The following is a 144,179-nucleotide window of genomic DNA, read 5'->3' on the forward strand; positions in this document are numbered from 1 at the left end:
AGGCGTCCATAACCTGCACGCTCCAAAATGAGGGGGAGTCTTAGCATGTTACACGTCTTCAAATCAATTTGCAAAGATTGACCGCACCTTCTTTTTCTATTTCTTTGTATCTATCCTCTAATACAGCTTTGTACATTGTAACACTTTTAGTAGGTTCTCTATAGCTTTGTATATATGTAATCTTCAGAATATACTCAATACACACATCAATGCAATTGCATCTTCTCATCATCAATTCTCTTGGTATTATCTTCTTATCACAATCCACGGAAAAGATAACCCATTAACAGATCTTTAAGAAATCAAAATCAGCCCATGATGCAGACTACACAAGAGGGATAACCCATTAATGGATCATTCAAGTAATCTAGTGATAGAAAAACAATTCCCAGCTAACCCTTCTACAGTAGGACGAAAACTGAACTGGGTAACTATAAATATCTCAAATTGGTCCCCAATTCAATAAATCGTGAGGAGCCTTGGCTCTACAAAATTTAAATAGAAAACAAATAAATCATGGAGCATAAAAGCCCATCTTCCCCAATTTTGTCTATTGCTGTTTTTTGATTATCTTACAAACTTTGAAACATTCAGTTTTCCGTTTTCCCCCAAAAAATTTCCCAGTTCTCTGAAGATTCCTTCTCTAGTACTTCAAACCCATTTCATTGTTGAGGATTGAAATTCAAAATATTTAATTTCGCTTGCGTTCGGGTATGTTAAAAGCTAAGAATCAATTGGATTATCAGGAATTTATTCTAATTCTCGTTCGGATTTTTTATTCGATTGTTTCATGATTGAGGAGAACCTTTGTTTATGGTCTTTCATGTTTTTGTTTGTGGGGCTTTTCTCTTTTACTGTTGTTGTGTTAGCTTTTTCTATGAGAGTTCCAGTAATAAAATTTCCAGTAACGATCTCTTTGAGATTGCACAAGGTGGTGTTTTTGGGATAGATCTAAGGTTTTTTTGATTTTCAGTTTCAAACCCTAAATGATTTGGGGAAGATGAGGGCAATTTGATCACTTTATTTTTAATTTTGGTTGGTTTTTATCATAAGGGCATTTTGGTCATTAGAGTACCTTAAACTAACCTCTAACATCTCAGACTAACGGATTGGACCAAAGTGCTACACTGTTTTGAAAATAGGGGGAATTTGCAATTAGAAAATTGTAGGGGACATTGAATAAATGGGCATTTTTAGGGGGGGTATTTGTAAAAAACTTGGAAGTTGGAACATTCTTTTAATTTCCTCTTGTCTTATTTCAAAAAGGTTTTTAAGGTAGGAGTATAAATGGGTTTTCAAATAATTTGAAAATGAAATAATTATGTCATTATCAAAAGGTGTCATTGTCCTGAATATTTTTTGAGCATACATGTGAAATGACACTATTACCGGCATTGAAAAAATATTATGTATCATATAAAAAGACAAATAAATAAATAAATAAGATTACAAATTATTTGACGCATTGAGTGTTATCAATAAGAAAACCCCATTAAGTAATATTTTTGTTTCTTTATAAGTATTTTAGACGAAGGCAGGACTTGATTCCTAATCATAGACCTTTTTGACAGAACTTGCTGGCACCTTCTTAAATATTTTGCTTTCTTCTTCACCTTGATAGAAATGAGGACAACAAATCAAAGGAAAATAGAAGAATCACTAGAGGAGCCAAAGTGATGTATCTATTTGATTGCACATATCTCTTGTAGGTTATGACAAAATCAATTGAAATTTTCTATGAATTAATTGATTTTGTCAAAACCTACAAGAAGTAGGATTCCTACAACCATGTGTGGAAATCGTTTTCTGTATGCTAGCTATTTGTTGCTCCACATTTTGGCTATAGTTGGTAGATGGGGGACATGTCAAGTTTGGTAGCCAATCTCAATCTTATGGCCCACTATATATGAACTATCCTCATATTTTTTCAAAAGCGAAGGACTCTCTTTAATAGAATATATCATTCTATTGTTCAAACAATGTCAAACATGTTTCTTTTTGAGATTATACATTACCCAAGTTGAATAAATGCACACAAATTTGCCATCCATTTCAGGTTTCCTATTGGAATTTGCTTTACTTTTCTCCTCTGGTTATCGCTGGAGTGTTGGAACGAAGGAAGAAGAAGGAGAACTTTGGAAGTTCTCTTTAAATTTACTCACTTGTTATTTGGGGGTATTATTGGAATATCACATACATAAGGGTATATCGTCTTTTGAACTGCTATTTTAACATCGTTAGCCACTTAGGGTACGGTTGGTAGATTCTTTCAAAATAGGGGAGGGCATTATCATTATTCAAACCTTGGGGGAGGGGCTTGACATTATGGATACTTAGAGGGGAGGAGGATGATATTTATCCTATTTAAAAACATGAGGGTAGAAGGAGATGTAAAAGATTACAAGCAGGGGAGTATCAGAAAAGAAGTTTAAGGTAGGGTAGTTTTAGTAAATATAGGCTAAGTGTAGGGTAATGATATTAATTGCCCTGCATATCAATGAAACAAGTTTAATTCCCCAAAGTATTGCTTGCATTCTCGTTCTCGCGAGGAATTCAATCCCCCCAAAAGAGAAGAGGGATATTGATTTTGATTATTTCACTATATATGGACAACAAGTTCGTAGTTCGCAACATTGGATTGAAAGAACCACCCAAGGACGTCGTCTCATCAGTTGGAAGGATCTTGTGGATGCAAAGTTTTGCATCCGGTTTGGCCCAAATGCCCTCGTCAGTCCAACACACCACTCACATCACTTCCCTTCAAACAACTGACACAACCGAGATGGAGGTGAACGATAGGCGTGCCAAAGACTTACTAGAGCAGGAATATATTCAAATAGAAGGCATTCAGCTCTTAAGGATTAAATGTGGCGATGATGGGTTAATATGCATAAAGAGAGAAATCCAAAATAGGATCATAATTCTTCTTTAGCATTATGTGTATAATTCTTGTTGTTGACTCACTCTCTCTTTTTCTCTTCTTGAATTTATTTTGATTTGAAAATGTTGTTCCAATTGTCCACCGCCATCACCTTTTGGTCTTAGTTGATGGAGTTGGTGGCCGTCCTCTTGACTTGTGAGAAGCTAGGACCTGCTGATGTGGCTAATACACCCCCTCAAGCTTAGGATTCGACAAGTCGGATCTTGAGCTTGTTACTGAGAAACTGAAAACGCTTGGACGACAGACTCTTTTTGAATATATCAACTAGTTGATTAGTTGTGCTAATAAATTGGACGGAGATCTCACGTCGAGCAACCTTTTCACGAACGAAATGGTAGTCAATCTCGTTGTGCTTTGTTCTCGCATGGAACACTGGGTTTGCGGAGAGGTAAGTGGAACCAATATTGTCACACCACAAGGGCAGTTGATGGATAGGTATGTCAAGCTCTTTAAATAGAGCTGTTAGCCAGTTTAATTCGGTTGCAGTGTCTGCAATAGCCTTGTATTCGGCTTCTGTAGAGGACCGTGCAACATTTCATTGCTTTTGTGTTGACCAAGAAATAGGGTTAGAACCTATGAAGATGGCATAGCCCCCAGTGGATTGACGATCAAGGGAGTCACCGGCCCAGTCAGCATCAGAATATGCCTGTAATTGTAATGTGGATTTGTTGTCAATGAGAAGGCCATAAGACTTGGTGTGCTTGAGATACCTCAATATGCGCTTAACAAGCAACCAATGTTCATCAGTAGGGGTGTGCATGAACTGGTAGGCATGATTGACCGCAAAGGCAATGTTAGGCCGTGTGAGGGTCACATATTGCAAAGCCCCTACTGTAGAGTGGTATAGGGTGGCATCATGGAAGGGAGCAGCCCTTGGGTCAGTGCTCATCGAGGTGGTGGCAATAGGAGTAAGCATTGTTTTGCAATCAGTCGTTCTTGACTTTTGAAGAGGATCATTAATGTACCATTGTTGAGATAGCAAAAGAGCCTTAGGATAAGCCATCGTCTTAATACCCAAGAAGTAATGGAGAGGACCATGATCCTTGATGGAGAACTCACGAGAGAGGTGTTCAAGGAGTGTTGATATATGAGATGAGCTGCTACTGGTCACTAATATGTTGTCAATATAAACCAAAACATAGGTTGTGATGGACCCCTGATGAAGAACAAAGAGGGACGGGTCAATCTGAGACACATTAAAGCCATACTGGATAAGAAATTGAGAGATCCTGTAAAACCATGCCCGGGGGGCTACAAAACAACATGAACATAATGGCTTGTGGCGTTGACTACACAATTTATGTTTCGCCATTGAACTATAAATCATACCTTTTATTAGGCAGAGCCATCCAGATCATTTCTTAGCACTTCTCCCTAGGTCATCTTCGATCTACCCTTTGTTCCTCAAATTCTTCTAATCTGCACCATACCACTCCTTACCATCTCAACATATCACCCATCTGAGCCACTCCTATATTACTTTTAAGTGTGCTTGTGGCACACTACAACCAGACAGATGAATTGGAAACTGACCTCAAGGCTGCAACCTACATTTTTATTCTGTTCTACTTTGTTTACAAGGGGGTTGAAAAGCACTCTAACCATTCAAGGAGAAGTTGTAATTAACTAATGCTAACTGTCACTAGAGTTCAATACAAGAAGAAACATCCTGATCTCTTTGGAGATTGGAATCCTCCATGGCTGTCAATGGTCGAATATTATCCAGCTCCGTATTTGGAATCGACCTTTGTTAAATAGTATAGCTAAATCGACCGTGGTGTATGCTCTTCACCGATGATATCATTTTGGTGGATGAAACAAAAACAGGGATTAACGCTAAGTTAGAGTTGTGGAGATCGACCTTGGAAACAAGAGGCTTTAAGATTAGTAGATCAAAGATGGAATATCTGATGTGTAACTTTAGTCACACTATGATGGATGATGATGTGGTGAAAATTAAGGAGCGAGAGATATCACCAAGTGACTATTTCAGATATCTGGGGTCTATCACGCACAAAGAAGGCGGCATAGATGATGATGTCTCATAAAGAATTAAAGTTGGATGGATGAAGTGGAAAAGTGTGACAGGAGTTCTATGTGACCGACACATTACTTTAAAGCTTAAAGGAAAGTTCTACAGGACTGTGGTCTGATCGGCTATGATGTATAGGGCGGAATATTGGGCCGTTAAGAAGTGTCATATGACGAAGCTATGTGTTGCAGAGATGAGGATGTTAAGATGGATGTGCGGCAAAACTACGAAGGATAAAGTGAGGAACGAACGTATTAGAGTGGATGTGGGAGTTGCCCCGATCAGCAACAAGCTCCGAGAGTGTCGTCTGAGGTGGTTTGGCCATGTACAAGGAGGCCTGGGGATGCCCCAGTAAGGAGAAGTGATCTGATGCCGATTGAAGGAGCTAAAAGAGCTAGGGGCAGGCCTAAAATGACCATAGGTGAGGTTGTGAAGAATGACATGCATAGTCTGGGTCTTGTACCAAGTATGACCTCAGATAGAGCCTATTGGATGGCAAGGTTCCACATTATCGACACCATGTAGCTGAGATTTTCCTGAATTCCAGGGCTATCCTCTTTCCTCTTACTTTCATCTTTCATTTTTCATTACTTACTTTTCTTATCCAATTTCTTTTAAGTTTCTCTTTCCTTTATTTTTGAACGGATCCATGTAGCCGACCCCATTTAGTTGGGATAAGGCTATGTTGTTGTTGTTGTTGTCTTTCTTATTTCTGATGTGTAACTTTTTCTTCTTCTTTCTTGGTATCGTAGGTGCTGTTCTCCTGGTTCTTGTGTTGTTATATGGTATCAGAGTCAGTCTGATCAGTTCTTACCATCCTTTTCTCAGATTTGAAAGTCCGTTAGGGCTTCTCCTTGTGGTTTACAGCAACCAATGCTAATGTATATTCTATGAAACCCTATTTGGGAAAAACATGAAAAACTAGGGTTTCTTGCATGGAGTGTTGTTGGTTTATAGATTTAATGGGTTCATCTTGCGTGGATTATGCTAAAACATGCATCCACATTACATACATCACATTACATGGTCTACATGGAGCATACTCTCCTGCAGCATTGATTTTTTGGATTTTTTTTAAAATCAAAATCTACCTAACAGCAGCCCCTGTTATAGGGTTTCTTCAGCAGAATCGATATTGCTGATATAGGGGAATCTATCCATCAGAGTCCCATCATACTCTAGGTAGTTTAAGGGACCTCCATTAGGGACTTTCGACCTGGTTTTGGTGGCCATCAGAATGAAAATCTCCTCAAATATGGGGTTGTGATTTCAGATTCTGGTTATTTGATTCCTATTACACATACCTGCTATATCTGACCAGAATTGGAGCCCCATTAAAAGGCTTGACTTTGACTTCATCTACTATTGTATTGCTGCTGGTTATTCATATTTATATACCAAAAAATTATGTTCCTTTTTGTTAGATTTCGTGGGTGTGAGGGTCTATGGTTCCCACGCAAATAGTTAAGGGTGTTATGGGGAGGTGTTATGAGTTGTTTTTGTTTCCTTTTTCTTTTCTGATTCTGAGGTTTGCTTTCCTACTTGTTATAGTCACTATTCTTTTCTATGCAATTCTTTTATTATAGAAATAGTGTATGAGAGGCTCGATGATATCGATTACAGATTTCCTCTCTTTTCTTTTCTTCGTTCTCGATTTCTCTTCCTCTCTGCTGCTCGGTTTTTCTCTTCAATTTAGTTACACTTTTATTGGTGGAACAATAAACATAGATGAGGAAGAAGTAATGAAAATTTCAAAAACCTAGATTCGAGGGAGTTTATGACACTAGATGAAGGATGTATATTCCTACCAGGGATAAAGTAAAGGTTGTGCTTCCATCTTGATTCGTTGATTCCACCTATTGAAGCTCCCTGCCACCTCTACAATATTTCCACCCATCACCATGAAAGATACATGAACCTGGTTAAATCAAGTAACATAACTCCATTTAGTACAATGTTTACTTCCAACACACACACACATAGCCCTGTCAACAGGTTGAATTATGATCCAAATCTAATAAGATTAAAGTGGATCCAGATACAAATAGATCTGATTATCATACAATTCAACTAACTCAGATCTAATTACATAAATTCTGGTATACTACAATCTATATATAACAAGAATAAAGTACAGCTAAAGATTACTAGTTTGAACTTTGAAGTGAATATTCATTGTCTTATGGAATTCAGATCAGCTGTGACATACGTCACAGGGCCATCCTATTGCTAACTAATAAAGAAGCAACTACGTACTTGAACTGATTCTGTTATTCCACCACCACCAAAAAAAAAATTACTCCCCTAAGTTTCTTCCTGCTTCTACCCCTCCCCTTTCTTTCCTCTCACTTTTCCCTCAGCCAGAGATGGACAAGGACAATACTGAATACTGACACCAAGGCCTTGTCCACTACACATACCGAAAATACAAACGTTGTCAATAGGGTTTGCTCACAAATCGACATACCCCAAACTGCTGCTGCACCAGTAGCAGGATCATCTCCCTCTCTTCCATTGACCAGCAAGGTCCCACTGGCACCTTTATTTACTTTTGGTTTATTTCTTAGATCTGGAAACAGGGACTGACAATTAGTGATAAGTGCTTTGAATTTTGAAAGCTTACAAAATTAAAGGGGAGATAAGGTTTTGTTGGGTTTTCCTTTCTCTTCTGCCTTCTTTGCTTTGCTTCCTTTTGTGTTCTGGAATGAGTTTGCATGTCCGTTAATCTTTACCCCTTTGATAGGATTATCAGGCAAATTATGAAGCATCGACTACTCATTTGAATCTTCTGACTTATTATCCCTATAGTAGATTACTTGGTTAGGGTGCAGTATTAACCCGTCAGACAAGACTTTCTGATCCAAGTGAACCTAATAATTACCTCTTACCCCAGAATAATCCTCACCAATGCTGTGCTTTCAGATTGGAGGGATTGAGAGCAAGGGGGAGAAGCAGGAAGAACATTTGAGAGATTTTTTTTTTTTTTTTGGGTTCTTATTTACCAATCCAGGTACAAATCAGTTCATAGCTTTTTCATTTTATTCATTGGAAACAGGTTATCCAAACTTATTCTTCCTCCTTGATTGGCATTTCCTATATTTATAATCCAAACCTACGATTGCAATGCATATACATAAATCAATTCCTACGTACCTCCATTCTCTTGCGCTACTCCTCTCCCCCCCCCCCTCTTCCAAAAAAAAAAAAATACTCCAACAATGATGAAAGTCAATTGAAGTCTTTAAAAGCATTTTAACCCCTTCTTATTACCAAAGAAAAAATTTTGTGTGTTGATTGATTATGTATGGAAGTGGTTTCTGTTTTCTTTTTTCTTCAGATATCTTTTTCATTTCTCAGATTTATAACTTCTTTTCCTTCGAATATTCTAATTTTTCAGTTGGACATCTGCTTTTCTTTTTCCCCCTTGGTGACTCTTTACCAAAAGCGGAAATATGATAGCAAGAGATCCAATCGACAGAGCTAAAGGGATATAGTATTTGAAGTGAATAGAGATTCAAATTCCAATTCCTAAATACAGAATCTGTCATTTTTTCAATCAGATTTGGATATCTTTAAATCCATTTACACCCACTCCCATGAGAAAAATGACAGAGAGAGAGAGAGAGGTACAGACATAGGAGGGGGCAAGAAAAGAAAATACACAATAATAGGAAAGAGGAGATAAGTTGATTCTTTGCAATTTTGCATAAAAGATTTCTGATGACAGAAGCAAGTAAAATACCTTTTTCATACCCAACTGAATATTAGCAGCTTCTAACTCTGAAACAAATTTTTTATCTTTGCTGATCTCTGTTTTTACCTTGGTCTGCAAAATGGACAAGGCACTCTGAAAACCAAGAGGCTAAAAAGATAAATGAAAAGTTAGCTTCGAATTGTTTTCAACATGCTATTAGATGAAATAACAACATAATGGACTATTATAACATGTTTACAGTTTTTTGTGTGTGTGTGTGTGTGGTTGGGGGGGGGGATGAATCAATATGTTTAAGTATTATGGCATCAGAACTTCACTTTCTATAGTCATATAGTTTTGTCCTCAAGGAATGAGTGCAAAAGCTTGAAACAAAACATTGAATTTACATCAGCACCATATTTGGTAATGATGCATCGCTGATTGCGGAGCTAAAATCTAATCTACATCAGCATTTTCAGATGAAAGACTGGGGTTTCCTGAGCTATTTCCTTGGTAGTGAAATAACACGAAGCAAGAAAGGGATTAGTCTATCACAATGCGAATATGTGTTAGGCTTCTTGTCTGAGACTGGTATTGCTTGCATCTAAACCAACTGATACTCCTATGGATCCACATCAAAAGTTTGGGATAAGTGATGGTGAAGATTTTGATGATAAGCACCGGTGCAAGAGATTAGTGGGAAAACTTATTTATTTAGCTGTTACTAGACTTGATATTTCCTTTGTTGTGGGTGTTATTAGCCAATTTTTGCAATCACCAAAGAAGGTTCACTAAGAGGCAGACCTTTGCGTAGTCTTGGTCCGCCATAGTTGTCTAGACATCGCCTAGGCGTCTAGGCACCTTGGTCGTCTGGTTGGTGTCGCCTAGCTTTTGGACCCTCTCCACTGCCTTAGGTCGCCTAGACGTCATGACAACTATGTGGTCCACAGTGGAAGGCTCCAAGCTCTATAGCAATTTTTATGTAGGTAGAATGACCCAACTTGTCGAATCTTAAGGTACCTAAAGGGGGCTCCAGGGAAGGGGCTCATTTATCATCCTTGTCAGAATGTTGATTTGGTAAGGTTTTCTGATGCTGACTAGATTGGTGCTAATGGTGGTAGGAAGTTTACCACAGGTTATTGCACGTTTATTGGTGGCAATCTTGTCACATGGTGAAGCAAGAAGTAAACAATTGTGGCTAGATCCAGTGTTGAGGCTGAGTATAGAGCTATGACTCATACTATAACTGAGCTGGTATGGTTGAAGTCGCTACTTCAAGAGTTGGGTTTTCCATTACTCAACCTATGAAGATATTTTATGATAATCAAGTTGCTATCTACATTGCTAGCAACCCGATGTTTCATGAAAGAACCAAGCACATTGAAGTTAATTGTCATTTTGTGTGGAGTGCTATTATGCAAAAACTTACTGTTACTTGATTCATCTCTTCTGCCGATTAGCTTGGTGATATGTTTACCAAGCCTTTATTTGGTCCGGCTTTTCGGAAGGGCTGTTTAACAAGCTGGACATGGGTGACTTATGATTTAACTTGAGGGGGAGGGTTAATTTATGTAACCTATGTATCGTGGGGGTACATATTTTTGTATATACGTAAATAACACGATAAGGAGAATGTCGCCATCGTGTTATGTCTTCGCCAGTAAGTTTACTCAGTTAGTTGCTTTTATCTTTTGTTTCCTAGTTAGAACTGTACTTCAGCTAGGACTAGGGAAGTTTCTAGTTGTGTAATTGTTTTCTATTACAATACGATTATAGGGACTGCCAAAGATAATTGACTCTGCTCTATCTTTGGCAGTCTTGTGTTTCTCTTTCTTGCACCATCTTCTCTTCTTCTTCCTTTTGTTTTCTAGTCTTCAAGCTCTCATATTGACTGGTTATTGATCTATGTTCTGTTACAGTTATCACTTATCAGACTCAACCTAGGTCTTGAACCAATTTGACTGGTTAGAAGGTGAATGGGCTTGATTAAAACCTGGATATTTTGAGTGATCCTGAATTCAAGTTCACACCATGAAAGCTACATTTTTCTTATATATAAAAAAGGGTGGATCTGAAACTTGGCATTGATTCATGACCAACTAATGGTTCAAGTGTTCAACTAGTTCAATGTCCATGCCAGTCCAATTCCAATTACAAGCAGTGTCTTGTTCCCCATGGTGCCGAAGCTTAATGCCGAGAACATCTAAATTAAACAAGTGCACATCAAATTGGTTGAAACACTGATTGAAATAAGACACAGAAGAGCCTAAAAGTGTGTTAATGATGGTTAGCCATGTTTTTCTAGAAAGCTCAACAAATTTCATATCTTCCAATTAATAAAATGTACACTTCAGAAAATTAGTGAGAGAAACAGGAGTAAACAGTGGAGATGAAGACCAGTCCACATTACCTTGAAGGAGAAAAATCATTTGAATATAAACTACAAGGAATGTTATAGAAAGAAAGAACCAGAATAAGAATTGCTAAGATACCTGTTCCTCCTTCTCAAGCACTTCTTTCAATTGAGCCAACAACAACTGCTTTCGATTCTAAGCAAATTTAGATCATCAAACAAAAAGTTTAGCTCACTAAAAGATACCTGTGAATAGACAGAACCAAAAGAAGGTAGACTAGGAAATGTACTAAAACTTTGTGCGAGCAATACCTTCAAGCCATTGTTTTTAATGTCATTGTCCCTTTCACATGCCTAGAGTATCAAATAAAAAAAAACAACTGATTAATTTCAAAATCAGCAGCCATCTACTTTATGCACAATCTATTTTTAGTATAATGATGACCTCAACATCAAAGTCTGTGTCTTTCAGTCCTTCAGTTGCCAAAGGATTACTCCTACAAATAATTTCAAGCAATAAAAGAAATCAATTTAAAAAACAAATGGTGAATTCAAAATAAGTTATTTAAAGGAAGTAAAATGGGTGCAACCCCAACATGCTGTGATAGAAAGATACCACAAAGGTAATATTTTAGGTACCTGAGCTTAATCATAATAAAGAAGGAGAAATAGAGGATGGTGTTGTACAAATAATTAAAATAGGATGGATGAACTGGAGAGGTGCATTCAGAGTGTTATGTGATCGACAAATTTATTTAAAACTAAAAGAAAAATTTAATAGACAGCATCATACGACCGGCAATGATGTATGAAGCAGAATGTTGGGCACTAAAGAAACAACATTTAAATAAACTTAGTGTAACTGCGATGAGGATGTTGATGAATGAGTGGTAAAACTAGAAATGATACAATAAGGAAAAACAAATTAGAGCTAATAATCAAATGGTTTCAACTTTCAAGAAAGACAAGGAATTTTCAATCAGAAATTAGAACTAATAATCAAATAATCATTCATGCTCTTATTTCAAAGCAAATACCAACTGCGAATAGCATGGCAGGAATACAATAAAGAAAACTGCAACCATATCAATTATAATTTTTGGAAAATTTACGAAACACCCCTTAAAAATGGACCGATTTCCATTCAATTTTTGTTTTTCAATTCACAACTGTTTACATGTGGTAATTTGTAACGCCAATTTTGGGAGATGATAATAAAGACAACCTAAAAACCCTATATATTTCCATGTTTCCTCATTCTCACTTGGTTTCCACCACTCATCATATTTTTCATGCCTATGTGATATAAAAAACCATCCCATCTTCAACCATCATTCTTTTTCTTTCATATTCCTTGGTTTCCCATTTTTTCTCTACTCTCATATATAAACAGACTATTTCTTCCATTTGTAAGTAGAGTTTTGTTAATCCATTTTAACATCACCAGTCATTTTCAAGTATGATGCAACAATTGTTTCTTATTTAATTAATCATTAGTTTATTAAAATTGATGTGTGGATTAGTATCAAGTGAGAGGTACCGATCTGTATTAGGTTTTTTAGATTCCTATTCGGTTTAGAATAGTCGGTTTTGTGGTGCAAATCAAAATCAAACTGGGAAGAGAACCTATGAAATCAAAATCGAATCTTTTTTTTACGATGCAGTTCGGTTCAAACATAAATGGTTGGTTCCGTTTTTAGTATTCTATTTCGGTTCCATTTTGACACGTTTAACTGCTATAATTTTTTGTTGTGATAAAATTCACAATGGATTTTTTATGGGAAAAACCGTCAGTAAGGATAGAACGATTATTTTTTTTTGTATTTAGTTGTGTAAATAGCACCAATAAATTTAAGTTCTCTTGTAATCACTCCCAACATTTCAACATTTTTCCTCACTTGTAGTTTTGACATATTACCTACACATAGACAAACAAGTTAGTGAGAATAATAAAGGGACTTGGGCTCTGATACCATGTTAATTTCCATCCATAAATTTTAAATTAGTATAAGAAGTGACCAACAAGTAAACGAATGAACTAAAATCTCACTCCCTAACTAAGAATGTGCGGAAGCAATTTTTTTGATACCACGAGGGTTCAAAACAAAACCTTATGAAATTAGGTGGAGAGAGTTTCACAAGTATATAACGACACCACTGACCATTTTATAGGGTCCAACCTAAAACCTTAAGGCATTAGGTGGAGAAAGTTCCTTAAGTATATAATGGTTTTAACTTTCAAGAAAGACAAGGAATTTCCTATCAGAACTATTAGTTCAAACTTGCTCCACTAAAACGCTGACCCGTGTAGGTCTATTTCTGTTGTGGAAGAAGCACCCTGTTTGGATTTTGAGATACTTCCATTCGAAACTGATGTGACATTACTTTCAGTATCCATTTTAGTTGAATTTTTCTCGATTGGAGCAGTTGATTGAACTCTCAAGATATTATTATCCATATAAGAATCAGTAAGCAGCTTCATATGTTCAATTTCAAAAGCACCAAAATGATATTTCAGCTGTCAATCAAAAAACATATCAAGCCTAACGAACTAATAACACATAAAGAGAAAGGAAGGCACAGCAGAGACCATAAAAAAATTACAAGATTGTAAGTTGGGATTGAACTCCAGACATCTTGTTCCCAGCACAAGGTTGAAAGCTAGGATTGAACCCAAGATATTCATGTTTTCTGTCCAAGCCTATTGCACATGTAGAAAATAATAGTAGGGATAACGATCTATCGCTGCATTTCAGTTCCAGATCCGCCTGATACACTCCAACCATCACCCAAATGCAATCAGGTGTGGTCCAATCTAGATATATATTTCTTGATGTGGATTATGATAATGAGAAAGGAATTTGGATCCAAAACATTAACCACTGACCATCTCTTTCACTATTATATACAAACCGCTAGAAATTAGAAAGATAAGCAGCAAAAAGAACCATAAAACACCATCCTAGAAAACAATGTTGTGGATTACAAACAAGTCAAATATCCAAAAACATTCACAACTTCAGAAAATTGGTTCTGACAAATACAACAAATGATTTTTTTTTCCCTGATAGTCAACGACTTGAAAAGTAACTTACGACAATTGGTTGAAGAATAATTAATCAAATTGATCAGGCCATGTGTAAGAATTGGTGGATAGATGGTGGCTTTCTTGTACAAGACATATTATATTTAACAATATATAACTCCCCTCAAATATTATCAATCAAAAGCCATAAAATATGTGTTGGCAACCATGGAACCAACTAGTTGTCTGAATGTATTGGGTATCTCAGATAAATTGTTTATAAAATATTGATTACATGAGGGCTGATTGTATCCCTAATTGAAATTAAAAAATGTATCTGAAATATAGAAAAATGGTGATGACTACCAAAATGAATGCAATATTATGCATTTACAAGCTTACTTTATATTGTATTCTTCTCTTCATTCTGGACAAAGTTTGCTGTCTTTTCAAGTGGCACACCATTTACATCTTCATCCAGACCTTCCAAAAGTGGCACACCTTCAACCAGCTCATTCACTTTTTCACACAGACATAGTAAAAGTATATATGAGTATCAGAGAATTCAGGATCATGGTAAAATCAGTTTCAATATAGTAATACTTATAACCACAAAAAGTCCATACCTGTTGATTCAATTTCATGTAGAACAGTATCATTCTGATTTTCAGATGAATTAATCTCCATATTGGATTCTAGAAGTACTTTAATTAGCTTATACCCTCTCCGTCTGACAATGATTGCAAGGTCTTGCTTACAAAAATTTTACAAAACGAATCTTGAGAGAAATATAACTCAGAAAAAGAAAAGAGTTTTTAATGGTAAATGACAATGACTTGGCTTTCAAGAACTATACACAAATCAATGCACTGTTGGATTCCGGTTGTCATGAAATTGCTTTCAGCTATATACCATAGTACAAAGATTTATTTATTTTTTGGGATAAGTAACATGTTAGTGATATTTATAAAGATAAAAGTAAAATGTATTAGTAAACTCTTTAACTAGAGCATGATATTCTTCTAAGATAAGTTAGTTCAGTGGTGGGATGGGTATGTTGTCTCTCCTAATACAAAATTCATCTTATCTGCTTCATTTTTTATGGACAAAATGAATTATTCCATGTTTAAATGTAGACGCGGCAATTATTATGATCCAAATTGTTAATATTGGTCCTATAGGATCGTGGACCCGTATTGAACCTTCTCTTGCTCTTTGGCGATATATGTGTTAATCTCTTTTGACTGATTACTCACTCACACAAATCACATAAAACAAGGAACCAAACCATTTTATTTTATTTACTGGGACATTGCCATAAGTTAACAAGTAAGTGTACGAATGAAATAAATAGCGATCAGCCTAACTGAGTTTAATTTACACAATCCTTACTGAAACTAGTTAGTTTGGATCAGGCTAGTTCAGATTAGGTTGGGATTACAATATCATATGAAAAAGAAACTATGACACTCAAACCGCTTTGCATTCAACCCAATTTAACGATTTCTATTCAATTTTTATTTTTCAATTCACAACTGGTTACATGTGGTAATTTGTAACGCCAGTTTTGGGAGATGATAATGAAGACAACCTAAGCTTTTCAAACCCTATATATTCCCATGTTTCCTCATTCTCACTTGGTCTCCACCACTCATCATATTTTTCATGCCTATGTGATATAAAAAATCATCCCATCCTTAACCATCATTCTTTTCCTTTCATGTTCCTTGATTTTTCATTTTTTCTCTACTCTCATATGATAAACAAACTATTTCTTTCATTTGTAAGTAGAGTTTTGTTAATCCATTTTATCATCATCCGTCATTTTCAAGTATGATGCAACAATTATTTCTTATTTAATTAATCATTAGTTTATTAAAATTGATGTGTGGATTAGTATCAAGTGAGAGGTATTGGTCTGTATTAGGTTTTTTCGATTCTTATTTGGTTTAGAATAGTTGATTTTGTGGTGCAAATCAAAACCAAATTGGGAAGAGAACCTATGAATTAAAATCAAATTTTTTTTTTACGATGCAGTTCGGTTCAAACGTAAATGGTTGGTTCCGTTTTTAGTATTCTATTTTGGTTTCATTTTGACACGTTTAACTGCTATAATTTTTTGTTGTGGTATTCACAATGGATTTTTTATGGGAAAAATCGTCAGTAAGGATAGAGTGATTATTTTGTTTTGCACTTAGTTTTGTAAATACCACCAATAAATTTAAGTTCTCTTGTAATCACTCCCAACATTTCAACATTTTCCCTCACTTCTAGTTTTGACATATTACCTACACATGGACAGACAACTTAGTGAGGATAATAAAGGGACTTGAGCTCTGATATCATGTTAATTTTCATCCATAAATTTTAAATTAGTATAAGAAGTGACCAATAGGTAAACGAATGAACTAAAATCTCACTCCCTAACTAAGAATGTGCGGAAGTAATTTTTTTGATACCACGAGGATTCAAAACAAAATCTTATGAAATTAGGTGGAGAGAGTTCCACAAGTATATAACGACACCAATAACCATTTTGTAGGGTCCAACCTAAAACCTTAAGGCATTAGGTGGAGAAAGTTCCTTAAGTATCTAATGGTTTTAACTTTCAAGAAAAACAAGGAATTTCCTATCAGAACTATTAGTTCAAACTTGCTCCGCTAAAACACTGACCCGTGTAAGTCTGTTTCTGTTGTGGGAGAAGCACCCTGTTTGGATTTCAAGATACTTCCATTCAATACTGATGTGACATTACTTCCAGTATCCATTTTAGTTGAATTTTCCTCGATTGGAACAGTTGATTGAACTCCCAAGATGTTATTATCCATATGAGAATCAATAAGCAGCTCCATATCTTCAATTTCAAAAGCATCAAAATGATATTTCAGTTGTCAGTCCAAAAACATATCAAGCCAAACGAACTAATAACACATAAAGAGAAAGGAAGGCACAGCAGAGACCATAAAAAAATTATAAGGTTATAAGTTGGGATTGAACCCCAGACATCTTGTTCCCAGCATAAGGTTGAAAGCTGAGATTGAACCCAAGATATTCATGTTTTCTGTCCAAGCCTATTGCACATGTAGAAAATAATAGTAGGGATAACGATCTATCGCTGCATTTCAGTTCCAAATCCGCCTGATACACTCCAACCATCACCCAAATGCAATCAGGTGTGGTCCAATCTAGATATATATTTCTTGATGTGGATTATGATAATGAGAAAGGAATTCGGACCCAAAACATTAACCACTGACCATCTCTTTCACTATTATATAAAAACCGCTAGAAATTAGAAAGATAAGCAGCAAAAAGAACCATAAAACACCATCCTAGAAAACAATGTTGTGGATTACAAACTAGTTAAATATCCGAAAACATTCACAACTTCAGAAAACTAGTTCTGACAAATACAACAAATGATTTTTTTTCCTGATAGTCAACGACTTGAAAAGTAACTTACGACAATTGGTTGAAGAATAATTAATCAAATTGATCAGGCCATGTGTAAGAATTGGTGGATAGATAGTGGCTTTCTTGTACAAGACACATTATATTTAACAATATATAACTCCCCTCAAATATTATCAATCAAAAGTCATAAAATATGTGTTGACAACCATGGAACCAACTAGTTGTCTGAATATATTGGGTATCTCAGATAAATTGTTTATAAAATATTGATTACATGAGGGCTGATTGTTTCCCTGATTGAAACTAAAAATTGTATCCGAAATACAGAAAAATGGTGATGACTACCAAAATGAATGCAATATTAAGTATTTACAAGCTTACTTTCTATTGTATTCTTCTCTTCATTCTGGACAAAGTTTGCTGCCTTTTCAAGTGGCACACCATTTACATCTTCATCCAGACCTTCCAAAAGTGGCACACCTTCAGCCAGCTCATTCACTTTTTCACACAGACCTAGTAAAAGTATATATGGGTATCAGAGAATTCAGGATCATGGTAAAATCAGTTTCAATATAGTAATACTTATAACCACAAAAAGTCCATACATGTTGATTCAATTTCATGTAGAACAGTATCATTCCGATTTTCAGATGAACTAATCTCCATATTGGATTCTAGAAGTTCTTTAATTAGCTTATACCCTCTCCGTCTGACAATGTTTGCAAGGTCTTGCCTACAAAAATTGTACAAAACGAATCTTGAGAGAAATGCAACTCAGAAAAAGAAAAGAGTTTTTAATGGTAAATGGCAATGACTTGATTTTCAAGAACTATACACAAATCAATACACTGTTGGATTCTGGTTGTCATGAAATTGCTTTCAGCTACATACCATAGTACAAAGATTTATTTATTTTTTGGGATAAGTAACATGTTAGTGATATTTATAAAGATAAAAGTAAAATGTATTAGTAAACTCTCTAACTAGAGCATGATATTCTTCTAAGATAAGTCAGTTCAGTAGTGGGATGGATATGTTGTCTCTCCTAGTACAAGATTCATCTTATCTGCTTCATTTTTTATTGACAAAATGAATTATTCCATGTTTAAATGTAGACGGGACAATTATTGTGATCCAAATTGTTAATAGTGGTCCTATAGGATCGTGGACCCCTATTGAACCTTCTCTTGCTATTTGGCGATATATGTGTTAATCTCTTTTGACTGATTATTCACTCACACAAATCACATAAAACAATGAACCAAACCATTTTATTTTATTTACTGGGACATTGTCACAAGTTAACAAGTAAGGTGTAGGAATGAAATAAACAACGATCAACCTAATTGAGTTTAATTTACAGAATCCTTACTGAAATTGGTTAGTTTGGATCAGGCTAGTTCAGATTAGGGTAGGATTACAATATCATATGAAAAAAGCAACTATGGCACTCAAGCCATTTCTTCCAACACAAAGTTGTGTTCCCAAAAACTAAACATATTTTATTGTTTTTGTTTGGAATAGAAAAGGAACGAAATCTGAAGCTTTTTTATTTAAAAGAGATAGAATTACAAATTCGTTATCGTGTTTCATAACACTACTAAAATTAGAAATCCTTAAATGTGTTTCGATTTTAACCTTCCATGCTACGAAAGCTCATTAACGGACGGCACGTGACCTTCGGGAAGTCCAAAGATGGAAATAAACTCCCGAATGTTGTTGCAGAGTTCTGCATTGCTCTTTACCTTCTTTCTTGCCCTGCATCAACAACAAAATTGCAGAAAGCAAACAACAATAAGAACAAAGAAGAAGAAGATTGAAAAGAAAACGAGGAGTGAGAATCAAAACACAAAAACCTTGGTTTCTTTGCAGAAGAAGACAGGCTTCGACGAGTTTGCAGTTGAAGAACTGATTCATGTAGCTGGAGCGAAAGAGGACGATGAAAAGCAGAAAAGCTTGCCAAGTGACAAAGAGAAGCATTGAGTGAGGATTTACAGCATTGAAGGTTTTGAAAACTTCCAGCCAACAAGAATAACTTGAATTATACCTCGAAGAAGCACGTCGACGAGTTTGCAGTTGCAGAAATTTATGCACCTGGAGCGACAGAGGACGAACAACATATTGCTTACGAGTTGCAGATTTGCAGATTTCAGTCTTCGCACTTGGAATTTCATGTAGATGACGAAAATTGGGACAAATGAAAGCAGAGAAGAGACTTGCAAATAACCGAAAAATCTCCATTAGAGTTGCAGACAATTTTGGCTGTTGGACTTCGCTCGGACAAAATATTTTTTTGTAATAAAGCTGCGCGCGTTGTGTTCTTTATAAAGAACTGAGTTTAAGTTCTTTCAGCCAAAAAAAAAAAAAAATGGTTATTTCTAAATGGCCAAACTTATAGTTGCCCCCCTGAATTTTTACTAATTCCACGTACACCCCTACTTTCCAAACTAAGTACCACTATAGTCCCTGCCGTTAGACAGAGACCTTATAACATAACGGATCCCAGTTTTTTAACTTCGATGGACCATTCTGCCCCTGGATAGGATAAAATGACCAAAATGACCTTACCCGAAAAAGAAAAAAAAAAAAAAAAAACCTGCAACTCATCTTCCCCAAATCGTTTAAGGTTTGGGGAAGAAGAGTTTTTGAATCAGAAACAAGGTGGCAGAGGTGTCTTTTCACATGGGGAGGAGATAGAAAGACTCATGGGAGTGCTAGCGTAGGCCACACTCCCGGACAGAGATCATTTTCCCAAAAATATAATCTTCAGTCTATTAAAGATTATTGGGGAAAGTTTTTATACACGGCTGTGTAATCTGTGTATGTCAGAGGGTGGGAGTTTCAAGGCATTAATTAATGGGTGGGGGTTTATGACTTTTCCAACTCTTTGTGAGAGGGGACACAACCGTGCATGCTTACACGGCCGTGTATGAAAACTTCCCTCAAGATTATTTATCAAGTTTTTTTTTTTAGGTAAAAAATATTTTTTAAGAATGATTAGTTTTGGACTTATTTCATTTTTTCATAATGCATATAGGGACACAAAATTGGCAATATAAATGGCCAGAGTCAATCAAGGCTGAGCTGGGTTAGGTTGAGCCTGAAAGGTTGGGCTGGGGCTGGGCCTGGGCTGAGTTAAGAGACCTTAAGGTTGGATTGGGATTTTTAAAAACCCAGCCCATCCTAACCCATTTACACCCCCTATGTATCGACCTATTGAAACTCAATTTAAGGTACTAATGACATTGCGTGTTTAGCATCCAAAAGGGGTGGGATTTTTCATTTCATTAGATGAAATAAAAGTTTATCATTATGGAGTGTGTTGTGAACAAGAAAGTTTTCCTTCACCCATGGTGAAAGAGGTTTTCATTCTACGATACCCATCATTATCACGTGATGGGTGTCAAAAAATAAGGGGAAGAAGGTATTTCAGACATTCAACTAAGTATGGGGAGTAATAATGACCCTAGGATTTTGGGTGAAGCTTTCACCATGGGTGTGGGAAAACTTTCTCTTATACTTATAATATAGCATATATTTTGGTATTTTCATTCATTGTATGGATACAATGTAATGCCCAAGATGAGGTCTGAGCCGTGGTGTGTGTTGTGTATATCCGCCATTCCACGGTCCTAAAAATTGCTTAACCTTTTGGGATTGGTGTGTGGTTTGTGATTACACTTTCATCAAAAAAAAAAAAAAAGGATGAGGTCCGAGCCATTAGATCTTAGGATAGGGCTTGGGTTGGGCAAGCCATTAGTACAAGTTCTTTTATAATAAAACCAACTCTTAGAATTGAGTCCGGATCAGCTAAATTGAGTCCGGATCAGATACCCCTGGAATTTTTTTCCCATGCGGTTCCCTAACCGGTGCGGTTCCCTAGTGCCTCTCACAAGAGGAAGGTGGACCCCACCCGGGCAGAGTGTTCGGTCAGGTGCCCCGGGTGGATCCCACCCCCCTCTTGTGAGAGGAACTAGGGAACCGTACCGGTCAAGAAACCGTAGGTGATAACGATTCCCTACCCTTGGGGTAGCATACTAGCATATAACACTCCACCTTATCTCTTCTTGTGACATTTGTCCACTAACAAACGGAAGGAAACGGAGCAAGTGAAGCATGGTTAGTAATTTTTTCAGAATTTTTTTTTAATATTTCCCACTAACATGAGTCGTGTCCAATACGTTACACATCTCACCTCATTTCCTGCACACACATTCTCTCTTTCTCTCCTCTTCCCCTCTCCTCTCCAGCTCTTCGAGATTAAACTAAGCATTCTTCTATCTGCAGAACGGAGACTTGCAACCAGTCTCTCTTTTCTTCCCCTCTCCCGAAATGGGACCAAACAACTTTCTTTTCTTCGGTTCTTCAATTTACAGAACCATTGCTGCAACTAGTTTCATGGTTTCTCCCTGACGGAGAGATACAGATGGAGAGAGGATGAGCCATCATCACCAATCAGTTGTCGCACATGATGGTGGTACAACCGAGTTGCCATGGTGGTGAGAATCGACAGTCGAGTTGAACTTTTGGTTACTAATGTGATTAGGCAAACACATGAGACTTCGTTTATGATATAATACAGTAATATAAATCTATAGTTCAAGAACTTCATTTTAAGAGGATCTTGTACAAATCAAAGGCCAAATTCTTCTTCTCCGGGTTTTGGATTCCAAATTCAATAATATTCTTCTTATTATCTTATTCGAATGATACTAATTACCCCACTTACCATTGCAAGAAATTTATGATTCTTATGATGGACAATTGGGCACAATCCAAATTCCAACCTAACTTGAAATCTTTGAGGTTGGATTGATGACTCAAGTTTCCCATCCCGAGCAGAAGCTAATACCAGTATATGGCTTTGTTGTATTAATGAATGAGAAGGGGTCTATTAATATTGTTTTTGGATTACTATGTATTAGCACTGCTGTGGCACCCAATAAAACTCATTGAATCGTTTATGGAGTTCCTAGTTTTAATATGGGACATGATTGAAAGAAATTTCTTACATCCTCCAATGTTTCTACCCAGAAATTGTGTTGGCATAGGCATTAGAGAGGGACTTCTTCAGATACCAGAGGGTAATGGACCATGGTCACACTATTCCATACTAAAGAGCCCTTCTTATTTAAAGTTGATCTGCTCAGGAGAGAAGAGTTGGGGAAATACCTAGTTTTCAAAACCTTAGCCCACAATTCATATGGCCGAGTGAGAAGCCTCCATAATATGCTAGCCTAGGAAGAATAGTAGTATTATGAACAACGCTCTTCCTTAAATCCCAGCCCTCTGCTAAACTTTGGTTGACACAAACACCCCAAGAAGTTAAAGACCTACTGGATCTACGTCCATCCGATAACCCCTTCCAAAATCTAGCATTTATAGAATTCAATTGATTGCAAAACATCATTGGGCATCTTTTGTTGTGTTGGCTTAGCTGTTGATAAAAACAACTATTTTTATCATCCAAGAATGTGAAATTGACCTAGAAAGCATTCCAAGAATGCATACCAAATGGAGCTTCAAGAATGCATACCAACCACAGACTAGTACTGGTTTGACCTGTATGTGATCAAACTCGAGGTGGGACAACTGGATAGGAGCCAGTAGAAGATCTGGAACTTGTATTCTGAGGTCAACAAATAATCTCACTATGTAGATGGAGTTAAAAGAGGGGAAAGACTAAAGAGTGGATGTATTAAAAGGCAATTTGGTCAATGGAATTTGAAACATTGAATAACTAAACACCTGAACCAAATGACAGAGGTATCAAACTTCATTCATGGGAAATTACACCACCAAAATAACATTAACAACTAAGAAGTAAACACATCTAAGATCACAAGTGCAACAGGAGCCCTGCAACTGCTAAAAAAAGAGTGGGTCATCATCTGCTCTCATGGTTGGTGGCTACAGATCTGGCTCTGAAGCAGTTCCAAAATCCAGACCCCAATGTTGATATATATGGTAAACCCTAGAGGATGCTATGCAATGTTATTGGCAATGTATTTAAACAAGACTAGGACTCGAGGACATTTGGATCGGAGGTCATCAGTCACCCTCAACCATCCAACTACCCAATCTGACGGTCCCAATCTGGAAATTTAGGCATAAACCCAGGATAGGTGGTCCAAAAAGTCTAAACACCCAATCAATGGTCTTGGGAAACACTGTTATTGGCAACAATGCAGCCCAACATACAATTTAAAATGAAGCAAATTCCAAATGCCTCCCATGTACCTCGCTTGAGAAAAAAAAAATACAGTTCCATCTTTAGCTAAGGATTGAAGCAATAACATATCCATAAACAAGTTGAGCCTAAACTCTTGAATTGAAACCCTAAGAAGATTACAATACTTCACGAATACAATTCCTCAGTACATTCTGTTTATCAAAATTCTAAATATTGCCATTATCAATGAGAAAACCAGACTTAAATGATCAGCCTGGTTTTGTAGGTTAAATGCTGTTATGGTATAGGTATCCTTCATCTTCAATCAGTCTCTATAAATAAAAGCAGATGCTCTTACTGGCCAGAGAGGAAATTACACGATTATCTAATCATAGAGTCCTTCTTCATGCCATATATCAACTAAAAAATCTACCATCTCCTGCATAAATCAACAAACAAATGATTAAGTACAGGACCACTATGCTCAAAATACAACGAAAAAAACAAGGTGCTTAATAACTTACAGACAATGGGATTGGCTGGGGAAAAGGCTCATTAGTCGAGAGTAGTTCGTCATAAGTAGTTGACCAGCTACAAGACAGTTACTTTGCTCGAATCAGCACAGGGGATGCAACAGAAACAAAAGAGGTATATAGAGTTTGAAAACTAGATTTATAAATGAAACAAATCAGGATCTAAAACCAGTGCCTGCAAAGTAGAAGAGAGAGAGAACGATGGGAGAAGAAAATAAGAGAATTGTTGAACCACGAGAGATTCAAATTATATAACTATCCTGGCTATCAACCTTTATTTATAATAGCAAACCAAATAGACTCTAGTAGGAGTATAAATTGGACAAGACTAAGACTTAATTACAAAGGAATAAGGAAACTAAAAGAGAAAGAGACATCAACATATCTATACTCTAAAACTCAACATAACTCACGATAGGGACACTCCCCCTATTGTGAGTAACCTTTAAAACAAGTATAGATATTAACCGCAGGACCAGTCTTGTACATATATAGCAGTCGTAGATGCTAGTGAAAGCTTCATGTTCGTAACAATACAACCTCAAGCACACCAATCATCATCAACAATGGTAGAGCAAAATCTTCATGTCGAATAAATGTAGCCAACAACAAACAAAATATGCGGTAGAGAACACCAACCGCAGCCAAAATATCATAGCAGCAACAACATCATAAGCAAGTTGCAAAGAAGGCTAGTATGTAGTAATCTTCACAAAGAAGACAGATAAAAGTTCAAATATCGATACACTTATGAGCCCCAAATAGAGATCACAAAGAAAATTGCAGTATAGATGGCTACAAACCAGTTAAAAGTACAATATAGGTTACTGGGAACCAAGTAACAACATAAGGTTACTGGGAACCAAGTAACAATATAAGGTTGCTAGGAACCAAGTAACAATATAAGGTTGCTGGGAACCAAGTAGCAGCATCAGGTTACTATGAACCAGACACGAAGGTTGTTGTGAACCAAACAACATAAAGTTGTTGCTGAATACCACAAATAACTATTTTCATAGCTAAAATTGTTGATGAGGAAACGAGTAGATGGCACGAAGAAAATAATAATAATCTTTAGTTGATGACTTGAGTAGATAATAACAATAATCTTTAATTTAGAGCAATAAAGAATAAAGAATAATTCACCATCATATGGCAGCAATAACCAGCATAACATAAATCCCACAATCAAGAGCAGCCGCTTTAATAATAAATAAGAAAAAAGAGCTTCTTCTTCAACCTCACTTTTAAAACAGCAACAGCGGAAGACCCTAACTCGGTTCAGGTGAGAGAAGTCTCTCATTGGAACTCGATTTGATCTGAAATTGCAAGCGAATGTTACTGACTTTAACTCCTATCTATTCCAACCAACAAACACCCATAATAGCAAGTGATTGCATGGTGCTTAGTAGCTGAAATCGGACCTAGCAGAGGTCAAGGAATCGGAGCTGATGTTTTCTGCAAATCTCACAACAAAGAAGGATTGCGTGGGATAATTTATAGGGTTTGAACCGCCTAGATATAGGCTTACTTCGACCCAAATCTTAGGCTGATTGGGCTTTTACCACCAGGGAGTACTAATGATTCATTCCCAACCCTGAGATGCTGTGAATCACATGGACAAGACATGCAGAGCAGGAAAATAGTTGCAGAAATTTATTCAGCAAGAGTGGTTCAAGTATGAAGGAACTCCAACGAACCTTCCCTCTTCTCAGACTTACAGATTTTTTTTCTTCTTCATCTTCTTCATTGCTCTAATACCATGAAACAAATCAGGATCTGAAACCAGTACCTGTAAAGTAGAGAGAGAGAGAGAGAGAGAGCAATGGAAGAAGAAGGGAAGAGAATTGTTGAACTACGATAGATTCAACTTGTATATCTAACGTGGTTATCATCTTTTATTTATAATAGCAAACCAGACAAGACTCCTAGTAGGAGTATACATTGGACAAGGCTAAGACTGCTTAAGAGTAATTACAAAGGAATAAGGAAACTAAAAGAGACATAAATATACCTAAACCCTACAACTCAACACAAATCACAATAGGGATACTCCCCTTATCATAAGTAGGGGTGTCAATAAAGCCCGGCTGGCCCGAACCCGCCCGAACCCGCCCCGAACCGGCCCGGCCCGACCCGATTTTTTGACCCCGAGGGCGGGTTTGGGTTTAGTTATAGTCGACCTGCAGAGGTCGGGTCGGGTCGGTTTAGATCCTCCAGCCCACCGGCCCGACCCGACCTGTATTAATTATAGGTATATAATATTACATATATATATATATATATATTATATACTTAATATAAGTATTTTCTTGACAAAAAAAAAAAAAACGAAGAGAATTGTACATAGATAACTACTAGCTTTGTCATCATCATGAAGTGGAACCCAAAAAGAGTAGATCATCTACTATTTTGATCAGACCATAAAAAGAGTCACTAACATGATTGTTATTTAGTTGTAGCCCCTATAAGCTTCAGGCCTATTAAGGGGACATCGTACAATGAGAGAGAGTTTATACACACGCCATTTTTTCAACATATTTATTAGCGTCCCATAGGTTGAGATCCTATGTTACAAAAACATGTTCTAATGAGACACGTGGACGGTGCCATAAATCAGAAACGACCCGCCCGGCGTGTCGGTCGGGTTGAGAGTTCTTGACACTAGGTCGGGTCGGTCGGGTCGAGTTAAGGCCTCTAGGTGGGTCGGTTTAGGCAGTTCCCAACCCGACCCATTGACACCCTAATCATAAGTAACATTTAACTGAAAGACATAAATATACCTAACCCCTACAACTCAATATAACTTACGATAGAGACACTCCCCCTAATGTGAGTAACCTTTAACAATAAATAACTACGTTTTGCAGTAAAAGTGCATGGTAACTCTGGCATGTCTTCGTTGGTTCCTACGAAAAATTATTAGCCAAAATGTTTCAAAAACTACTCTTGAACAGGTTTTTAAAAAAATATTTCATTTACAAAGACAACTACTTCAGCTGAATCAGTAAAAAAGTTCAGCACAGAGCTTGAGCAAGACCTACCATTTCTTTGGAATCACCTATTGCCAGGCAGAGAGCAATATCACAATCGATCGTGGATCACCCAAAATAATGAGAAGGGCTATCTAATCCATGCTAGGCGTGCTTCATTTCAAGTGTGCATGTGTGTATACAAGCATTTAAGTATCGGTATCTGTTATCGTATCGGAGGGGTGATATTAAGAGACGCAAGATACACATAGAAATGTCAAGATATGCATGAATGTGCTTATGATATATATAAAATACAATTTTGAAGTATAATAAATTAGGAGCCTGAAAAATACCTAAATAGCTTTTGGGAATAAGACAAAAAGCAATTAAAAGGTGTCAAGTTCTAAATACACCTATAGAGGTTCATTTAGATGGTCCCTCTTCATGTATTGGTATGTCTTTCTTTTCTTTTTTGGGGGGCAAAGGTTCATGAGCCACCATGGTATCCTACAACAACCCATTACAAAGAATAATTAATTATTTTTTTAAGAAAAGAGAATAAATAAATAACAAATTCTCTGTCAAGAGCGTAGAAAACCCCGACAATTAAAGATACTATTCCCTTTTTGTTTTTCCTTGTGTTGGCTGAACTACTGGGGTGAAGAGTTTAAGGGGCTGGTGGTCCAAGCACAATTTTGTACTGGATGTTGTATGACCTAATATATATGGAGGAATATGACCTATATTTTGCACAAAAAGTGCATAATTTTGGCATGATAATATTAGTTTCTATGAAAAATTGTTAGCCAAAATGTTTCAGAAACTACTGTCAGACAGGTTCCTAAAAAATTCATTTACAAAGAGAACTAATTCAACACTTCAACTGAATCAGTAAAAAAGGTCAGTACAAAGCTTGAGCAAAACCTACCATTTCTTTGGAATAACCACTCACCTAATGCCAGGCTGAGATCAATATCAAAATGATCGTGGATCACCCAAAAAGTGAGAAGGGCTATCTAATCCATGCTAGGCGTGCTTCATTTTATGTATACCTTGTTTACTACCATTTCACCTAAAAATTCAAACTACTAGGGAAGGGCAACGTCAATGCATACATCAACAATCCCCCAACACATGTGTGCCGTAGTACTTTGCACGTGAGGAGAAGAAACATTGGGAAAACTCTTCCAATGCACTTCCGAGGAGTCGAATACTCGACCTCCCTGCTCTGATACCATGTTCGCTATCGTTTCACCCAAAAGCTCAAAGTGTTAGGGAAGGGCAGTGTCACTGTATACATCAACATATGTGTGTGAAAGTCTCCCACTACCGCAAGGTCTGGGAGGGGCAAATGTATGCAACATTATCCCTAGCTTCGTAGGAAAGGTTGTTTCCAAGTTTTGAATATATAAAAAATCTTGTTATAACCAAGGTTGGTGAAAAAGTTGTAACCTTACTTTTTTGCCCTTTTAGTATAAAACATTTTTTCAATGAGGATAAATCCAATCATTTCACATGCCTACTCGAAAAGTGTGTAGCTTTTAATAATGAAATAATGACAAGTCACTTTCAAATTATTTTGAAAAAACCTTTTTTACCCCTATGTTAATTTTTGGGAATGTGACAATGTAAAGAATTTAGTAATCTGCTCACCAGTGACACAGACTGAGGATATAATGATGGAACCAGAGAAGAAGGATGATAAACCAGTTCAGCAGTAGAACAGGGCGGCCAGTATATCTACCGCTGGATAATTACTCACAGTAGGAACAACCCTCCTATTGTGAGAACACCCAATTACCCATACCATAAACTACACCAATAGGTCCAATAGGCGTCCACAACCCTATAGGACAACACCTAAACAGGGAATAAGACAAGGGACAATCAAAAGAAGATTACAACTTCTCACTTCACCATTTTGGTGACAACAAGATGAACCCTATATGTATATATTTATAGAGAGAATAGACACTCGTAGCTTAATCCTCTTTCGTAGGAGAAGTAATGGGATGGACCTAAAAGGCAGGAACTAGTGAAGGTCTAAGAAAAGTTGGTATTAACATTGAGGTGAAAAATGTAGAACTGAATAATCTGGGGAGTCAAAAAGAAGAAAGATTGGTATTAGTATTGAGGTCATGAGGTGAGAATCTGCTGAACTGAATAGAGTAAAATTGAAGATCTATGAAGGATTCTTTATGGACTGGTTGGGACAGATGGGTGGAGTGGGTGGGCTACTGAGTATATTACTTGGAGAAGACATGTTCCTTGATTCAAGAAACCCATCTATTAGGGCTCTAGAGGTGGCAGTGTGATGATTGGGCAGAGTTGAGTAACGTTTTGACAGATCATACCACTGGAGGCAGAGATCAGTGAATTCCTTTGCTAATGATTCAGCTAAAGGTGGAATGTTGAGAAGCATATGTAGGATAGAGCCTAAAATGCGGTGATGCTTTATGTAAGGGATCTCAAGCCTGTATCATTATTCATTAGTTGTATGCCAGTATCAGGTTTTGTTAGTTCTCATCATTTTCAATAAATTTTTGTTCTATTTTAAAAAAGTTTTGATGGATTGAAAGATCTCAAAGAGTTCGATGGTGGCTCAAAAAATAAAATAAGTGGATGAGAAGAAAAAGAAGGGATTCTAGGACCTTCTTTGCCATGCATCACCATTGCTGTGAGTAGGTATCTCTTACATAGCTGCCAAGGAGTCACCTACTCGGCCCCCTAGCAACCTAGGTCGCCTAGGCGGGCACTTTGGTCACATTATTGGTGTTGCCTTGCATCCAGGCCCCCTCCAATGCCTCGGGTCCCTAGACACTGACAACTCTGATCTTCTAGGTGTTCCACCAGTAAGAAGTGTTCAGTTACAGCCTTGGCTATTCCCATATCCCTTTGCTGAAAAAGGTATTCCACTGTTCCACCTTTAGTTTAGTGTGTATCAAACTGATTTTGAGGACGCATTAATCACTTAGAAGAGAGGTACAAAGAGAAGAATAAGAAGAAAAAACATAAGAAAACAAATTAGCTCGAGAAGGGAAAACAGAGCATTGCTCAGGTGGCCTAGTTCTATCCAACTAGGACTGTTAACACTCCAATCAGCATAGAACGTGTCATTTTTTATCCCAGCAGCTATCCAAGTTCAAATCAAAGTTAACCAGCCAATCAAGAGGAGTTTTATCCAGTTCAAATTCATCCATAGTACCACACCACCATCACGGCGCCACCCACACCTGCAACTTTTGATTTCTTCTTTCAATCTGAGTTGCAGCTGTCCAGATTCAAACTACTAGTGTCGCTTTGGCCTATATGATGAATTGATGATCCAAATCAAAAGCAAGCTCAGCATAGCAGGATTGCGACTTCAGTTCCCCCACTTTCCAGCTTCAGAATTTTGGTTTTGCTTTAATTTAGCTACTTTCATACTTAAATTAGGATTATTCGGCCAGTATTAGAGTTGGTAATTAGAGTACTAGATTGTCCTTAACAACTAGTTTGAATTCTAGTAGGACTTCCTAGTTTTTGAGTTCTATACGAGTGACACGGTAATTCTATTAGGAATTAACTAGTTTTTGAGCTCTATATAAGAGTACTGTGGATTCTAGAACACCTAAAGGCTAGGGTTAACAAACCAACAGAAAATTCCAGAATAACAGGATAAAAGCAACAAACCAGAATTATGAGAAGTTAAATATAAGATGGTCAGCAAGTCTGATCTAGTCACATCTTAACCAAATTGGGATGAAATTCAATGGTCAGACTTCAAATTATGGAGGCTTCCTGCTATGATTAGGAAAGTGAAATTCCAGACTGAGAAAAGAAATCGATGGGCAGAAATAGAATTTAATTAGTGATCTAAAATAATGAATAAGCAGTGAACAGTACTCAGATCTATAATTAAAAGTTTTAGTCTTAGAATCTCAGGTTTAAAGAGGTTGAATAGCAAAATGTTTTCTTGAAATTCGATTTTGGAGACGATAAGAGAAAAGGGTCGGAGTACTGATCGGATGGAGATAGAAAATATCTGTTTCGTATTTTGGGAGAGAGGAGAGAGAAAGTATATGGGGAGAAGAGAGCCCAGCCACACAAGGCGATTTCCAAACTAATCCATTCATTCCAATTCAATCGTTAGCGGGGTTCCAAGCTTAAAAAAAACATAGAAATAGACTACAACCTAATGTTGACTTCCTGACAAGTAACAAGACTAAAAGCCTTTAAAAAGTAAGAAAAGACTATCAAAATCTAAAAATCTACTAGTGGACCCCATACAATCTTATCCATCACGTAATCCCGTGTACCTTTTTAAATCCCAACTTTTGGGCTTATAAAAGAAGCCCATAACAATATAAAACACAAAAATAACAAGCCCAAGGCCCATAGAATCCAACCAAAGGTTAAATTAAAGTATTTTAATTTTTGGATTAATAAAAGAAGCCCATAACAATATAAAACACAAAAATAACAAGCCCAATGCCCATAGAACCCAACCAAAGGTTAAATTAAAGTATTTTAATTTTTAGGCTTATAAAAGAAGCCCATAATAATATAAAACACAAAAATAACAAGCCCAAGGCCCGTAGAACCCAACCAAAGGTTAAATTAAAGTATTTTGAGGTTCAATTGACCCGATTGGACACCCTTAACTGCATCAATTCCCCCGGTATTGAAAAAAAGTCGCCCTCGTGTTTTATAGAAGGGGAGAATCAAACACCACTCGATTTGCATCCACGATCGTCGACTTTGATGGTATGATTATCCAATGCACCGCACGACAATATTAAAAAATGATCGGCTTCCTCACATTCAAGATCTGTGGAAGAAGAAGGAAATCAAAAGTCTCGATCTCTATGAATTGTGTTTCCTCAATTGGAATCATCTCTTGATGTTCATCAGGTTCTTCTGCTGTTCGATCTTCTTCCACTTGTGATTCGTTTTCTGAAGCTTTCTTCATGCTCAATACATTATCGCATAGATGTTTTAGTATTATCAGCAAAATTTCAAATACCAATAGGAGATTCAACAATCCATCTTAAAATTTCTTCATACGTCTCTCCATGCGAAGTTGAAGAGCAAGAAAATCATAATCGATCATCGTCGGGAATAAAGAATTTCAGATCTGACACCAAATAATGTGGATTCTAGAACACCTAAAGGCTAAGGTTAAGAAACCAACAGAAAAATTCCAGAATAACAGGGTAAAAGGAGAAAACCTGAATTATAAAGTTAAACATCAGATGGTCGGCAAGTCTGATCTAGTCAAATTTCAGGTCGAGTGGTCTATTTGTCAGGGTGGACATCTTAACCAAATTGGAAATCCCAGACTGAGAATAGAAATCGATGGGCAGAAGTTGGATCTTCAAATAGAATTTAATTAAGGATCTAAAGTAATGAATAAAGCAGTGAACAGTACTCAGATCTAAAATTAAAAGATGGGAAGAGTGTTTTATCCAGAAGCATGGTCCTTGTGACAGCACGGGGCCAATGGTATTCACACACAGAAGCATCAACAGAGGCGGGATTTCCACCTGACAATGGGTGCGGGGCGGCCATTTTGCCTCATCCTGTGTCTGGGCGTAGGAAGCACGCTCCAAGAACAGAGTTCTTTTTCCCTTAAAAGATTTAGTCTTAGAATCTCAAGCTTTGAGAAATTGAATAGCTCAAGGATTCTTGAAATTCGATCTGGGTTTTGATATCAAAACTGATTTAAATCCTTAAGAGCCAAAACAGTAGATTGATGGCAGTAATGGCAGGGAGTTAATGACAAATCAATGCTGTAGCTGAATAATAAAGAATCAATTCTGTAATTGATCATGCAATAAGTACAAATTGAAGTTAAGAAATTATAGCAAACAGAATTAATAGGAAAGAGAGAAACAGACATGCGCAGGATTAAAAAAGAATACTATACTGACCTGAGTAATTGAGAAGAGAAGATAAGAAAAAGGATAATGAGAACAGATCGCATGGAGAGAGAAGAGATATGTTTCGTATTTTGGGAGAGAAGAGAGAGAAATAAAAACGTGGTAGAAAACCAGGAGCCCTTCAGATGAGAGACTCCCTTTAGAAGACTTAATTCGAAGTGAGAATTCAAGCAAAGGATTCTAATTCAATGCCCCACCGAATGCAGTCCATAGCAGCTGCATCGATCAACAACTGACATAGATTTAAATCACTGAAAGTATAGCTAACGGTACCTACAGGTTCAGACCTCCCAATAATGGAGGACTTGGGAATTGAAAAAAGGCACTTCCATCCCAAATCTGAAGAAGATGAAACAATATGACACAAGGGAGATCAAGTTGAAGAAATTAGTACTCGCGGTGGGACAAAACTCAGACTTGAGTTTTGATTTGAAGAGCTCCTATGTTCCAAGGTCATGGAATAGGGTTTTGCAAACAAGATCACACAGGGGAGTGCAGTAATAATTCTTCTGGCATTACGACCTTATCACAACGATGTTGTTCATAGATCAAATTATTTCATGGATTGGAATTCACTTGACTGTCAACGGCTTCATTGTGTGTGCTCGAGATTGAAAGGAAAAAGGGAGAGAGCGATCTACACCGGCCTTTTTGGGCTGCTGTTAACGCTAGGACAGAAAGGGGTAGGAATTTTACACCGGCCACGCAGGCTCTCATAGAACTCAACTATTCAATTCATTCTCAAAATTTGTTTTTCCAATGTTGAGTATATATAAATAGGAAAAAAAAATAAGAAAGAAATAAAGACTCCTATTCAAACTCTAAAAGCTAAAATGGGATGGAACTCTACCACTATGTAACATACCCAAAATAAAAGAATGCAAGAAATAAAATAAATAAATAAACTACTAATATCCTACAAGACCTAAGAGCCAAATTGGAGCCGGTTCTCGGTCTGGGTTCCCAAACATACATATTCGAGTGCTTATGCATTATGCTTAGTTTTGCACTGAGGATGCATTTTATTTACCTTTCATGCCAATTCAACTTTATGGGTTCAATTGGTAAGGATGGATTCTATAGTTAAATCTAGGTAGCATTAGGAGCAGAAGACAAAGGAGGACGGTAGGTGCATCAGGTTGGCAGCCGACATTGTTAGAACTTCAGCCAAAAACTTTTGCATGGATCCTAGAATTTTATATTTGCACCCTTACGCTAAGGCATCCTTGCAAGTGACACACTGCACTATAAACTGGGTGTAATGGATAGTGAGCAAAGATTAGCTAGGGCATCCCCTATAAGTGGCACACTGTTTTAACGCTCAATTAGGGTGAACTAGGATTCTTGCACAATGGACAAGTGCTCGTAAAAAAGCTAGTCCAAAAGCATAAGATTAGATTAACATCTCGGAAAATAGGAACTTTAAAAGGAAAGAGCATAGAATTGAGAGATATAATGAGAAGAAGAAGATTTGTATAGCTTGTCTACAAAAGAGTAGATGGAAGGGTAAAAAAGCTAAGGAATTAGATGACTATAAACCTTGGTATAGGGGACAAATATAACAGAAGTAGGTGGGAATAGTAGTAGATAAGGATTAAAAAATGATGTTATAGATGTTAAAAGAATTGGCAATAGGATAATATCCATCAAACTTGTGTCAGGAAAAGAGATAATTGTAATAAATCCAAAAACCTGAAAACCAGTACTTGCGAATTTGCGATAGTGGAAGGGAGAAGATGAAGGGAACAAAGAGAAAGAACTTGTGGGAAAATCCTAGAAGCCACAATAGAATTCAGAATCTTAGCCTATTGTGGCCTAGGTCCTTAGCTTTATCATCAAGTGTCTTATTGACAATCTAATTACAATTAGAGTCAAACAAGTAAAAAAAAAAATGACAATGACCAACACTCCTTAACATAGACTAACATAAACAAATTCCAAGACTAAAGACTAACTCCCACAAATTAATAAAGGGTACACCCCCCCCTCACGATACACTTTAACATTCCCCTTCAATTGCAACACTAACATGCACATCAACCATCAGCCGACAGCCATGGAACTGAACTCTGTCGAAACTAACCGAAATCTTCAAGTTGTCTCGGTTTTAGGCCTGGCCAAAACGAAACCCATGGTCGAAACCTCGAAACGAGAACCGACATGTCTTAGTTTCAGGCCTTGAAAACAAGATTTAGAACCTTTCCATCAGCACAACAGTGGAGAAAAATCTCAGTGTAATATAAATCTAGACAACAAGCAGCAAAATAAGCAATAGAGAACACCAACCATAAGCCAAAAAACAGTCGTAGCAGCAACAACTTCTTCATAAGCCCTTCTCAAGGAAGGCAAGTAGAAATCTTCACAAAGAAGACGGATAAAGTGCAGCATAGGTTGTTGTGAACCACTGCTAAAAGTGCAGTATAGATTACTGCGAACCACTGATAAAAGTACAGTATAGGTTAATCCGGACCACTGACAAAAGTGCAATATAGGTTACTGTGAACCACTAATAAAAGTACAGCATAGGTTGGTGCGAACCACTGATAAAAGTACAACATAGGCTGGTGCGAACCACTGATAAAAGAGCAACATGGGTAGCTGTGAACCACAAGTACAACATAAGGTAGCTACAAACCACACATAACAAATACAGCATAAGGCAACTGCAAACCACAAGTAACATCATAAGGTTGCTGGCCGGGAGCCACAAGCAACAACATAAGGTTGCTAGGAACCACAAGTAACAGTATAAGGCTGTTGCGAACAAGTAACCATCTTTATAAGAACAAATCATTGATGAGGACATGAACAAATAATAATCATCTCCAAACAAGTAGATGACACTATGTTGCTGGCAGATTTTGATAATAGTAATAATCTTCAAATGTCTTAGATAAGAATCTCCAATCTCCCACTCACATGTAGCACTACACGTGGACAAATAATGCAGAGGATGCAATAACAGATAATTCATCATCATATGGCTGCAATAACCAGCATCACAAAAGATTAACAATGAATAAATCCCATAATCCAGAGCAGTCGCAATAACATCAATAAATCAGATTAAAGTAGATAAAGAACTCCAACCGCAAGGTAGATTTCATAATAAAACCAGAAATCCCAGCCACAGGAACCAAATCATACATCAGGGCGGAAACACAGTTGTAGGAAGTAGAACCACTAGCCAAAACCAAAGGGCTGACGCCTCCCAAATTCTGGTCAAATGCTTCTTGCAGACAATAACAATAATCCCAAAATATTGAGTTGCTCCAATGGTTGGTATGCAAACCATAGCCAATATGAACAAGATAATAGCAAATCTGTAAATAATCCATGCAATCCCGGGTTTAAACTCAAATATGGGCATACCCAAGGGAGGAAAAATTCAATTACAATGAAGAAGTGGCAATCTGGTAATTAACCAGAATTGTCAAGGGTGAAGGGTTCACTAGGTAAGTAAAGAAGAGGATATAACAAGATTCAGGGGTAGACGAGCCTTGGCGCAACGGTTAAATTGTTCTATTGTAACCTGTTGGTTGTGGATTCAAAACAACCTCTCCTATGAAGCGGGGGTAAGGCTGCATATATTTTCCCCTCCCAGACCCTGCAGTAGTAGGAGCTCCGTTCACTTGGTCGCTCTTTTTTTTTTTTTAAGATTTACTGTTCGGGACAGACTTGGAAGAGTTTCTAGAATATGAACAGAAGGGAATAAGAGAGGTAGTGAGGGGCATTAAAGGAAATTATAAGAATTAAAAAAAAAAAACATAGAGAGAGACTTGAGAGATTTTAGAAGCTTGCTAAAAATTGAAAAATCAACATTAGAGAGGATTTGCAGATTTCAGGTTTGGCAGTTGGGATTTCATGTAGCTAGAACGAGAGAGGACGAAGAACATTGTATTGCTTATGAGGATTGCAAGCGGAGAAGCTTGCTAAAAATTAAAAAATCGCCATTAGAGAGGATTTACAGATTTCAGGTTTGGCAGTTGAGATTTCTTGTAGATGGAGCGAGAGAGGATGACAAATAGCGTATTGCTTACGAGGAATGCAAGTGAAAAAGCTTGCCAAAAATCACCATTAGAAAAGGTTTGCATATTTCAGGTTTGGCAGCTAGGATTCACTCCGGGACAAAATATGTTTTTGTTATAAACCTACACGCCTCTGAGTTCTTTATAAACTGTAATTTAAGTCATTTCTGCTACTTTTACCACACAAAAAAATATTCTTTTTGCCACATCACCATTTCTTTATGTTATGTTCACCCCATGCCTCTGGCACATCACCAAATTGATGGAACCGTTCGAACTAATCTAAAATTCTAAAACCACAACACTAGAATTGTTTATTGGTCCAATTTGGGTTTTGATTTAGAAAAACTATGATGTTGGTTCAGTTTGTACTGGTCTAATTATATTGATACCACCGATTAAAACTGACCAAATGGATAAAAACCACTAAGTCATTTATAGGCAAGAGATTGTTGCATGGTCACGTGGCCCGCACCAATGTGGGGATCAATGAGAGTATGCACAGGGACATCAATATGAATGGGATATTTTATTTTACAATGGTGGGGCATGAACATGAATGAGATTTTTTAACAACAAAGAAGCTTCCTAAAAATTGAAAAAATCGTCATTAGAGAGGATTTGCAAATTTTAGGTTTGGCAGTTGGGATTTTATGTTGCTAAAGCGAGAGAGGACATAGAACAACGTATTGCTTATGAGGATTCCAAGCGGAGAAGCTTGCTAAAAATTTAAAAATCGCCATTAAAGAGGATTTACAGATTTAAGGTTTGGAAGTTGGGATTTCATGTAGCAGTAGCGAGAGAGGACGACAAACAGCGTATTGCTTACCAGGAATGCAAGCGAAAAAGGTTGCTAAAAATCAAAAAATCGCCATTAGAAAGGGTTTGCAGATTTTAGATTTGACAGCTGGGATTCCCTTCGAAAAAAATATGTTTTTGTTATAAACCTACTCGCCGCTGAGTTCTTTATAAATTGCAATTTAAGTCCTTTCTACTACTTTTACCAAAATAAAGAAAGTTCTTTCCATCACATTGTTATGTTCACCTCATGCCTCTGCCACATCACCAAACTGATGGAACCGCTCGCACTAAGCAAAAATTCTAAAATCACAACGATAAAATTGCTTATTGGTTCGGTTTGAGTTTTGATTTAGAAAAACTTTAATGTTGGTTCAGTTTGTTCTGGTTTAATTATATTGATACCACCGATTAAAATCGACCAAATGGATAAAAATCACTAATTTATTTATGGGCAAGAGATTGTTGCATGGTCACATGGCCTACACCAATGTGGGGATCAATGAGAGTATGCACAGGGGCATCAATATGAATGGGATGTTTTTTTTTTACAACGGTGGGGCATCAACATGAATGAGATTTTTTAGCAAACAAAGAAACTTCCTAAAAATTGAAAAAATCGTCATTAAAGAGGATTTGTAGATTTCAGGTTTGGCAATTGGGATTTAATGTTGCTAAAGCGAGAGAGGACGAAGAACAACGTATTGCTTATGAGGATTGCAAACGGAGAAGCTTGCTAAAAATTGAAAAATCGCCATTAGAGAGGATTTACAGATTTAAGGTTTGGCAGTTGGGATTTCATGTAGTTGGAGCGAGAGAGGACGACAAATAGCGTATTGCTTACCAGGAATTCAAGCGAAAAAGCTTGCTAAAAATCAAAAAATCGCCATTAGAAAGGGTTTGCAGATTTCAGATTTGACAGCTAGGATTCCCTTCGGACAAAATATGTTTTTGTTATAAACCTATGCGCCTCTGAGTTCTTTATAAACTGCAACTTAAGTCATTTCTGCTACTTTTACAAAAAAAAAAGTTCTTTCCGCCACATCACCATGTCTTTATGTTATGTTCACCCCATGCCTCTACCACATCACCAAACTGATGGAACCGCTCAAACTAATCTAAAATTCTAAAACCACAACATTAGAATTGTTTATTGGTCCGATTTAGGTTTTGATTTAGAAAAACTATGTTATTGGTTCAGTTTGTTCTGGTTTAATTATATTGATACTACCGATTAAAATCAATCAAATGGATAAAAACCACTAATTTATTTATGGGCAAGAGATTGTTGCATGGTCACGTGGCCTGCACTAATGTGGGGGTTAATGAGAGCATGCATAGGAGCATCAACATGAATGGGATTTTTTATTTTACAAGGGTGGGGCATCAACATGAATGTAATTTTTTTAGCAAGCAAAGAAACTTGCTAAAAATTGAAAAATTGTCATTAGAGAGGATTTGTAGATTTCAGGTTTGCCAATTAGGATTTCATGTAACTGCAGCGAGAGAAGATGAATAACAGCGTATTGCTTATGAGGATTGTAAGTGGAGAAGTTTGCTAAAAATCAAAAAATCGCCATTAGAGAAGATTTACAGATTTCAGGTTTGGCAGTTGAAAATTCATGTAGCCGCAGCGAGAGAGGATGACAACTAGCGTATTGCATACGAGGAATGCAAGCGGAGAAGCTTGCTAAAAATCAAAAAATTTCCATTAGAAAGGGTTTACAGATTTCAGGTTTGACAGCTGGGATTCCCTTCGAAAAAAATATGTTTTTGTTATAAATCTACGCGCCTTTGAGTTCTTTATAAACTGCAATTTAAGTCTTTTCTGCTATTCTTACCCAAAAAAAGAAAGTTCTTTCCGCTACATTGTTATGTTCACCCCATGCCTCTGTCACATCACCAACCTGATGGAACCGCCCCCACTAAGCGGAAATTCAAAAATCACAACGATAGAATTCCTTATTGGTCAAGTTTGAGTTTTGATTTAGAAAAACTTTAATGTTGGTTCAGTTTGTTCTGGTCTAATTATATTGATACCACCGATTAAAATCAATCAAATGGATAAAAACCACTAATTTATTTATGGGCAAGAGATTGTTGCATGGCCACATGGCCTGCACCAATGTGGGGATCAATGAGAGTATGCACATGGGCATCAATATGAATGAGATGTTTTATTTTACAATGCTGGGGCAGCAACATGAATAAGATTTTTTAACAAGCAAAGAAGCTTCCTAAAAATTGAAAAAATCGTCATTAAAGAGGATTTGCGAATTTCAGATTTAGCAGTTGGGATTTTATGTTGCTAAAGCTAGAGAGGACGAAGAACAATGTATTGCTTATGAGGATTGCAAGCAGAGAAGCTTTGCTAAAAATTGAAAAATCGTCATTAGAGAGGATTTACGGATTTAAGGTTTGGCAATTGGGATTTCATATAGCTGGAGTGAGAGAGGACAACAAATAGCGTATTGCTTACGAGGAATGCAAGCGAAAAAGCTTGCTAAAAATCAAAAAATCGCCATTAGAAAGGGTTTTGCAGATTTCAGATTTGACAGCTGGGATTCCCTTCGAAAAAAATATGTTTTTGTTATAAACCTACGCGCCTCTGAGTTCTTTATAAACTGTAATTTAAGTCATTTCTGCTACTTTTATCAAAAAAAAGAAAGTTCTTTCCGCCACATTGGTATGTTCATCTCATGCCTCTGCCACATCACCAAACCGATGGAACCGCTCGCACTAAGTGAAAATTCTAAAACCACAACGATAGAATTGCTTATTGGTCCGGTTTGAGTTTTGATTTAGAAAAACTTTAATGTTGGTTCAGTTTGTTTTGGTTTAATTATATTGATACCACCGATTAAAATCGACCAAATGGATAAAAAATGACTAATTTATTTATGGGCAAGAGATTGTTGCATGGTCATGTGGCCTGCGTCAATGTGGGGATCAATGAGAGTATGCACAAGGGCATCAATATGAACGGGATGTTTTATTTTACATTGGCGGGGCATCAACAAGAATGAAATTTTTTAGCAAGCAAAGAAGCTTCCTAAAAATTGAAAAAATCGTCATTAGAGAGCATTTATAAATTTCAGGTTTGGAAGTTGGGATTTTATGTTACTAAAGCGAGAGAGGACGAAAAACAACGTATTGCTTCTGTGGATTGCAAGCGGAGAAGCTTGCTAAAAATTGAAAAATCGTCATTAGAGAGGATTTACAGATTTAAGGTTTGGCAGTTGAAATTTCATGTAGCTGGAGCGAGAGAAGACGACAAACAATATATTGCTTACGAAGAATGCAAGTGAAAAAGCTTGCTAAAAATCAAAAAATTGCCATTAGAAAGGGTTTGCATATTTCAGATTTGGCAGCTGGGATTCCCTTCGAAAAAAATATGTTTTTGTTATAAACCTACTTGCCTCTGAGTTTTTTATAAACTGCAATTTAAGTCCTTTCTGCTACTTTTACCAAAAAAAAAAGTTCTTTCCGCCACAGCACCATGTCTTTATGTTATGTTCACCCCCATGCCTCTGTTACATCACCAAACTGATGGAACCGCTAGAACTAATCTGAAATTTTAAAACCACAACAGTAGAATTGCTTATTGGTCTAGCTTGAGTTTTGATTTAAACAAATTTTAATGTTGGTTCAGTTCGTTCTGGTCTACTTATATTGATACCACCGATTAAAATCGACCAAATGGATAAAAATCACTAATTTATTTATGGGCAAGAGATTGTTGCATGGTCACGTGACCTGCACCAATGTGGGGATCAATGAGAGCATGCACAAAAGCCTCAACATGAATGGGATTTTTTATTTTACAAGGGTGGGCATCAACATGAATGGGATTTTTTTAAGAAGCAGAGAAGCTTCCTAAAAATTGAAAAATCATCATTAGAGAGGATTTGCAGATTTCAAGTTTGGCATTTAGGGGTTCATGCAGCTGGAGCGAGAGAGGACGAAGAACAACGTATTGCTTATGAGGATTGCAAATGGAGAAGCTTGCTAAAAATCAAAAAATCACCATTAAAGAGGATTTACAGATTTCAGGTTTGGCAGTTGGGATTTCATGTTGCTGGAACGAGAGAGGATGACGAACATCGTATTGCTTATGAGGAATGCAAGCATTGAAGCTTGCTAAAAATCAAAAAATTGCCATTAGAAAGGATTTGCAAATTTCAGGTTTGGCAGCTGAGATTCCCTTCAGACAAAATAAGTTTTTGATATAAACCAACGTGCCTCTGAGTTCTTTATAAACTGCAATTTAAGTTCTTTCTGCTACCTTTACCAAAAAAAAAAAATGTTCTTTTCGCCACATTGTTATGTTCACCCTATACCTTTGCCACATTACCAAATTAATGGAACCGCTCGAACTAATTAAAAATTCTAAAACCACAACAATAAAATTGCTTATTGGTCCAGTTTGAGTTTTGATTCAGAAAAACTTTAATATTGGTTCAGTTTGTTCTGGTCTAATTATATTGATACCACCGATTAAAATCGATCAAATGAAAAAAAATCACTAATTTATTTATGGGCAAGAGATTGTCGCATGGCCATGTGGCCTGCACCAATGTGGGGATCAATGAGAGTATGCACAGGAGCATCAATATGAATGAGATATTTTTTTTTACAACGGTGGGGCATCAACATGAATGAGATTTTTTAGCAAGCAAAGAAATTTCCTAAAAATTGAAAAAATCGTCATTAGAGAGGATTTGCAGATTTCTTGTTTGACAGTTAGGATTCCCTTCGGAAAAAATATGTTTTTGTTATAAACCTACGTGCCTCTGAATTTTTTATAAACTACAATTTAAGTCATTTCTACTATTTTTACCAAAAAAGAAAGTTCTTTCCGCCACATTGTTATATTCACCCCATGCCTCTGCCACATCACCAAACTGATGGAACCGCTCGCACTAAGTGAAAATTCTAAAACTACAACGATAAAATTGCTTATTGGTCCGATTTGAGTTTTGATTTAGAAAAACTTTAACGTTGGTTCAATTTTTTCTGATTTAATTATATTGATACCACCGATTAAAATCGACTAAATGGATAAAAATCACTAATTTATTTATGGGCAAGAGATTGTTGCATAGTCACATGGCCTGCACCAATGTGGGGATCAATGAGAGTATGTATAGGGGCATCAATATGAATGAGATGTTTTTTTTTACAATGGTGGGGCATCAACATGAATGAGATTTTTTAGCAAGCAAAGAAACTTCCTAAAAATTGAAAAAATCATCATTAGAGAAGATTTGCAGATTTCAGGTTTGGCATTTGGGATTTAATGTTGCTAAAGCGAGAGAGGATGAAGAACAACGTATTGTTTATGAGGATTGCAAGCGGAGAAACTTGCTAAAAATTGAAAAATCGTCATTAGAGATGATTTACAGATTTAAGGTTTGACAGTTGGGATTTCTTGTAGCTGGAGCGAGAGAGGACGACAAACAACGTATTGCTTACGAAGAATGCAAGCGAAAAAGCTTGCTAAAAATAAAAAAAAAATCGTCAATAGAAAGGGTTTGCAGATTTCAAGTTTGTCAACTGGGATTCCATTCGAAAAAAATATGTTTTTGTTATATACCTACGCGCCTCTGAGTTCTTTATAAATTGTAATTTAAGTCCATTCTTCTACTTTTACCACAAAAGAAGAAAAAAAAAAAAGTTCTTTCCGCCACATCACCATGTCTTTATGTTATGTTCATCCCATACCTCTGCCATATCACCAAATTGATGGAATCGCTCGAATTAATCTAAAATTCTAAAGCCACAGCAATAGAATTGCTTATTGATCCGGTTTGGGTTTTGATTTAGAAAAACTTTAATGTTGGTTCAGTTTGTTTTGATCTAATTATATTGATACCACCGATTAAAATCGATCAAATTGATAAAAACCACTAATTTATTTATGGGCAAGAGATTGTTGCATGGTCACGTGGCTTGCACCAATGTGGGGGTCAATGAGAGCATGCACAGGAACATCAACATGAATGAGATTTTTTATTTTACAAGGATGGGGCATCAACATGAATGGAAAAAATTGAAAAATCGTCATTAGAGAAGATTTGTAAATTTCAGGTTTGGCAGTTAAGATTTCATGTGGCTGGAGCAGGAGAGGACGACGAACAATGTATTGCTTACGAGGAATGCAAGCGGAGAAGCTTGCTAAAAATTGAAAAATCTTCATTTGAAAGGATTTGCAGATTTCAGGTTTGGCAGCTGGGATTCCCTCCGGACAAAATATGTTTTTGTTATAAACCTGTGTGGTAAGTCTTTTATGCTACTTTTACAAAAAAGAAAAAATTTCTTTCCACCACATTACCATGTCTTTATGTTATGTTCATCCCATGCCTCTACCACGTCACCAAACTAATGGAACTGTTCGAAGTAACCGAAAATTCTGAAACCACAATGATAGAATTGTTTATTGGTCTGATTTGAGTTTTGATTTAGAAAATCTTTAATATTTGTTCAGTTTGTTTTGGTCTAATTATATTGATACCACCGATTACAATTGATCAAATGGATAAAAACCATTAATTTTTTTATGGGCAAGAGACTGTTGCATGGTCACGTGGCCTATACCAATGTGGGGGTAAATGAGCGCATGCGCAGAGGCATCAACATGAATGGGATTTTTTATTTTACAAGGGTGGGGCGATAATTTCACATGCTCATGTATTTGGACTCAAGAGCCACACAACCAGACAATCATTCTTTTTCAATTTATTTATATATTTAACCATTGGGTTATAATTGATTATAATTACTAAAAATCAAGATATTAATGTGTATGGATAGGGGTGTCAAAAAAGCTTGGCTGCCCAAACCCACCCTAAGCCCGGACATGGCCTGGGCTGAACTGTTCAACCCACAAGGCAAACTTGGGCTGGGATTTTGAAGCCCAATGTTGGGCAAGGCTAGACTGGACTGAGGCTGGTCTGAACAGACCCAACGCTATAAACACTATATCTATCTCAATCTATGTATATAAAAAGGGAAAAGGTTTTGTACAACATCAACTCAAAAACGAAATTGCACACCCCCTCACATATCACTGTTCATGTGATCAAGGGGTGATATGTCATTATACCCCTACCCCTTTTGTTAGATTCCAAAGGGGGTTACATTATTTGCCCAAAACTACACTCAAGCAGTGTAGGAAAAACTCTCCCATATAAAAATATAATCTTCAGTCCATTAAAGATTATTTATCAAGTTTTCTTTTCTTTTTTTTTTTGAGGGCGGGGGGTTGAATTTGAAGTTTGCTTATGACATATGAACTGTTTTTTATTTTGATATTTGTATTTACATCTTATTGATAGATAATGGGTCTACATTTTATTGATTTATATTAGGTTAAAAATATTTTTTAAGAATGATTAGTTTTGAACTTATTTCATTTTTTCATAATGCATATAGGGACAAAAAATGGCAATATAAATGGGCTGCCAGAGTCAATCAAGGCTGGGCTGGGTTAGGTTGAGCCTGAAAGGATGGGCTGGGCCTGGGCCGAGTTAAGAGACCTTAGGGTTGGATTGGGATTTTTAACAACCGGCCCAACCTAACCCATTTACACCCCTATCTATCGACCTCTTGAAGCTCAATTTAAGGTACTAATGAGATTGCGCGTGAGGCATCCAAAAGGGGTGGGGTTTTTCATTTCATTAGATGAAATAAGAGTTTTATCATTATGGAGTGTGTTGTGAACAAGAAAGTTTTCCTTCACCCATGGTGAAAGAGGTTTTCAGTCTACGATACCCATCATTATCATGTGATGGGTGTAAAAAATAAGGGGAAGGTATTTCAGACCTTCAACTACCCTAGGATTTTGGGTGAAGCTTTCACCATGGGTGTGGGAAAACTTTCTCCTATACTTATGAATTCGGATCAGCTACCCACATGGGACGGGTGGGGACAGATTTGAACCCTCCATGGGGTGTGGGTCCCACACCCTAGAGGTGGGTCCCACACCCCCATGGAGGGTTCAGATCTGTCCCCACCCGTCCCCATGTGGGTAGCAGATCGGAACTCCCCTTGGGGTACCATATAACACTCCCCATTATCTCTTCTTGTGACATTTGTCCACAGACAAACGGAAGGAAACGGAGCAAGTGAAGCACAGTTAGTAATTTTTTCAAAATTTTTTTTTCCCTAACATGAGTCGTGTCCAATACGTTACACATCTCACCTCATTTCCTGCACACACACATTCTCTCTTTCTCTCCTCTTCCCCTCTCCTCTCCGGCTCTCCGAGATTAAACCAAGCATTCTTCGATCTGCAGAACGGAGACCTGCAACCAGTCTCTCTTTTCTTCCCCTCTCCCGAAATGTGACCAAACAACTTTCTTTTCTTCGGTTCTTCAATTTATAGAATCATTGCTGCAACCAGTTTCATGGTTTCTCCCTGACAGAGAGAGGACGAGCCATCATCACCAATCAGTTGTCGCACATGATTGTGGTACAACCGAGTTGCCATGGTGGCGGGAATCGACAGTCGAGTTGAACTTTTGGTTACTAATGTGATTAGACAAACACATGAGACTTCGTTTATGATATAATACAATAATATAAATCTATATAGTTCAAGAACTTCATTTTAAGAGGATCTTGTACAAATCAAAGGCCAAATTCTTCTTCTCCGGGTTTTGGATTCCAAATTCAATAATATTCTTCTTATTATCTTATTCGACTAATTCTAGTTACCCCACTTACCATTGCAAGAAATTTATGATTCTTATGATGGCAATTGGGCACAATCCAAATTCCAACCTAACTTGAAATCTTTGAGGTTGGATTGATGACTCAAGTTTCCCATCCCAAGCAGAAGCTAATACCAGTATATGGCTTTGTTGTATTAATGAATGAGAAGGGGTCTATTAATATTGATTTTGGATTACTATGTATTAGCACTGCTGTGGCACCCAACAAAACTCATTGAATCTTTTATGGAGTTCCTAGTTTTAATATGGGACATGGTTGACAGAAATTTCTTACATCCTCCAATGTTTCTACCCAGAAATTGTGTTGGCATAGGCATCAGAGTGGGACTTCTTCAGATACCAGAGGATAATGGACCATGATCACAGCATTCCATACTAACAGTCCTTCTGATTTAAAGTTGATCGGCTCAAGAGAGAAGCGTTGGGGAAATACCTAGTTTTCAAAACCTTAGCCCCACAATTCATGTGGCCGAGTGAGAAGCCTCCATGCTAGCCTAGTAAGAATAGTAGTATTATGAACAACGCTCTTCCTTAAATCCCAGCCCTCTGCTAAACTTTAGTTGACACAAACACCCCAAGAAGTTAAAGACCTGTTGGATCTATGTCCATCCGATAACCCGTTCCAAAATCTAGCATTTATAGAATCCAATTGATTGCAAAACATCATTGGGTATCAAACAACTTCATTCATGGGAAATAAAACTAGGAAGTAAACACATCCAAGATCACAACTGCAACAAGAGCCCTGCAACTGCTCAAAAAAGAGTGCGTCATCATCTGCTCTCATGGTTGGTGGCTACAGATCTGGCTCTGGAGCAGTTCCAAAATCCAAATCCTAATGTTGATGTATGTGGTAAACCCTAGAGGATGATATGCAATGTTATAGGCAATGTATTTAAACATGACTAGGACTCGAGGCCATTTGGATCGGAGGTCATCAGGCACCCTCAACCATCCAATTACCCAATCTGGAAATTTTGGCATAAACCCAAGATAAGTGGTCCAAAAAGTCTTAACACCCAATCAATGGTCCTGGGAAACACTGTTATTGGCAACAATGCAACCCAACATACAATTTAAAATGAAGCCAATTCCAAATGCCTCCCATGTACCTTGCTTGAGAGAAGAAAAATACAGTTCCATCTTAGCTAAGGATTGGAGCAATAACATGTCCATAAACAAGTTGAGCCTAAACGCTTGAATTGAAACCCCAAGAAGATTACAATACTTCACAAATACAATTCCTCAGTACATTCTGTTTATGAAAATTCTAAATATTGTCATTATCAATGAGAAAACCAGACTAAAATGATCAGGCTGGTTTTGTAGGTTAAATGTTGATATGGTATAGGTATCCTTCATCTTCAATCAGTCTCTGTAAATAAAAGCAGATGCTCTTACTGGCCAGAGAGAAAATTACACGATTATCTAATCATAGAGTCCTTCTTCATGCCATATATCAACTAAAAAATCTACCATCTCCTGCATGAATCAACAAACAAATGATTAAGTATAGGAACACAAAGCTCAAAATACAACAAAAAAAAAAACAAGGTGCTTAATAACTTACAAACAATGGGATTGGTTGGGGAAAAGGCTCATTAGTCGAAAGTAGTTCATCATAAGTAGTTGACCAGCTACAAGACAGTTACTTTGCTCTATCAGCACAGGAGATGCAACAGAAACAAAAGAGGTATACAGAGTTTGAAAACCAGAATTCTAAGTGAAACAAATTAGGATCTGAAACCAGTGCTTGCAAAGTAGAAGAGAGAGAGAATGATGGGAGAAGAAGAGAAGAGAATTGTTGAACCACAATTGATTCAAATTGTATAACTATCCGGCTATCATCCTTTATTTATAATAGCAAATCAAATAGTCACTAGTAGGAGTATACATTAAACAAGACTAAGACTAGTTACAAAGGAATAAGGAAACTAAAAGAGAAAGAGACATTAACATATCTAAACTCTAAAACTCAACATAACTCACAATAGGGACACTCCCCCTGTTGTGAGTAACCTTAAAACAAGTATAGATATTAATCGCAGGACCAGTCTTGTACATATATAGCAGTTGTAGACGCCAGTGAAAGCTTCATGTTGGTAACAATACAACCTCAAGCACACCAATCATCATCAACAATAGTAGAGAAAAATCTTTGGGTCGAATAAATGTAGCCAACAACAAACAAAATATGCGGTAGAGAACACCAACCGCAAGCCAAAATATCATAGCAGCAACAACATCATAAGCAATTTTCAAAGAAGACTAGTATGTAGTAATCTTCACAACGAAGACAGATAAAAGTTCAAATAGCGATGCACTTATGAGCCCTAAATACAGATCACAGAGAAAATTGCAGTATAGACGACTACAAACCGGTTAATACTTAAAAGTACAATATAGGTTACTAGGAACCAAGTAACAACATAAGGTTACTGGGAACCAAGTAACAACATAAGGTTGCTGGGAACCAAGTAGCAACATCAGGTTGCAAGGAACCAAGTAAAAACATCGGGTTGTTATAGACCAAGTAGCAGCATCAGGTTACTATGAACCAGACACGAAGGTTGTTGTGAACCAAACAACATAAAGTTGTTACTGATTAAGACAAATAATTATTTTCATAGATAACATTGTTGATGAGGAAACGAGTAGATGGCACGAAGAAAATAATAATAATCTTTAGTTGATGACGTTGATGACTTGAGCAGATAATAATAATAATCTTCAATCTAGAGCAATAAAGAATAAAGAATAATTCACCATCATATGGCAGCAATAACCAGCATAACATAAATCCCACAATCAAGAGCAGCCGCTTTAATAATAAATAAGAAAAAAGAGCTTCTTCTTCAACCACACTTTTAAAACAGCAACAGCGAAAGACCCTAACTCGGTTCAGGTGAGAGAACTCTTTTATTAGAACTCGATTTGATCTGAAATTGCAAGCAAATGTTACTGACTTTAACTCCTATCTATTCCAACCAGCAAACACCCATAATAGCAAGTGATTGAATGGTACTTAGTAGCTGAAATCGGACCTAGCAGAGGTTAAGGAATTGGAGCTGATGTTTTCTGCAACTCTCACAACAAAGAAGGATTATGTGGGATAATTTATAGGGTTTGAATCGCCTAGATATAGGCATACTTTGACCCAAATCTTAGGCTGATTGGGCTTTTACCACCAGGGAGTTCTAATGATTCATTCCCAACCCTGAGGTGCTGGGAATCACATGGACAAGACGTGTAGAGCAGGAAAAAATAGTTGCAGAAATTTATTCAGGAAGAATGATTCAAGTATGAAGGAACTCCAACAAACCTTCCCTCTTCTCAGACTTACAGATTTTTTTTCTTCTTCATCTTCTTCATTGCTCTAATACCATGAAACAAATCAGGATCTGAAACCAGTACTTGCAAAGTAGGAGAGAGAGAGAGAGAGCAATGGAAGAAGAAGAGAAGAGAATTGTTGAACCACGATAGATTCAACTTGTATATCTAGCGTGGTTATCATCTTTTTTTTATAATAGCAAACCAGACAAGACTCCTAGTAGGACTGTAGGAGTATTCATTGGACAAGGCTAAGACTGCCTAAGACTAATTACAAAGTAATAAGGAAACTAAAAGAGACATAAATATACCTAAACCCTACAACTCAACATAAATCACGATAGGGATACTCCCCCTAGCGTAAGTAACATTTAACTGAAAGACATAAATATACCTAAACCTTACAACTCAACATAACTTATGATAGGGACACTCCCCCTATTGTGAGTAACCTTTAACAATAAATAACTATGTTTTGCAGTCAAAGTGCATGGTAACTCTGGCATGTCTTTGTTGGTTCCTACAAAAATTGTTAGCCAAAATGTTTCAGAAACTACTGTCGAACAGGTTTTTTAAAAAATATTTCATTTACAAAGACAACTACTTCAGCTGAATCAGTAAAAAAGTTCAGCACAAAGCTTAAGCAAGACCTACCATTTCTTTGGAATCACCTACTGCCAGGCAAGGAGCAATATCACAATCGATCGTGGATCACCCAAAATAATAAGAAGGGCTATCTAATCCATGCTAGGCATGCTTCATTTCAAGTGTGCGTGTGTGTATACAAGGATTTAAGTATCGGTATCGGTTATCATATCGGAGGGGTGATATTAAGAGACGCATCGTATTGCATTGCAAAGACGCAAGATACACATAGAAATGTCAAGAAATGCATGAATGTGCTTATGATACATATAAAATACAATTTTGAAGTATAATAAATTGGGAGCCTGGAAAATACTTAAATAGCTTTTGGGAATAAGACAAAGGGCAATTAAAAGGTGTCAAGTTCTAAATACACCTATAGAGGTTCATTTAGATGGTCCCTCTTCATGTATTAGTATGTGTCTTTTATTTCTTTTTTGGGGGCAACGGTTCATGAGCCACCATGGTATCCTACAACAACCCATTACAAAGAATAATTAATTATTTTTTTAAGAAAAAAGAATAAATAAATAACAAATTCTCTGTCAAGAGCGTAGAAAACCCTGACAATTAAAGATACTATTCCCTTTTTGTTTTTCCTTGTGTTTGCTTAACTATTAGGGTGAAGAGTTTAAGGGTTGGTGGTCTAAGCACTATTTTATACTGGATGTTGTATGACCTAATAATATATATGGAGGAATATGACCTATACTTTGCAGAAAAAGTGCATAATTTTGGCATGACAACATTGGTTTCTATGAAAAATTGTTAGCCAAAATGTTTCAGAAACTACTTTCAGACAAGTTCCTAAAAAATTCATTTACAAAGAGAACTAATTCAGCACTTCAGCTGAATCAATAAAAAAGGTCAGTACAGAGCTTGAGCAAAACCTACCATTTCTTTGGAATAACCACTCACCTATTGCCAAGCTGAGATCAATATCAAAATGATCGTGGATCACCCAAAAAGTGAGAAGGGCTATCTAATCTATGCTAGGCGTGCTTCATTTTATGTATACGTTGTTTACTACCATTTCACTTAAAAGTTCGAACTGCTAGGGAAGGGCAACGTCAATGCATACATCAAATCCCCCAACACATGTGTGCCATAGTACTTTGCACGTGAGGAGAAGAAATATTGGGAAAACTCTTCTGATGCACTTCCGAGGAGTTGATTACTCGACCACCCTGCTCTGATACCATGTTCGCTAGCGTTTCACCTAAAAGCTCAAAGTGTTAGGGAAGGGTAGTGTCACTGTATACATCAACATATGTGTGTGAAAGTCTCCCGCTACCGCAAGGTCTGGGAGGGGCAAATGTATGCAACATTACCCCTAGCTTCGTAGGAGAGGCTGTTTCCAAGTTTTGAATATATCAAAAATCTTGTTATAATCAAGGCTCGTGAAAAAGTTGTAACCCTACTTTTTTTGTCCTTTTAGTATAAAACATTTTCTCACTGAGGGTAAATCCAATCATTTCACATGCCTACTTGAAAAGTATGTAGCTTTTAATAATGAAAGAATGACAAGTCACTTTCAAATTATTTTGAAAAAACCTTTTTTACCCCTATGTTAATTTTTGGGAATGTAACAATATAAAGAATTCAGTAATCTGCCCACCAGTGACACAGACTGAGGATATAATGATGGAACCAGAGAAGGAGGATGAGAAACCAGTTCAGCAGTAGAACAGGGCCAGTATATCTACCACTGGACAATTACTCACAGTAGGAACAACCCTCCTATTGTGAGAACACCCATTTACCCATACGTAAACTACACCAATAGGTCCAATAGGCGTCCACAACCCTATAGGACAACACCTAAACAGGGAATAAGACAAGGGACAATCAAAAGAAGATTACAACTTCTCACTTCACCATTTTGGTGGCAACAAGATGAACCCTATATATATATATTTATGGAGAGAGAATAGACACTCGTAGCTTAATCCTCTTTCATAGGAGAAGTAATGGGATGGACCTAAAAGGCAGGAACTAGTGAAGGTCTAAGAAAAGTTGGTATTAACATTGAGGTGAAAAATGTAGAACTGAATAATCCGGGAAGTCAAAAAGAAGAAAGATTGGTATTAGTATTGAGGTCATGAGGTGAGAATATGCTGAACTGAATAATCTTGTAATTCGAAAGTTAAGAATAGAGTAAAATTGAAGATCTATGAAGGATTCTTTATGGACTGGTTGGGACAGATGGGTGGAGTGGGTGGGCTACTGAGTGTATTACTTGGAGAAGGTGATGCTTTATGTAAGGGATCTCAAAGCCTGTATCATTATTCATTAGTTGTATGCCATTATCGGGTTTTGTGAGTTCTCGTCATTTTCAATAAATTTTTGTTCTATTTTAAAAAAGTTTTGATGGATTGAAAGATCTCAAAGAGTTCGATGGTGGCTCAAAAAATAAAATAAGTGGCTGAGAAGAAAAAGAAGGGATTCTAGGACCTTCTTTGCCATGCATCACCATTGCTGTGAGCAGGTATCTCTTACATAGCTGCCAAGGCGTCACCTGGGCGGGCACTTTGGTCACCTTATTGGTGTTGACTTGCATCCAGGCCCCCTCCAATGCCTCGGGTCCCTAGACACTGACAACTCTGATCTTCTAGGTGTTCCTTTTGACCAGTAAGAAGTGTTCAGTTACAGCCATGGCTATTCCCATATCCCTTTGCTGGAAAAGGTATTCCACTATTCCACCTTTAGTTTAGTGTATCAAACTGATTTTGACGACGCATTAATCACTTAGAAGAGAGGTACAAAGAGAAGAATAAGAAGAAAAAACATAAGAAAACAAACTAGCTCGAGAAGGGAAAACAGAGCATTGCTCAGGTGGCCTAGTTCTATCCAAGTAGGACTGTTAACACTCCAATCAGCATAGAACGTGTCATTTTTTATCCCAGCAGCTATCCAAGTTCAAATCAAAGTTAACCAGCCAATCAAGAGGAGTTTTATCCAGTTCAAATTCATCCATAGTACCACACCACCATCACGGCGCCACCCACACCTGCAACTTTTGATTTCTTCTTTCAATCTGAGTTGCAGCTGTCCAGATTCAAACTACTAGTGTCGCTTTGGCCATATGATGAATTGATGATCCAAATCAAAAGCAAGCTCAGCATAGCAGGATTGCGACTTCAGTTCCCCCACTTTCCAGCTTCAGAATTTTGGTTTTGCTTTAATTTAGCTACGTTCATACTTAAATTAGGATTATTCGGTCAGTATTAGAGTTGGTAATTAGAGTACTAGATTGTCCTTAACAACTAGTTTGAATTCTAGTAGGACTTCCTAGTTTTTGAGTTCTATACGAGTGACACGGTAATTCTATTAGGACTTAACTAGTTTTTGAGCTCTATATAAGAGTAATGTGGATTCTAGAACACCTAAAGGCTAGGGTTAAGAAACCAACAGAAAATTCCAGAATAACAGGATAAAAGGAACAAACCACAATTATGAGAAGTTAAATATAAGATGGTCAGCAAGTCTGATCTAGTCACATCTTAACCAAATTGGGATGAAATTCAATGGTCAGATTTTAAATTATGGAGGCTTCCTGCTATGATTAGGAAAGTGAAATTCCAGACTGAGAAAAGAAATCGATGGGCAGAAATAGAATTTAATTAGTGATCTAAAGTAATGAATAAGCAGTGAACAGTACTCAGATCTATAATTAAAAGTTTTAGTCTTAGAATCTCAGGTTTAAAGAGGTTGAATAGCAAATGTTTTCTTGAAATTCGATTTTGGGTTTTTAAATCAAAACTTATTTGAGTAATTATTCAAAACAGTAGAGTGATGGCAGTAATAGCAGGAGTTAATGACAAATCAATGCTGAATCTGAATAATGGAGAATCAATTCTGTAATTATCATGCAATAAAGAACAGATTTGAAGTGAAGAAATAATAGCAAACAGAATTAAAAGGAAAGAGAGAAACAAACGTGTGCAGATTCAAAAAAGAAAAAAAACACTAAACTGGCCTGAGTAATTGAGAAGAGAAAATAAAGACGATAAGAAAAAGGGTCTGAGAACTGATCGTATGGAGATAGAAAATATCTGTTTCGTATTTTGGGAGAGAGGAGAGAGAAAGTATATGGGGAGAAGAGAGCCCAGCCACACAAGGCGATTTCCAAACTAATCCATTCATTCCAATTCAATCGTTAGGGGGGTCCCAAGCTTTAAAAAAAAATAGAAATAGACTACAACCTAATGTGGACTTCCTAACAAGTAACATGACTAAAAGCCTTTTAAAAGTAATAAAAGGCTACCAAAATCTAAAAATCTACTAGTGGACCCCATACAATCTTATATATAAAACTCAAAAATAACAATCCCAAGGCCCATAGAACCCAACCAAAGGTTAAATTAAAATATTTTGAGGCTCAATTGGCCCGATTGGACACCCTTAACTGCTTCAATTCCCCCGGTATTTGACAAAACTCGCCCTCGAGTTTTATAGAAGGGGAGAATCAAACACCACTCAATTGGCATCCACAATCGACGACCTTGATGGTATGATTATCCAATGCACCTCATGACAATATTCAAAAATGATCGGCTTCCTCACATTCAAGATCTGTGGAGGTAGAAGGAAATCAAAAGTCTCGATCTCTATGAATTGTGTTTCCTCAATTGGAATCATCTCTTGATGATCATCAGGTTCTTCTGCTGTTCGATCTTCTTCCACTTGTGATTCGTTTTCTGAAGCTTTCTTCTTGCTCAATACATTGTCGCATATATTATCAGCAAGATTTCAAATCCCAATAGGAGATCCAACAATCCATCTTAAAATTTCTTCATACTTCTCTCCATGCGAAGTTGAAGAGCAAGAAAATCATAATCGATCATCGTCGGGAATAAAGAATTTCAGATCTGACACCAAATAATGTGGATTCTAGAACACCTATAGGCTAAGGTTACAAAACCAACAGAAAAATTCCAGAATAACAGGATAAAAGGAGAAAACCTGAATTATGCGAAGTTAAACATCAGATGGTCAGCAAGTCTGATCTAGTCAAATTTCAGGTCGAGTGGTCTATTTGTCAGGGTGAGCATCTTAACCAAATTGAAATGAAATCCAATGGTCAGATTCCAAGTTATGGAGATTTTCTACTATGATTAGGACAGTGAAATCCCAGACTGAGAATAGAAATCGATGGGCAGAAGTTGGATCTTCAAATAGAATTTAATTAAGGATCTAAAGTAATGAATAAAGCAGTGAACAGTACTCAGATCTAAAATTAAAAGATGGGAAGAGTTTTCTGTCCAGGAGCGTGGCCCTTGTGCCAGCACGGGGCCAATGGTATCACACACAGAAGCATCAACAGAGGCGGGATTTCCACCTGACAATGGGTGTGGGGCGGCCATTTTGCCTCATCCTGTGTCTGGGCGTAGGAAGCACGCTCCAGGAACAGAGTTCTTTTTCCCTTAAAAGATTTAGTCTTAGAATCTCAAGCTTTGAGAAATTGAATAGCTCAAGGATTCTTGAAATTCGATCTGGGTTTTGATATCAAAACTGATTTAAATCCTTAAGAGCCAAAACAGTAGATTGATGGCAGTAATGGCAGGGAGTTAATGACAAATCAATGCTGTAGCTGAATAATAAAGAATCAATTCTGTAATTGATCATGCAATAAGTACAACTGAAGTTAAGAAATTATAGCAAACAGAATAAATAGGAAAGAGAGAAACAGACATGTGCAGGATTAAAAAAGAATACCATACTGACCTGAGTAATTGAGAAGAGAAGATAAGAAAAAGGATACGAGAACAGATCGCATGGAGAGAGAAGAGATGTGTTTCGTATTTTGGGAGAGAAGAGAGAGAAATAAAAACGTGAGGGGGGAGAAAAGAGAGCTCAGCCACACAAGGCAATTTCCAAATTAATCCATTTATTCCAATCCAATCGTTACGGGGTTAACAAGCTTTAAATAAATAAAGGAAGGGAAAAAGTTCTCTGTCCGGGAGTGTGGCCTATGCCAGCACTCCCATGAGTCTATCTCTCTCCTCCCCATGTGAAAAGACATCTCTGCCCCCTTGTTTTGAGGAGGAGAGAGATAGACACATGGGAGTGCTGGCGCAGACCACACTCCCGGACAGAGAACTACTTCCCATAAAGGAAATAGACTTCTTCCTAAAAAGGACTTCCTAACAAGTAATAAGACTAAAGACTTTTAAAATTTTCAAAAGAAAGACAACCTAAACCTAAAAATCTACTAATGGACCCCACATAATCTACTTATTCATGTGTACCCTTTTAAATCCCAGCTTTTGGGCTTATGAGGCCCATTACAATAAAAACCTCAAAAAAAAACAAGTCCAAGGCCTATAGAACCCAACCATGGGATAAAATAAAGTATTTTAAGGCCCAATTGCCCCGATTGGACACCCTTAACTGCTTCAAAGAGTGATATGGTACTCGGTTTTAGTTATTCCAGATCCCTGTAATTTGTTATTTCAGCAATAAATTATTTCATCAGCAGCCATTGGCTACTTATAAAAATTCTTTTCTGAGTTTTCAGTTTAAGAAAATTCTGTTTAGTTGCTGCTTCTACATTACAAACAGCCTCCATTATTTATGCATTTGATATTCTCCAATCCTACTTAGGATTGCATATTCCTATGTTTTTTTTTAAAGGTCTTTTTTATTTTTATGGCAATCTCATAAATATTTCAGAGCTTGTAAAGGTGAGTGGCCGAGCTGTAAATAATCAGAATAATAAAGGACCGCTTGGTAGTTAACTAGGTGTTGGGATAAGAAGGGAATTAGGATTTATTGTAAGGCGACAAACTTGGAAGGATTTATAAAATATGGACAATAGAGGATGAAGGAAGATGGGAGGGACATTACCGGAAGTTAGGAGAATACAATAAAATAGAAAAGGAATTGTGGGGGATAGTTGGGGTTTGTCTTTAACCTCCCGCAACAGAACTAGTGGTAGAAAACCAGGAGCCCTTCAGATGAGAGACTCCCTTTAGAAGACATCATTCGAAGTGAGAATTCAAGCAAAGGATTCTAATTCAATGCCCCACCGAATGCAGTCCATAGCAGCTGCATCGATCAACAACTGACATAGATTTAAATCACTGAAAGTATAGCTGGCGGTACCTACAGGTTCAGACCTCGACTCAGATCTCCCAATAATGGAGGACTTGGGAATTGAAACCGGAGGGCTTGAGTCGCCTATACCCAAGGCACTTCCATCCCAAATCTGAAGATGAAACAATATGACACAAGGGAGATCAAGTTGAAGAAATTAGTACTCGCGGTGGGACAAAACTCAGACTTGAGTTTTGATTTCAAGAGCTCCTATGTTCCAAGGTCATGGAATAGGGTTTTGCAAACAAGATCACACAGGGGAGTGCAGTAATAATTCCTCTGGCATTACGACCTTATCACAACGATGTTGTCCATAGATCAAATTATTTCGTGGATTGGAATTCACTTGACTGTCAACGGCTTCATTGTGTGTGCTCGAGATTGAAAGGAAAAAGGGAGAGAGGGATCTACACCGGCCTTTTTGGGCTGCTGTTAACGCTAGGACAGAAAGGGGTAGGAATTTTACCCCGGCCAGAAAAGGATGAGAAGGAATTCTACACCAGCCACGCAGGCTCTCATAGAACTCAACTATTCAATTCATTCTCAAAATTTGTTTTTCCAATGTTGAGTATATATAAATAAGAAAAGAAAAAGAAATAAAGACTCCTATTCAAACTCTAAAAGCTACAATGGGATGAAACTCTACCACTATGTAACATACCCAAAATAAAAGAATGCAAGAAATAAAAAAATAAATAAACTACTAATATCCTACAAGACCTAAGAGCCAAATTGGAGCTGGTTCTCGGTCTGGGTTCCCAAACATACATATTCGAGTGCTCATGCATTATGCTTAGTTTTGCACTGAGGATGCATTTTATTTACCTTTCATGCCAATTCAACTTTATGGGTTCAATTGGTAAGGATGGATTCTAGAGTTAAATCTAGGTAGCATTAGGAGCAGAAGACAAAGGAGAACGGTAGGTGCATCAGGTTGGCAGCCGACATTGTTAGAACTTCAGCCAAAAACTTTTGCATGGATCTTAGAATTTTATATTTGCACCCTTACGCTAAGGCATCCTTGCAAGTGACATACTGCACTATAAACTGGGTGTAATGGATAGTGAGCAAGGATTAGCTAGGGCATCCCCTATAAGTGGCACAATGCTTTAACGCTTAGTTATGGTGAACTAGGATTCTTGCACAATGGACAAGTGCAGGTAAAAAAGCTAGTCCAAAAGCATAAGATTAGATTAACATCTCGGAACATAGGAACTTTAAAAGGAAAGAGCATAGAATTGAGAGATATAATGAGAAGAAGAAGACTTATATAGCTTGTATACAAAAGAGTAGATGGAAGGGTAAAAAAGCTAAGGAATTAGATGACTATAAACCTTGGTATAGGGGACAAATATAACCGAAGTGGGTGGGAATAATAGTAGATAAGGATTAACAAATGATGTTATAGATGTTAAAAGAATTGGCAATAGGACAATATCCATCAAACTTGTGTCAGGAAAAGAGGTAATTGTAACAAATCCAAGAACTTGAAAACCAGTACTTGCGAATTTGCGATAGTGGAAGGGAGAAGAAGAAGAGAACAGAGAGAAAGAACTTGAGGGAAAATCCTAGAAGCCACAATAGAATTCAGAATCTTAGCCTATTGTGGCCTAGGTCCTTAGCTTTATCATCAAGTGTCTTACTGACAGTCTAATTACAATTAGAGTCAAACAAGTAAAAAAAAAATGACAATGACCAACACTCCTTAACATAGACTAACATAAACAAACTCCAAGACTAAAGACTAACTCCCACAAATTAATAAAGGGTACACCCCCCCCCCTCACGATACACTTTAACATTCCCCTTCAATTGCAACACTAACATGCACATCAACCATCAGCAGACAGCCATGGAACTAAACTCTGTCGAAACTAACCGAAATCTTCAAGTTGTCTCGGTTTTAGGCCAGGCCAAAATGAAACCCATGGTCGAAACCTCGAAACGAGATCCGACATGTCTCAGTTTCAGGCCTCGAAAACAAGATTTAGAACCTTTCCATCAGCACAACAGTGGAGAAAAATCTCAGTGTAATATAAATCCAGACAACAAGCAGCAAAATAAGCAATAGAGAACACCAACCATAAGCAAAAAAAAGTCGTAGCAGCAACAACTTCTTCATAAGCCCTTCTCAAGGAAGGCAAGTAGAAATCTTCACAAAGAAGACGGATAAAGTGCAGCATAGGTTGTTACGAACCACTAGTAAAAGTGCAGTATAGATTACTGCGAACCACTGATAAAAGTACAGTATAGGTTAATGCGGACCACTGACAAAAGTGCAATATAGGTTACTGTGAACCACTAATAAAAGTACAGCATAGGTTGGTGCGAACTACTGATAAAAGTACAACATAGGCTGGTGCGAACCACTGATAAAAGAGCAACATAGGTAGCTGTGAACCACAAATACAGCATAAGGTAGCTGCGAACCACACATAACAAATACAGCATAAGGCAACTGCAAACCACAAGTAACATCATAAGGTTGCTGGGAACCACAAGTAGCAGCATAAGGTTGCTAGGAACCACAAGTAACAGTATAAGGCTGTTGCAAACAAGTAACCATCTTTATAAGATCAAATCATTGATGAGGACACGAACAAATAATAATCATCTCCAAACAAGTAGATGACACTATGTTGATGGCAGATTTAGATAATAGTAATAATCTTCAAATATCTTAGATAAGAATCTCCAATCTCCCACTCACGTGTAGCACTACACGTGTACAAATAATGCATAGGATGCAATAACGGATAATTCATCATCATATGGCTGCAATAACCGTCAGATTGGAGAAAGAAAATGAGGTACATTGATGGCCGTAGATATGGTGTCAGAAGAGTCATTAGACTTGTCACTATCACCAAGGCATGAACCAAAGGATGCTCAAAGATTAGAATCTCAAGAGCGTACGTAGAACGCATCCCAAGCTTGTAAAACTTTACAAAAAGTCAAGCTTCATAAAGTAGATGCCACGTTTCGGATTCCTAGAGGTTGGAATCAACTCATATCTTTTCACTTTATCCAACAACCAATAGGATTCCATTATATAGGATCTCCATAAAGGTAACAAAACATTCATTTAATGCTTAGCTTTGTAACTTTCAAACAATTGCACATAACCCCTTCTCAGCTTTATGTCATTTATGAGTAAATCCTTAGCTTCCACTATCCATGTCACTGTAGACCAAACTCTTGATAAATTACAAAACAAGCCCCTGAGACACAAAGTCACCAACCGAGAGCACATTTGAAAACTTGGCCAAAAATTTGACTAAGTATGGGAGACTTTTATGCTATACTTTGCAAAGTGTAGCAAATACTCCAATTTTCATCTCCTATTGTCTACACCAATACCAAGCCACATCACTTCCACCTTATCACTGTCCGACCACTTGGCCGCCACCTCAGCCATGTTGGACACTCTTTGTGGGGTTCACAGTATGTGGGTCTCACCTCAATTTTCTCTCTCCTCTTTCTCTCTCCACTTTCTCTCTCCTCAAAATAAGGAGGAATAGGCACATAAACACATGCCAACACACTACCATCACCTCAATGAGTACTGTCACTTGCTTATTAGCTGTGTCAAATTACCATTTTGCCCCTGAGAGATGTAAGAGGACTAAAATGCCCTTGAACACTTCCAAACACTTCTAAGAAAAACATCTCCGAATTTGTTTGCACTTGGTTGCCAACAATGACAGCACCTTACAACTACTGCGAATGGACCAACAAAGATTAACAATGAATAAATCCCATAATCCAGAGCAGTCGCAATAGCATCAATAGTAGCAATAAATCAGATTAAAGTGGATAAAGAACTCCAACCGCAAGGTAGATTTCATAATAAAACCAGAAATCCCAGCCACAGGAACCAAATCATACATCAGGGCGGAAACACAGTTGTAGGAAGTAGAACCACTAGCCAAAACCAAAGGGCTGACGCCTCCCAAATTCTGGTCAAATGCTTCTTGCAGACAATAACAATAATCCCAAAATATTGAGTTGCTCCAATGGTTGGTATGCAAACCATAGCCAAGATGAACAAGATAATAGCAAATCTGTAAATAATCCATGCAATCCCGGGTTTAAACTCAATTATGCAAGGAAGGAAAAACTCAATTACAATGAAGAAATGGCAATCTGGTAATTAACCAGAATTGTCAAGGGTTCACTAGGTAAGTAAAGTGGAGGATATAACAGGATTCGGGGGTAGACGAGCCTTGGAGCAATGGTTAAGTTGTTCTATTGCAACCTGTTGGTTGTGGGTTCAAAACAGCCTCTCCTATGAAGCGGGGGTAAGGCTGCATATATTTTCCCATCCCAGACCCTGCAATAGCAGGAGCTCCATGCACTGGGTCGCTCTTTTTTTTTTTTAAGATTTACAGTTCAGGACAGACTTGGAAGAGTTTCTAGAATATGAACAGAAGGGAATAAGAGAGGTAGTGAGGGGCATTAAAGGAAATTATAAGAATAAAAAAAAAGAGAGAATTGAGGGGGAGATGATATAGGCTTTGGTGATGGTATTCGAACTCTCCGTTTGGAAATCAATTGACCACAAATTTCAGGGAGTAATTCCTCTCCCTTGGGCCTCTCAAATAAGACCACTAGCAACCGGAAAGATCCAGCAGCCAGAGAAGAATGTCGACCTGAGAGCAAATCCAACGGTAGGTTTCAGACCAGGTCTGATTTTCTTTTGAAATCTCACAACAGGGAAGGCTTTAGGGGAAGGAATTCTAAAATTTTAGTAGCCCAAGATAGGGCTTCCTTCAACCAAAATCTCGAGTCAAACAGAGTTTTATTGAGTGAGTTCGAATCAAATCTTTGGGGCAGTTGGACTCGTCCCAAAACAAAGTAGGGTAGAATGGAGTTTAAGAACTGAAATAGGAAAGAGAGAATGGGAAAAGATGAAATGGAATTTAAGAACTGAAATAGGAAAGAAATAATGGGAAAAGACGAATCAAAGCTGATTAAGGAAGGAAAGCTTACCTGAGATGGGAGCAATCAAAGAAGGAAGAAGAGAGAAAGATCTCGCTGAGAAGGGTTTCAACTAGGGTTTCATAGCCTTTTTACCCTCTTCTTCATAGCTCTGATACCACGTAACAAACCCAAGAACCTGAAAACCAGTACCAGCGATAGAGAAGGGACAAGAAGAAGAGAACACAGAAAAAATACTTGGAGGAAATTCTAGAACCACGATAGAATTCAGAATCATAGCCTATATTATTATCTTACTAACAATCTAATTACAATTAGAGTCCAGGAAGTAAATAAGTAAATAAGTAAATAAGTAAATAACAAAATAACAACCTACACTCCTTAACATAGACTAAATATTAACTCCCACGACTTAACAAAGAGAACACTCCCCCTCACAATACACTTTAACAGTAATCAATATAATTAGTGCTTACGCACCCCAAATCGGATTAGATGAAAATACAAAGAAACAATTTTGGGAACACATGGATAGATTAGTTCAAGAAATTAGTCGAGGAGAAAAGATTATTATATGAGGAGATCTAAATGGACATGTTGGAAGCGATAGTAGAGATTATAAAAGAATTCATGGAGGATATGGTTTTGGAGATAGGAACAAGTAGGGGACTTCAGTTTAGAACTTTTTGGAGCTTACGATTTATCAATAATAAACACATACTTTGAAAAGAGAGAATGTTTAATAATCTTCAAAAGCAGGCAAAATAGTAACCAAAATAGACTTCTTTCTAACTAGAAGGGCTGATATGTTATTATGTAAAAATTATAAGTGTTGAGAAGTGTACCAAGATAGGAGGAGTGTCCCTATTGTGGTTGAGGCCATTATGGTTTCCTTTATTGTTTTATGTCTTTAATTGTTAGGAGTTAGGAGTCAATTTCCTAGTCTAAGTTAGTTACCTATTTCAGATTAGGTTTAGTTTCCTTTTCCTTTTATGATTGTAATGGTTTTATTATAAATAAGATACTTGAGGAAGGAAGCAAACTAAGACATACGGCTCCTTCCCTTGCAGCTACTCTTCTCCTCTTCTTTCTTCTCTCTTTTCTCCTCTCTAAGGTTACTGGTTACAGGTCCTAGGTTTTCTGCATGGTATCAAAGCTGTTGTAACCAATACTTGATTATCTCTGTAATAGCCGTTTTGAGAGTTGTTTAGGTTTTTTGGTTTAAAGAAAGAAACCCTAGTTCATAGAAGACGAAGAACTAGGGTTTCGTAAATTGAGCTACTGATTTGCTACATTCGATTGGTGAAGACAACAGCTACTGGTTGGTTTGTGCTCCATCGATATTTATTTTTGTTCTATTCCGATGCTGCTATAGCAAGTTGCGACCTGAGTCAATAACTCGGCTACTGAATCAATATTTCTGATGTTGCTTATCGTCGTATGTTGGTTCGAATTAGTACTAAGGGTTCTTGGCATGCCACTGCTGCGATTTTTTTATCTTCGATTGCTGAAATCGATGGTGCCTGCATTTTTTCGAATTTTTTTTCCTTCCACCGTCGTTTGTTGGTCCTTTCTGGTTCGAAGAATTGTTCGATGGAGTTGGTGGCTGCTACTGATCTGGATTTCTAGTTGAAGAATCCTGCTGCTGATTTCTGGTTATTGTGGAATCGATTGCTGTTGTTTATCCTTTTATCTGGAGATTGAAGGGCTTGCTTTGGATATTTCTTTTATTGCTGAATGGAGTTGCCGCAACTGAAACTCTAGAATCTTGGCTCCTGTTAATGCTCCTACAGTGAGAATCGAAACCAAATCAGGTCTGGCTCTCAGATTACCACCCTAATTTGTTTCAGCCACACTTTGTCGGCATAATACCTAAAACCAGGGACTGTCCTTGGGTGATCTTGAGAGGCCTACATGTTATGAAGCCTTGCCTGAAATTTAGGATCGAACAGATCAAAGGTGAGGAAATTCTCTTCTTCGAAGTTGAATCTGGTTTTGTTTCTGGTTTCAGATGTGGCTAAAGGTTGAAGGTGACTATGATTCCTTCTCTCACGGTAGCGGTGAGGCCTGAAGATTACGAAATCTTACCCAAGATTTCAGGTTGAAAAAAGCCCTATTTGCTGCGATATTCCCTTTGAACCAGGTCTGGTTCCGTGACTTTCTCCGCCCTTGTTTGTGTCGTGAGGTTGAAGAAGACCTTCTTCCCACGATTTCTCATCATCTTGGTTAGCTTTATTTTGAGTTTCCATTAATACCCCTCCCTACTCCTCTAATCCATCCCTTATCCATATTTTATCATACCTTCCAGTTTACTCTTTTGCCTAGTTGGGTTTATAATTGGATTTCAATTTAATTGCAATTCTGCCATTCCCCTTGTAATAATTCTAATTCCCTTCATATCCCCAACCAATAATCGTTAATTCCCATCATGTCCCATTTCCTCTTTAAAAACCAAATTGACCCCTTGCAAATTCTGGTTTATTACCAGATTACCACTCCTCCCTTAAATTTGGCTTTGCTTATGCATATATATGGAGTTCACTTAAATTACGGTTCTGCCATTACCTCTTGCTATTGCCTATTATTGTATACTTGGATGGGTCCATCCCGAACGAAATTGGGTATTTTGACCCAGTTCCACATCAATTGGAGATTGCATGATGTAATTACAATATTGCCATTGGGTATACATATGTGCCATATTATTGCCATGGTGGGCCCCAGATCACATCAATTTGTTTTTTGGCAAATTGGTACTTACATGAAATTAAGGTTGGAGTTTGTTTTGAGGGGAAGATTGGAAATTATTGAGATGATGGTCATTTACCAAACTGCCATTGCCCTTTTAATTCTGACATTTCTTCAAAATTCTTGAAGTATAGTTTCCCAGGTGGGCCCCGAACACATATGGGATTTGTACTTCTTTGAAGGTTGGACCTTGCAAGGTGGTTGTTGGCTCCACTGAGGGGAGGTTAGAAACTGATATTGGGATTCTTTTATCTACGGCTATTATTTGTAGTTCTCTTGTTTATGGGATTTATTGTGATGCCCGTGCTTTGTGATGTTGATTATTGGCCGTTATTTGTTCACGTGTAATGCTACACTAGAGAGGGAGATTGGAATTGGATATTACTATTTGCATATCTGCTCTGCACAAGTCATCAATTGGAGAGTCTTACCTTTCTTAAGAATATTTCGGTGAAGATTTCTCAAGATTTATTTCAGTGAAGATTTTTACTTTTGAAGGGAAACTCCAAAGCTGCTGCCCTCCATCGTTAAGCATGATATGGTGTTTTTTGAAGATCGACAGTAAAATTCCACTTTGTGCGATTGAATTCATTCTTACTTTGAAGATCGAGTTCTTTCCTTTTATTGAAGATCGAGTCTTCTCTTATTAGAAATCAAGTTCCGCAATTATTGGAGAACATCTGTCATCGTTACCTATCTCCTGTTTTTGGATTGCGGTTGATGTTATCTATAGTCCAGTGCTTGGACTGATATTTCTACTGATTTTATGATGGCTGATTGGAGTTTCCCCTGTACGCACTGAAGTCTATAACTACTACTCAAGACTGGTGTTAAGTTTGATTTTCTTTTCTTTTTAGTCCAAGCTGGAGCCTTTCTTTTGATATCTGTATACTTCAGCTTGAGGGGGAGTGTTGAGAAGTGTACCACGATAGGGGGAGTATCCCTATTGTGGTCGAGTCCATTATAGTTTCCTTTATTGTTTTATGTCTTTAATTGTTAGGAATTAGGAGTTAGGAGTCAATTTCCTAGTCTAAGTTAGTTACCTATTTTAGATTAGGTTTAGTTTCCTTTTCCTTTGATGATTGTAATGGTTTTATTATAAATAACATACTTAAGGGAGGAAGCAAACTAAGACATACGGCTCCTCCCCTTGCTGCTACTCTTCTCCTCTTCTTTCTTCTCTCTTTACTCCTCTCTAAGGTTACTGTTTACAGGTCCTAGGTTTTCTACAATAAGGTTACACCAGGGGAGAGCTTAACCATGCAACATAAATTAATGATTATAGATATGCATTTTTTAAATACTGAATCGTGGAAGAGTGAAATTTTGCCCTAGGATAAGATGGTGGATTTTAAAAGGAGAAAACTTGAAGACATTTATTGATATATTAGTAACACGGAGAATGCGGGACATCGATCAAGACACTAATATGATATCAAACGAAATGGCTACTTATATTAAGAATATAGCAAAAGATATTCTAGGTGATTCTAAAGAAAGAAGCAACATTCATCCAGGGAAACTTTATGAAGTTCAAGCAACCATTAAGGTTAAAAAAATCTAGTTTTCTAAGGAACTAAGGATGAAAAGGGTTTAAAAAAGTATAAAATTGTTAGAAATGAAGCTAAGAAGATAGTAGAGAAAGCACGTACTAAGAAATCCGAAAATCTATATAAAAATTTAGGCACAAAAGAGGGGGATCTATAAATTAGTTAAAATGATAGAAATGAAAGTAAAGATTTCAACCATATTAGAACATTAAAAGTAAAGATGATAATGTATCAATAAGTGATGAGGAGCCAAAAACAATTTCTACAACTTACCAAATGAAAACTATACAAGTAATAATGTTTTAAAAGGTTGTAATAACCATCAAGAAACCAAAAAACTTTAAATATGCAAGGAAAATTAGGATGTCTGAAGTAAAGGATGCTTTAAAGAAGCCGAAAATAGATAAAGCAATCAGTCCAAATGGTATCCCAATAGAGGTGTGGAAAAGCTTAGGAATCTGTGGAATAACTTGGATAACTAAGTTGTTTAATAAGATTATGAGCACAAGAAAAATGTTGGATGAGTAGAGGAGGAGCATTGTGGTTTTGATTTATAAAAATAACGGAGATATTTAAAGTTGTCATAACTATAGAGGAATAAACATATGATCAATACTATGAAACTATTGGAGATAGTAATTGAAACCTGCATGAGACAAGAAACTAATATTTCGGATAAACAATTTGGTTTTACGCCAAGAAGATCAACCAAAAAAGCTATTTACTTGCTTAGGAGACTAATAGAAAGATTTAGAGAATGTAAGAAGGATTTCCATATGGTCTTTATCAACTTAAAAAAAAACATATGATAGAGTCCCTAAAGAGTAAATTTGGAAAGTGTTAGAGAAGAAAAATGTTTCGGGTAAACATGTGGACATAGTTAAAGAGATGTACAATGATTTATTGACTAATGTAAGAACTATGGGGGAATAGGGTAGTGATTTTTTAATTACAACTAGATTACATCAACGATCAGTTCTAAGACTGCATTAGTTTGCAATAATCATATTTGAGCTAATTAGAGACATTCAAGATCAGATCCTGAGACTTGGCACAGAGTGTAGTATTCAGATAACCTAAAATGAAGGATTTGATTTACAAGAAAAAGAAATATTTTCATACAATATAAGCACAATATATTTTTCTCATATAATGCAATGGATACCTAGTGAACTTTTTCATATACTTTAATAGAGATATTACAATGCATCCTTGAAACCTTAAGAATTTCCAGAGATAGAATCACATAGTATATGTAGCATTCTTATTTTTCTTTCTGGAATAACATATCTTATTTGAAGAGAAGAAACATAAGTAAAGTAAAGCCCAAGAAGGACATACCCGTATAACAACAACTACCAGTCAACAAACAAGAATAGAGACACAAAGTTTCAGCAGAGGACTACATAATTGGGTAAAGCAACATATATAGACAAACCCTAGAAAGCCCTCTCTTACAAGCTCATCAGCTATGGTAATAATTCATCTGTTCCTCCACCAAAAAGAACTACCCAGTCTTGGAATATAGACTGACAAGTGGCAAGCCTAATCAGATGTGAGTATCACCATGGGGGTTCTCCTATTCTGGGCATACACTTCATCACCAGTCCATCTACTTATAATCTGGACCACTAAAAGGATGTTGCTTGTTGTAAACCTGCACATAAAGCTTCTAATTCTGCCACTGGCAAGTGGCAAGTCTCCAACACCAATCAGTAGAAAGCAATCCAATACAATGTCACCAAGGTGATTCCTGAATGCTTCTCACATCCTTGTTTGTCCTAAATTGGCTGCTGAGTTCCCATCAAAATTTAACTCAATGGCTTGGAAAGAGGGGAGGATCACTGATGGGATATAGAGGCTGAAGCAGGGGATGAATCTTGACAATACCTAATTTCCTCAAAATAAAGCACAATTGTAATTTCTGGACAATGTCCAATGGCTTCCCACTTAGCCACTCTTAAACATGACTATCTCAACTATAGCGTCCACTATTCTCGCCTCTCAACAGAAGTCCAGTTATTCTTTTCTTCCCAAATGGTTTAGAAGCCTACCAGCACATTGGCTCTCTTCTCTCCATAATAATTTATCAAAAGGAATTAAGGAAATGCCAAGCTTGCAGAAAAGCAAGCACCTGCAGGAAGAGGGCAAGAAACTCCAAAGAGGTTACATAAATACCAGAACTCTCTTGCAAACTCCTAGTGGATGGACAAGTGGTTAACGGACCCACCCCACCTGGCACATAACTTACATGGAGGAAGAAATGCCCTATTTTCATTTCTTTGGAGCATATCAAAGTATTCACCTTTTCGTGGCATATTTTCCAGGATAAAGCTTTGTGAGGGCTCTTATTTTCAAGATTAGATGAAAGGAAATACACCAGCTACCTGAGAAAGTTCTGTATTACGCCCCCTCCCTCTTAGGGAATGGTTTTGTTCATTTCAATTTTATTATCCAATATGAGCCCTTGAGGATCAGCATCATAATCCTCATCCACCAGTATATTTCAGCTCTTGAAAAATCAAGAACACAGAAAATATCTGAGGCTCCGTTTTCAAGAAAACATGATGATCATTTGGTAAGTGACAGTGATTCCCCATTCAAAACCCTTCAACGTGGAGACGATAGTTAATCAACACAAGAAAAAAAACAAAGAAAAACTGAACTGTGTGGGAAGTGCTAGCAATACAAAATTTTTGACAAAATCCTACAATCTTTTGCTGGATCAAGGGCTTGTGGACTACTTTGAAACATCTGCTTCAATCTTTTGCTAGATTTGAGCATGATTTGGTACTACCTAGGGTTGTAATCTGTAACTTGTGAATGAGAAACAGTTATTTTTTGCTAAAGGTGAATGACAAACAGTTGCCAATTTGTAAAATGTACTTATTTAAGTGTCTATGATAACACTTTTTGACATTGGTGTAACATTCAAAGGTTTCACACTTTGTTAATTGTGGAATTCTGATGCAGGTCAGCTTTGGATCTTCTATTGTTGGAAGTTCCTATCCGCCATCTCAGCAATACCCTACATTAATTGGAAGGTTCCTATTATGGAAAGTACGGGATCTGCTATGGAGCTACACTTTCTTAATTGGAACGGGATTTTAATCGAAACCTTGGTTCACATAGTTTCCTAATTAAAGCGGTTCATATTATGGAAGCATTGAAGCATTGAATCTTCTATAGAATTATTTCCTATTGGATGACGACCCATACTTGGTAGATTTGAATCTGAAATTTCCAACAGTGTGTCAAACTTGTCAATCGGGGAATTTCTATTTAAGAGAAGATTGGATACTTATTTTCTGATTGAGAGTATATTGGGCTGATTGAAGAGAAGATTGGATTCTTATTTTCTGATTGAGAGTATATTGGACTGATTGAAGAGAAGATTGGATTCTTATATTCTGATTGAGAGTATATCGGGCTGATTGAAGATTGGATTCTTATTTTTTCTTTTCTTCCTTACATGTACTCAGCTCTAAGCCTATATGTAATCCTCCATGAATGGAGGGAGGTAGTGAAAGGTTGAATAAAATTAAGACATTAGTCTTGGATCTCAAGAAGAGTATCCCCCTTGCAACTGTTAGTGCTTGTTCGATTGATCAACTCCATGACGAATTAAAGCGTTCTCGATTCTCCCGATCCGCAGTTTCCACTAGGCTGCCCCAAATGCTTTACAATTTTATGGTTCTTCATTCTTAATGAATATTTCAATTGTTTTTATTAAATGTTGTGTGCTCTAGGACTAAATTACATACAGAATAGACTATATAAGGGAAAGGATACAGTTGGCTGCAGCGTACACAAGTAACCTATGGTCTGAAGCCAAACTACCAGTTTGGGTGTTTCTGTTTACCAATCTAATGACTCAAAAATGTATATACATATGCTTAAATATGAAATCCCTAAAGTTTCAGGGCAAAATTTTAGCTTCTGACCATCGAAATGGTCATTTTGAAATTTCCACCAAAATGGATCAAATTTAGTGGAACTTCAACCATTTCACAGAATCATTTCTTTTTCAGGCTTGGTAGAAAATCGAAATATGGAACCTTGTAGAAGAGTCCATGCAACATACAACAACTAGCAAAGCAAAACCATTATGAGGCAACCTATGAAGCTTGTCCCTACAATTATAGACAACAAACAGAAGAAAATACCTTATAACTGGATCCTTTGCAACTCTTGGTGACTTTTGAGATTCATCTCCAATCCACTGTCTTCTATTTTCATGCCAAATTATTGCAGCTACATAACAAACAAGCTACTATTAACGGATCAGAAATAGAAATATAACAATAAAATAAAATTATGGAAAAAAAAAGATATGGAAAACATAAACATTACATCAAGATGAAAGCAGATACTTTACACATCCTGAAAATTCATAAAATTCTTTTATGTGCAGGATGATTTTATGATTCCAAAGAATAATTGAGGACATATTCTTGTTCAAAAATTTAATGTTATCCACATTTCAAGAACCTAGGTACCCAATGTGCTCCAAGGTCCATATGACAGATCCAGAAGGGGAGGGGAGGAAATCCCAGATATTTTGCTTTGTTAATATTATCCTCTAATGTCCATTTTTAAGTCACGGAGCAATCTTGGAGCATTAGCTGCTTTATAAACCCCTTATTAATTGGGGGAGGGGGGGGGGGAGCAATCTTGGATTACAAAGAAGGTCCAGTTTAACTCAACAAGGTCATGGAATTAGTTGAATAATGACAAGAATGAACCAAACTATGTGTTAACTTGGTCACATCAAAATGAAAAAGTATCCAACCAAAAAGTTACATGAAAGAAAAACATGACTCCATGAGAGGGAAATACATAATCAAGTTACTATAAAGAATATGCAACATAATCAACTTTAACATGTGTAAGTATAATTCTGGAAATGTTAATCTATTATATCAGATGAAGTATTATTCAATTCATAGTTGTCTAGATGACCTAAGGCATTGGAGGGGACCTGGATGCAAGGCAACCAAGGCGCTTGCCAAAGTGACCTTGACACTTGGACTCCTATGTGACACCTTGACAACTATGATTCAATTATTAAAAACTAAAAGTAATACCATACGAAACTATAATGCCACTATCCAAAAGAAGGGACAATATTATAATGTGCATATCCAACAACTAATATAATTTCCAACAAGTTCCACTTTTATATGGTAAATTGATAAACTGACTCCCTAGTATTCATTTTATACTTTTCAGAATAATCTATAACTCTTGGTTTATGTGTAAGTCAGGATGTTCAAGGCATGCATGAGTTCAGAATCGGCTCAAACAAAGAACCCATCCAAGTCTCCAAAAGTACAAATTTCCAGAACTTGCTAGGTGCCCCCTGAGCTTGATTAACAGGTCCATACATTTGTTGTAGCTTAGGAAAAGCATGGTCTGCCAAACATAGTGTAGGATTTCAGAAATAGCACAGATCAGTGTTGGGTTTCTGAGTTCTTTTTAAGAGAAACAAACCTTGGTTTACAAAAATGGATGTATTAACACCTTCATCCATTGGTTTCTTTTCATCATTGGAAAATGTGTGAACTTCTGAAGACTGCTCTCCATGGGAGTGAGAATTGCTAACATTGTTTGCCATCACCTCCAGACTGGATGATCATTGCCTTTGCCTACAACCCAAGATTTGGTTGTTTATGCTCCTGTATGGTCTCCTTGGAGCTCCCTCAACAGGCGTGGCCACTTGGGATTTGACAAGACCACCAACACAACTGCTCTGCACAGAACAGGCAAAGGATTGAGTTGAGTTTAGCACAGGACCACGTGCAAAAATTAGTTCACATGTGCCGCATGGTTGTCAAGGCGACACCTAGGAGTCGGGGCCTTGGTCGCCTTGTTGCCTAAGCACTTAGGAAGGCCCTCCAACGCCTTGGGCCGCCAAACGCTATGACAACTATGCATGTACGGGCAATATCATTGATGATTATGTGACGAAATCCTTGATACAGTTACCAATATCTGAAGCATGGAAAGACACCTATCCCATGAGATCTAATAAAAGGTATTTGCCAGAACTACCCACTGAAAAACCAAAATAAGACTCTTTATATCAGGGCACATAAGTTAATGTCCATAAGCAATTGTTAACCTTGGACAAGCCCGAACCAACCCAGTACTTCTGCTGAAAACATAAGCCTAGCTCTACGAGCAGGCTGTGCCTGTTGAACTAAATTTCGAACTCAAAAACAGAACATACAGAAAACCATTAGGAATTAATAATCTAGATAAAAAAAATATTATTTAAAACTAGAGATTATATGCATATACTATATCTAATCATTTTTAGAATTATATATTTAATTACATTTGAAATTAGATACATGTTTTATATAATTAGTATCATTATGCAAGTAAATATATACTAGTATGATCATTTCATTTAACTAACAAATTACTAGTCTACACATGGTTTTTCATATATTATACATAAGACTGTGTTATATGACTTTGGGCCAGGCTAAATGTGAAATCCAGGACATGCATAGCCAGTAAAATAAGAAAAGAATTGGAGCCAAGCTAGGGCCATACAGAAAATTTCCAGCGCTGCTCCCAATTACCAAAAAAATACTTGTGAGAGAAGGTTTAGAGTATTGGCAAGTCCAATATAAGAGACATAACGTTGAGATGGATGGATATGCATGCACATGTCAGGAAGTGCCAAAAAAATTACGATTATAAACAAAAATTAAAATCCCTTCTTAAAGCATATTTTATTAGAGATTAACAGCAAATGATGCAGTATACTCTACTAATGTACACAATAAATTATTAATGAATGCATGCATCAAAAGCAGATACAGAATCCAAATCACAAATACTTTCGAACAAAATCCACGCATCTTGATCACCAACTATTTTCTTGATAAAAACAGGAAAATGAGATAATCTGGAAAATTTTAAATTTTACCAAGCCTAAAATTTTGTCGAACAGAAATTACAAATGGTCCTTGGTGCAACGGTAAAGTTGCTCCATTGTGACCAAATGGTCAAAGGTTCAAGTCTTTGGAAACAGCCTATCCGCGAAGTGGGGGTCAGGCTGAGTACATTATGACCCTGCCCAGATCCAGCAGTGGCGGGAGCCTCGTGCACTGGGTACGCCCTTTAGAACTTACAAACAGTGGATCACTTTCTGCTGAAAAAACTGATATAGTACATTTAGGATGTTGAAGATCCAGGCTGTACTGCCAGGAATAAGTGACAAGGAAAGGCTTATGAGTCGTTGAGAATTTGAAACTAGGGTTTATTATTTTTATGTTAGATGTGAGATGAATGGATGTATGGGCTCAGAGGGTTTCAAGAATCAAAAATTAGACTTCAAAAAAGGGCAGGGTGAGAGGACCTAGGTATTAATGGAATTAAAAGGAGATACCAAACAAAAACAGATTGTAGCAAAAGAACATATGATGGATCATATTTCACATAAGACAATGCGAATAATATATAGATTAATCGAAGAAGAAAACAAAAGATTTACAACAAAAGAATAGAGGAGGAAAAGAGGGAATAGAAGGGAAGATAGAGGAGAAGATCTTACATATTGCTACCTAGGGTTCCCAACAGCTGCTACACACTACCAAAAACTCAAACTTTATTTCTACAATTCTAGTTGGCCGCCTTCTCATTACAAACCTTTATATAGACTCCAAGAATTTAATTCCTAATGACTGGAAAATACTCCTTCCTTCCCACAGTAACCGCCCTCTTCGCAAAGGCCTAAAGATTAAGGAGGAGGGCCATTCACCCAAAAAAAAGGAAGGGTTAAAGCATTAAAACCCCTCATTTCTCAATATTGTCCTTCTATTACTTATTTGAACCCTTCTTCAAGTTGGGTGATAAATGAATGTGGTAATCATACAGGAGGCAAAATTGTAATGCTACCTTATTAAGACAGCCAAAATAGGAAGGACGACTACCTTTGCGGGACGGAGGGATTGTAATGCTGTGAGTTTTTACCTTATTATATAAACTCAGGATTTAAAAAGAACCCGACTTCCTAGAAATAGTAAATAAAAATACGACCACAAATAATCCTTAGATAAGACAAAATGACAATATTTACCCTCTAAACAGAAATACTATCATAACTCATCTTTTGGCATATGAAAACATTCCAAACAAACGGTCTGCCATGATAAGATTATCAAGGTGGCTCAAATATTTGCCACGTGGCAGATCACCATATCTGATGGGGCTGAAATCTTGTGGACAGGAAGATCCCAAGTAAAATTTCAGTCCAAACAGAGTTTATCAAGTGGCAAAATAGATATCTGAAAATCAGAACTATATGAGAATTAACAGTAGTGGAGAGTACCATAAGCATGCATGGACATAAACGGGTATGCATGCCAATACATGGAATGATATTTGATTGAATTAGACTCTGAAATTTGACATATGGTTAATTCAAGGCATATGTAGCTGCTATGCAATGGGCAGAATTGCCACATCATCATTACATCATTACATAATAAGATGGTCTTCCTTGATTAGCTTATCAAGGTCAAACTATATATATATATATATATTTATACACGCACACAAATTTATAGACGTCAAGCTAGATCCACATCGAACCTAATAAGGAACCAGTGGATCTAATAGACCCCACCAATGGGCAGAGCATGGAAGTTTACAAGGTTGATAAAGGATTCTTTTTTCATTTTATTTTAAGGCAACATTAGAACATATTAGTAGAAGGAGAAGAAAGAAGAAAGCATGCAGCCAGGCCAAGTCCAAGAACCACAAGAGAGAAGAAAAACAACAGAAATACAGATACTTAACATTCCCCCATGAAATTTCCAAACCATGGTAACCCCAGCCCCCTTCTGACAAAAGCTTATGCCACAAAAGACAAACCATGAAAGAGATTCCCTGTCAGAGTTTGATTCTGAGATTTTTTAAAATCTCCTATCTGAGAACTGAGATCTATAGCATTTTCATAATTTTGCTTTAATATCTTCATTTGGAGTAGAAATCGAGTCCAGGCAGTTTTATTCTTATTTTGGCGGTATTTAACGTTGTCAGTTTCTGTCAAAACTTAGAATCAAATTGTCTTTATTGTGTTTCTTCATTCCAAAATTTGATTCTATAGAGGAGTAAAAAAAGCAGCTTCACTGTGTGGTGCGTCTTCACCAACTGCCTCCCAACGCAGTCCTTCTTCCGTCTTCGTCAAATCCCAGTTTCCCCTTCTTGCAATCTTTGCTGGAATGCAATGGAAGATGCAGCCCATCTCTTCTTTGATTGTCCGCTCTTCTTGGCTATTAGGAAGGGTATCCTTGTCAAATGCTGGCCTCGTAGACGGAGAATTCTCTCATTCTATAGGGAATGGTTGTGGATTGATATGACTTTGGGCTCTTCGATATGCGACATAGTTGGTAAATTGGCTTTTGTGCTGCCATCAATCAGATTTTGATGGAGCATAACATTAGGAAATGGACTTCCAACTCCAGGACTGTTGGCCAGATTTGGGACTCCATCTCTTTTGACATCTAAGTAAAGCTCTTAAATGTAACTTCCCCTTGTATTGATTCCCCAAGAAACAGGCATATTGTTATTTCCTGGGATCTCCCCCCTCCTCCCTCTAGCCGACCTCCTCCTCTGTTTGAGGCTGTGTTAGCTTGTTTTTTTGTTCCTCTCCCCCGCCCCCCTATTTGGGGTCTCTGTTGTTCTTTCTCTTTGGAAATGAATTCTTTTATTTACCCAAAAAAAAAGCAGGCACATAGTAAATTTGGACAGGAAAAGTATGGTGCAGGATATGTTTAGGTATAATTCAATATGGTCATTCAAAATATTGCAGGACATAGAGCTATATAAACTCCGATAAAGAACAAGTATGATCAAGTTGCAGGTTTGTTGTTCACCCCAAACCTCTTTGAGATTTTAAGTTTTCATTATGGGTTTTACCAGGAGCTCTATTGGTATGAGGCAAGTACAATCACCTTCTTCTTGCTCCCTTGATTTTTCTCATTTTTCATAGCTGACTTTATGACCCATAGCCAGAATCTTCAACCATAAACAGACCCTTAAGCAAGGAGTGTCAACAAATACATACCCAATGGCCAGGGGCAGATTAATGATGTCCGAGTAAAAAAACACATCTGTAGCCTATAATAATCCAGATCAAGCCCAAAATCTTTTTCTTTTTCATTTTTTTGGTTGGGGTGGGGGTCGTCTATATAGCAGTGGCATTTGGTGATTTCGGCCTAGCATAAGTTCAGAACTCCTTAGCATGTTCCAAGGGTGAGGGGGTGCATGTGATAAAGACCCCACACCCATCTCACCAGTAAAATTTCAATCCAAACAAGTATGGAACTGCCTTAAAAATGGGTACAAACCATAGTTGTCACGGCGTCACGGCGATCCAAGTCGGTGGAGGGGTGTCACGTCGATATATCGACATGTCGCCCGCCATGGCGTTGCCATGGCGAGCATGTCGATCATGTTTTATTTTTTATTTTCTCTATTTTTAATGTGTTAATAGATGTATACTCAAGCCATGTTTTATTTTTTCTCTATTGTTTCTCAAGTTTTAAGAAGAAAATTCAGAAATCGAAGAAGAAATCGAAGAGGGAAAGAAGAAATCGAAAGAAATCGAAGAGGGAAAGAAGACAGGAAGAAGAAATCGAAGAGGGAAAGAAGACAGGAACAAGAAATCGAAGAAGAAATCGAAAGAAATTGAAGAGGGAAAGAAGAAATCGAAGAGGGAAGAAGAAATCGAAGACAGGAAGAAGAAATCGAAGAGGGAAAGAGAGTCAGGAGGAAGAAATCAAAGAGGGTCGCCATGGCGTAGGTCGCCATGCAGCCCTCTCCAGCGCCAGGACGCCATGACAACTATGGTACAAACTTAACTGAAATTACAAAAATGCTACTACTATCAATAAGAAAGTGGAATTCTTGTAATTTATGAAACTCTAAATGTGCCTTTTAAAGACTTCCCATAGTTGTTTCAATCTGAACTTTAACTGTTGGGAGGGTGTGAGTTCATCTTATCAGCTGGACCTGGCCTGCCACTTGGCTATGAATTTCAATCTCATGATAGGCTAAATATCACCAATGCCTGAGACAATTTTCCTTTCTTTTTTTGGCCCATCTAAGCTCGAATCCCATTTGTATAATGAAAAGGATACATATTTGCAAGTGGATTAAGTAAGATTTAGAAGGTATTACTTTGTTATTGAAGTAACTATAATAAATTCAGTTGAAGCATGGAACTATAGAAAATGTTGCACAATTAGTATTTTTAGAACAATTTCAATGAACCAAATAATAGCTTATCAATAACCAAGTGATCAAGCAAATTTTTGGTGGAGGAAATTTTTGAGATGGAACCTCTTCTAATGTAGTTTCTTGTCTTCTTGCAAATGAGACACCTGGTCCAACTTCTTTGAGGGGCTAATTGCCAGTCCCATCACAATTTTTTCTATTAATAGACCACTCCCTTTATAGATTGTTAACAAAACAACCAGGTGCCTGGGCTCATTTTGAGTATAAAAATGGGATTGGGAACAGTACGACGAGTCACCATGCTTCCTGGGCTTTTCTTGAACCCTTAGGAATAAAATATTGTTTTATAACTTTTTCTGCATCCTTGTGAAATTGTTACTTGTTCTCCTTTTAAGTGAAGGAAAAAAGGAGGAAGGTTTTACCTAGGAGGATTCATTTTCAGAAAATTGTTAGCTTAGATTAGTTGTATTATTGGAATGAGACAACAGTTCGATTGGCTCCTTTTCCTGCTGGGATGGCAAACTTCCTTTTCATGCCTTCTTTTTCCTTATCTTTGTATTAGTGGGAGACTGTTTCAGTGCATCTACTCTTCCTCCTTATTTCTGGGGGGGAAAAAACTCTTTTTTTAAAGGGCCAAATCGAAATGGTAGTTAACTAATCTGTGACAGACTATCTCCAACAAATGCATTTCATTACTCCTTTTTTGACCAAAACACATCAAGTGAAGTATATTCACTCAAATTGTTTGCGGTCTACTCATTTTGTTAAAGTCCACTTACATGATCCATGAACATACTTGATCCAGGAGCATCCACAGGAAAAATTATTGGGTTTTGATTATGGCTGGAATTAAGGCCTAATAGGTAGAATTTAATATCCACAATTTGAGAGTAGGAGATCGAATATGATTAGGAATAATGGAAAACTAGTTCAAGCTTTCTAGTTTAGGTGCCTAGGGTCTATTAAGAGTTCATTTCCAAGTTGTTTTAGGTTTCTTTATAAGTATAAGGGGAAAATGTGGATAAATTTTATTCTTAATTACTTAATTGAGTTAGTTAATGAGTCAGATAGGAGTCCAGTTTCATATTTTAGTAAGTTTTCTATTAAGTTTCCTTTTAGATAACTTAAAGAGTCACTTATTTAGTAGGTTACGAGTCCTAAAGCAAGTCACTTCAGTTGCTAAAAATAGATCTGTAACCATATTAGAAATTAGTATTTAAATGGAATGAAATTTGAGTCATCTAAAGTGCTTTTAAATTGTTTTCTGTGATTAAGGTATCTCTTTGATGTCTTCTCTTCTTTCTACCGAATCTTCTTACTCTTCTCCTCCTCAATCTATTATGTTCTGTTTCTCCAATCTCGTTACTATTCTGATTTAAAATCATCAGATCAGTCCACAGGTATCCTGATTCAGCTGTGTTTTCATCCATTAGAGCATATCTGCATCAGTTCTATTCTCTGTCATGGACTTAAAACTCTTTTACCCTGCTACTGCAACTATTCTGGATTATACCCTAATCTTGGACCAGTATCAATTCCTGTGGTTATCAGACTTATCTTTAGATCAGAGAAATCTGACTTGACACAATAAATGATCTGTTAGCCCATAAAGTCCACTCAAACCATCTTGTTGAGCTAATCTGGTCTACGGTTTTTTTTTTTTTTTAATGGAGCCCAAGTTTCCCTTAAGTGGCCACTACCCGAAGGATTAGTTTGGTCTCTTGATCTTTGCCTGCATCAAATTAGACCCCAATTATTCCCATACCATTTTGGAATATTGTTTCCCCAGCAATAGATTTTACAGTATACAAAAACATTTTGAAATTCTTTCACAAATCTCCTTATAACACCAAAATGCACTTACATTCCACCAGCTTTGAAAATCGAAAACATACAATCTCAGAATAACTGCAATGTCACAAACTCAAAATCCGATCAAATGTCATATAAGTTTTATTATTTTTATCCCCACTATTAAATGTGGTTTTTTTTGTCCAAATAACACAGCCAGCCAGCCTAAAATTAACTTGCCAGGCAAACAAAACCCTTCGAAAACCAGCCTCATTCTATACCACAAGAGTTACATGGCAAAGCCAGAGTTCAAGAATTAGATGCTTCATACCCTCAGTTATTTTGTTCTTAAAGATAGATAGAATTAATGATCTTCCCCCCCCCCCCCAACTCCCCTGCACCTTTAGAGAGATGGAGTCTTGAGCAATATATATACAACTCTTATCAGCATTTGCTCTAGTGCCCATATGTTCTTTCAGTATTTCTCCTCTCTTCTCCTCTTATTGTTATTCATATTTTTGCATGCAATATAAGATCATCACAATGGAATCCACCAAATGAAATCTACAGAGACAATCAAATATGCATAAATTATTTACCAAAAAAAAATTCATAAAAACCGAGAAAGGAATCATTTTTCCATCTAATAATTAAATAACGAAGAGAACTTATCAAAGAAACGTATTTAGAGGAGGAAAAAAAATACTGAGTAACCCGATCAGAGAAAAATGAGATCAAGAATATATCATGATAACTATCAAGGGAAAGCCATTATAAGAAAATTTAGGTCATTAGTTCTCTACCTCTGTTCAAGTATCTCATGAAACTATCGAAGTTGGAGTGCATCAACAGGAATCGCTTCGCAAATCCAAATACGTCGAGCATGAATAGATCAGAAAGAAGAATAATAAGAAGAAGAGAATACAAAAAATTTTCGACTTCGGTTAATCGATGTAACAAGTGTCGATTTCTTTCGTAGTTCTCCGTTTGTCTTTTTTTTTCCTTTCGATTTGATTCAGCTCTTCGTGCACAGTAAACAGTCCCACTGGAGATGGATAAGGCCATAAGGACATGAATATTAAAGATGGTAAATCACGATCAGAGTGCAATTTTAATGACTAAAATACCCTAATCATTGCTAACTTTTTACTTCAAACTCAGAGAAGATTTATAATCCAAAAGGGGTTTTTTTGGGGGCAAAATAGAGTATACCAAATTTCCATTTTCCATTTTTATACTGTAAGTCATCTAAGTCAAGTACCAACTCAGGAAAATATTGATAGCGACCGGATGGCGACCGGATGGAAGTTGCGATGACTTGGTGAGGAAGAAATTAGCAGGAGACCCATGTACCAAAGCTTTTAAACGTGAAACGGAGGGCTGAACTTTACTTAAGATTGTCAAACCGTCGGTTCAATCCGGTTTTAATCGGTTTTTTAATATATTGGGTTAGATCCATGGTTCATAATCTCGGATCAAATTGGCTGATACCAGTTGGATCGGATCAGTATCGGTTGAGGCCGATCCCTTGACATTTTACTGGAACGGTAAATAGATCGGGATTCTCGTTTGGATCGATCGATCTGATTTGAGAACTTCATCAATATTACTATACTAGTAAAGTTGCACGTATTTGTTTTTTTTTCATGTATAAACACCCAACATTTTAGATGTTTTACTTAAATAATAAAATTATTTATATAAACAAACATTGAAGTAATCTATTTTTTATTTTATTTCTTTAAAACTTCTTTTTATTTTATAATATATAAATTTTTAATGGTATCTAAGAAGAATTGAATTTAGTTTTAAAATCGTGAGAAAACTAAGTAATGAAACGAATGGTGCCTTAATTTTTATAAAATAATAATTAATGCAACATTGATGGGAGGTTTATCATGGATAATATTGTAATATTTTTTTTATAATTATCTCTTATTGAATTTATCTGAAAAAACGTGAGAAAACTGAGTAGGGAAACGATTGGTCCCTTAATTTTACAAAAAAATAATTAATGTAACATTGAGGGGGGTTTATTAATAAAGGAAGAATTTAATTTAACTGAAAATTATAATAATTAATAATTAATGAAGAGTATTTTCAAAATTATAACAATTAATTAAGAGGGGGTTTATCGATTGTTCAAGGAATAATGGATTTTTATTTTATAAGATAAGATGGGATTATTTTATACATTGAAAAGTACGCTTTTTTACATTGTTCAGCAAAAAATGGGATTATTTGACTCTCTCTTTATAATTTCTAATTTTTAATTAATAATAATCATCTTTTATTGAATTTATCTGAAACAACGTGAGAAAACTGAGTAGGAAAAAAATTGGCCCATTAATTTTTATAAAAGAATAATTAATGTAACATTGAGGGGGTTTATCAATGGAAGAAGAATTTAATTTAAGTGAAAATTATAATAATTAATAATTAATAAAAAATATTTTTTTTGAACTTATTGATATTTTTGAAGGGCATTTTTTATATGAAAAGATTTACCATGATTTTTGAGTTTCTATATTTATAATATAGTATGATATATAACGATAATATTTAGTTCTGAAGTTTTGATTCCTGTGTCACTGGTTAGTGTCTCAATGGTCACTTCAAGACTAGTCATAAAATGACTTATATTATATTATTTTATACTTAACCAAGTCAACGTCACATTTCAATATTTACCATAATATATTAAATTTATCAATTTTTTTGGTGAACAAAATATTATATTTATCATGTGACGTGTCAACGTCAGTTCAACCCTCAACCCTATGTAGTTTGAAAAAACTACGCCTACTCCTTCTAGGGAGGTGGATGTAGTTTTCTCAGGGAGGTAAACATAAATTTTTGAAAAACTTTCACAGACACCCTCTGTAAGTATACAATATGTCACAGACACCCCTTACTTTTTTGTTTTATTTCAACTTAATCCACTCCGTTAGGTGTGTGCAGTTAAGTGGCTATTAACTCTTTTATAATGACAAAATTACCCTTATTAGAGGGTGAACTCCCCCTAATACCCTTGAGGGTAAAACCCCAAATACAAACACCATTCTCTCTCTCTTCATCGTTTTCGCTAGGCTAAAGGGGGGAGAAGCAAGAACAGGGAAGTTCTCCACCTGCAATCGAAATGGGGTTAAAATGGAACTCTCAACCTTAGAATGCGTATTCAAGAAGACGGATTTGATGTTGACTTCTTCGGTATCTGACAAGGGCTTGAAGTTAGTCCGAAGGGCAGTATCGATCTACAAACTTCTCAGCTTTAGAACACCACAAGGGTTAAGTGTTCATTCTATCTATCAAATTGATGAATATATAAATCCAATTTGAGAAATCTCAAAAGGCGTTGACTTCTCCACAAGCTAAATACCTTCGGCTACAGGTACCAGATGAAGCTTTGTCACTTCTAATAAGCATGGGGTATAAAGAACGTGAAGTGAAAAGAGCATTGAGGAGCAGTATGGAATTGTTGGGAATAAACCCGATGCGCAGTGGAATTTGGATCGGGTCAATATTTGTAGTTCATGATCAAGAGTAGGGATGAAACTATTTTAAAATAAAATCATGGTTACCTTAGAGTCACAAGTGTAACTCCTCCTATAGATAATAGGTCTTCCAACTTGTGCAAATATGGGGATTGAAAAACTTGTTCAATCCTTGCAAGTTGTAGAAGAAGCCAAATCACCAAAGCCTTTGAGTCCCAAATTCAAAATTTTCTCTAACTCAAAACCACACCAAGAGAGAGAGGGAGAGAGAAGAGAAAACGTGGAGGGGGGGGAGGAGTAAGGGTGTCAATTGGGACGGTTCCCGGTACTTGGGACGGGACGGTACCGGTACCAGTACCAAAAGTGTCAATCCCAGTACCGTCCCATTTACTTAACGGGACCAAACCTAGATCCCAGTCCCGATTACTAGCGGGACGGGACGGTACCGGTTCCTAAACGGTTCTAGGCACTGTAGAAAAAGGAAGAAGTTTAATTGTTCCTAACGGAAAAATCTGATTGTGTTTTCCCCTTTGATTTCTCAAACAAAACCTTATTATCACACATGTTACTGTCACATGGTACTACTGAGTGGAAAAAAGAAAAATCTGGTACATGAAGTTGCTTGCAGGAAGAGAGAGTAGCACTGAACCAGGATTTTGAGAGGCGAGACTTCAAGAGCTACGGCTGTCCCGTCCCTAATACTTACACCCTCTGTAAGTATACAATATGTCACAGACACCCCTTACTTTTTTGTTTTATTTCAACTTAATCCACTCCGTTAGGTGTGTGCAGTTAAGTGGCTATTAACTCTTTTATAATGACAAAATTACCCTTATTAGAGGGTGAACTCCCCCTAATACCCTTGAGGGTAAAACCCCAAATACAAACACCATTCTCTCTCTCTTCATCGTTTTCGCTGGGCTAAAGGGGGGAGAAGCAAGAACAGGGAAGTTCTCCACCTGCAATCGAAATGGGGTTAAAATGGAACTCTCAACCTTAGAATGCGTATTCAAGAAGACGGATTTGATGTTGACTTCTTCGGTATCTGACAAGGGCTTGAAGTTAGTCCGAAGGGCAGTATCGGTCTACAAACTTCTCAGCTTTAGAACACCACAAGGGTTAAGTGCTCATTCTATCTATCAAATTGATGAATATATAAATCCAATTTGAGAAATCTCGAAAGGCGTTGACTTCTCCACAAGCTAAATACCTTCGGCTACAGGTACCAGATGAAGCTTTGTCACTTCTAATAAGCATGGGGTATAAAGAACGTGAAGTGAAAAGAGCATTGAGGAGCAGTATGGAATTGTTGGGAATAAACCCGATGCGCAGTGGAATTTGGATCGGGTCAATACTTGTAGTTCATGATCAAGAGTAGGGATGAAACTATTTTAAAATAAAATCATGGTTACCTCATAGTCACAAGTGTAACTCCTCCTATAGATAATAGGTCTTCCAACTTGTGCAAATATGAGGATTGAAAAACTTGTTCAATCCTTGCAAGTTGTAGAAGAAGCCAAATCACCAAAGCCTTTGAGTCCCAAATTCAAAATTTTCTCTAACTCAAAACCACACCAAGAGAGAGGGAGAGAGAAGAGAAAACGTGGAGGGGGGGGAGGAGTAAGGGTGTCAATTGGGACGGTTCCCGGTACTTGGGACGGGATGGTACCGGTACCAGTACCAAAAGTGTCAATCCCAGTACCGCCCCATTTACTTAACGGGACCAAACCTAGATCCCAGTCCCGATTACTAGCGGGACGGGACGGTACCGGTTCCTAAACGGTTCTAGGCACTGTAGAAAAAGGAAAAAGTTTAATTGTTCCTAACGGAAAAATCTGATTGTGTTTTCCCCTTTGATTTCTCAAACAAAACCTTATTATCACACATGTTACTGTCACATGGTACTACTGAGTGGAAAAAAGAAAATTTTGGTACATGAAGTTGCTTGCAGGAAGAGAGAGTAGCACTGAACCAGGATTTTGAGAGGCGAGACTTCAAGAGCTGCGGCTATCCCGTCCCTAATGCATCATAAATATAATTCTTATACCCTATTTTTTCTCCCAAAAAAAAAAGATCTTATATATTTTTTCTTTTTTAAACAATACTAGTATGTCCGGTACCATTCTGATACCTTATTGGTATTTCGGTACTGGTACCGTTGGGAATCCCATCCCAGAATCGTCCCGTCCCATTTATCATTCGGTATCAAAATCAGATACCAGTGCCGTCCCATTTACTAATGGGATGGTTCCCTGTTCCGGTCCCAAATTGACACCCTTAGGGAGGAGCACTGCCAAAAAACGTGGAGAGGCTCCTCCTTCTTCCTTTTTATAATTTGGGAGATCCTTGGATCTCAAGTTACGCCCTTCCATCTTGGCTTTGGCTCAACCTTCCATTTTGGTGTTTTGTGAATCTTCTAATTTTTGCAACTCCAATTTGCTACTAAAGTGAAGACATAGAATCTCAAAAGGGATATAATCTTTCTAACCTATGATTAATGAGATATTCTCATAATATCTCTTGCCATAATATAAAAAGATATTCAACCATAAATATTTTATTCTCTCATATGATGTCATGTGTCCAATAAACTCTTTTATTACACATAAGCTCTTCCACTTTCCTAATATCCCATAATGAATTATAGAGTATGTACTTTAATCCTACTAATCCTAATTCATCATGTACGTTGATCAAGAGAATATGTAATTGTGATCAGACGACCGAAAAACTTTGAAATCAATTCTCAATATATTATATATAATAATTTTTATTGAAAATAAATTTATAAAACATTTCGAATAAACACTGAATCCAGATTTCTGTCCGACCAATCACTGATTTTCTCTATCCTAGATAGTCCCCATAAACGGACAGTGGATTCCATGTTGAGAAACATCTTTGCTTACAATGCAGGATCACAAATCCAGTGTATCGGTTTATAGTCCGATTGAACATCAACCATTGGACCAAAATCTGTAATGCCACACTGCAACAAATGGAATCTCTCAGGTCAAAGGGTGATGAGGCATAAAACACCCCACCTATCAGAGGCTGCCACAGGGCCGACCTGACCTCAGTCCGAGAACCGAATTGGGCCGAACAGGAAATCGGGCCGACCCCATCTCCGATAAGTCACTTGACAGAGCCAGACTCGCGCAAGCTAGCCGGTGGCTGAGGCCGAGCTCTGAGCCGAGCTCATACAGGTTAGCCATAGACTCCTGGCCGAGCTTACTGCCGAGACCAACCTCTCGGGCCGACCTCCCAGGCCGAGGTGACGGCCAAGGCCGACCTACCATGCCGCCCTCCTAAGCCGACCTCCAAGGCTGAGCCCTCCTCCACTGAAGCTGTCATAGCGCCCCACCGGTGATCTCCAGGCCACGTCAGCGCATCCCGAGAATCGCGGGATAAGGATCGAGCCACGATCCCAGCGCAACACGGAATCACACTCTACATAGACTCTTACCTTAATAAGAGCCCGACCCCGAAAATAGCTCTCCACTCCGCTCTATGCGAGAGAACCTTCTGAAAGAAGGACTCCTACCATACTAGGACTCTCCCAACCGCCTCATCTCATCCTCACTCTATAAATACCCAGGTATGAAGCACCATTCCTCATCTGGCTTTTTACTAGCTGTTACGCTGTTGCACTGGTGATCTAACTTGAGCATCAGAGAGTCCTAGGCCGGAGCCACACCGGCTCTCTTGTGCTCATCACTTGGTCCTTGCAGGCTCATCCGTGGGCGAACCAAGCGTCGGAGATTTTCACATGCAACAAAGGGCCATCGAGTGGCGGGTAAGTATATCGCACACACAACCAGTAGCAATACATAAGATATACGTACCAGATTGGCAGATTATCATCTGTACACATTCTTGATGCCACATCCATGCACCGAAATCACCATTTCTCGTGACATGCGATATGGAAACCATATACACAGGATGTCCAGTCCCGTTCCCAGTTCAAACCAATTTTAGGTAAAAGACCTATGGAACATTCTTATAAGCCCAAATAAAATAATAAAATATAAAAATTAAATTCAATAATTTAATCATTCAAGTTTGATGGACACACAATTCCAATAGGAATGACACCTTTAAAGAAAGTTGTGGATCTGCAGATATTGAAGGAATTGGTCCCCATGAGATTTATGAAGAACTTAATTGGCTGCAGAAGCCCTTAATTAATAGAAGAAATGAAAATGACTTCAACAAGGCCCTGGTTGAATTGACAAGTCCATAAACAAAATCTATCATAAAGCACTACATTGAGTCAAAGAAGAATAAAAGACCGAGACAAGTAGTAGATGCTGCTATCGAAGAACTTGTATCTATGGGCGCTTCGAAAGATCAAGAGTGGTTGAAGCTGTGTGGGCTTTTGGCACTAAAGAGTTGGCACTGAATCAGCTAGTGGCGGAACCTACATCAGATCTCACGGTCACAAATAATGATGGTATAGCTTCTACTGCTCCATTAAATAATAACGTGAGTTCATCTACCTTGAACAGCGAGGATGCTGTAGGAAGAAGGGTTTAATTTGAAGGTGGGATTGCCACGCGATGCACGCAGCCAACGTGGTTCGTCGTTGTTGACGACTGGAACATGTAATTGGTGTTGCTCATCACTGCGGTGGTGGTTGATTCTGTCAAACTGGTGGTGGTTCTGTTAAACTGGGTTGGGTTGCAGCAGGTAGGGGGGACGGTGGTGTTGCAGGAAAAAGAAGAAGAAGAAGAGGAAGAAGGGATACATATATGTTACAAATGTTAACACGTTAGGTACCTTGCGTGTCATTTATCCTTTTTTTTATTTAAATAATTAAGAGGGTAAAATGGACATTTCAACTTTGGGTGCTAACTGTGTTTAACGTCAAGGGAAAGATTGATATTTTGACAATGTTTGGGGTGTACGTGATATTTTATATATTTACAGGAGGTGTCTGAAATTTTCCCTATTTTTTATTTTTTAAGTTTTTTTGTTATTTTTTATATATTATTTTGACCGATACTTACCGATACCGGTCCGATCCAATATCACAACATCTATTGATCCTGACCGATACAAGAGCCGATCCATAAAAAATGAGTTTTTAATATTTTTGACCGATCCGAAAAAGTTTTGGCCATGACCGATACTTGGATTTTGAACCAAACTTAGATCGCATCTAAGCCAATTTTTATCGGGGTCTTTTTTTTTTTTTTTTTTTTTAATGTATTAAGACATATGAAAACCGGACCGATAAGGTATTCCATCTTTAGGAACTAAACCAAATCACGTAGATATCAGTTTCGATCCATTATCGATTTTTAAAATGGTTTCTCATTGGTTCATTTGATGACTCAACTGACACAATTTAGAATTGTTCGAAGCTGCAATGGTCTCATCGGATGTTTCCATACGAGGATCTTAATTTCACCTGTCCATGTTTTTTTCTTCTTCTCTACCCAGCCACACCTGACGATATGCATAACGAAGCAAAACCACAGCAGTACGAGGTTAACACCAGATCAAGATGAGACAAAGAACGGGTCTAAAAGAGTAATGGTTAGTCCCATAAATGTTGAATTGTTAATGGAAAGCTTTGTTTTTCTACTAAGATCAAAAACAACCTCGGAATTCTTCAACCTTTAGTATATGGAACCAAAGTATCCTCTGAAGTCATTTGAATCTTTGACAACCACTCTCTCAGGCGCCTAAAAAGGCACATTCCTGTAGCTATGATTGATGTAGCCATTTTCTTTACACAAAAGTTAAAAAGAGATTTGAACTGCAGTCCAAAAATAACTGATGTTGCGCAAAAGAATCTGTTTAAAAAGAAGAATAAACACAAAGTTGGTGCCGTACAGAAGGACCTGAAAAACATAGAGGGTTGCTCTTGGGTTTTATGAAGTCTCTCTCTTGGCTCCACCTGATAAAAATTGTTGCTTTGAGCAATGAAAGCCTAGTTTTTTTTTTCTAGTAGATTTTATTTTTATTTTTTTCTTTTTATAGTGGAGATAGTCGCACGTGATGACACATCACGGCCATATTATTATAAGAATGGCTTCGTTATACTGCTGGAAAATAATATGAGGTGATCACAAACCCCAAGAAAATCAAATTTTCATTGCCTAGCAAGCAAGAAGAAGATGTGCATATTAAGCAACCAAGCAACAACTGGCTAGTTGATCGTAGATTACCCTAGGGGCAAAATGACTTGCTTGTTTGTAAGGTGTTTTCTTTGCAGGAGTGCGCATCTGCACACTTTTGTTTATAGGAAATCACATTAGTAGGAATAGTTGTTGAAACATCTCCAAGTGCTTGAATGAAGGATTTGGATTGTTCTTCCCTGCATAGAAGGACTTGGCTTACTCACCAGGAATGGGGAAATTCCTCAGTCAATCAATTCAAATCAATGACAATACAATCAAATAAAACAAGAGTACTATATGCTCCCTACACGTTCCTTATGTGCCACCTACACGTGCCCCCATAAAACAAACGATCCATGGAGTTCTCTCTATCCTCCCTTTGCTTGAACTAGAATTTTTCGACAAGGTTGTTGCTTTGGCAGCTAAAAAAAGATTCAAGGACACTCCTTAGGCTATTGAACTTCACTTTCAATAGCGTTTACACCTTACAAGTCTATTTTCGACATGTCTCGGTTTTTCATACATAAAAAGATTAAAATATATAAAAATGGGGAGAGAGATGGATATGCTAGCGCCTAGCGGTATACCGTAAGCTAGCACCCTATGTGTCTATCTATCCCTCCCTCCCCCCCCTCAAAGGGAGGAAGAGAGTGATGGACACATAGGGTACTAGCTTACGCTATACCACTAGCATACCCAATATTTTTCAATAAAAATATTAAATTTTATCAATCAGTTTTTTCGAATTTTTTATTTTAGTCCATATGGTCATTCTGTTGAACTTACACGTTGGGTTTGGTCTCATTTCTTACATCCCCTACTTTGGAACGGTCCCTTGAGGAACCAATGATACATGAGAATCAAATGGAAAAAAAAAAAAGGTAAAATACGTACCTCCCTATAATGCACCCAATATTCCTCGTACCCCCTATAATGCTCAATATTCCACGTACCACCCATGCTTTATACCCCAAATGCCAAATAGGTCCAATCTGTTAAATACCACCGTTAGATGCTAAAATTTTGATCATTTTACCTTTTGCTCCATTTTCTTAAATTTGAAAAGACTTAATTACCCTCACTTATTTGTTGTCCTAAACTAATCGAAAATGATCATTTTACCCTTTGTTTTATTTTTATAAATGAAAAGACCTAATTGCCCTCATTTATGTATTACCCTAACCTAATTTGAAAAGACTATTTTACTCCTAAATACTTGTTCCTAAAAACCCCAAAATGCCCTCATCTTCCCCATATCATCATCTTTTTTTACATACCCACCACCACCACTGCCACCCAACTCGACAATCGACAATCGATAATCGCCGCCGCCTATGCCGCCGCTGCCGCCATGAACCGAAGGGAACCCTTTTTGAGTTGTTTTTTTTTTCCATTCCAGTCTCCACTGTCTTTGTCCTGTATATGTGTTTGTTTTGTTGTATGAGTTGGGTTGGGTTTTTTGATCTATGGAATGAAATGGGTTTCTGTCTTCCTTCCTTTTCCTTTTTCTTCTGGGTGACTGCGATTACTCAGACGCTAAGGAACCCAGATTGTACTTCTACTGAACTCGTTTTTCTGTAATCTCTCCCTCACGGATTTGGACGTTTCCCTTTCTCTCTCGTCCCACAGAGATAGTACCTACTCTCATCAGCCTTGCAGGAAGAGTAATTTATTCCATTTCTGTGTTTGCTCTCTCTTTGGGTTCAAGAGAAGAGATCTTCTTCTATCGCAAAGAGAGAAAGATCCTTGAAGATTTTGTTGGATAGTATAGATATCTTGCTTCTTTATTACTTGACCCCCCGCTTTTGTTACTCGTGGGAGGAAGTGAAGGATAAGGACTATGAGGGTAAGGGAAGGTGTTGAGGAATCTGTACTCAGGTAACGCTAACGATCTCGCCGTTGTTTTCTTCTTTCCATAGATTCTTTAAGACTAGAGAATAGAAGGTAGACACGTTGAGGTTAGTGGTTTACTCTCCTTCTCTCTAATTCTGAAACCGCCAAGGCACCTCCCCCAGAAATCCCGTGTCACCAAAATCAAAATCTGGATGCACCATACCTATTTGTTTTGTTGCCTCTGATATATTAGTGTATTAGAAGAGCACAAACAGAGAGAGAAAGAGAAGAAGAAGAAGAAATAAGAAGAAATCAAGAAATAGATAGAGAGATGCAGGAGGAGGGTGGAGGAAGAGGGAGAGTTGAGCAAATGGGTAGTCTACAACAGCAAGATCGGAGGGTGAAGCCATCAACAAGTGAAAATCAACAACAACCACCACCACAGCAGCCACAGAAATGTCCTCGTTGTGAATCTCTGAATACCAAATTTTGTTATTACAACAGGTTGGCATTTGTCTTAGAACCCAAAGCCAATGGTGGGTGGCAGTAGTGGTGGTGGTGGTGGTGGTGGCGATGGCGGTGGCGGTGGCAGTGGTGGTGGTGGGTATGTAAAAGAAGATGATGATTTGAGGCAGATGAGGGCATTTTGGGGTTTTTAGGAACAAGTATTTAGGGGTAAAATAATTTTTTCAAATTAGGTTAGGGTAATACATAAATGAGGGCAATTAGATATTTTCATTTATAAAAATAAAACAAAGGGTAAAATGGTCATTTTCAATTAGTTTAAGACAACAAATAAGTGAGGGTAATTAAGTCTTTTCAGATTTAAGAAAATGGAGCAAAAGGTAAAATGGTCAAAATTTTGGCATCTAACGGTGATATTTAACAGATTGGACCTATCTAGCATTTGGGGTGTAAAGCAGGGGTGGTATGTGGAATATTGAAGGGTGGTACGTGGAATATTGAGCCGCTTAGGGGGATACGAGGACTATTGGGTACATTATAAGGGGTCCGTGTACTTTACCCCAAAAAATAAACACAATTCAGTCTAAAGCCATTTTATGCATTCATTTGGACCATTCGATCCAAATCAAGTGGCTTGACTTTGCATCTATTTTCTATAATTTTGATTAGGTGTGCAACCCTCCATGAGCATGAACAGGGCCTAGGCTAAGACACCCAGCCTGGCCCTGAGTCAAGGCCAGCCCAGGTCATAATTGAGGCCTTGGGTTGAGCCCAGCTTAGCCCAACCTAGTCCGATCCTGTCTTCGTTTTCTTCTTCTCCCTGGCCTAGTCCAGCCCAACCCTTGCATCTCCCATCCGCTTCCCCTTTGTTGGGGCCAATCACGGTCAGTCCGGCCCGACCCTAAGGATGGGTCAGGGTTAGATTTTTCAGGCCCTGACTTAGGACCAGGCCTGGCCTAGGCCCAACTAAGGGGACTCTAAACCCGGTCCAACCGAACCTATTGCATCCCTACTTTTGATCTCTTGGATAGTAGATTATTAATTAATTTATGAATTATAGGTATCAGTTTGCCGTCTATTTTATTTTGGGGTGTGGGGACCAAAAACAACAAACGCATTATTGATGGGAAGCCTAACAGAGATAGGCCTTATCATTCATATCCTTCCAAATTTTGTTTTTCTTTCAAAGAATAAAAGAAAAGGCATTTGTTTTTGGAGGGTGGAGACTCATTTTCCTCTGGTGTTAGGATTATGATTGAGATCCATCTAATCATATTCCAAGCTTCCAAAAGGTGAAAGAGTTATCAGTGACCCAACCAGAATCAGATCAGATCCTCGCATATGGGGCTCACCTATTGATGTAATGGCCTGGGACCAAAATGAAGCAAAGGAGACTATATAAAGTCACTTTTTTTTAGCAATGACGACCCAAAAAACCAGTCCATGTCCAGCTCCAATCAAACATCCACTTTAGGATTGGATCGAATTGGATTGGTCAAATTCATCAAATACGTCAAAAGTTTTAGAGCTGATCGAGTATGTTAAATCCGTGCCCAAAACCCGGTTTGAAACGCGATCGACGACCCGTCAGTTTAAACCTTTTGTGTAGAACCAAGAGTGGAGTGCGCTCGTGTTGTGGGTCATAATACTCAAGCCATCACACGAGATTATCGACCGCAAAAGCAGGGGAAGTTCTCGAGGAAAGATCCACCCGTCGAGAAAGGGGAAAATCGTCACGAAAGCATATTCTTGGAATTCCCTTATGATAGGGATCGCGGGGCCCGCACTGAATCGCCCTTATCCATTTAAGCGATGATTGGGAGTAAGTCACTATCCGAATAATTCATGCCTATGCATGACCATTAATAGCGTAAGCTAGAATGGGCTTGGGCTTAGGAGCTTAGTCTCTTTCTAATTATAACTAGAACTTAGGACATGGGCCATGGGCCATGGGCCCAAGTGGATCCAATGGCCCAATGACTTAAACTAGACCTTGGGCTTATACCTAACCAAACAAGCTCCTAAACAAATGGACCTAAGGACTTGAGATTAACCAAACAAGACCTAATGCCTAGATGGGTTATTAAAGACCCAAAACTACTATTCACCTCACATTTCAATCCTAAATCGTGGAGAGGAGAGGAGAAAAAGAAAGAAGAAGAAAGAGAAAAAGAAAGAAGAAGAAGAAAGAAGAAGAAAGAAGAAGAGGAAGAAGGAAGGAGAAGGGAGAAGTATGGTGGAGCACAAGCTATCATCATCAACCCTTGGTGAGTCTCTCTCTCTCTCTCTCTCTCTCTCTCTCTCTCTCTCCATCTCTCTTTCCCTAATTCTATTACCTAGGGTTTGAATTGGTTGAGCACACCTTGAGTGCTCCATCTACTCAATTAGAAGAGCCATTAATGGCAAATCCTTGATGTTTAACTATGAAGCACCTAACCCTACCTTAAACCCATTCACCCTTCTCCATTTATGAACCCTAAGTTGGGGATTTACCTCCATTTATGGGTTTTACCAACCCTCATGGAAGACCGTAGATGTGTGGGTTTGAGGGGTGTTAAATAACATTGATTAAAGACCCTTTCAAAACCCCAATACCCAAACCCATGAGTTTTCTTTCCATATGTATTTTAATGGAGGAAACCTAATCGATCATGGGGTTTACAAACCCATGTTGGGTGTGTGCTATGGCACCTTGGTTGGAGTTGTTCTCATGGCCAAAGAGACCCCTAAAAAACCCCAAAGAATACCCCATTTTAGCCCAAGACTTTGGGGCGCAAAACCATTCTCGGAATGGCATGAGCAACAAGGCGGCACGTGGACAGGCACATGCAAGTGCCAGTCCACGAGAACTAGATCTCTGCGGTGGGAAGTCCGAGAGGAGGCACATGGACGAGCACATGCAAGTGCGGTCCCCGAGAAAGATCTGCGGTGGGAGGTCCGAGAGGGACAGGCACATGGACAGCACATGCAAGTGCAGTCCACGAGAACCTAGATCTGCGGTGGGAAAGTCCGAGAGGGACAGGCACATGGACGAGGCACATGGACATGCACATGATATAGCCTTCTTGTATGTGCCGGTCCCCTATTTTAGCCTTGTTTGATAACTTATGGGGCCCAACTCTTCTAGCCCTAAGGCACTAATCTTTCCCCACGTTGTACACTCTCTTTAGGTTGGCGGCCGGCTCGGGGCGTATTAGTACGTGGGGCAGTGTACTTGGCATCGAGCGTCGATTTGAAGAGCTCCGTGCGACGATTGCGAGAATCGGGTGAGTGAGTTAAGCAAGCGTCTTAATTTATGGAATGTTTGTGTGTCGTGTCTTGCGAATGCCATTCATGCATGTGTGCTATAATATATAATTATTGGTAAGATATAGGACGATATAAGTGTTTAGATGTTGATAGGACTTTACATTCTTGTCTTGCGATATTATTTATTTTATTGTACTATGGTGCGAATGGTATTGGATTTAGTTATGGGACTCGGGTGCGGTTGGTCTTTGGACCGAGGATTCCATAATATGGACTCACTCATGGCATGTAGATCTAGGGCTTCGGAGCGGGATCCAAGTGCCGGTGGGTCTTGGGCTTGAGATTGCCGTGCTTGAAATTGCATTAGAGTTGTCCATTGCATTAGGTGGAAACGGGATGGTGACCGACCGCGCCTTCGGTATTCACATCTCGTACTTGTATACGTACGTATGGGCTAGAGGGCGAGAGGATAGCCGACCGGCCGTATTTCGGTATCTATGGACTCGACCTCGGCCTATGCACATGCGTACCTCACTCATACAATAGGTGAATCTTGGCTAGGATAAATGTTTACCCATACTATGACCCTTACCGACGGGGGTTAGGTGTCGGTCAAATCCGTGGGTTCCGACCAGTTATTCGGGTATACCCACCGGGAAGTTCGGGCGCCAACCGTATTTTGGGCGAACGCCGGGCGGGATTTGACTCGGGGGTTTGCGTATATCTCTTGGTGGAGACCAGTGCACGAGGCTTCGGTAGCGACTCGGGTTTGTCATCGCCGGTATACCATCCATTTATGGTACCGATGTCGGGGATGCTACCTAGGTGTTGCTATAATACTATACCTGACTTAGTTGTGTGTTAGGTGGATAACAATAAAACTAGACATCATCATTCATTCATGTAGCATGATTGTAAATTGTATGTGATGTACGGTCTACCTTGGTGGTATGGGACACCTTGGTATCCGTCCATCATGTATGGTTTGCAGTCAACCCCATTCATTATTATTATTGTGTATGCTTGTGTGGCTTAGCCACTCATTGGACTCGATTGGAGCTCACTCCTCGAGGAAACATATTTTTTGTTGATGCGGTACATTCGAGCATGACGGCACGGAGTTCAAGACTCTGATGAAGGTCATGAAGAGTGGTGGACTTGAGTATGAGGATCATGGACCGGAGTGCTATCTGTGAGATGTGTTCCACGAGGGAACAGTGATTCTTGGTGGTGGCCATCTTTTGTTACACTTTGATAAACTATTTTCCGATTCAAAGGTGTATTCTTTTATTCCTTTCTTGATAAGTGTATTTATTATACGGTGATAATACATAGATTACGATTAGAACCCATTGATATAAAGGGTAAATTTGAATAGACAATATTTTATATGCTATCACCTAGCTTACGCTTAACTCGATGTTATTAATATTAATCATTTCCTTTTACCTATTATTTGTCGTTGTGAATGAGTTAGTCTTGGAGTCTTGCATCGGTGATTCTGGTGGTTAGAGGCGTATTGAGTACGCTCCGGTTGCATTCCCGTGGTTCGGGGATGGGGTGTGACTTGGTATCGGAGCGCGATGCTCTACCTCATGGACTAACTCGGTGTTCACACGACCCGATTTACTCTAAATTAGGGTTAAATATTAAAAACCTTATCCACAAACGAGAATCGGTAGAACAAGGGAGAATATATAAATTTTCTTGATAGAACATAAACCAGTTTAGATATGAAGAAATGATGAGAAACTACATACTAAACCCTAGGGAAAAAAAAGAAAAAAAGATATATACTAAAGTTTATGAAGGTAAAGTCATGAACAATGATGTAAAATATAATGACAATTGAGATTAACCTAACCATAAAGATTTGTTGTATATATTAGGAAAATTTATACATTATAGGATTCTTTGTTGCATAAGCCCAATGACTTCAAGATACACCAATACCAATAAAAAAATTGGGGCCCTTGGTCTATAAATAAAAAAAATAAAAAATAAATAAATAAATAAAAAAATAAAATAAAAATAAAAAGAAGAAAAGTTGTGGTTAGGCACATTACGAATAACATTTTGAATAGTGAATCATACCATAGCGGTATGGGAGCGGGAAGAAGCTTACACATTGAGATGGATTAGCAAATAGCTAATTTATACAAAAGAAAAGCTCACTGAGCCTTTTCACAAACACCTCAAACTCATCACCTGGGCATTCGTTGCTACGACTGCAAAGCGAGGGCATATGTCCAAGACTTGCTCGTCTGATGGCCGTGTATGTGCCAAACTGCAGGCCATCGGTCCCATGCAACCCAGGAGTGTATTCAACATGCACTGTAGATGAGGCTGAGTCATCATGTGAGTAGCGATGTGAGTACCTTATGTCTATACCTATCACTGTGCACGCATTGTTGATTTTAGAGTTACGACTCAATTTAGTCACCCACGGTCGTTAGTTGTAATTCCAACTTGCGTAAGCTAGTTGCTCGGTGAGAGACTTTCCGCAGGACTTGTTACGTAGGCTAATGATTAGGGAGAAATTATCTTTCATTTTCTCGTGGCCTTAGTGATCCGGGCTTTCTTTGGGAACCACCTAGAAATTTTGAGTATTGGTCCTAAGTACCCTTGGGTAAGCCTATGGCCCCACATGTCTCTCGGGAGAGCCATTTTTTTTTAGGACTTGGTGGTAAATCTCCGGGAATGCTGGATTGGCTTGGTGTATGGGCACTGATACATTGGGGACCTTGTCGATAGGAAACCCAAGATTTGTGTCTAGATTACGAAGGGACGGTGAAAAAAATATATATATATATAGGCACGTAGTTGAATCTCGATATGTCTATACACCCACGAACCGATGGATATCTAGAAAGGATAATTTGGGACGGATGCTAGGAGGTATGGATTATATCATGTAGTTGGAAGAGAATGATAGATCTAGCAATTTAAGTTGATGAGCGAGTATTATATCGGGTGTTAGTGTAGCCAAGTGCGATCAAGAACTAAAAGGCTGGGCGAAGGATTCGACAAAACTTTGCTCAACAATAGATATGAGTGGAGTAATGGGTCCTTGAATGTCCCCTCCGTTATTGGGAGTGAATAGTAGGGATTCCATCAATATTCCAATTCATTCTAAAGCTGAGTTAGGTAGTGGAGGATCGGAAGTGAAAGTCCTCATAGGAACACCGAGGTAAGCAAAGTAGTACAGCCTTGTGTCATTCAACCCAAAATTTTTGGAGTCTGAATCTTGATGAAGTATATGGAAATAGTTGCATCTCTCTATTTCTAGAAGTATAAGCTCAAAGTTTGATTTTCACTGGGTCCTTATATACATTGGACTTTATATTAATTAAATCGAATTGATTTATACCATTGTGTAAGGTGGATACTATTAGAGGACACATCAATACAACTTAGTTTAAGCTAAATAACTAAGCATCCTGGAGCAGAAGTTGAGCACGAGTTTTAACCCCTCTATCCGGCACTATCCAATACCATTTAAGCAAAGCCGGTGTGGTGGCGAGATGCACTTAGTAGGAAATCACAAACCCTTCCTTGCCATTACGATCAATGAGCAGCTTATAGAGGAAGCGAGAAGAATGGGGTTGGAAGTGTTAATTGATGATGCTACTATGTTATTTGTCGCCTGACGGTACAACCCTCATTGGCGAGAAGATTAAGGAAGTCCAACCTACCGATGCGAGTAATCTCATTGATTAAAGGGGCATCTTGTTAATGAGAAGGCGAAGTGCGGTGAAGTATCCTCACCTATGCGAGATACCTAGGTGCGTCTCAATTTCGAGGACGAAATTCTTATAAGGTGGGGAGGATGTTAAATCCGTGCCCAAAACCCGGTTTGAACGCGATCGACCACCCTGCTGGTTTAAACCTTTTGTGTAGAACCAAGAGTGGAGTACGCTCGTGAAGCGTGGGTCATAATACTCAAGCCATCACACGAGATTATCGACCGCAAAACGGGGAAGTCCTCGAGGAAAGATCCACCGTCGAGAAAGGGGGAAAATCGTCCCGAAAGCATATTCTTGGAATTCCCTTATGATAGGGATCGCGGGGCCCGCACCTGAATCGCCCTTATCCATTTAGCGATGATTGGGAGTAAGTCACTATCCGAATAATTCATGCCTATGCATGACCATTAATAAGCATAAGAACTAGAATGGGCTTGGGCTTAGGAGCTTAGTCTCTTTCTAATTATAACTAGAACTTAGGACATGGGCCATGGGCCATGGGCCCAAGTGGATCCAATGGCCCAATGACTTAAACTAGACCTTGGGCTTATACCTAACCAAACAAGCTCCTAAACAAATGGACCTAAGGACTTGAGATTAACCAAACAAGACCTAATGCCTAGATGGGTTATTAAAGACCCAAAACTACTATTCACCTCACATTTCAATCCTAAATCGTGGAGAGGAGAGGAGAAAAAGAAAGAAGAAGAAAGAGAAAAAGAAAGAAAGAAGAAGAAAGAAGAAGAAAGAAGAAGAGGAAGAAGGAAGGAGAAGGGAGAAGTATGGTGGAGCACAAGCTATCATCATCAACCCTTGGTGAGTCTCTCTCTCTCTCTCTCTCTCTCTCTCTCTCTCTCTCTCCATCTCTCTTTCCCTAATTCTATTACCTAGGGTTTGAATTGGTTGAGCACACCTTGAGTGCTCCATCTACTCAATTAGAAGAGCCATTAATGGCAAATCCTTGATGTTTAACTATGAAGCACCTAACCCTACCTTAAACCCATTCACCCTTCTCCATTTATGAACCCTAAGTTGGGGATTTACCTCCATTTATGGGTTTTACCAACCCTCATGGAAGACCGTAGATGTGTGGGTTTGAGGGGTGTTAAATAACATTGATTAAAGACCCTTTCAAAACCCCAATACCCAAACCCATGAGTTTTCTTTCCATATGTATTTTAATGGAGGAAAACCTAATCGATCATGGGGTTTACAAACCCATGTTGGGTGTGTGCTATGGCACCTTGGTTGGAGTTGTTCTCATGGCCAAAGAGACCCCTAAAAACCCCAAAGAATACCCCATTTTAGCCCAAGACTTTGGGGCTGCAAAACCATTCTCGGAATGGCATGAGCAAAAAGCGCACGTGGACAGGCACATGCAAGTGCCGTCCCGAGAAACTAGATCCGGTGGGAAGTCGAGAGGACAGGCACATGGACGAGGCACATGCAAGTGCCAGTCCCCGAGAAAGATCTCTGGTGGGAGGTCCGAGAGGGACAGGCACATGGACGGGCACATGCAAGTGCAGTCCACCGAGAACCTAGATCGCCGGTGGGAAAGTCCGAGAGGGGCAGGCACATGGACAGCACATGATATAGCCTTCTTTGTATGTGCCGGTCCCCTATTTTAGCCTTGTTTGATAACTTATGGGGCCCAACTCTTCTAGCCCTAAGGCACTAATCTCTCCCCACGTTGTACACTCTCTTTAGGTTGGCTGACCCGGCTCGGGCGTATTAGTACGTGGGACGGTGTACTTGGCATCGAACGCCGATTTGAAGAGCTCCGTGCGACGATTGACCGAGAATCGGTGAGTGAGTTAAGCAAATGTCTTAATTTATGGAATGTTTGTATGTCGTGTCTTGCGAATGCCATTCATGCATGTGTGCTATAATATATAATTATTGGTAAGATATAGACGATATAAGTGTTTAGATGTTGATAGGACTTTACATTCTTGTCTTGCGATATTATTTATTTTATTGTACTATGGTGCGAATGGTATTGGATTTAGTTATGGGACTCGGGTGCCGGTTGGTCTTGGACCCGAGGATTCCATAATATGGACTCACTCATGGCATGTAGATCTAGGGCTTCGGAGCGGGATCCAAGTGCCGGTGGGTCTTGGGCTTGAGATTGCCGTACTTGAAATTGCATTAGAGTTGTCCATTGCATTAGGTGGAAACGGGATGGTGACCGACCGATCGCCTTCGGTATTCACATCTCGTACTTGTATACGTGCGTATGGGCTAGAGGGCGAGAGGATAGCCGACCGACCGTATTTCGGTATCTATGGACTCGACCTCGGCCTATGCACATGCGTGCCTCACTCATACAATAGGTGAATGCTGGCTAGGATAAATGTTTACCCAGTACTATGACCCTTACCGCAGGGAGTTAGGTGTCGGTCAAATCCGTGGGTTCCGATCGTTATTCGGGTATACCCACCGGGAAGTTTGGGCGCCAATCGTATTTTGGGCCGAACGCCGGGACGGGATTTGACTCGGGGGTTTGCGTATATCTCTTGGTGGAGACCGTGCAGCGAGCTTCAGCGACTCGGGTTTGTCATCGCAGGTATACCATCCGTTTATGGTACCGATGTCGGGGATGCTACCTAAGGTGTTGCTATAGTACTATACCGACTTAGTTGTGTGTTAGGTGGATAACAATAAAACTAGACATCATCATTCATTCATGTAGCATGATTGTAAATTGTATGTGATGTACGGTCTACCTTGGTGGTATGGGACACCTTGGTATCCGTCCATCATGTATGGTTTGCGATCAACCCCATTCATTATTATTATTGTGTATGCTTGTGTGGCTTAGCCACTCATTGGGCTCGATTGGAGCTCACTCCTCGAGGAAACATATTTTTTGTTGATGCGGGTACATTCGAGCATGACAGCACGGAGTTCAAGACTCGATGAAGGTCATGAAGAGTGGTGGACTTCGGAGTATGAGGATCATGGACCGGAGTGCTCTGTGAGATGTGTTCCACGAGAGCAGTGATTCTTGGTGGTGGCCATCTTTTGTTACACTTTGATAAACTATTTTCTGATTCAAGGTGTATTCTTTTATTCCTTTCTTGATAAGTGTATTTATTATACGGTGATAATACATAGATTCTTATTAGAACCCATTGATATGAAGGGGTAAATTTGAATAGACAATATTTTATATGCTATCACCTAGCTCCTCGCTAACTCGATGTTATTAATATTAATCATTTCCTTTTACCTATTATTTGTCGTTGTGAATGAGTTAGTCTTGGGTTCGCATCAGTGATTGGTGGTTAGAGGGCGTATTGGTACGCTCCAGTTGCATTCCCCGTGGTTCAGGGATGGGGGTGTGACAGAGTACCTTAAATCAATCTTTTTAAACTATTCCATATTAGATTAGTCTAATCTAACATCCATACACTAGATCGAGTCTCGTTAAATACATAATATTCAGTCCAATTACAATTCAATCCAGTTCCAGGATTTTGAACCTAGATTAAGTACAATGGACACATGGATAGGAAGATACCAACACTTCAATTAGGTGGTGTAAAAAAATGGGCCTACATAGTACACGAGGCTCATGCTATTATCGGGTTTGGAGAGGATCATAATGTACACAACCTTACCTTTGCTTCACAAAGAGACTGTTTTCCGACTCAAACTCATTATTAATAGATCACAATGGAGTTACCTTATTTCAATCGAGTGCTACATTATTTATCAAATATGCTTTTATGGGAGAACAAATCAAAAGGTCGACATGCAAAAGATGGTCCGTGGTACTCAAATTTTCGGTCCCTCTAAGAAATATTCTTTGAGAGATATGATCTTGCTTCTCACAAAACGTTATTGGTGGTAATGTCAGTGGCATATTGATCACCATCAATACGAATGCAGATCAGATTGTGTCGAGTACGCGAACCTGAAATTTGGTTCTTGTACGCCATTCGTTGACGTGTAGCGTTGTGACCACCGGCAACCTCCTCTTCAAGCCCACACTTCTTCGGAAAAGGCTCCTGTCCTGCAGTGGCGGGAGCTGGAGCGTCCAGCCCAGCAAAACCATAGCAAAAACAGGGTTGGGGTGGTCATTTCACTGGTGGGTCCCACCTGGGCCCCACATGTGAAATGACCACCCCACCCCTTGTTTTTAGGTGGTTTTGCTGGGCTGGACGCTCCAGCTCCCGCCACTGCAGGACAGGATAGGGGTGTCAATAAAGCTCGACTGGCCCGAACTGGCCCGAACCCGACCCTGATTTTTCAACCCTGAGGGCGGTTTTGGGTTTAGTTATAGTCTGGCCTTGGCAGGGTCGGGTCGGGTCAGGGTTTAGATCATGGGCTTAGCCCGGCTCGGCCCAATCCGATCCTGTATTAATTATAAGTATATAATATTACATATATATATATATATATTTATTTATTTATTTATTTTTTGGTTTATATATATATAGCCTAATAAAAAAATTAAAAAGCAAAAGACAAAGAAAGCCCTAAAGGCACATGGGATTACAAACAAAATCAGGGTCAGGGTCAAGACAGGGTCAATCAGGGCCAACCTGACCCTGCCCGACCCTATCAGGGTCAATCAGGGCCAATCAGGGCTAGGTCGGGTCAGGAAAAACCCTGACAGGGTCGGGACTGGGTTGAGGGTTTCTTGGCCTTGGCAGGGTCGGGTCGGGTCAAGGTTTAAGTTAAGGCCTCTAGGGTTGGGTTAGGGTTTAGGTCAGGTCCGCCAAATCCCACTTCTTCTCTCTCGTTCATTTTTTAAATTTTTTATTCAACTGTCAATGTATTTACTATAAATGAGCCCACGTTTTATTTCTACTTCTTCTTTCTTCTTCCGTTGTCTTTGAAAGAAGGCAACGATAAGCTCCCGCCAACTGCAACCCCTTACCTAGCTCTACAACTCAACTCCATCTGCAACACTCCATCTCTTGTTCTCATTGTCCCCTCCCCCTCCAACTTCATTGGTAACAACAACTCAACCGTAACTCAAATTCTGAGATCCCCCCTAGACTTTCCTGGTTCCCACCCGCTTCCCCCTCCTACCCCTGCTCCTAGACTGCTGCAAATTCAACTAAAATTTGATCACCAGTGATTCAACTGTGATCTCTGAATTTGGGGTTGTGTTCCATTGTTGAACTATAGCTTTTTCTAAATTTAATTGCTCATATATCCCGTCCAATTGTGATTTCACGTATATGTCCAAAAGAAATAAAATAAAATAAAAGTGAATTAAATTACTATACAAAGGCATATTTTAAAATAAGAAATAGAAAAGAAATAGTTTGAGAGCCTTCATATGAGTCATCTCTATTGGACAAGTGTGTGTCCATCAAACCCGGTTCGGATCGGTTCAACCCGGTTCACTTTTGTATTGAATATTTATACATTTTAGTTTGATATTGTCACATGCGATATAAACTTTTTGAGCATTATGTGTCCCTAAGTTTTACTTAAAATGGTAGTCACGACTAGGGTTTGGGCTGGGCACCCTTATCCTATGGTTGTCGCATTGGGTATGCCTAGACATGTGATGTCAGGGTACGAATGCGAATGCATACATGTTTGATGTGTGCATTGGCGAAGAATCTATTTTGTCGATTCCCTCATGTATTACTACCAGATGTAGGAAGGGATAGACATGTGTCACCGACACCCTATACCTGAGGGAACCCTGTCACTGCAAAGTGTGATCACATTCTTTGGTTCATCAATGACTGAGACTCAAGCGAGTCAAAGCCGGTCTTCTGGGAATGCGTGAACACTTTGTGAGTGAAGGAGTTATCCAACACGGTCACCACTGCCCAATTGGGGAACACCAAGATAGAGACTGTCTGTGCTTGGTCGGATCAGAATCTGGATCCAGTGCCATTTTGGAAATGGTTTTGCAAAAATCTATTTTACATAAAATGATACATTATTTATAATTATTTGAACAAAGTGTTTTATCGAGTTTTACGGGACCCGATCAGATGTACAAACGCTCTTATATGGACATGTACTATGGATTGGGGTTTGCCAGTACATGTGTACATGCCCTCGATTCCATAATGATGGGGTTGATTAGTGGGGGGGTTGTATATGATAATTGTTATCATATAGAGAGTTATTTGGAATTTGCTAATTTAATTGGCTCTTTATTTAATTAATGGATATGGTGCTAATTGTAATTATCCATTAATAATTAAATAAAGTAGCTAATTAAAAACTTTCCCTATTAGATTCTGCTTCTTCACCTTTGGAGCACTCTGAGTTTAAACAGAACAGACAAACTGAGAGAGAGAGAGAGAGAGAGTATGACTCTCACTGGGATTAATTAATCTATCTGGGTTTTTAATTAAAACCTAGGCCTATATATAGGGGACCAAAAACGCAGAGGGGGTACATTGCTCCATGTTTTTGGCAGACCCCCTCTCTCCTGCGTTGTGGTCTCTCTCTCTCCCTCTTGTGATCTCTCTTCTTCTTCTTCTTGCTTCTCTCATCTGTGTTTGAGAGTTAGGATTTGTGAAACACTAGATCTATGCTGAAGAATTCGAGAGCATCTGGGATTGGCTTGAAGAACCTTGGTAGCACCATTGGAGGTTCAGATCTGTTTACTTGGAGCGCTCACTGGAGGAAGAACCACTATTTATTGGAGGAGCAACACTTGAGGCTCACCAGGTTAGCAGTTCTTTATTAATTCCTTCAGTTATTTAATTATTAATGTTTATGGGATGCAAAAGAAACTCTAATCGATTTATTTCCGCTGCGCATTCGAGTATGGGATGGATCCCTCTTGCCATGTGATGGGTTAGAGATGAATTTCTCCGTCCTTGTTGTGATATAAATTTTATGGGACACAATAGGGAAGGAGAAACCCTAATAGGGATGTACTAGGGTTCCCATGGGCGACCATGGGAAACCCTAAAAATAAAATGGGGCACCCATGGGACACTATGGGATAACCCAGGGGGTGCAATACCCTAATTGGTTTATAATTGGTTTCCCTAGGGAGTCATGATTTGATCCCTGGACCGTAGTTATGCCTACAATCTCTTCACATGGGGAGAAGAGAGAGATTCATGGGAGTGTTGGCGTAGGCCCCCCTCTTGGACATAGATCTTTTTTCTTGAAATAGTTTTAAAAAATGGAATCGGATCCATCGTATCAGTATCAACCGTGCCTGCCCAATCCTATATTAGTGGAATGATTCTAATTAGAAATAAATCTATCAAAAAAAGATTATTTTTAATCAAAATTGAGGGGGAAACCATTTGATTCGACTGATCGATACAACTGATTTGTATTACATCATATTATATCGATATATTAGTGTATCAACTGATACTGATACTGATACTGGTTTTTAAAGCCATATTTACAATAGGGGTGACTTTTTTTTATTTTGGTGTAAAAATCTCTTTTAAATATTTTTATCTTCTTTTTTTTTGGGGGGGGGGTGTTAAAAATCCCTTTTTAACTTTTGAGAGCAAAATTAAATGGTAATATAGAAATTTATGAACCATTAGAAAAATGTCATTAACTTTTATCTTATATGATGGACTAGGGCTGGAACAGGGACGGGTTGGGCCGGGCTTTATAAAACCCTAGCCCAACCCTGAGTTTCCTTAGCTAGGCCTAGGCCCGACCCGACTTTGACTCAGGGCCTGAAAAATTCAACTCTAACCCGCCCTCAGGGTCAGGCCGGGCTGACCCTAATTGGCCCTGATCATGGGGAGGGGTAAGGGAGATGCATGGGTTGGACTGGATGGGGAGAAAATTAACAAATTTTAGGTAAAATAACACTATAATAAAATGTTTATATTACTTATTATCTTCATATATAATATATTATATAACAAAATGTGGGTGACATTTAAAGTTTATAATATATATATATATATATATATATATATATATATATATATATATATATATATATTATATCAGTATACATTTTATGGTATAACTTAAAATAGGGTCGGGCCGGGCCGGGCCAGGCTCAGCTCGAAGCCTCAACCCTGACCCGACCTGACCATGACTCAGGGTTAGTAATTTCCAGCCCTGACCCGCCCTCAAGGCTAAGATATCTCAACCCAAGCCCTGTTCGGGCTCAGGGCGCGTTCGGGTCGACTGGGCCAAACTTGCATCCCTAGATGGAGATAAATGGTGACAGTTACATGAAGAATATCCCTTTATTTTTATTGCTCTCTCTCATCTAAATATGAATTCCCTGGCATCTGGTTTCTTTCTCTACATTTATAACCAAGCAATTTTGCCGTTTGGTTTTGACTGGATTCCATAACTCCCAATCAAATCTCCTTATCAACTTACTTGCATGGTGGCCCTCTAATCTCCTTATATATACATATCAAGTATCAACTGTACTGCCATACCCTTTCCATCTTACAGTGTCTCTTCTTTTTTCTTCATGGCTCTTCTACTATCTCTCTTTCTCATGCTCTCCATGTTCTTCATGTTCTTCATGGTCTCTTATACCAATGCTCAGGGCCACCTTCCCCGTATTTTTATCCTATGCTATAATTGCACGGTGTTGTACTGCATCGTGCGGCGCTGCAGAGGCCATGTGTGCCATGTAAAGCCCGTTGTGTCACATGACCTCTACAGCACCACATGATGCAGTACAACACCATGCTGTAATGGCAGAGGATAACGATTCTCACCTGGCTACTACCCTAGCACCAAATTTAAGTCCATAGGCTTTTTCCAAGGCTTTAGAAACCTTTGGGGTCCTCAACACCAGAGACTAGACCAGAACACATTGACATTCTGGCTTGATAAAAGCTCAGGTAATCCCTTACTTCCTAATTTGCGCTGTGTTTGGTATTATTAGAACTCATAAACTATGGAACATAGAAGCAAAACAATACTAAACGGAACTTCATTATTATTGTATACTCATTCACTCACTGATTACAAAGAAGGGGCCTCATATATATAGGCTTAAGAGAAACTACTTACCTATAATAGTAGGTGTATATATGGGTGAAGGAATCCACATGTTGGAAACTCAATCATCTATTATACACATTCCAAGAATAAAGGATTACAATATAATATTATACTATTCATGAAAGATTGAGAGAGATACATTGAAGATTACATGAGATTATAAACTTGATTCCTAATATAACTAAACTACTTACCTAATGTGCCGTTGAGATAAGGATGGAAGATCCTTCTCTTATTCTAATACTAATATATTCCTAATATATCTCTAATACTCCCCCGCAAGATGAGCGTGGATAGAAGAGAAACACTCAGCTTGATTATTGAATTAAAAGGCCTACACAATCTACAACACGCATGTGACTGAAATGGCGAGCGTTTTGGATGGTGAGGTCGTGGGTGCTCGTAGGAACTTGGTGTGGTATGATTCATCGGCCGAGATTGGGGTGACCGCGCACTGTGGAGCTGATGCTGATGCACAGATGAGACAAGAATTGATAAGAAATTGGGGTGCCTCGCGCTGTGGAGCTGCTGCTGGTGCACGAAATTGAGCTTTGTGTGTTTTTTTTTTGTGTTGTAGTCTTAAGCCCTCTACTTGAGGCACGCCCCTAAAAAGGGACCTCAACTCAGGGCACGACTTAAGGATGACCGAAAAGAGATAATCAAAGAAAGTAAAATAATAAGGCAGAGATAAGAGGAAAGACAAAAGAAAGGTGGAGAATTTTGGATGCTTAGTATAACTGGGCCGGTGGTGGATGGGTTGTTTTTTTTTTTGCTTTTAGAGACTCTTGATACCATATTAGAACTGATAAAATATGGAACATAGAAGCAGAACAATACTAAACGGAACTTCATTATTATTGCATACTCATTCACTCACCGATTACAAAGAAGGGGCCTCATATATATAAGTCTAAGAGAAACTACTTACCTATAATAGTAGGTGTATATATGGGTGAAGGAATCCACATGTTGGAAACTCAATCACCTATTATACGCATTCCAAGAATAAAAGATTAGATTATGATATTATACTATTCATGGAAGATTGAGAGAGATACATTGAAGATTGCATGAGATTATGAACTTGATTCCTAATATACCTAAACTACTTACCTAATGTGCTGTTGAGATAAGGATGGAAGACCCTTCTCTTATTCTAATACTAATATATTCCTAATATCTCTCTAATAGTTATGCATTCTTGGAATTGATTCTGGGTCTAGCTAGAACGTTAAAGAGAAAAATCTGGCTTTAGAATGTCTCTAGTCCCAAAATCTATTCCGAAAATGCATACAAAACAAAGCCTTAGTCATATCTTTTGAGATTTTTTTATGGGTATCTCAAATTTCATCTTCTTCTTGCTTGAATTATTGAAACAGGGAGTGGGTTCACGTCGATTCGCTCGATACGTTATGGGTACATTGGTACAGCTATCAAGCTCCAACCTGGTTATACTGCAGGAGTGATAACCTCTTTATATGTAAGAACTAGAATCACCATTTTTCTTGATGATCTGAAACTTCATTTCTATTCTCTCTCTCTCTCTCTCACTCTCTCTCTCTCTTTCATTATTCAAATTTCACTATGACATAATTGAGAAATGGCAGCTTTCCAACAATGAAGCCTACCCAGGTCACCATGATGAAATAGATATTGAGTTCCTTGGGACAATACCAGGAAAGGCTTACACATTGCAGACTAATGTTTCCATCAAAGGAAGTGGAGATGGGAATAAAATTATTGGGAGAGAGCATCAGTTTCGTCTGTGGTTTGATCCAACAAGAGATTTTCATAACTATGGTTTACTTTGGAGCCCCAAGGAGACCATGTAAGCCCTCTATTAAATTTTAAATCCAAGTGTAAAGCTATGATGCTTTTTGTATTAATTTTGGTCCAGGTGCAATGCTTTTTTACTCTCCTCTTGGGTTAAGGTTTGTTTGGAAGAATTTAACTAGTATTTTTAGTCAAACCCCACTCCCCTAAGAAAGAAAGTAGAGGTTCTTATTAGGGGTGTTGTTCTTTTAGTAAGAAATTTTCTTTTGGAGTGCTTTAATGATGGGACCTAGTTACTCTATACCCCTAATGAAGAGAGAATCTCTTCATCCACTCGGACTCTGACTGGAGTAGAGAAGGGTATCTCAGACCATGAACAATAAGGGGTTGGAGTAGATAGTTGATTAAGCCTTTACTAGCGTTTTGATTGATGGATGGATGTGTGTGTATGTGTGTGTATGTGTGTGTGTGGTTCAGATTCTTTGTGGACGATGTGCCCATAAGGAGGTACCCAAGGAAGAGCGATGCAACCTTCCCATTGAGGCCAATGTGGGTATTCGGGTCCATATGGGACGCTTCATCATGGGCAACAGAGCATGGGAGATACAAGGCTGATTATCGATACCAACCCTTCGTCGGCAAGTACACTAATTTCAAGCTCACTGGCTGCTCCGCCAATGCACCGGCCTCGTGCCACCCGGTATCAGCCTTGCCATATCGTTCCGGTGGCCTGACCAATCAGCAGTACTCGGCCATGCAATGGGTTCAGAATAACTACTTGATCTATGACAACTGCAAGGACTCTAAAAGAGACCACTCCCTTACACCCGAGTGCTTTTGATAATTGGTACCATACTAAGTATATATCTCTCAGGGTCAAAAAAGTCATTTTCATTTTCTTCTTTTCTTTGATGGAACACTTTATTTTCTACTTAGACTTTTTTTATCATAATTCATAAACTGTAAAACCCTGGGCGTATTTTGAGGTGGGTCTCTTTATTTGCCAAGGATGGAAGCAATGGCAGCTCTGCGTCTAAGACTCCTAGCTAGTACGTTTGTTGATTTTAGAGAGACAGAGAGAGAAGGAAGATGGGAGTGTTGAAGAAATGTAGAAATGGGGTTTACTCATTGAGCAAATGTATTCATCACTTCTCATTTCCAAAATGAAGTGCTCTTATTTTAGATTTGCTTTCTTTCTTTTTTATTTATTTTTTTCAAATTTTTGGTAATAAAATGGATAAATTGCACCTTAGGTGATATGTGGATGGAGTTTGAGGAAGTGTAATGCCAGTAATTCATCAATTCCGTCTGTCTGCAATAGAAAAAGCTTTCTTATTCTAACCATGTGGGTTGATGTGGATGATATCAGTCTCTGCACCTTCATTGGTGTGGTGTGCACATTCCTTTTTAGATTGGCATTGTAGGGGCCCTCTCCTTTTTTTTTGTGGTTTAGTTTTGATAACTTATTTGTAGATGAATTTAACTCGAGGAGAATGGGTACCTTGACAACATATACTTCTATGATTGGGGTGGGCCTTTGGACCTCACTACTGTTAGCAAAAACGTAAAGTTCTGTTCCTTTTTTTTTAATGTTTTAACACATTTTACCATATGTCTCTCAAGTGAACAGAGAAAAAAAAATGCATACTTTTGTCTTCCATGTTTTAAACGCGTATTAAATGTTTTCGTGTTTTTTTTTTTTGGGTATACATGCGTTCGCGTGTGTTTAAAACTAAAAGCTCCATGTGTATCTTACGTAAGGGCTCAGCAAAAATTGCTTCATTAAAAAAATGAGGTTCCCAATTCAAAACAGACTCCATGCCAATGTTAATCCCCAAGAATCCTACGTGAGGTTTTCAATTCAAAATGAACTACAATTGTAATAGCATTATTTGAATACAGTTTTCATTTAAGAAGTACGATAACAAGAAGAAAAAAAAATCTTAGAGCAGTTCTATGTGTATAAAGTATAAGGGTGTCAATCGGTTTGGTTTCGATTCGATTCAAGATACAAAATGTAGAAACTAAAAGCGAACCAAATCGAGAATAGAATCACATTTTCAAAATCGAATTGACTCGATTCGGTTCGACTTCGATTTGTATACGAAGAAGCTAACATGCTCATATGCAAATCGAGATGGTTGTGTTAAGGAATCTCAAAGGATGTAAATATGCTAGCTCTTTTATTTATTTATTTTTGTAGAAAATGGATTTATTGATGAGAAAAGCATGAGCCACCCGATGCTTCACCCTAGCAAAGGAGAAGCAACCAGGGACAGAAAATAGGCCAAATTGTCATACATGCAACTGACAAAGCCTTCCTGGCCAAGGTATCAGCTATAGAGTTGATGTGCCTTGGACTACAGATAAAAGAACATACATCAAAAGACAAGCAAAAATTTCTCATACCATTTAGGATTGGAACTACAAGAATAGGTGGAACTCGACTCGCATCCTGCAGGCATCTGATAACTTCAGAGTTGTCCAATTCAACATGAATCCTCTTATATCCAACTGATAGAGCCTATGATAGACCTATGCGAGTTCCAATAGCTTCACCTAGGAATGGAGTACTGAAGGAAATTTTGTCAGATCTAGCCAATAAAGAGAAACCCTTTTCATCTCGAATCAGGAAACCAATGCCTCCAAAAGTCGAGTTGAGGCCTTGTTTTAGGGGGATTTCTATGTCCTCCATCTTTTGTATTTTATTTTTGGGTAAATTACACGTCACCCCTGGTTTTCAAACGAAACTCAAATCACCCCTTGGTTTTTGAAAAAACTCAAATCACCCCTAGTTTAGACCCCAATATGACAAATTAATCCCTACCATTAGATTTATGCTGTTAAGTGATGATGTCAGCCAGTTAAATAAATTTAAATCCCTAAACTATCATTGACCAATGTTGAAGATGAAAGAAGGGTAGTATTGTAAATTTAATTCTAATGTTTTAGTACAAGGGTAAAATAGTCCTTTCACACCAATAACTAACAGCAAACTAACACCATCACTATAGAGGGGGTGACTTGAGCTTTTTCAAAAACCAAGGGGTGATCTGAGTTTCGTTTGAAAACCAGGACGTGACGTGTAATTTACCTTTTATTTTTCCTTTCTAAAATGATATAAGTTAGGTAATTATTATTATCATAAAAGTGTTAGTTTTCGTAATATCACAAAAATATCTATTATGCTCTGTGGACAGATGATTTGTCCATTTCAACCATTGGATAGAGAGGACATGGTCTAGATTAGCCACATGTCAAATTTAAGAGTCTAATTCAATCAAATAACCTTTTTAGTATTGGCACATTACTGTGTACGTGCAAACATGTGTATCAATACTTTAGAGATTATCCTCCTTTAAGCTGAACATTGATGCTTCTCTCCTTCAAGGTTCGAGAACTCGCGAGATCTCGCCGAGTTTCTCGGTTTTGGGTAAAACCGAGTCGAGTTCCTAGTCGGTACTCAAAAGTGCACTTTCTCGACCGAGATCTCGGCGAGATCTCGGTGATATCTCGAAGGTGAAAATCAAGTTTTTTTTAGTACAAAAAAACAATATCTCGCCGAAATCTCGGCGATATCTCGATTTGGCCCAAAAGGTGCTATTTACTTGTATTCAGCCCAATTTTCACCCAAAAACCCATTTCCAACATAAGAGAGAGCAGGAACAGAAATTCTTAGGCTCTACACCAAGGGGAAAAACATCTCTCCTTCAAATTTCTTCTTCTTTTTTTCGATTGTTGGATGGAATGCACTGTTTGGAGTTAGATTGAAGTGCCAAAGTGAAGATTCAAGTGCCAATTTGGAGCATCATCACCTATTTGCAAGATTTCAAAGGTGTTTTCTATTTCTTCCCCAAATCTATTTTTTCCCAAAAAAAATTTTGTAATCCTTGTTAGATTCATGTGGTTTTAATGTATGTTGAACATCTTTGCCCGATCTATCACTTCATGGAGTCAGATTTTTTTTCAGTCAATAAATTATTTATTATAATTTCTAGAAAAAATAAATGATTTATTTGAAAAAAGAAAATGAAAAAAATAGGATGAATAGTGATTGTTTGAAAATGATTTTGATATATGTTAAACTACTTGGGATGCTCTACAGCCCCATGGATTAATTTTTTATTTTCACCCATTAAAAAAATTATTTTATTTTTCAGATTTAATAAATATATTATAAAAATTAAAAAAATATATATAATATTAAGGAAAAATACTTATTGCTTATGAAAAATTATGTACAACATATGTACATAATATTCAACTTCAAATGGTGTCAAATTCATCATTACATTATATTTTTCTTATACTTTAAGGTATAAATAGTTTTAAAAAAAATTCAAAATATTATTTTTAATTAACAAATAAATACTAGGGTTAGGGGATAAATAAGAGATAGTTATTTCATAGTTCTAGTAGCTTGACATTACGTTTAAGAGTTATGAATAGCATACTTTAAGTCTTGAATACCTTACTTTAAGTGATCCATGGTTATTAATAAATGCTTTTTTATGTAACAGTGTAAAACATAAGATATTTTGTATACAATGTCTGATATAGCATGGCAACATGGAGTTCCCATGTCCGCAGACAAAAAGAAGTCCAAATGCAATTATTGTGGGAAGTTGCTATCTGGAGGAGCCACCAGGTTAAAGCAACACTTGTCTGGTACAGGCAATGATGTTTCATCATGCCCAAATGTTCCTATCCAAGTGAAAGTGGCAATGACACAACATTTGAAAGGAGGAAGATTAAAAAAATCTGAGAGGGAAAGAATGCAACAAGAGTTTAATGAGGCAATACTAGAGAGGGCGGTGCAGAGGTTTGTGGCGAAGATGATACTCGACATTGGGCCTCCACTTGGTGAGTTTCAATCAAAGGTCGAATGGAGAATTTACCAGAGACTTTGGCGAGAGTAGACAAAGTTTTCATTTTGATAATATAAGAGCATATGAGCAATCAAGAGGAGCTGGTGGATCGCTCAATGCACAAGTGCAAGAAGATGAGAGGAGGAGAAGCACTGGGACAAGAAATATACCACGACCCCAAACCCCCAGTACAAGGTCGAACCCATTTTTAAGGATCCCACCACTTTTAGGCAACAAGATGCCTACCACCAACCATCCCATAAGTATTTGGTGATAAACAAGAGAAAACACGAAAAGCCTTCAAACAAATTCATGCTTTACCATGGCATTCCACCAATGTAGCACAAGGAACATACTATAATGCATTCCTTGATCTTTGCAGGGAGGGCTGGTGCGAGGATGGAAGGGACCTTCACCATTTGAATTATACAATGTATATTTGCCTCAGGAGGTAGAGGAGCTAAAAGAATACATTGATGGTTTGAAGCCAATGTGGGAGACATATGGGGTTACTGTTATGGCTGATGGTTGGACTGGACCTACTAGGATGTCCATCATAAATTTCATGGTGAGTTGCAATGGAAAGACTATATTCTTGAAGTCTATCGATGCATCAAAGCATATAAAGGATGCATTATACTTGTATAAGGAGTTGAAGCAAGTGGTGGAGGAGGTAGGACCAAGGAACGTTATCCAAATTGTGACGGATAACGGTTCCAACTATAAAAAGGCTGGAGAGAAGTTGATGAATAAGAAGAGTAAGAGGATCCGGTTCTTTTGGACCCCATGTGCAACCCATTCTATTGATTTAATGCTGAAGGACATGGGGAAAAAGACTTTGGTGGCGGGTGTGGTAAATAGGGCAAGAAAAGTGACAACTTTTGTGTACAACCATTCTTATGCTTTAGCCTTGATGAGGGAGAAATGCAATGGAGATTTAGTGAGGCCTGGTGTCACTCGATTTGCCACCAATTACATTGCATTGAAGAGCTTTCAGAGTAAGGCGATAGGTCTAAGGTGTATGTTTGCAAGTCATGAATGGTTTGGTTGGCAAGGTTCTAAGTCAGAAGAAGCAAAGGTAGCACAACAGACCATTGCAAATGATGGATTTTGGAAGGACTTGGGGAAAGTGGTTGGCATATTAGAGCCGTAGTGGCAAGATCGAGGATGGTTGATACAGAGAAGAAGCCTACTTTGGGCCACATTTATGCTGCCATCCAAAAAATGAAGGAAATGGTTAGAGCTGCTATACCTCGAAGTGCAAAGTCCTACACTAACATCATTGATGAGCGGTGGGAGAAGCACTTGAGTCATCCATTGCATAAGGCTGGTGAGTTCAACATACTTTATACTTTAAATGTTATAACTTTTTTACATTTACATATTCAAAACCCTAAAGGCATTAAAGCGATTAAGTCACTAACAAATCATATTTGTGGTGTTTACTTTACCATCATACTATTTGAATCCAAAGTATCACTACTCCCATGATCTTGGGCTAGACATAGAATTGTTAGAGGCAGTTCAAGCTGTTACTCAGAAGTTGGAGCCCCATCCAAAGACACAAGCTGCTTGCAACGATGAGGTGAGAGTATGGGACTTTGGCACTTTGGTTTTATGAATGTAATTACTAAATAGGAAATACTAATGCCTCATATTGAAAATAGATCAAATACTTCAGAGAGGCCTCAGCAAGTTTCGGTCGACTAGCTGCAGTGGAGGGTAGACAAAAGTCAGACCCTGGTAGGTGACATGATATTACATTTATGAATTATAATTTTATCTCTTTAGAATGTACATATTCTTACTATTCTATATTTGTAATGCAGCCGACTGGTGGGTGCTTTATGGTACAAGTTCACCCAACCTGAGGAAGGTAGCAGTGAGAGTGCTCTCACAAACTTGTTCATCCTCCGGATGTGAGCGCAACTGGAGTACATTCTCATTGATACATTCAAAGAGGCGGAATAGGTTGGGTAGCGAATGACTGGAGCAGCTTGTGTATGTGCACTACAATATGAGATTAAGGATGAGGCACATACGTGAAGGAATTGAGGCCAATGATAAAGAACCCATTGAACTGTCCAACATTTTTCAAGAGGACTCTGATGACGATGAGGATCCCCTATTCCAGTGGGTGAGGGATCGTGGTACACCTGATATGGATCAATCTGGGGGTAGGCCCGACCCCACCATTACGTCTGTAACCGGCACTGATGTTGATGAATATATGTCGACGCAAGAGGGGCGTGCACATGCAGAGTCACCGAAACCTTTTGAGCCTGCTGTAGGAAGTCCTGCTGATGATGATGATGGTGGTGGTGATGACACTGGTGATGCTAGTGATGGTGATGGTGATGGTGGTGAAGCTGCTGCTGCTACTGGCATGCGGAGTGGCGGTTATTATGATGATCGTCATGAGGGGATGCGCGAGCAGTACGAGCAAGAAGTTGGAACGCAGGAGGACCCTGTGCGTTTCACCGGTGAGTCTCAGTTTACGCATGCCACTCAAGATCAAGACCATGGTGGCTACCCTAAAACATACAACAAAAAGAAGGGTCGCAAACACTCACATCAGTCATATGCTCAGGAGGAGGACAACAGCAGTATGAACACCATGCTTACAGGTTTTGGAAGCATGAGTATAGATACTACTAGTGAGCATCAGTCATGGCAATCATCTCAGCATCATCATGGCTATGACTATGGCCAGCAGAGCACCGGTTCTGATTATAGTGCCTATGGTCAGTATGGGCAGTCAGCAGCTGAGTATGACAGTCAAAGCTCTAGGTCAGGTGTTGGGTATACATTCCTAGTCCCAAACCAGTCATACATGCCTCAAACTCAATATGACAGTAGCAGTGGATCTTACACCTCATACCAACAGCCTCCCATGTACCCTAAGATAGGGAGATTGGTATATGTTGATCAGAAGACTTATATGGAAGTTGTGTCACACTATTTGCAACACCATAGCAATTCCATGACATGGGAATTCTATGTGGATCGATATAGGGATGAATTTCTTGTTCAATCTCATTTTATGTAACAAATTAAGTGAACATTGATGTAATGTACATTTTATTTGAATGTTTTGATTGATGTGTGCTAATTAGAATGTTTTGATTGCTAATTTGCTATGTTTTACTAAATTATATATAGATTATGTTGTTTTAGTACGACTCGTCGCCTACCAACCTATGGTCCAAAGTGAAACTCATATTTGGACTTGTTTTTTGGCAAATCTGGGCATCCCATTGTGTTTAAATGGCCTGAAATAGGCTGGATACCAAGTTTCAGACCCAAAATATGTGTACAACCCACCGAGTTGGGGGTCCGAGTCCAAAAAAAAAAAAATGCATCAACTCGCCGAGATCTCGGCGAGATCTTGGCTCGACTCGATTTCTGGCCTGGCCGAGATGCCACCGAGACCTGAGTTCTCGAACCTTGCTCTCCTTGAGGGTAAAGGTGGTTTGGGGTACATCATTTGCAATCATCAAGGGGCGGTGGTGGCTGCAATTTTAGAGCCTTCACAATTTTCCTAAATCTTTCAAGGTGAAAATTTAGCTTTAAAAGCTGGTTTTCTTGAAGGTATCTCGAAAGGCATTGATCATCTATTGGTAGAGGTTGACAATCTGGAGTTAGCAAAGTATATCTCTGATCCCAACCATCCTCCTCCTTTAGATAGCATCAACATCATTCAGGACATTCAACATCTCAAGTCTTTTTTTGTTTCTTGTTCTCTCACTCACATCTCCAAGGAGATTAATAGCGCATCTGACTCCTTGGCCAGGAAAGCCTTGTCCTTAGCGTGCAGGACATCATGGCAATCTTCCATTCCTTGGTTATCTGAGATATGTAATTCAGATTCCTTGTGTTGGTCATGCTTTAATATATATAGACCTTTTCATACCCCCCAAAAAAAAAAAAAAAAAAAAAAAAATATATATATATATATATATATATATATATATTGTGCACTCTCCTAACTCTAGGAATAGAGTTTAAATAAAAAAGAAATATAAAAATGGATGACTTAGATTTATCTTTTTTTTTTTTTTTAATTTATGAAAAAACGTAAATTACTCTTAATTAAAGTGGTGGCAAAGTATTACAGTGTTCAAACATTCAAACCACTGGCATATTTAACAAAGGATCTGAACCAGGTAAGTAGACAAGGGTGTGTTACAGGCCGAAAAGATATATCTTTATCCCAATCCAAAATCTACAAAAATAAGTAATAACTTCAAAAGACCAAGGAGAATGGGATGGAGTTGGAAGAAGTCCCGGTAGCACCTTGTTGGAGCACCAAAACATCTCTTTTCATTGTTACATGGATAATTAGTTAATCTTTTTTTTTCTACGAAAAGAAAAATAAATAAATAAATAAATAACATTGCCCGGTCATATAACCCCTGCACCGAGACAGTCTCCTGAAATGATCACCTTACCAGCTTACCCCTTGGTCAATGCCCCTGCGCCTCCCCATTAGCCCCACGCTGGTGTTTAGTTTTGCTTGGGTTGGGCGTATCCCATGCCTACCCCACTCCAGCTTGTCCCATGCCCACTCCACTCGGTTCCACTCGGGTGGGTCTCGGGGAAATATTTTAAGTGGAGCGTAAGAGCTTTCCTTCTTTCGGCTCTTCCCAGAGAAAATACAAGACAGGGTCACAGACTCACAGTACCAGAAGCAGAAGAGATGGCGTTAAACATCTCCAACATCACAGATGCTCAGCTTCTTTCCATGAAAAGCAGCCCAGATATTGCCATCATAGATGTCAGGTTAGCTCTCTCTCCCTCTCGTACACTTCGGGGTATAAATTAGGAAGTTTAAAAAATTCATTGTTCATCGATTACAGGGATGATGAGAGAAGCTCTAATGGACATATAGCTGGTTCGCTGCACTACGCTAGCGGTACCTTCTCTGAGAAAATCCCGAATCTTATTGAAGAGGTCAAAGGGAAAGATACCCTTGTGTTCCATTGTGCTCTAAGCCAGGTTTGTTGTCTCTTCTCCTTTTTTAATTACTAATCTGAATTTTGGGTTTTCTTTAATTCTTCATAACTGTACTGCTTTCATCCCCCTCCTCCTTTTTTTTTACCCCTCCAAGGCTCCAATGTAAGTGCCTTATCTTTTTATTTAGATGCCCTCTCCATAACACCTTTCAAATGTTCAGAATGCAGTCTACAAAGAACCTATAGGCTATAGTATCTTTTAACTGCAAGAGGCTATGTAGTAATGTGCATTGGCTTGTGTTTGTATCTTCACTCTCTGTGTAGAAGGGTATGTTTTTCATTGCAAAGCTTCAGAGATTACAAAAAAGGTTTACATGGATCAAGGAAATGGAGGAGCAAAACTAATGGTTTTGCTAATTATCTTCCTTGAGTCATATTTCTCCCCATCAAGTTTTAAAGAATATTCAGTTATCTTCCTGCCATTCTGATATGATTAGTCAGTGACTTGTTATAGGGTGACATTAAACTTCATGTAAATTGGCAATTAATTTACTTGGTTGAGTAGGCCTTTGACCTTGCTATATGTAGTTTTGGATGTGATGTGTGGTTCTAGAATCCAAGTTTCTTCTGTCAAAGACTTGAGATTAGAGAAGGATGCAATCCTTAGCATACAAGATAAACATCTTAATGCGGTGGATGCCATCAGCCAATATTTTAGCTTGTGAGTTAGCCTTGTAGAGGGTCATTAATTTGTTTTTGTTTAAGGCTTTCTGAGCTTCCATTACATTTTGAGATTGGATGGTCCATTTTTCCTTGGTTATACTGACACTAAAGATTATGGAGATGAATGCTGGGTGGTGAAGCTAAATAAAATTGGTGTAGCTGAAATAAAGATGTTCAGATGGTTGAATGGTAAAACTAGAAAAGATCAGGATCCGAGTAGCAGACCCCATTTAGTTGGGATAAAGCTTAGTTTAAGTTGAGTTGCTTGTTCCATGCTTCTTCTCAATCATCATTGACCCTTCTTGTTATGATATTTGTTTTTATTTTAAGATAATATGTTTTGACTGGAAGAACTTTGGCACATGGCTTGTGCTGTTATGTTGTGTTATAGAATTAATTTGCAATCTTCAAATACCTTTTGTATTGGTAAGCTTATTCATGAATCAGAAATGCTTGCATGTCCGTTTATTCTTCACACACTAAATTGATCATTGTCAGAAAGCCTTCAAACCAAAGGTGCCGCAGGATGTGATCAATCTTCTAACACCAGTTTTCTTAGGGTACTCGATGGATCAGGCTGTAGAATAACAACAGCAAATCAAATAGCATAAGGGGTGTCTCGGTAGCCTCACACAGTAGCACAGGTTGCAGGTTATAAAACTAAAAACTTGAGAAGAAAGTGGAAGAAGAGGGGGGGGGGGGATATGACCAAGGCCTCTCACATATGGCCTTGGTCAGTCTCTCACTAACCCTTAGAAAGTAGAGAAGAAAGGGGAAGAAGAGGGGGGGGGGGATATGACCAAGGCCTCTCACATATGGCCTTGGTCAGTCTCTCACTAACCCTTAGACATCTCACAGCATCCATGGCTAAATAACCAAGCTTTTCTTCATTCATCTAAATTGTGGGTTGAACTCTAAAGGCTCTTATAATATACAGATTGCTGTTAGCATTAAACAAAATAAGGAAATAAGCTAAAAAGAGCCTCACAGTGTGGGGGCCATGTACAACAACTACTTAACTTAGAAGGAAAGAAAATAACTGAAATCTAAATAGTATCTAATAACATCTCAAAATAGAAACTAAATAAATTAGAAGCTTGCAGCTAGCTGTCCCCCCTCCCCTCCCCCCAAAAAAAAAAAAAATAATAACGCAAGAACTTATTAGGTGATCACTTAATGGGCAGGAAGTTAGGCCCATTACTGGGCTAAACTCCACTCAAAGGGCTGGCTTGATGGGCCCTCTTCCTTCTCTCCTCCTTTGACCTACATCAGAAAGCCAACATAGTCATCTTGTATGCCACTCCTTTATTTTTTTTTGGTGAAGTGTTACCATGCGACTTTGTTTTCACGTTGCAGTGAAGAAACTCAAATGGGTACATCTCCTTCACCTCAAAAAAAGTTTAACAAAAATAAAAGGTGCAGGGGGCGGGGGAGGGATCATGATTTGGCAGACTTGTGACTGATGTGTTACGAGGTTCAGATGATAACAAAATAGGATTTTTTCAAAGGACCATAATAATTATAGCATATATAATAAGTAATACCCATTCTCCAATTTATCTCCTGTCCATCTCTATGCCATTTGCAGGTTGGCTTGGGCCTAGTTGAGGCAGTTGGGTATTGAGTTAGGTTATGGCTGACCAGAACCTGAATCTGAATTAAACTCAACCTATTGCCTTTGCTGCTTATCCACAGATAGAACAAAACCTGCACTTCTTCAGTGGCTATGGGCAATTGGCTGTCCAAAATCCATTGTGTCTTGTTATAGCAGGGGCATTTTTCCATAAATGACAATTGTGCCAGAAGCAAGAAGGATGTAAACGTACAATTTCATAATATATTGTTGTCTGGTATTTCTATCATTGTTATCCAATACATTCTTGATTTTATTGACAATGGCTCATGTCAATATTTCCACACGTCTTTAATTCTAGAAATGATTTTTATGATATCTTTGGTTTTGCTTAACTGATTGTTACCTGCTATTCTGATCATGTTTGCAGTAGCTTATGCCAACGTGCAACATTTATTCAAATCTGGAAATGATTTAGTGCAGAATAGGGAAAGATTTCTGTGACATCTTATTATCTTTCAACTAACCATAAGATGGTTGGTGCTTTGGTAGGTGCGTGGCCCAGCATGTGCTCGCAAGCTTGTTGATTACCTTACAGAAATGGGAGAAGATGTGGGCTTAAAGAATGTTTTGGTTTTGGAGCGTGGGTTCAATGGCTGGGAACCTTCTGGTAGACCTGTTTGTTCCTGTACTGATATCAATTGTAAAGGACACAAAGCATAGATGCTGTATTGATTTAATCTATGAATGAAAAAAAGAAGAAGCATATTCATGTTGTACCCTGTAATAATGTCTGCTTCAGGATGCGTGTTCAATAATGCTCAACTTGTGTACCTAAATGCTTATAAATCAAGTGATTTCTTTTCCTTGTTATCTTTTAGCTTTGTGGTTGATGGATGAAATATATTATGATCAATAATGGGAAGACTACCACATCCATGCTTGGCTGGTAACCATTTAGTCTAACTGTCGTATGCCTTATGAGGGAACTGATTACATGCTATAGTTTTCACTATCAGGTGCAGAAGAACGGCAGGAAGTAGGTAGAAAGGTTCACCATTCCACAGCCGCTGGCTATTCCCACTTTGCCTGTGCCTCCATTGCCATCGGCTATCCTGCTGCCCAAACTGTATTCTTCTGCTACTGCCTTGTGCCTTTGAATGCTAGCAACAGGAACTGCTCCTATCTCTGCCTCTTTTTATCTCATCACAAATTTTTTCTTTTGTTTTTTTGTTGGGGGTGGGGGGTTATCCTTGTAGCTGACAGATTAGGGGATCTATACTGATAGAGCTGAGTATTTGGTAGCCTCCCTTATAACCATTGATTTTTCCTTGGCCTTTGTGGGGAGGGGGGGGGGGATTTATGCTGATAGAGCTGAGTATCAAGCCTCATATCTCTCTCTCTCTCTCTCTCTCTCACACACACACACACACACACACATAAACACACATTCACTCTAAAAGAAGGGATTGTCTATGACAGCAATACTGGGTTCCCCTAAATACAAATCTCAAAATTCTTGGTGTGGTTCTGTCATCTGTGGTTATCTACCTACCAGACTTTACTGTCCTAGACATTTTTTTACATACTAATAGAGTTGTCAAATTTCAGCCCGAACTGGTCGGACCGAATGGAAGTCGACCAGTTCAGCATCGCATGAAACTTTACCAAATACTTATCCAGTCGGATTTGGTCTGGCGTTTATGAAACCGGTGGAAACCGAGATTGACTGAAATGGACCGATTAAAGCTGATAGTAAACCAAACCAAACACGATTAAAAGCCAAAAATGAAAAAGAAGAAAAAAACAATAAAAAACATGTTTTTATAAGTATTATATATGAAAAATACGGAATTGAGCCGAACCAACCCGATAACAAACCCAGAGTTAACCAGACGGAAATTGGTTTGGCCCAGTTGAGATTGGAGACCGGTTCAGCCTGACCAAACCAAGCCAAACTGACCGATTGACGCCCTTGCATACTGGATGTGCAGAAAGCCAATCTAATTGAGATAAACATGTATTAACTTTGGGTTTTTCATGTGACTGTGTGAGGCAAAAACAGAGTTAAAATGAAGGCTTCCCGCTGACTACCATGAAATCTCTGTCACTGATTGGTTGCTGATGCTCTGCTTTCACAAGCAACTGTGATTGCTAGCGTGTTGGGCATGCCTCTGCATTGATATGGATGGGATTAGCTGGTGTTTGCTTTCAAAAAGTGCATTTTTCTGCTTCATTGCCACTTTTATTCCCTTCTCATACTTCCAAGTTTGCTGCATTGGAGTTGAAATGAAGTGTGAATTCTCTATTCCATCCATAACAAAGTATTCAGAAATACCTGGAATTATATATTTTTTTCTATAAAAAATTAAGATGGAATTAATATGCTAATTTACAGATTTGCCAATTTATCCGAGCTTTGTCATTGTCTATCTTTAGGAAGTAGACCAGGATCCAGAAAGACGGAATTAAAATGCTAATTTAGAGATTTCTTTTGTTTAATTTCAAAAGCTACTTACGGTATTAAACTTTTAGAAAATCCTTCTTCAAATGGAAGAGTGACTATATGGGATTTTGTAGACCAGAAAGCATTAGGAACTTCATCACAGACTTCTTCTTCAAGCTGCTTTTGAAAATCTTTAACTGTGACCTGAAATGTTGGAGTCTGCAGTTTCTGTTCTATCATCCTTTGCTGAATCTCCGTATTTAGCAAACAAATAAAATTTTCTTTAGACTTTATTTAAGTTTGAAATAGGTTTATTGTATGCTCCTTAGGTTGCTCAAGGAAAGCAAACTTCAGATAGTGACCATCAATGATTGTTTCTATGCTTGAGGCATCAATCTTCAAAAAGTGGGTATAACATATTTAAAAACGGACGTGCCAAGGATACCATTTGAGATAATCCTTTTACCATAATAAAAGAAGTGGATAAGCAAATTCCATTATTACAAATAGCAACATCCGTTAATTTATAATTGATCTGCATTTTAGATCCATTAGCAGAGGTCATTTTCTGAATAGTTTTATCAAAATATTTGAAGGTACTAATCCTTCATTAATACAGTTAATATCTATGCCTGAGTCTATTAAGACGATAGTCTTAAAACTATATTCTTTATGAACAACAATAGTAAGCATCACATACCATTCCTGTGATTTTACTTTATGCAAGATATTAACTTCTATATTTTGTTGTTAGTTCATTAAATGACTCTTAAAGTTGAGAGTTAGCTTCACTATTTTCTTGATATAATTCAAGAGTTTGAACTCTTTGTTTTTGAGTCCTGACTTCAACTTTTATTTCAGATTTGTGATCAAGGAAATAGGTTGTTAGGAGTGATTAACTTTCTTGAAGTGTCCAAAAGACACAAATTAATTGATTATAAATGAAATTGTGTACTTTGCCTTTTTTTTTTTTCCCCCCTTTGATGTCAACAATGTGTATAGGCACAAATTTAATAATATATTGAATTGTGAATGTTGAGCACGAACATTTTTCGTGTTGTTCTCAAATATGTCAAATGAGATATTGAAAAGTACCCTATCTGTTTTCCTGTTGGTACCTGTTAACTACAAAAAAATAAAGGATCTGTATTATACATTAGATTTTCCATTGTTCTTAAATGAAAGAACTCTAATTGGATTTGCTTAGTTCAATGCTTGTTACTATATGTTGTTTATGGGCCCACATTCTCTGTCTTGGAGTGCAGTCTGCGGTCCAATCACATGGGACGAGATTTTGACCATTTAGAGGGGCGGGCTGATCTTTTCACCCGCCCCCAATGTGTCTGGACGCACCCTGCCCCCAATGCCACCAAAAAAAATTGTCGAAGCACTCAAATGCCGTGATATTTTCTGCCACATAAACATAGCTGATTTGGTTGGATAGAGAGGTTCTGACCCAATCAGCCATGTCTAAAATTTTTGTGGGCAGCGAGCGATTACATGGCCCAATTAAGTTTTTCTTTATTATTATTTTTTTTTAATGGTTCAAATGCTTTCGAAGCTATTTTTTCGACGTTTTGAACAATTCTCCAGAGACCTTGCTAGGTTTGAAAATGAAAAACAGATCCTCATAATTCGCTACCCCAAACTACAATTAATTTCACATTATAAATAACCCCCCCCTCTCCTCTTGCCTACGGAAACACAACAGCAAAAAGAGAAAGAAATAAAAATAAATTAAAAATCCACAAAAAAAGAGAGAGATAAATAGAGAAAAAAAAATCAGTTTCAATTCTTTTATCATCTTGCCTTTCCAAGTTAATTAATTCTTTTATCGTCTTGCCTTTCCAAGTTAATTTTAAAAGACAAAATTAAGATGGCAAAGTTAGCGAGCTATGCTATTGTTTTGGCATTGCTGTCCTTATTGTTGCTCAACTCGGCTTACGCAGCTGATGTTTCAGATACCACCCTACCTGCAGGCAAGGGCAAGGGCCTCCGCGATGCTGTAGGCAACACTGGCGAAGCTGTGGTGGACGGAACACAATCAGCCACTAAAAAAGTAGGCGGCTGGTTCAGGTCAGTTTTATCGTCTTTCCTGCCCCATCATCATGACTTTTCAGCTACCTCTCAGATCATTCTGAGTTTGGATTTTCTACCCACCCCACCCCCTGATGGGAAAATTATCTCCTCCTTCCCCAGGGCCTGTAATAAGGGGGGTAGACCCTACTGGGCAGAGTGTTCGGACAAGGGTAGGGTGGTCATTGTGCCCCCTTATTACAGGCATTTAGGGAATTGGGTCAGGCAAAGAACTGAAGGGTACATAGTTCCCCCCGTGATGAGGACCAACGAAGTAGAACTTCACCCCATTTGACATGCGGATCAGAGGACTTAGATGGGTGGATCAAGATTCTATTTCATTGGCCTCCGATCCCCATGTGGGGGTGGTGGCACCCCACGTGGATAGAGGATCTAGACTCGCTCAGGTCTCCCCCTCCCCAGCCCTAATTAATCTCTCTCAGTTATTTTATGATTTAAGATTCTAGTCTTAACTTAAATTGGGACTGAATATATATTTGTTTTTATGTCCTTCAGAGGCTTTTTTGGTGGAGAGAAAAAACCATAAGCAACATTGAACGAAATCATGCCTAGAAGTTCAAAGGGCGTCTGTCACCTTAATGTTTTTAATTGGGCCTGCTTAATTTTGTTTGATTATTATTATTTTGAATTAGTAATTCATAGTTTTTTTTTTTGCAACATGTTGGTTGCTTGATCAAAACTTGGACACAACCTCTCATGCATAGCAGTGGGTAAGGCTGTGTACATTTGCCCGTCCCAGACCCTGCAATAGCGGGAGCCTCGAGAATTGGGTTGCATTTTTTTTTTAAAGTTTTGTTCGCAAAAGATGCAATTTTAATTCTTGTAATTGTATGTCAACATAATAAAAACTTTCTTTCTTTCTCTTAAGTATTTGTATCCTTAAATAAGCATTTAATTAAAAAAGAATAAAATTAAGCATTTCTTGTAAGGATTGAGAACCTTTGCACCACCATTGACCTTCATAAAATACACATAACAAAAACCAAACAATGAAAAGAAATATAGTGAAAGTTTCTCACCCAGGATGAAGAGAGAATTTATTCATCCACCGTAGGGTGCAGGCGCCCCTTCTGATTAGTGCCTTTAGTTCAATTAAAAGGAAGACAATTTTTGCTTAGTTGGTTGGATCCTTGATAGTAGAATGCTGACTCACAAGAGGTCACAACTTCGACACACACACACACTCTCTCTCTCTCGTTGCTACAATTAAAGTCCAATTGGGCAGTTAGATGGGTGGACCCAAAAAAGGGTTAATTATAGGATTAGATTCTCTCTTCATCAAGGCGATTTGGTGGTATGATTGAAATCACAAAACAATTAATGAGTCTCATCATTAGCTCCCACATCCCCTACTAATGAAGGTCTCAAGTACCTGCCTTGAGTTCAATTAAAGGATCATATTTCATGGTTGAAGAGATTCCCTCTTGACTATGGGTGAAAAAAGAGTCAATTAAAATAAACGATACAAAGTAGACTTGATGGTGGGGAATTGAATGAATATGGCAATTGGATTCAAGAATATGTGTGGTTTGATAAATCTCGAACAATTTGATTTTAACGTTGAAACAATCGATGAAAACTCAATGTATGTAAATGATCATTTCACATGTATACTCAAAAAATGTGCATGATAATGAAACCTTGGATAATGACATAATGATATGCCACTTTCAGATTATTTTGAAAACCCCCTTAAAGAACTTTTAGAAATAAGACAAAGGGCAATTAAAAGAATGCGGCAAGTTCTAAATACACTTATAGATGTGTCATTCAAACACTCTCTTATTTATATAATGAAAAAATCTTGTTTTAACCAAGATCGGTAACAGACTTACAGTAAGATTGTAACCTTGTTTTTTTTGCCCCTTGTCTTAATCCCAAAGGTTATTTAATGTAGTATTTACTGCAGGGGTAAAAAGGGATTTTTAAAAAATAAAAAATCATTTAGTACACCATTTAATGCAATTCTTGTGCAAAATTATAAGTTTTCCCTCATTGAAAAAATTACATTAAATGTTTTTGAGAATAAAACAAGAGGCATAAGAGTAGGTTATAACTTGTTAGTTCGCCACTTTGGTGACAAGTTATTCCCTTGTATAATACAGACTTGAAAATAACTATAAAACATATAGAAAAATTTTTATTTAAATGTTTAGGCATATAAGATAAATTTGGATTATTCAAGATGGGTGAAAAATTTGTACGCATAGGTGTTATACATTGGCGAGCAAGTGTCGATCGTGTAGCATCAAGAGAAGGATTAGCTCATCAAAGAGTGCTGAGAAGGAAAATATAAGCTAAAGCAAGTGTGGTGCTACAATGAAGAATTGTGTGACCTTCATCATCTAACAGATTTCCTCTGCCTCCCCTAGTACTTAACTAAGTCTTATTTTGACCTTGTCGATGCTTCTGTTAATTTTACTTCTGTTAGCTTTAAATGATGCCCATATGACCATCTTTATCATAGGGCTAAGTTGTTGGCTCACCACACTCTAGTGAAAAATGTAATTTCCTCTGTTTAGTTTTTTATTTTTTTCTCATACTTCCAAGTTTGCTACATTGGAGTTGAAATGAACTGTGAATTCTCTATTCCGTCTATCTGTAGTACCCGGCCTGTATCACTTTGTGTTTCTCTCTATCAATGAGGTGGGAATATGCATCTCAATAGTAAATTGGTCAATTTTGATTAACAAAGTATTCAAAAATACCTGGAATTATATATTTTTTCTATAAAAAATAAGACGGAATTAATATGCTAATTTAGAGATTTGCCAATTTATCCGAGCTTTGTCTATCTTTAAGAAGTAGACCAGGATCCAGAAAGACGGAATTAACACACTAATTTAGAGATTCACCAATTTATCCGAGCTTTGTCTATCTTTGGACAAGCTATTTCAATTTTCTTTTGTTTAATTTCAAAAGCTACTTACGGTATTAAGCTTTCAGAAAATTCTTCTTCAAATGGAAGAGTGACTATATGGGATTTTGTAGACCAGAAAGCATTAGGAACTTCATCATAGAATTCTTCTTCAAGTTGCTTTTGAAAATCTTTAACTGTGACTTGAAATGCTGGAGTCCCCAGTTTCAGTTCTATCGTCCTTTGCTGAATCTCCGTATTTAGCGAACAAATAAGTTTTTCTTTAGACTTTATTTAAGTTTGAAATAGGTTCATTGTATGCTCCTTATTAGGTTGCTCAAGGAAAGCAAACTTAAGATAGTGACCATCAATGATTGTTTCTATACTTGAGGCATCAATCTTCTGAAGTGGGTATAACATATTTAAAAACGTGGGTATAACATATTTAAAAACGGAGTGCCAAGGAGTACCATTTGAGATAATCTTTTTACCATAATAAAAGAAGTGGTTAAGCAGATTCCATTATTACAAATAGCAACATTCGTTAATTTATAATCAATCTGCATTTTAGATCCATTAGCAGTGATCATTTTCTGAGTAGTTTTATCAAAATATTTGATGGTACTAATCCTTCATTAATACAGTTCATATCTACGCCTGAGTCTGTTAAGGCAATAGTCTTAAAACTATATTCATTATGAACAAAAATAGTAAGCATCACATACCATCCCTGTGATTTTACTTTATGCAAGACATTAACTTCTATATTTTGTTGTTAGTTCATTATGTTTATATATTCTATAACCCTAATATATGTTCTAATATAAGTCTACTTGAATAAGAATTCAGGGTGTGATGGACCCCATTAGATAGAACCCATCTAACCTAACCCTAGTCTTGCCTATAAATACTAGCTGGAGGTGGTAACCTGTTTATTCCAAACTTGATATGTAGGGTGTATTGTTCTAAGCAATCTTGTGCTTAAAACCCTAAACCCTAAAGCAATTGATTTTTTTTTAAATTTTTTCTCTCCTCGATTGTGCGCTACCTTTTGAATCATGGTTCTGGTTTGTGTAATCGGCTTTGGTGATCTGTCGTTCATGGTTTTGGCTTTTGGAAGTTCGGCTTTGGTTCTTATCTTCGTTCATAGTTCTGGTGGAAAGGAATTTTGTTTTGTCAAAAGTTTGATTCGATCGTTTGATTAAAAAAAAAAGGGTAATTTACACATACCACCCCTGAGGTTTGATGAAAGTATGATTTTACCCCCCAGTTTTGGAAAATTCTACGTGCCCCCCTGAGGTTTACAAATGGTAACAAATAAACTCATCCCATCACTTCATGACTAACAGTGTTAAAAACATGGGGTGAAATGACAAAATTACCCTTGCAAAGAAAAAAAACCTACAACTCATCTTCCCCAAATCGATTGGGGAAGATGAGTTGCAGGTATGGAACTCCAAAGATCCCAATCCCGCAAAGCTTTTCTAGGATCTTCATGAAATAGATTAGGGAACACCACGAGCTTCAAATTGCTAACAATCCGAGGCAAATCTCTCTTCACAGTATCCCACATAGGCTCTGTCAAGGGTAATTTAACAAGAAAGAGAGAGAGAGAGAGAGAGAGAGAGAGAGAGAGAGAGAGAAAGGGGGAGAGAAAGGATACCTGCAACTCATATTGGGGAAGAGCTCCCTGTCGTGAAACACAATGGTGGCAGTCCCTAAACCAGGGGAAGAACCAGAGAGGGCACCGTCTTCCTCTTTCTTCTTCTTCTCCACCCTTTCTTTGCTCATTACCGAAGTCCCCAAAACCAAACACCATCTTCGATTTGCCAATAGTCAAAACCGTTCCACACCATTTCTTTCCATTCTTCTTCCCATCTCCACCGATTGTAGCAAACACGATTGAAATCCTATTTCTTTTTCTTTTTATAAAAGCTAATCTGAAAATCTGAGATTTCAGCCATTACATTTGAATCGGCTATGAATGTCGCAATCATAGATCTCCACTGAATGAGAGATGTCCCCATCCTGCCCGAGCTTCTTCGTAAATGGCTCCGACCGGTGAGCACCCAGCGATGGACGTTTATAGAAACGTTAAAGCCATCTTTGGAGCTGATGGTAAGCTTCACATCACCTACACTCTCACCATTGAGATTTTGAAATGGAGCTTCAACCAAGATCTTGGAAACCCTCTTCTGGAGAAGGGTTGGAGGGAGAAGAACAAGGAGAAACCCTAGAAACCATCCTTAAAGGAGAGAAACAGAGAGATGGGAAGGTAGGAAAGGATCAGACCTGTTAAGTATGAACCCAGGGAAACCCAATCATATTGGACCGAACAAGCTCGGGTATCGTTTTCTTCCATTATTGAGTACTGGAAGAGACTCAGAATAAAAAATCAAGAATCCAGATTCTGTGATTGATAGATAAAAATCAAACAAAAACCCAGAAAAGAAGAACAAATTAAAACAAAAAAAAGAAGAGGTTGATAGTGTATCAGTTGATTCAACTAATCTATTACAGTTACCATCCAATTTGGTTGGTTTCAGGGTACCTTTGCTTGAGGACCGAGATATGTGAGTTGCAGGTTTTTTTGGGGGAAGATGAGTAGTTGTACGGGTTTTTTTTTTTGCAAGGGTAATTTTGTCATTTCACCCCATATTTTTAACACTGTTAGTCATAAACTGACGGAATGGGTGTATTTGTTAACATTTGTAAACCTCAGGGGGGTACGCAGAATTTTCCAAAACTGAGGGGTAAAATCATACTTTCGTCAAACCTTAGGGGTGGTATGTGTAAACCCAAAAAAAAGAAGCGAAAGTTTTGCAAATTTTCAGTTTTGGCCGAAAGCTTTTTTTCTTTTCTTAGTCAAAGCTTTAACCAGTTGATTTTTAGAAAAAAAGAAGAAGAAGAAGAAGACAAAAGGAAAACATTTTTTGATTTGATTCGATTGTCAAAGTTTTTGGCTTCGGTCACCAAGCCAGCGACCAACGCCAACATCGAACACCATCGGGTCCTCACCAGCTGCGTCTGATCCACCATATCCTCTACCTCTCCTCTCCCCAGGTGCGATTGTTTTGCTTTAAATATTTTTTTTAAATAAATAAAATATAGCAATCTTGAGATGGATGTCGTTCCGTTTGAGATGACCAAATTGGAAACTTTTAGTGGATCTGAGTTCAATGCATGGAAACGGAAGACTCAGTTTGGTTTAAAATATCTGAATGTTTTCTATGCCATAACGAGTACTTTCAACAACTGTATTGATATTGAGGAATCTCAATGGGTTAGTGATGAAAACTTTTGTAAAGATTATTTATTGAATTGCCTATCAGATAGACTTGCAAAGACCTATAGTAAATTTAAAACTGCAAAAGAGATCTGAAATAATTTAGACGCTCAATTTAAGAAGGAGAATGAACTATCCAAAATTTATCTAGTGGATAAGTTCATGGACTTCAAATTTCAGGAAGACAAGGTAATTCTCCCTCAAGTAATTGATCTTGAGAATTTACAGTTTAAATTAAACCTAGAAAAAATACCTGTTTGTGATGCATTCCTAGTTTGTATTACCTTCGACTTGGCATTCTTTTAAAACTGAGATGTATAGAAAGAAAGTGCAAGTGGGGCTGGATGATCTCAAGCGATTCATTCGAATCGAAGATGAGAATAGGACTAGAAATAACTTGGAGATGGTTAAACAACAACAGTCAGCTGCCAGCATGGTTACACATCCCAAGAAATTTCCTAAGAAATTCAAGCCACCTAAAAGTAAACCAACACAGTTGGAGGCCAAAAAAACTACTTTAAAAAAGAAGGACAAGTGCCACAACTGTGGTAAGTACGGTCACTATGCTTCTCAGAGTAGACACCCTAAAAAGGGGGATGCTGACACACCAAAGAAGGAAGTCCACATGATGGTGGATAAGACTGAGCCTATAAATTTTGTTGCCATGGTTGGAAAGGGTGAGACTAGATTTTCTTCAGATTGGTGGTTGGATTCTGGAACAACCTGTTATGTGTGCAATAACAATAATTTGCTGATTGTAAAAACCAAAGTAGCAGAGACGGTTACAGTTGTCAATGGAGCATCAGTGGAGGTGACTCAGAAAGGAACTGCAAATCTGGTCTTATCTTCAGGTAAGACTTTAATTTTGAAAGATGTTAAAGTAGTTTCTGATTTTGGAAAGAATTTAATTTCACTTAGCCTATTATATGATGCTGGATGTGTGTTTCTTTTCATGGTGGTAGAGTAACTTTGTCTGTTAACTCTCATTATTTTGGTCGCGCTTATTTAGTTAATGACATGTATAGATTAAGTTTAGCAGACAAGGCAGTTAATCAAGTTAGTTCAAATTTCCTTGATTCTAAAACGTTATATTGCAGATTAGGACATGTGAATTATAAAAAATTGCTCAAACTAGCTAAAACTCATTATTTGTCATTAGGCACTTCTATTAAATTTGGCAGATGTGAAGTGTGTGCTCAAACCAAAATTACTAGAAAACCTTTTCGTTCGATTTCTAGGAGTACACAACTTCTTGAATTAATACATTATGACCTTTGTGATTTTAAAAGTTTCACTACTAGAGGTGGTCGAAAGTATTTAATTACTTTTATAGATGATTTTTTTAGGTATTGTTATATTTATCTGTTAAAATCGAAAGATGAAGCTTTTGAAAAATTTAAAATTTTCAAGAACCGAGTAGAAAATCAGTTAAACTTAAAAGTTAAAAGACTTAGTAGTGATAGAGGAGGAGAATATAAATTGTCAGAGTTTAAGGAATTTTGTGCCTCTTAGGGTATAATACTTGAAACTACTACTCCTTACTCGCTTCAATCAAACGGCATAGCTGAACGTAAGTACAGGACATTGACAAAAATATTAAACTCCATATTATTGATAGCTGACATGTCTGCTTGTTATTGGGGAGAAGCAGTTTGACTGCCAATCACATTCTAAATAGGTTACCATACTCTAAGTTGACTTCTACTCCTTACGAAATTTGGCATAACCATTGCTGTAGATTTGACACTCTTAAAACTTGGGGCTATATAGCTTATGTAAGGATACAAGATCCGAGGAGACCTAAGGCGGGAACTAGAACCAACACTTGTGTGTATCTAGGATGTGCAGAAGACAGTACTACAGATCATTTTTTAGATCTCTCAACCAATGTGGTGATAGAATCTAGGAATGCTATGTTTTTTGAGGATAAATTTCTCAAAGACAAGGCATGACCTTACCAGGTCTGACAGGAATGGTTACAGAATCACCTTTGGAATCTGAACCAATTGTTTTTAATACTCATCCCACAATGCTCCCTGAATCAGTGTCTATACCTATTTCTACTAGGGATCGAGTACCCAAGAATTTTGGTGAGGACTTTGTGACTTACCATTTAGAGGCTGATCCATCCAATTTTAAGGAAGCGATGAGATCTAGGGACTTATTATTGTGGAAAGAGGCCATTGATGAAGAAATAAGCTCTTTAATGCATAATAAGACCTGGAAGCTTGTTGATTTACCTAAAGGGGCTAAAACGATAGGCTATAAATAGATTATAAAGAAGAAACTTATCATGATGGATCTATAGCATGGTATAAAGCATTCTTCGTAGCTAAAGGCTATACTCAAGTTAGTGGGATAGATTATTTTGATATATACTCATCGGTCTGTCACTTGGTTACGATAAGGATTCTTCTTGTTTTGGCATCTATTGAGCACTATATTGTGCATCAAATAGATGTAAAAATGACATTTTTTAACGAAGATCTAATAGAAGAAATCTACATGAACCAACCCGAAGGGTTTGTAATGGGAGGTTTTGAAAATAAAGTTTATAAATTAAACAAATCTCTATATGATCTTAAACAAGCACCTAAATTGTGGCATGAAAAGTTTGACAGAATAGTAAAGAGCTTTGGTTTTAATACCAGTATCTCGGATAAATGTTTTTATTTTCTGTTTGTGTCAAATAAGGTTCGATTATTTGCTTGTATGTAGACGATATGTTGATTCTTAGTTCTGATCATTCTATAGTGAGTGACATTAAATCAACTTTGTCCAAAGAATTTGACATGAAAGATCTTGGTGTAGTAGACATCATTCTTGATATGAAAGTAAGTTTTGATAGGCAAGAGATCACTCTTAGTCAAACTTATTACATTGAGAAACTACTTTCTAAATGGGGATACAATGATTGTAAACTGATTGAGACACCTTATGACTATAACCAACGGCTAAAACCTACTACAGGTGAAATTATGAATCAGTTGGATTATTCTAAACTGATTGATAGTCTCCTATATGCAATGAGTTGTACTATACCAGTCATAGCCCTTACGGTAGGTATGCTGAGTCGATTCACTAGTAATCATGGTAAAGAGCATTGGGATGCTCTGACGAGGCTCATGAGATACCTTAAGGGTATTCTAAGGTATGCCTTACACTATACTGGACATCCTCTAATTTTGGAAGAATATTCTGATGCATCGTGGTGCTCAGATTTGGAAGACAGAAAATCTACTAGTGGATATGTATTTACACTGGGTGGAGCAACTATTGCATGAAAATCCAAGAGATAGACTTGTATTGCTCTATCATCTATGGAATCGGAACTTATTGCTCTAGTTTCTGCAAGAGCTGAGTCGATTAAAGATCTGATTATAGATATTCCATTGAGAAGTTTGAAGTTAAACTATCTATCTATATTCTGTGATAATCAAGCTACGAAAATAATAGTTAATAACTCACTCCTTAATGGAAAGAGGAGGCATATCAGGTTGAAACAGGCCATGCTGAATTATTTGACAGAACACGAAATCATCATTTTGATCAATGTGCGATCGAAAGATAATATGGTAGATGCCCTTACAAAAGGACTGAACAAAGATCAAACATTCAAAACTGTGGGAGAAATAGGATTAAAGACTCTTTTGACAGGTCTTAATCTAATCCTATGTTATTTTGATTCGAATCTCATTTAGCCATAATAAGCATTTGTGGTAATTTATATATTTCAGATAATCTAGTAAGATTACTAAGTATAGAGGTTTGTGAAACCATTCCAAATCTGATGTTGTAGCAAATTTCTCTATGACGCTTCCTTACTTTGTTATTCCACAAAAAAATATGAAAATTATTTTGATATGTTTCATTGATATTGTTCTTGTCTTCTAGTCCTTCATAGTATGATATGTCATTCCAAACTTGATGATACAACATCTGTGATTGCTATGACGATTATAATATTCCAAAAGAAAACATGATATGGTCTTTATGAAAGAGACTATATAGGGTCTTGTTCTTGTATAGAAACTTGACGATAATACTTACTGTTGAATTTTGATTCATTTTTAGCCATTATATGAATTGTACTAAGTCCTTCTTGTTGAACTAGATACTCTTATATCTTTATGCAAATGATTGAATTCATTTTTCTTATGAAATTCATATTTGATAAATTACAGAGGATGACAAAGTTGGAGGAGAACGTTTAAATCTGGATCTCGGTGATGATAACTTACTTGATGAATAAAGTCATTAAGGATTGCAAGGATCTTTTTTTAAAAAAATTTTCACTTGCATGTTGAACTTCTTGTTGTTTGGATTTAGATTCGATCTAAAACTCAAAGGTTTTATTTCTTGTAGTTTACTTTATGATCTGTTAAAGACTTAAGCATTCAATTTATTTGATTAAATATTTCATTTGAACAATGTTTATCTATTTGTGGTGCTGACTATATGTAGAACATAGGAGGAGATTGTTGGGTATATTCTATAACCCTAATATATGTTCTTAAAGGTGTCAATCGGTCGGGCTTGGTTGGTCTCGGTCGGGCCTAGCCGAGCCTCACCAATTTTACAAGCTGCACTGTGTTCGACCATTTAGGCATTCGGGCTTGCCTTAGGCGGGCATGGTACAGTTTCATTTCGATTGATCGGTGTTCGGTCTTTAATCGGGGTAGTCTTATTCGGGCTAAACAAGCCCAAACCACGTCTAAAACGGGCTAATGAGCCATTTAACTCTAAACGGTGTGGGATTACTAATTGACATGTAACTAGAATTTTAAGTTCAAACCATCACATCATTGGGCAGTCACTGTACACCTCAACTCAAAGTCAAATAAAGCTTATCCCAACTATAATAGCAGGGCAATACCGAATAGAAGCACATCTAACAAAGTAAGTAGAGGGGAATAAAAAAATCGCAGTACAACACCGAATAGAAGCACATCTAACAAAGTAATATCTAAAAACTAAAACTAAGCCTCATCTCACCTACGTTAAGTGTATCTAACCAATAAATGTCAAAGACCAACAAAGAAACAAACAAAAAAAGGAAATTTGGAGGGAAGGGGAGGGGAAGTTTATAAGTTAAAGGGTCGGGCCGGGTTGGGCTGTAACAGGGCGATTTAGGTCGGGCCTGGAATTGGTTGGTCGGTGCGGTCGGGAGCTCGACGGGCTAGGACCCCACACCATGACAGCCCGACACATTTAGTAATTGGGCCAGGCCGGATCGAGTTTTAACTGGGCAGGCTCGATCAGACCTGGAATTGACACTCTTATATGTTCGAATATAAGTCTACTTGAATAAGGAATCAGGGTGTGATGGGCCTCACTGGATAGAACCCATCTAACCTAAAAACCCTAGTCTTTCCTATAAATACTAGCTGGAAGCAGCAACCTATTTATTCCAAACTTGATATGCAGGGTGAATTGTTTTAAGCAACCTTGTACTTAAAACCTAAACCCTAACACATTAAATGACTCTTCGAGTTGAGAGTCAGCTTCAATATTTTCTTGACATAATTCAAGAGTTTGAACTCTTTGTTTTTAAGTCCTGACTTCAGCTTTTAATTCAGATTTGTGATCAAGGAAGTATGTTGTTAGGAGTGATTAATTTTCTTGAAGTGACCAAAAGACAAAAATTAACTGATTATAAATGAAAATGTGTATTTTGCCTTTTTTTCTCCTTTAATATCAACAATGTGTATAGGCACAAATTTAGTAGTTTATTGATTTGTGAATGTTGAGCATGAACATTTTTCGTGTTGTTCTTAAATATGTCGTCATATTGTTTTCCTGTTGGTACCTATTAACTACAAAAAATAAAGGATTTGTATTATACATCAGATTTTTCATTGTTCTTAAATGAAAGAACTCTAATTGGATTTGCTTAGCTCAATGGTTGTTACGATATTTTCTTTATGGGCGTACACTCTCTGTCCAAGAGTGCAGTCTGTGCCCAGACACATGGGGTGGAAGTTTGGGCATTCAGAGGGGCGGGCCGGTTATTTCACCCACCCCCAATGTGTCTGGGCGCACCTTGCGGCCCTGGGTGCAGATCCCTTTTTTTATTATATATTTTTCTCTTTCCATTCCTTTTCTATACCACCAAAAAAATTGTCCAAGCACTCAAAAAGCTCTGATATTTTCTGCCACATGAGCATAGCTGATTTGGTTGGATAGAGAGGTTCTGACCCAATCAGCCATGTCTAAAATTTTTGTGGACAGCGAGTGATTACATGGCCCAATTAAGTTTTTTTTTTTTTACTTTTTGTTTTTTTAATGGTTCAAATGCTTTGGAAGCTGTTTTTTTTTTGACGTTTTGAACAATTCTCCAGAGCCCTTAACTAGGTTTGAAAATGAAAAATAGATCCTCATAATTCGGTACCCCAAACTACAATTAATTTCACATTATAAATACCCCCTCTCCTCTTGCCTACGAAAACACAACAGCAAAGGGAGAAAGAAAGAAAAATAAATTAAAAATCCACAAAGAGAGAGAGAGAGAAAAAAAAAATCAGTTTCAATTCTTTTATCGTCTTGCCTTTCCAAGTTAATTTTAAAAGACAAAATTAAGATGGCAAAGTTGGCGAACTATGCTATTGTTTTGGCATTGCTGTCCTTATTGTTGCTCAACTCGGCTTACGCAGCTGATGTTTCAGATACCACCCTACCTGCAGGCAAGGGCAAGGGCCTTCGCGATGCTGTAGGCAACACTGGCGAAGCTGTAGTGGACGGAACACAATCAGCCACTAAAAAAGTAGGCGGCTGGTTCAGGTCAGTTTTATGTCTTTCCTGCCCATCATCATGACTTTTCAGCTACCTCTCAGTTCATTCTGAGTTTGGATTTTCTACCCACCCCACCCTCTGATGGGAAAATTATTTCCTCCTTCCCCAGTGCCTGTAATAAGGGGGATGGATCCCACCTGAGCAGAGTGTTCGGGTAGGGTTAGGATGGTCATTACGTCCCCCCTTATTATAGGCATTTGGGGAATTGGGTTGGGCAGAGAACTGGAGGGGACATAGATCCCCCCGTGATGAGGACCAACCAAGTAGAACTTCACCCCATTTGACATGCGGATCAGAGGGATCAGATGGGTGGATCAAGATTTTATTTCATTGGCCTCCGATCCCCATGTGGGGGTGCTGGCATCCCACGTGGATAGAGGATCCAGACTCGCTCAACTCTCCCCCTCCCCAGCCCTAATTAATCTCTCTCAGTTATTTTATGATTTAAGATTCTAGTCATAACTTAAATTGGGACTGAATATATATTTGTTTTTATGTCCTTCAGAGGCTTTTTTGGTGGAGAGAAAAAACCATAAGCAACATTGAACGAAATCATGCCTAGAAGTTCAAAGGGCGTCGTCACCTTAATGTTTTTAATTGGGCCTGCTTAATTTTGTTTGATTATTATTATTTTGAATTAGTAATTCATAGTTTTTTTTTTTGCAACATGTTGGTTGCTTGATCAAAACTTGGACACAACCTCTCATGCATAGCAGTGGGTAAGGCTGTGTACATTTGCCCGTCCCAAACCCTGCAATAGTTGGAGCCTCGTGAATTGGGTTGCATTTTTTTTTTAAAGTTTTTTTTCGCAAAAGATGCAATTTTAATTCTTGTAATTGTATGTCAACATAATAAAAACTTTCTTTCTTTCTTTCTCTTAAGTATTTGTATCCTTAAATAAGCATTTAATTAAAAAAGAATAAAATTAAGCATTTCTTGTAAGGATTGAGAACCTTTGCACCACCATTGACCTTCATAAAATACACATAACAAAAACCAAACAATGAAAAGAAATATAGTGAAAGTTTCTCACCCAGGATGAAGAGAGAATTTATTCATCCACCGTAGGGTGCAGGTGCCCCTTCTGGTTAGTGCCTTTAGTTCAATTAAAAGGAAGACAATTTTTGCTTAGTTGGTTGGATCCGTGATAGTAGAATGCAGACTCACAAGAGGTCACAACTTCGACACACACACACACTCTCTCTCTCTCTCGTTGCTATAATTAAAGTCCAATTGGGCAATTAGACGGGTGGACCCAAAAAATGGGTTAATTATAGGATTAGATTCTCTCTTCATCAAGGTGATTTGGTGGTATGATTGAAATCACAAAACAATTAATGACTCTCATCATTAGCTCCCACATTCCCTACTAACGAAGGTCTCAAGTACCTGTCTTGAGTTCAATTAAAGGATCATATTTTGTGGCTGAAGAGATTCCCTCTTAACTATGGGTGAAAAAAAAGTCAATTAAAACAAACGATACAAAGTAGACTTGATGGTGGGGAATTGAATGAATATGGCAATTTGATTCAAGAATATGTATGGTTTGATAAATCTCCAACAATTTGATTTTAACGTTGAAACAATCGATGAAAACTCAATGTATGTAAATGATCATTTCACATGTATACTAAAAAAATGTGCGTGATAATGAAACCTTGGATAATGACATAATGATATGCCACTTTCAAATTATTTTGAAAATCCTTTTATACCCTTACCTTAAAGAACTTTTAGAAATAAGACAAAGGGTAATTAAAAGAAGATGTCAAGTTCTAAATACACTTATAGATGTGTCGTTCAAACACTCTCTTATTTATATAATGGGAAAATCTTGTTTTAACCAAGATCAGTAACAGACTTACAATAAGATTGTAACCTTGCTTTTTGTGCCCCTTGTCTTATTCCCAAATGTTATTTAATGTAGTATTTAATGCAGGAGTAAAAATGGATTTTCAAAAAAATAAAAAATCATTTAGTACAACATTTAATGCAATTCTTGTGCAAAATTATAAATTTACCCTCATTGAAAAAATTGCATTAAATATTTTTGAGAATAAAACAAAAGGTATAAGAGTAAGTTATAACTTGTTAGTTTGCCACTTTGGTGACAAGTTATTCCCTTGTATAATACAGACTTGAAAATAATTATAAAACATATAGAAATTTTTTTATTTAAATGTATTTCAAATGTTTAGGCATATAAGATAAATTTGGATTATTCGAGATAGGTGAAAAATTTGTACGCATAGGCATTATACTCAGTGGCGAGCAAGTGTCGATGGTGTAGCATCAAGGGAAGGATTAGCTCATCAAAGAGTGCTGAGAAGGAAAATATAAAGCTAAAGCAAGTGTGGTGCTACAATGAAGAATTGTGTGACCTTCATCATCCAACAGATTTCCTCTGCCTCCCTTAGTACTTAACTAAGTCTTATTTTGACCTTATCGATGCTTCTATTAATTTTACTTCTGTTAGCTTTAAATGGTGTCCATATAACCATCTTTATCATAGGGCTAAGTTGTTGGCTCACCACATTCTAGTGAAAAAATGTAATTTCCTCTATTTAGTTTTTTATTCCCTTCTCATACTTCCAAGTTTGCTGCATTGGAGTTGAAATGAACTGTGAATTCTCTATTCCATCCATCTGTAGTACCCGCCCTGTATCACTTTGTGTTTCTCTCTATCAATGAGGTAGGAAAATGTATCTCAATAGTACATTGGTCAATTTTGATTAACAAAGTATTCAGAAATACCTGGAATTATATATTTTTTCTATAAAAAATAAGATTAATATGCTAATTTAGAGATTTGCCAATTTATCCGAGCTTTGTGTATCTTTAGGAAGTAGACCTGGATCCAGAAAGACGGAATTAACATGCTAATTTAGAGATTCACCAATTTATCCGAGCTTTGTCTATCTTTGGACAAGCTATTTCAATTTCTTTTATTTAATTTCAAAAGCTACTTACGGTATTAAGCTTTCAAAAAATTCTTCTTCAAATGGAAGAGTGATTATATGGGATTTTGTTGATCAGAAATTTGTAGACCAGAAAGCATTAGGAACTTCATCATAGACTTCTTCTTCAAGTTGCTTTTGAAAATCTTTAACTGTGACTTGAAATGCTAGAGTCCCTAGTTTCTGTTCTATCGTCCTTTGCTGAATCTCCATATTTAGCGAACAAATAAATTTTTCTTTAGACTTTATTTAAGTTTGAAATAGGTTCACTGTATGCTCCTTAGGTTGCTCAAGGGAAGCAAAATTAAGATAGTGACCATCAATGATTGTTTCTAAACTTGAAGCAACAATCTTCTGAAGTGGGTATAATATATTTAAAACGGAGTGCCAAGGAGTACCATTTGGGATAATCTTTTTACCATAATAAAAGAAGTGGTTAAGCAAATTCCATTATTACAAATAGCAGCATTCATTAATTTATAATCGATTTGCATTTTAGATCCATTAACAGTGATCATTTTCTAAGTAGTTTTATCAAAATATTTGAAGGTACTAATCCTTCATTAATACAGTTCATATCTACGCCTGAGTCTATTAAGGCGATAGTCTTAAAACTATATTCATTATGAACAAAAATACTAAGCATCACATACCACCCCTGTGATTTTACTTTATGCAAGACTTTAACTTCTATATTTTGTTGTTAGTTCATTATGTTGGGTATATTCTATAACCCTAATATATGTTCTAATATAAGTGTACTTGAATAAGAAATCAGGGTGTGATGGACCCCATTAGATAGAATCCATCTAACCTAAAAACCCTAGTCTTTCCTATAAATACTAGCTGGAGGCGGCAACCTGTTTATTCCAAACTTGATATGTAGGGTGTATTGTTCTAAGCAACCTTATGCTTAAAACCCTAAACCCTAACAATCTTAAAGCAATAGATTTTTTTTTAATTTTTTCTCTCCTCGATCGTGCAATACCTTTGGAATCACAGTTCTGATTTGTGTAATCGGCTTTGGTGATCTGTCGTTCACGGTTTTGGCTTTTGGAAGTTCAGCTTTGGTTCTTATCTTCGTTCATAGTTCTGGTGGAAAAGAATTTTGTTTTGTCAAAATAAGTTTGATTCGATCATTTGATTAAAAAAAAAAAAAAAAAAAAAAAGGCGAAAGTTTTGTTGGTTTTCGGTTTTGGCCAAAAGCTTTTTTTTTTTTTCTTAGTCAAAGCTTTAACCAAAGAATTTGTCTTTGGTTGATTTTTAGAAAAAAAAAAAAAAGAACAAGAAGACAAAAGGAAAACATTTTTTGATTTGATTTTACTGTCAAAGTTTTTGGCTTCGGTCACCAAGCCAGCGCCCAGCGCTAGCATCGAACACCATCGGGTCCTCGTCGACTGTGTCTGATCCATCATATCCTCTGCCTCTCTTCTCACCAGGTGCGATTGTTTTGCTTTAAATATTTTTTTTAAAATAAAAAAATATAGCAATCTTGAGATGGATGTCGTTTTGTTTGAGATGACCAAATTGAAAACCTTTAGTGGATCTGAGTTCAATGCATGGAAACAGAAGACTCAATTTGGTTTAAAATATCTAAATGTTTTCTATACCATAACAAGTACTTTCAACGACTGTATTGGTATTGAGGAATCTTAATGGGTTAGTGATGAAAACTTTTGCAAAGATTATTTGTTAAATTGCCTATCAGATGGACTTGCAGAGAACTATAAAAGAGATTTGAGATAATTTAGACGCTCAATTTAAGGAGGAGGAACTATCCAAAATTCACTTAGTGGATAAGTTCATGGACTTCAAATTTTAGGAAGACAATGTAATTTTCCCTAAAGTAACTGATCTTGAGAATTTACGGTTTAAATTAAACCTAGAAAAAATACCTGTTTGTGATGCATTCCTAGTTTGTGCTAATATTTTTAAATTATCTTCGACTTGGCATTCTTTTAAAACTGAGATGTATAGAAAGAAAGTGCAAGTGGGGTTG

General features: G+C 37.8%; 3 protein-coding genes and 2 long non-coding RNA genes across 8 annotated transcripts; 3 read left to right on the plus strand and 2 right to left on the minus strand.

Annotated features, from left to right (window-relative positions):
* Nucleotides 1-17,898: 17,898 nt before the first annotated feature.
* LOC122653742 lies at nt 17,899-19,136 on the minus strand. Its single transcript, XR_006331848.1, has 3 exons — nt 19,098-19,136; nt 18,065-18,192; nt 17,899-17,957 (listed from the first exon to the last, which is right to left on the minus strand). It is a non-coding gene; the product is annotated as an uncharacterized LOC122653742 (long non-coding RNA).
* Nucleotides 19,137-23,707: 4,571 nt separating this feature from the next.
* On the minus strand, nt 23,708-80,985 carry LOC122656761. Of its 4 annotated transcripts, none has more exons than XM_043851401.1 (5): nt 80,787-80,984; nt 72,427-72,680; nt 71,100-71,187; nt 24,156-24,222; nt 23,708-24,070 (listed from the first exon to the last, which is right to left on the minus strand). In XM_043851401.1, the coding sequence occupies exons 2-5, from the start codon at nt 72,548-72,550 to the stop codon at nt 24,017-24,019; spliced, it is 333 nt and encodes a 110-aa protein (XP_043707336.1). In that variant the 5' UTR covers nt 72,551-72,680; nt 80,787-80,984; the 3' UTR covers nt 23,708-24,016. The 4 variants fall into 4 exon arrangements, with proteins under 4 accessions (XP_043707336.1, XP_043707334.1, XP_043707338.1 ...); XM_043851399.1 differs by having other exon boundaries at nt 72,427-72,685; XM_043851403.1 differs by lacking the exon at nt 80,787-80,984 and adding an exon at nt 77,818-77,842 and having other exon boundaries at nt 72,427-72,685.
* On the plus strand, nt 59,813-60,290 carry LOC122656762. The gene is made up of 3 exons (XR_006332159.1): nt 59,813-59,936; nt 60,006-60,015; nt 60,179-60,290. It is a non-coding gene; the product is annotated as an uncharacterized LOC122656762 (long non-coding RNA).
* A 26,572-nt stretch (nt 80,986-107,557) lies between the features above and the next one.
* LOC122655097 (probable xyloglucan endotransglucosylase/hydrolase protein 32) lies at nt 107,558-110,467 on the plus strand (the record flags this gene model as incomplete). Its single annotated transcript, XM_043849333.1, has 4 exons — nt 107,558-107,690; nt 109,233-109,333; nt 109,461-109,681; nt 110,104-110,467. Coding segments are annotated over 4 exons (819 nt in total), but the record flags the coding sequence as incomplete, so codon positions are not given.
* Nucleotides 110,468-119,135: 8,668 nt separating this feature from the next.
* Nucleotides 119,136-122,623, plus strand: LOC122653916 (dual specificity phosphatase Cdc25-like). Its single transcript, XM_043847874.1, has 3 exons — nt 119,136-119,276; nt 119,354-119,492; nt 122,298-122,623. Exons 1-3 carry the CDS (start codon nt 119,194-119,196, stop codon nt 122,466-122,468), a joined length of 393 nt encoding a protein of 130 aa, XP_043703809.1. The 5' UTR covers nt 119,136-119,193; the 3' UTR covers nt 122,469-122,623.
* Nucleotides 122,624-144,179: the final 21,556 nt, after the last annotated feature.

This window comes from Telopea speciosissima, chromosome 3 (genome assembly GCF_018873765.1).
Source record: "Telopea speciosissima isolate NSW1024214 ecotype Mountain lineage chromosome 3, Tspe_v1, whole genome shotgun sequence".
NCBI classification, from domain to species: Eukaryota; Viridiplantae; Streptophyta; class Magnoliopsida; order Proteales; family Proteaceae; genus Telopea; species Telopea speciosissima.

What these genes read in the sequence shown, in the direction of transcription:
- LOC122656761 (XM_043851401.1), bottom strand. Translation starts at nt 72,550, where the DNA reads ATGGCAAACAATGTTAGCAATTCTCACTCCCATGGAGAGCAGTCTTCA. An exon ending in ATCCATTTTTGTAAACCAAG is followed by an intron (nt 71,188 to 72,426) that starts GTTTGTTTCTCT and finishes TTTGTTATGTAG; the next exon opens with CTGCAATAATTTGGCATGAA. An exon ending in GCAAAGGATCCAGTTATAAG is followed by an intron (nt 24,223 to 71,099) that starts GTATTTTCTTCT and finishes ACTGTCTTGTAG; the next exon opens with CTGGTCAACTACTTATGACG.
- LOC122653916 (XM_043847874.1), top strand. Translation starts at nt 119,194, where the DNA reads ATGGCGTTAAACATCTCCAACATCACAGATGCTCAGCTTCTTTCCATG. An exon ending in ATTGCCATCATAGATGTCAG is followed by an intron (nt 119,277 to 119,353) that starts GTTAGCTCTCTC and finishes CATCGATTACAG; the next exon opens with GGATGATGAGAGAAGCTCTA. An exon ending in TCCATTGTGCTCTAAGCCAG is followed by an intron (nt 119,493 to 122,297) that starts GTTTGTTGTCTC and finishes GTGCTTTGGTAG; the next exon opens with GTGCGTGGCCCAGCATGTGC.